The following is a 131,943-nucleotide window of genomic DNA, read 5'->3' as shown; positions in this document are numbered from 1 at the left end:
CACCTGGACTTTCAGAAAGCTTTTGATAAAATCCCACACAGGAGGTTAGTGAGCAAAATTAGGGCGCATGGTATTGGGGGCAAAGTACTAACTTGGATTGAAAGTTGGTTGGCTGATAGGAAACAAAGAGTAGTGATAAATGGCTCCATTTCGAAATGGCAGGCAGTGACCAGTGGGGTACCGCAGGGATCAGTACTGGGACCACAGCTTTTTACAATATGTGTTAATGATATAGACGATGGTATTAGCAATAACATTAGCAAATTTGCTGATGATACTAAGCTGGGTGGCAGGGTGAAATGTGAGGGGGATGTAAGGAGATTACAGGGTGACCTGGACAGGTTAGGTGCATGTCAGATGCATGGCAGATGCAGTTTAATGTGGATAACTGTATGGTTATCCACTTTGGTGGCAAGAACAGGATGGCAGATTACTACCTAAATGGAATCAATTTAGGTAAAGGAGCAGTACAGAGAGATCTGGGTGTTCTTGTACACCAGTCAATGAAGGTAAGCATGCAGGTACAGCAGGTGGTGAAGAAGGCTAATAGCATGCTGGCCTTCATAACAAGAGGGATTGAGTATAGAAGCAAAGAGGTTCTTCTGCAGCTGTACAGGGCCCTGGTGAGACCACACCTGAAGTATTGTGTGCAATTCTGGTCTCCAAATTTGAGGAAAGACATTCTGGCTATTGAGGGAGTGCAGCGTAGGTTCATGAGGTCAATTCCTGGAATGGTGGGATTACCTTACACTGAAAGACTGGAGCAACTGGGCTTGTATACCCTTGAGTTTAGAAGACTGAGAGGGGATCTGATTGAGACATATAAATTTATTAAAGCATTGGACACTCTGGAGGCAGGAAACATGTTTCTGCTGATGGGTGAGTGCCCTAACCAGAGGACACAGCTTAAAAATACGGGGTAGATCATTTAGGACAGAGATGAGGAGAAATTTCTTCACCCAGAGAGTGGTGGCTGTGTGGAATGCTCTGCCCCAGAGGCCCAGTCTCTGGATTCATTTAAGAAAGATTTGGATAGAGCTCTCAAGGATAGTGGAATCAAGGGTTATGGAGATAAGGCAGGAACAGGATACTGATTAATGATGATCAGCCATGATCATATTGAATGGTGGTGCAGGCTCGAAGCGCAGAATGGCGTACTCCTGCACCTATTGTCTATTGTCTAAAGCCAATTGGGGGCATAATTTCACAGGTAAAGGGACAGCTGGAAAACGGGAAGTTTTCAGAAATTAGATAACGAGAATCCAGCGAAAGTATATTCCTGTTAGGGTGAAAGGAAAGGCTGGTAGGTATGGGGAATGCTGGATGACTAAAGAAATTGAAGGTTTGGTTAAGAAAAAGAAAAAGACATATGTCAGGAATAAGCAAAATAGATTGAGTGAATACTTAGAAGAGTATAAAGGCAGTAGAAGTATACTTAAGAGGGAAATCAGGAGGGCAAAGAAGGAGGGCAATGAGATAACTTTGGCAAATAGAGTTAAGGAGAATCCAAAGGGTTTTTACAAATATATTAAGGATAAAAGGATAACTAGGGAGAGAATAGGGCCCCTCAGCAAGGCGGCCTTTGTGTGGAGCTGCAGGAGATGGGGGAGATATTAAATGAGTATTTTACATCGATGTTTACTGTAGAGAAGGACATGGAAGATATAGAATGTCGGGAAATAGATGGTGGCATCTTAAAAAATGCCATTTTACAGAGGAGGAAATGCTGGATGTCTTGAAATGCACAAATGTGGATAAATCCCCAGGACCTGATCAAATGTACCCTAGAACTTTGTGGGAAACTAGGGAAGTGATTGCTGGGCCTCTTGCTGAGATATTTGTATCATCGATAGTCACAGGTGAGGTGCTAGAAGACTGGAGGTTGGCAAACATGGTGCCACTGTTTAAGAAAGGTGGTAAGGACAAGCCAGGAAACCAAAGACCAGTGACCCTGATGTCGGTGATGGGCAAGTTGTTGGAGAGAATCCTGAGGGACAGTTTGTACATATATTTGAAAAGACCAGGACTGATTAGGGAATAGTCAACATGGCTTTGTGCATGGGAAATCATGTCTCACAAACTTGGTTGAGTCTTTTGAAGAAGTAACAAAGAGGATTGATGAGGGCAGAGCGGTAGATGTGATCTATATGGACTTCAGTAAGGCATTCGACAAGGTTCCCCATGGGACACTAGTTAGCAAGGTTAGATCTCATGCAATGCAGGGAGAACTAGCCATTTGGATACAGAACTAGCTCAAAGGTTGCAGATTGCACCAAAATTGGAGGTGTAATGGACAGTGAAGAAGGTTATCTCAGGTTACAACAGGATTTTGATCAGATGGGCCGATGGGAGTGGCAGATGGAATTTAATTTCAATAAATGCAAGGTGCTGCATTTTGGGAAAGCAAATCTTAGCAGGACTTATATACTTAATGGTCAGTTCCTAGGGAGTGTTGCTGAACAAAGAGACCTTGGAGTGCAGGTTCATAATTCATTGAATGTCGAGTCGCAAGTAGATAGGATAGAGAAGAAGGTATTTGGTATGCTTTCCTTTATTTGTCAGAGTATTGTGTACAGGAGTTGGAAGGCCATGTTGTGGCTGTACAGAACGTTGGTTAGGCCATTTTTGGAATATTGTGTGCAATTCTGATCTCCTTCATGTTGAAAGGATGTTGTGAAACTTGAAAGGTTTCAGAAAAGATTTACAAGGATGTTGCCAGGGTTAGAGGATTTGAGCTACAGGAAGAGGTTGAATAGGCTGGGGCTGTTTCCTCTGGAGCATCAAAGGCTGAGAGGTGACCTTATAGAGGTTTATAAAATCATGAGGCGCAAGGATAGGCTGAGTAGAAAAGGTCTTTTTCTGGGGTAGGGGAGTCCAGAACTAGAGGGCATAGGCTTAGGGTGGAAGGGGAAAGATATAAAAAAGACCTAAGGGGCAACCTTTTCATGCAAAGGCTGGTACGTGTATGGAATGAGCTGCCAGAGGATGTGGTGGAGGCTGGTACAATTACAACATTTAAAAGACATCTGGATGGGTATATGATTAGGAAGACATTGGAGGGATATGGACCAAGTGCTGGCAGGTGGGAACCAGATTGGGTTGGGATATCTGGTTGGCATAGATGGGTTGGACTGAAGGGTCTGTTTCCATGCTACACATCTCTATGACCCTCTGACTCTATCTCACTCCTTGTGACATGAGCGTGCAGTGTAGACGTCCTCATAGATGGATACTGGCAGTGCCTAAATTGAGCTTGTTATTTGGATAGCTCAAATAAATGTCTTGTGTGGATAAGATTAAACTGTTGTGGTTTGTGAGGTTGCTTCTCTGAGGTTAAGGCTGGGTCAGAGTGGCTGAAACATTGCTGTTTAACTGGATGCTATAGCAAAATTGGGAGTGGATGATTCAAAGTGGAAAAGTGTTCAATTTTCCCAGCAGTGACAGATAAGAGAACAGCAATGAAGAAGAGACTGCAAGAAGGTGTTGTAAATTGCAATAATGGGTTCCCATATGCAATTCTGAGAATATAATTTAGGGTTGAAATTGCTACCGGAAAGGCACAAGAATTCACACTGCTTTAAAGATCCTACATGTAGAGTGGCCTTTGGTATCTTCAGAATAAACATAAAACAGGCTTAACTGAATAAAATGATATTCATATATCCCAGAGGGAGATTACTTTTGATAATACCAAATATAATTTAGTGTATAATCATGTTGTAACTTTCTAAATACACTTTTCAATCTGCATGAAATGTATGTTAGTTCTGAAACATAATCGTGAGAAATAACATTAAAATATGATCAGAATTTCCATCAGAAAATGTTATGAGGTATTATATTGATGAATTATGTTGCATATCAAAATATTTTACTGCTACTAAATGGCACATACCCACTCGGGGATTTTGGGAAAAAAAGGGAAGACGTTTAAAATAGGCTGCTTTGTTATCACCCACTTGTTTTTTGGCTAATAGTTAAATTACCCTGAAGGTGTGAAATTTCTCTCCACTCTGTCTATCTCTTACATATTAAATGGTCAACACACTAAATATCACACCCTGGATGCTATAATCCAGACATACCACACAGTGAAATAAACATCAAGGATCATAATGTGGCACGTAGAATACTTACAATTTCTCAATTTACTTTCTCAGGAATAAAACCAAGCTTCTGATTCATAGCTGTAAATTCCTATAACTGGAATTGGGTAGGCATGCAACTTAAATATTTTAATTAAGATCCCTCAATCCCTGGCCCATTTTGGATTTGAACAGTGGCCAACCATTTCAAGGTGCTTCAGAAGCTGAGTCAGGTGCAACTTGAAGAGTAAGTGGGCACTGGGTTTTAAAAATTGTTTTGTCTACCTAATGCCCTCCATGATATAATGGTCAGGCAATTCTCACCTCCAGGAAATTGCCATTTAAAAGACAGACATGTCAGTGTGACAATAGAAGTAATATTTGCTTAGACAGGAAAGCAGAGTTGACAGGCACATTATTCAAAGGAATTTTTGTTAGTGTGAGGAATGTCACATGTAAGTTTGGCAAGTTACAGATGCAAGTTGGGACGTGGAGTTGTGATAGAATAGCTCATGAACAGATCAGGATTCAACACGGTAACTACACATTTTGGGCTACTATGTAGACTATAGAAGGGAAAAATACAGTGTTGGGGGAGTGGGTGATATGCAGAGTACAGTAGATTAGACTTACAGTGTGGAAACAGGCCCTTCGGCCCAACAAGTCCACACCGACCCGCCGAAGCGAAACCCACCCATACCCCTACATTTACCCCTTACCTAACACTACGGGCAATTTAGCATGGCCAATTCACCTGACCCGCACATCTTTGGACTGTGGGAGGAAACCGGAGCACCCGGAGGAAACCCACGCTGATAACGTGCAAACTCCACACAGTCAGTCGCCTGAGTCGGGAACTGAACCCGGGTCTCAGGCGCTGTGAGGCAGCAGTGCTAACCACTGTGCCACCATGCCGCCCACAAGTCGGGCATCAGTATTTACCAAGGATAATGTTACAGTTCTATAGAAAAACAACATATTAGAAGGTTCAAAGGTTGAATCTATTTGACTTGAATTAAAGAACAGCAAAAGAGCTATCAGTTCATACTTGCTAAGTGTTCACCATGGATTCCCAAGTATTGAGAGAGAGGGAGGGAGGAATAAATGTTCAGGCAAATTTTAGGGAAATATCAAAGTAATTGAGTGCCAGTGATGGACTTTACCCTAATGTAGAATGAGTATTTATCAGAGTAAAGAATTCCTAAGGTGTGAACTCTTTTGGTTTGCCTTTCCTGAGCTCCTTTTCAACTGTCACACAAATAACATCTCAGTTCATAGTTTATCATTTCTGGTAAAACACCCAACTCTTTAGCATTTCCAAGCTGTTTGCACAGCTTTCTATGTTTTGGATCTTTTCAGTTAACTTGCACATTGTCTTCCGAGAGCTCCTGTTTCCTTTCTGCTAAATATATATGAAAAAGAAATTCTACCTGAGGGAGATTTGTTTCTTCTCCAGTTCTGAAGGCATCAGAGAATTGGAAATGTTAATGGTGTTTCTGTCTCCGCAGATGCTGCCAGACCTGATGGGTTTCTCCAGCACTTTAGTTTTGTATTTCAGATCTCCAGCATCTACATCAATTTGCTTTTATTTCTTCCCTTTCCGCCACTTCCTTTTTTTTTGCATCAGTATATGGGTGCTGATGGCCTACTGCCTCCCATTCTCCCTTGTGTGGCTAATGGCTTCCATACTTACTTTCCTTTCTGTTGGTACTACTTGCCGGTAAAGATGGACAACATGGACCAGAGTTTTGCATTATCTGAGAAAAGAACAATTACTCACTTTACAACAGATGTCAGCTGTTAAAGTTGTTTTCAAAATTTGTTAGAACAATTGCAGATTCCAAAGTTTTTTTTAAAAGTACAGATTTTCCTTACTGTGTTGTTGATAGATCAAGGTTGCCACATTACATCATTAAGTTATAATGATAAGTCATTTGATTTTGAGCAAGAAAGAGTAATACTCACAACTATATAAAAGGTAATTAACAGAGAACAAACAGTTATCTTGTCTAGCTGACCTCTCTTAGGGATGTAACACGATAGCTGATCTTGTTCTTCTATAATGATTCTCACATCTTGCAAGCTATACACATTTTTCATCATTACATGATTCGGTGACAAATCAGTCCAATTGGCTTTTCTTATTTATTTTTCCATTTGGTACATTTGTTAATCTGAGCACAACCTGATGAAGCCTTGCATCACTCAATCTTTTGGTAACCTGTGTCAACATGCTCTTAGAAATAAATCTGAATTTCTGACTGTCAAATGTCTCTGTCAAATTACCCATTGCAGCATTCCTGCCAAGTTGTGATTTATCTTGACACATTTAGCCTGACTATTTGGCCTAGAATTTTTGATTTCTCAATTCATGTTTAATGCTGATGTGTTTAAAGTTGGTAAGTCACTGCATTGAAATTAGAAGTTGGGAGGCTATATTGCAGCTGTAGAGGACATTAGTTAGGCCACTTTTTGGAATACAGTGTTCAGTTCTGGTCTCCTTGCTATGGGAAAGATGTTGTGAAACTTGAAAGAGTTCAGAAAAGATTTACAGGATGTTGCCAGAGTTGGAGGGCTTGAGCTATATGGAGAGGCTGAATAGACTGGTGCTGTTTTTGTGGAGCTTTGGAGGATGAGAGTCGACCTTATAGAAGTTTATAAAATCATGAGGGGCATGGAGAGGGTCAATGGACAAGGTTTTTTCCCTGGGGTGGAAGACTCCAAAACTATAGGGCATAGGTTTAAGGTGAGAGGGGAAAGATATAAAAGAGACTTAAGGGGCAACTTTTTCATGCAGAGAGTGGTGCATGTATGAAATGAGCTGCCAGAAGAAGTAGTGGATGTTGGTACAATGACAACAATTAAAAGGCATCTGGATGGGTACATGAATAGGAAGGGTTTGGAAGGATTTGGGCCAGGTGCTGGTAAATGGGACTAGATTATTTTGGGATATCTGGTTGGCATGAACAAGTTGGATTGAAAGGTTTGATTCTGTGCTGTACAGCTCAATGACTATGACTCCAAGTTATTAGTCTAAAATCCTGTTGAGCATAACAAAATTCAGTTCAATGTTCCTGAAATAACTCCGGAAGTCCAAATGGTGGGATGCCTAGGCTAGCTCCTACCTGGGACAGACAGATCTGCAGAACTATCCCTGGCTCTGCTGCTTTTTTATATTCTTAATCAACTTGTCTAGAGATATTATTACACACTTCTGGAGCAGGTGGACTTGAACCCAAATCTCTTGGTTCAGGAGTAGGAACATTACCTCCGCACCACAAGAGGGGCCCTGGTTCTGCTTTGTAAAGGGCTCCGGTGATGAGTTCCAGCTGGGAAAGCTATTGTCTGTTACCAAAGGGAATTGATATTCGCTAGGCTCCATGAATGATTCCCCATGGGCCGTGTTGGGGTTATCACATCCATGCCCTCCAGTCCAAGGGTTCCCCCTCAATCCTGTGACATTGGGGGCCTCCTGTGCTGTTTTGCCCCTGATCCCATCTCTGTTGCTTTCCAGCTTTGGCGAAGGGTGTATAATATGAAGGCAAATGTGAAGACTGTCCAAGAGCCAATACAGGGGACACATCCTCAATGGCATGTCCATCGAAACAATTGCCTCTGCGGAGAGTTCCTGTCAGAGGTAGTCAGCGTGTTTTCTTTATTGTTGCGAGCCTCTCCCTGGCTTTGACAGTGTACAATGCTGGTCCTTTCCTTTTCCATGTAGCTTCCAGAATCCCTGAGGAACCTTCACCAAAGTACCTTCTATGGACCATACCTTGTCCCAGTAATTTTTGAGACTGACAAAAAGCAAGGACTCTGGTGGACCACCTTTTTATGTCTTTCATCTCCTCTTTGACAGGATATTATCAGACCTGTACCCGAGATACATTCCCACATTTACTAGGAACACACATTTTTCCCTTTATAGCCGGAGCCCAGCCAAACTCTCCATGTGTGCCTTTAAAATAGCCTGGAGAGTCATCCAGACAGATTGCCACTCTGGGCAGCCCTCGCAAGATGTTCTCCATTACCCTTTGAAGGTGGCACAAGCCAAAGATACCCCAGAGGGCAAGTGAGTGCACTCATACACTCTTTTGTGAATATTTATAATAACATGCTTCTTGGTTGGACCCCTCAAGCTCACGTGGAGGTAAGTCTGGCTTATATTCAGTTTAGAAAATATATGACCCCCAGCCAGCTTTTCATAGAAGCCTTCTATGGCATAGGGTATCTGGGAAAACTCTGTTGACTGTCAAATCACAATCCCCACGGAGATGGACGGAGTTGTCTGGCTTTACAAATGGGAGTAGTGGCACTGCCCATTCAGCCTGTTACCAAGGCAATGCATGCTCAAAAAACTCCACAAGGAGATGAATTAGGGGTTCACCCTGGGCCTTAAAGGTGTGTCACAATTGCATACTGTTGTATTTGACCTAGTTGCCACCACTTTGATTTGATCCATCCATCTCATAGACTTGAGGACCCCTTCTGTATCCTGCCTTCTGCTTCTGACCTCACCCTGTGCCACATTAAGGAATCCTGCAGCCCACCACCTTAATAACAATGGTACCCTCTGCCTGAGGCCAGACTAAAGCCAGCAGCTCCCCTGTGCTCTCCCACCATCCATACGTCTATGAGACACGTGTGTATGTGTGTGTGTATGTGTGTGGTGGGGGGAAGGGGAGTGGAAGGTGAGGGGTGGGGGGGTGGCAGGGTGGCTGGGTGGCGGCGGAGGGGAGCAGAAGAAGATTCACTAAGCCCCGCCACGACCGACACCCTGTCAGTCTGGAAGTATAGGGGAAGATCAATGACCCAGATTCTAGATTAGAGTGGTGCTGGAAAAGCACAGCAGTTCAGGCAGCATCCGAGGAGCAGGAAAATTGACGTTTTGGGCAAAAGCCCTTCATCAGGAATAGAGGCAGAGTGCCTGCAGGGTGGAGAGATAAATGAGAGAAGGGTGGGGGTGGGAAGAAATGACCCAAAGTCAGCACAGAAGAGCAGCCCCTCCAAACAATGACTTGAGTAGACCCTGGAGGTTGCAGCAACGTCTCAGCACCCCAGTGTCCTGACCAGGTGCCACTAAGAGGCAGGCAAGACATGACCTAACCCTATTGTAGTCTGGATCTTCGAGCAAAGGCCTCCCAGCATAGGCTCTGTGCCCAGGGCCCCCTCAGGCTCCACTCTCGGAGGGCACACTAGAGGAGATACTGTACATGGAGAATTATATTTTCTATTTTTAAATTTATTTCATTTAAACAGTTATTTTATTTACCAGACTAGGTAAATACAGGTCACACAGTGCATGTCTTATGTTTAATTTGTTTTCTGTTAAGGAAGGTCCTGTGGAATCTAACTCCCATTTTAACATTGCTCCTTCACCTAATACCAATGTACTTAACCTTGTGGTATATATCCATCAAAACAGATGAACAGACCATCATGCAAAACATTCTTGGTTTCAATGTCTCAAAAAAAATGAATTAAAGATGAATTTCTCTGTTTTTGAAACATTTCTCTTTTCACAAATCACTGAAGCTCCTCTGCCTGTAGTCCTTCCCGTCCTTGACAGCATAACCTATGACTTTTCTTTTCCAATCCAACAAGTTGCATATTAAGAAAAAATAGAGTTAAAAAATTGAGCCGAAGGCCTCAGTTTTAACAGGGGGGCATGTTTTGGGCAGGTTAGTTCTGAAGTCTGTTTGAAACACACTCGCATGGGATGGGAAGAAGCCTGAGGTATTTTGACTCCACGAGGACTCACCTGATTGTTGTTCATGGCACATAGTGCATAACCTGGAGGCCAGCTCCAATATGGTAACTCTGGGGGGTAGTGCTGTTGCATATTCAGTTACACAGGAGCATTCTCAAGTCAAGGTACTCTGGATCAGCTTATAAAGTAGGTCTCACTCCTTTGGATTGAAAGGAACTGCTCTAGGCTAGAGATGGCTTTGAACCATAACTGATCAACTAATCTAGGTAGAATCAAAGATCAAATCTCAGGTTCCTGCGGAACATACCAATGTGATGCATGTACACTCTAAACCATGGAAGAGCTTCTTTTCTGTATAACACAAAATATTGACACATCCTATCCTCCCTTGGGACCAATGGCCCGTGCTCAGAGTGATGTTGCTATGTAGCCCACAGGCTCTGTCATCTCCATTCCTGGTATGACGCACCAGCTGCAACTCATGCTGTACTCTGGAGGTCTAGACACAGCACATTCCTCCGACTACCTGCATAATTAACCCCAGTACCACAGTTGCTGTAGCAACATCCAACCAAAGACCCCCGTGATGAGTTTGATTTTCTGAAAAACACAGAAAGCTGACTGGGGAAGCTGGTGCACATAAATTACTTTGCAAGAATTGACTCGAATTTACTGATGATGGAAGGCTAAAGTTAACTTTCATCATACATCCATAATTATTATTTCCTGACATAGCGAGCTCATGTCAGCTGTTCATCGGTTTAGATCAGAAAGTTCTCACATTCACATTCGTTTTTCTACATCGTCCAGCAGCTCATGTTCAATATAACCAACTTCAACAGCACTTTCATGGAAGGTGACTCACATTGGCTATAAGTCTGGGCTCCAATGGTTTGCCATAAAAACTAAAGCAATCTGCCTCTCACCAAATTGTGATATGCAACGTTTGATTCGAGATACCACAAGCATTTCACTAAATGGCCCAGTTGGTGCAGAGACTTCTCTGTATGGGTGAAGCAATGAAGTCTCAATATTACCTCCCCATGCTGTGTTGAAATAATTCCGAGTGCAGGGAAAGAAAGGAGCTACAGTTGTTCTAGTGTGAATGCATGAATGAAAAAGTTTATCAGCCATGTGTCCCCCCTCCACTCTGTATGCTAAGTTTACTGAGTAGCTCGGTTATTGTGATGCAGGTTTGGCAATGCAGAGGTCATCAGGTCAAATTCCCAGTGCAGCAAGTTGCAATAATTCCTTCTGAGCAGCTATATTTCAGAAGTATTTTGTGGCTATAAAGTGCTTGCAGATAACCCGAGGTAGTGACAGGTACTAAAAAGTGTAAGCCTTTCTCTTAGTAATTTATGGTGCGAGGAAAGATTGGCCATAAAACCTGCCAGTTTGTTGGAGAAGCCCAAGTTAGTTCTGAAATGTCTATCAGGGAAGGGACTGTTAACCTCTGTTTGACCTGGCCTACAAGTGATTCCAGTATGCCAATAAGTGACTACTTGTTATTGCTTTTGGAACAACTGGGACAGGCAATAAATACTATTTTAGCAGTGTTACCCAGATCCCAACAGCAAATATATTTTCAGAATAAGCGGATGCCAAGTGAGGTGAGGAACGGGCATGACATGCAAAGGGTAATTTATCTCCACCCTGCCGTGTCTGAGGGCTGAACAAAGAGATTGTGCGTAACAAATATTGTTTCAAGGAAATTTTCCCTTCACAGCTACTCACATTCACCTGGAGTTTTGAGCAGGACTCAAATCGGAAAGCCAATACCTCTACTCTAAATAGACAGGAGAGGTATTGTAATATCCAAAATTGGATTCAGTGCTTGTATGCCAATTGTAGTTTCTTGCAATTGCCAGGTACCAATAGGGAGAGTGTTTGCTGCACAGGTCCTGACCATTGCTAGTGATGTTGACCAACCAATCTTTACAGGGACCTCTGGAGGCTGTTCCAAAAACAGCAGCGAGATATTTTCCTACTGTTTTTTTTATGGGAACAGAGCAAACATGAATTCTTCTCTTGGCTCCCTAAGACTCATCCATCTATTGCCGTGCCTGCTGCTGCCCACTCCCTCAGGCACATCTCCCCTCCCCATTTTCAAGCATTCCCTTTTTACTCAGCATCAGGGTGAGGCCAATGCATGTTTCACTCTCCTGACTGATGAGATGCATTGGATTCCACAATATTACATAGATAAGTGTCGAGAGTGTAGTGTTGAATTCCTGATGAAGGGCTTATGCCCAAAACATCGATTCTCTTGTTCCTTGATGCTGCCTGACCTGCTGTATTTTTCCAGCAGCACGCCCACGACCTGAGGAACAGGATGTACATGTATTTGGAAAGGCAAGGACTGATTTGGGATAGTCAACATGGCTTTGTGCGTGGGAAATCATGTCTCACAAATTTGATTGAGTTTTTGAAGAAGTAACAAACAAGATTGATGAGGGCAGAGCAGTAGATGTGATCTATATGGACTTCAGCAAGGTGTTCGACAAGGTTCCCCATGGAAGACTGACTAGCAAGGTTAGATCTAATGGAATGCAGGGAGAACTAGCCATTTGGATGGAAGGTAGAAGACAGAGTGTGGTGGTGGAGGGTTCTTTTTCAGACTGGAGGCCGGTGCCCAGTGGAGTGCCACAAGGATCGGTGCTGGGCCCTCTACTTTTTGTCATTTACATAAATGATTTGGATGTGAGCATAAAAGGTAGAGTTAGTAAGTTTGCAGATGACACCAAAATTGGAGGTGTAGTGGACAGCAAAGAGAGTTACCTCCGATTACAACAGGATCTGGACCAGATGGGCCAATGGGCTGAGAAGTGGCAGATGGAGTTTAATTCAGATAAATGTGAGGTGCTGCATTTTAGGAAAGCAAATCTTAGCAGGATTTATACACTTAATGTAAGGTCCTAGGGAGTGTTGCTGAACAAAGAGACCTTGGAGTGCAGGTTCATAGCTCCTTGAAAGTGGAGTCGCAGGTAGATAGGATAGTGAAGAAGGCATTTGGTATACTTTCCTTTATTGGTGAGAGTATTGAGTACAGGAGTTGGGAGGTCATGTTGCGGCTGTACAGGACATTGGTTAGGCCACTGTTGGAATATTGTGCACAATTCTGGTCTCCTTCTTATCAGAAAGATGTTGTGAAACTTGAAAGTGTTCAAAAAAGATTTACAATGATTGTCAGGATTGGAGAATTTGAGCTGTAGAGAGGCTGAACAGGCTGGGGCTGTTCTCCCTGGAGCGTCGGAGGCTGAGGGGTGACCTTATAGAGGTTTTCAAAATTATGAGGGTCATGGATAGGATAAATAGACAAAGTCTGTTCCCTGGGTTCAGGGAGTCCAGATCTAGAGGGCATAGGTTTAGGATGAATGGGGAAAGATATAAAAGAGACCTAAGGGGCAACTTTTTCACGCAGAAGGTGGTACGTGTATGGAATGAACTGCTAGAGGATGTGGTGGAGGCTGGTACAATTGCAACATTTAAGAGGCATTTGGATGGGTATATGAATAGGAAGGGTTTGGAGGGATATGGGCTGGGTGCTGGCAGGTGGGACAAGATTGGGTTGGGATATCTGGTCAGCATGAACAGGTTGGACCGAAGGGTCTGTTTCCCTGATGTACATCTCTATGACTCTATGACTCTGATCTCCAGCATCTGCAGTCCTCACTTTCTCCTTGCATAGATAAGATTTATTCAGAACCTATTGTGAGCTGAGGGTTATTTTTTGTTCATTTCCAGAATGGGCAAGGCTGGAATTTATTGTTCATCTCTAATTGCCCATGAGAAGGTAATGGTAAGCTGTTGGACCAGTAATGTGCGAGTGCTGAAGGTACTTTTGGTTTATCGCATGCATGTATTACCAGGTGAACATTTATATTTAAGAGAGTTGTGATTGCATCTGTGTGATATCATGTCACTTAATATTCCTTCAGACAGGTACTAGACCTCCCTTGACTCGCTGCTACTGTACCTTTGTAACCCAATAGCAAGTCATTAGTCAACTGGCCTGATAAATGGTAGAACATAGACAGTATCAAGGTCTGTGATAAAGTTCTAATTAGTTGCTTCATGAATAAATTCCTTTAAAATATGGTCTCAACAAGTTCCCTGTTTCAGTGTTCATGTTACCAGCGCTAACATAACAGTAAGAGAATGCATTTGCACTTACAATGAATATTAAGGACACAGTTCCAACATTTTGAGAGAGCAATGATGAAGGAATGGTGACTTATTTCTGTCTCAGGATGGTTTGTGCCTTAAAGCAGGACTTGGAGGTGAATTAGCTCTCATGTGTCTGCCATCTTTGTCCTTCTACTTGGTGGAAGTGCACCTTGTCAGTGTTAAACACCCAGCTATTGTGGACAAAGCAAATGTTTAAGGTGGAAGATGGGGGTGACTTAAATTAAACTTCTTTGTGTTGGATGGTACCAAGCCTCCTGCATGTTGTTAGAGATGCACACATCCAGACAAATGAAGACTATTCCATCATACTCCTGACTTCTGCCTTGTAGATGGTGGAAGTCTATAGTGAGTGGAGGAGGTAAGTCATACAATGCAGAATTCCCAGAGTCCAACTTGCATTTGTAGTCACAGTGTAGCTGACAGGAATTTTTTTTAACTAGCAGTACAAACTGAACAGTGACCTGATAGAACTCTTTAACATTGTGAAGATCTTGATTGGGTCGCCATTGAAAAGTCAAAAAGTGTGGTGCTGACAGCATCCGAGGAGCAGGAGAGTCGACATTTCGCACATAAGCTCTTCATTGGGAATGATGAGCCATTGAAAAGGTGTTTCGACTTGTGAAACTGAAAGAACGGCCATAAGTCGAAGATAGTCATTAATGAAGCCAAATGAGAATTCAGGAGAAGTGTCATTTGCCTAGAGAGTGTTTAGAATTTGCAAATTTTACTCTACCTTGTTACCAGATAGAGTAGTTGAGCTGAATACGTCAAGGAGGCATTAGTTAAGTGCATGTGGGAGAAAGGATAAAAGAATTTGGAGACAGTGTTTGACGAAGTAAGGTTGGAGGAGGCTTATGTAGAACATAAACACTGACACCAACCAGATGAGCTGAATGACCTGTATCTGAACTATCCATGGCCTTCCTTTTTATGTAGAAGACAAATCAGAAATTAAGTTTTGAGGTGCTTCTCCCCATTCATTCCCATTAATGAAAATCTCATTTAAGTTTGGGGGAAAATATGGGAAATTTCTCGGAAACACCTCAACAAAAAAAAAATTGAAAACAAACCCAAACCATCGATGATAATCATTAGCAAACAATAAACTGGAGCAAATGAGGAGCATACTAGAGCATTGCTCAGCAGTCAAGGTTAGAATAAATATTAACAGTAAAAGGGTAACATCGACATGGCACATCTTTGTAATCCTTGCTGTGGAATGCACACAATAAATAAGATCATTAGTTTCTATGTGTCAAGTCTCTATATATAACTTCTGATGTGGTCGCATTGAGCTAATTGCTAGAGAGTTCTGAACTGCCTGTGTCAAATCAGAGGCACATTTATTTGTGGTGAAGTTATGTACGGTGTGCAGGGTGATTGTATAAATACTGTCAGAAACAGGAACATCCTGGGACAGGCTGCTTGCTGCACCTTCAACTAACTCATTTTGAAGGACACGTTTTCTCCTTCCCCTGCCTTGGGAAATGGCATTCTCGCATCCCTATTTCCTGAGTCGTTGGGATGCCCTGCGGAGCTGCTATTTCCCCAGGCGGTTGTTTGATCAGGACTTTGGGCTCCCTCCTCTCTCCGAAGAGCCACTGAAGGACTGGATGCAGTGGGTAGAGAATCGGCTCAGTTTGAGCTCCTCTGACAGCACCACACCCAGCCCCTGCCCATCACCCTTGCAGAGGCCTCTGGCTGGGGGAATGTCTCTGATCCAGCAGACCTCGGGCAACTGGAAAATCAGCCTTGATGTGAAGCATTTCACCCCTGAGGAGCTCCAGGTGAAGATCCAGGAGGGTTACTTAGAGATTTCAGGTATGTCAACTTCTTTACTTGCAGAGTATCTTCACACTCACACCTTTGGGGAAATGGTAGAAGGATTTCTGTGTTTATTCTCAGGCTATTGAGTTACATCATTAATGCTCCTTCCATGGTCAACAGATTCTGGTGTGGAACTTGAACCTGGATCTTCTAACACATACATACAGTCAGTACCTCTGAGTCACCAGACCTCCATAGATATATCAATGATCAGTAATAACGACAACAACCACATTCACATCTCGCATCTTGCTGTTGATAGCCATGCTTTCAGTTCCATAAACCTTAAACATTGGAATTCTCTCCCTAATCCTCTAAATCTCTTCAGTGCTCTCTTCTACTTGAAAGCATCCTTAGACCTCTTGATGAAGCATTTAGTTACCTGTCATCATATGTCCTTCTGCAAATTTTGTTTGATGATACACCTATTCTAATTCTAATAACACTATATAAATGCAAGTAACAGCAACTGTTTGAGCATATTTCAAAAAGGTTTTACATACTTGCATTTGCTCCATTTTCCTTACATCTCAAAAGCATTGACCTGTGATGGTCTTCAGGTGCCTGCTTCAGGATCCAATTGACCATTTTACAAGGGTGGGCTGAATTAGGTTGACCCCAAATTCACATTAGGCATAAGTGGACACTGCAGAAGCTGGAGATTAGAATCAAGCTTAGAGCGGGGCTGGAAAAGCACAGCGGGTCAGGCAGCATCCGAGGAGCAGGAAAATTGACTTTTCAAGCAAAAGACTGATGAAGGGCTTTTGCCCAAAACGTTGATTTTCATGTTCCTTGGCTGCTGCCTGACCTGCTGTACTCTAATCTTGCCCCAAATTCACATTGTACCAGTCAATGGTATGGCACATTTGAACTCACTGCAGAACCAAATTACTCTTGCTCCTTCTGTATAAAACCATTCATATAGCAGCTCACCCTCACATTATTTTGTGTCCATAAACTGCAGTATGTTTAAGTCTTAAATACATCTGACCCAATATTGGAGAATATCACTGTTATGCTATTTCGAAAACATTACCAAAATAGTAAGACTTATTTGTTTTAAAAAAGTTGACACAGCATAATTGCTCCAAATTATGAAACTGTAGAAATGTTGAAAGTTCCTGTCCTTCACTGTTTCAAAACTAAGAATCCTTTTAAGTTGCATTTCTATCTTTATAATTGTCTCAGATATCTGTCCAACCAGACATTCACTTACAGATGAAGCTTTATATTGTTAGCTGTCCCTTTGCTTGAGTAATTAACTGAAACAGTCAGATTGCACTACTCATAGGATCCCTACAGTATGGAAACAGACCATTTAGCCCAACATGTCCACACTGAACCTCTGAAGAGTAACCCACCCAAATCCATTCCCCTACCCTATTACTCGATATTTCCCAGGACTAATGCACCTAACCTATACATCCCTGAACACTATGAGCAATTTATCGTGGCCACTTCACCTAACCTGCACATCTTTGGATTGTTGAGGGAAACCAGACAGCTGGAGAAAACCCATGCAGACAGAGGGAGAATGTGCAAACTCCATACAGATAGTCACCCGAAGCTGGAATTGAACCCGGGTCCCTGGCACTGTAAGGGACTCAGTGCTAATCACTGAGCTACTGTACTGTGTTTGAGTTCTCATTACTAAGACACTGGGGAGACAGTGAACCCTTGGCACAGTGCAGGACTTTGCCACATAGTTGATCCATAGATGGGGATTTCTGTTTGGTGAAGTTATGATCACAATACCTCCTTTCACTAGCTCAATGATTGGCTAGATCATTGGTTTACAAAACAGTGTGAATTCAATTCCCATCACTGGTTTGAGGTTACAATGAAGGACTCTCCTTCTCAACCTCTTCCCTCACCTGAGGTCTGGTGGCCTTCAGGTTAAACCACCACCAGTTGCTTCTCTCTAACGAAAGTGTAGCCCCTATGGTCAAGAGTAGAGGGGTGCTGGAAAAACACAGCAGGTCAGGCAGCATCCAAGGAGCAGGAAAATCAATGTTTCGGGCAAAAGCCCTTCATCAGGCCTTTTGCCCGAAACGTTGATTTTCCTGCTCCTTGGATGCTGCCTGACCTGCTCTGTTTTTCCAGCACCATTCTAATCTTGACTCTAATCTCCAGCATCTGCAGTACACACTTCTGTCTGGTCAGACTACAGTTGTTATGTTACTTTCATTAGTTTCTTCTGTGCACCATTTTCACAGAAATGCTATGCTTCCTTCACACCAGCACAAAAACAGAGTACCCAGATGTATGTGAGATGGCAGAAATGTTTGACTGTGAACTTCACTGCTTAGAATCTCTATTCTCTGGTGTAAGAGGGCTGGATTCAGAGGGAAAACTTTTGGCTATTCAATCTTGAGACACAGCAACTAAAGGGCAGAGGTCAAATCACAGAGGCACACATAACAGTCACTTCAAAAGTATGTAATGTGCTTTGAGGCACACAGCTTTTGCAAAAGCATGGTATAAATACAAGTCTCTCTTTTTTCTTTTATCAGAAATTAAATGTTACAGAGGAGGTAATTGTAGAACATTATTAAAAGGTCCATATCAAATTGTAAAAAGCATCACTGTTCTTAGATATGAGTTGAGAGTTCAGTTTTCATATGAATGAAGAACTAAATAAATATTGAGAAATCAAACTGTGCAGGTGGGTTGCCATTGACCTTTAAGGCTAAGTTTATTAGATTTTTAAACATTTTGAGGCAAGCAAGGGACCTGGAGATCTGATGAGAGTGGAGTTGGGTCAAGGATGATTCATGATTGAAAGGCAGACCGGTTTGTGGGATTGTATGGACTACATCTGTCTTTATTTCTTATGTGCTTCAGTTTTGTTTATGTTAGTTCATGGGATGTGGGCATTGTTGGCTAAGCCAACAGTTATTGGCCACATTTCATTGCCCAAGCGGCAGTTTCCTTTCCTAAAAAGGAATAGTGAGCCTGACTGAGGGGGTGTGGGGGGTAGGTGGTGGGGGTCTTTCTAACAAGTGACAATGGTCATCATTTAACTATTAATTCCAGACTTTTTAAAAATTCAATTCAAATTCCACCATCTGCCTTGAAGGGATTTGAACCCAGGTCCCGAGAACATTATCCAGTTTAAATGGCCACCAGCTCCCCTGCTGGAATTAAATCTGTGACAATAACACTTGGAATCACATTCAAACCGGCAAAAGAGATAGATTTATTAGTACTGTGGTCTTCACAGCCACAGATTTTTACAGAGCATTTTAGAATCGATGAATTACTTCTGAAGACAATGAAGGTAAAAATCAAAGTATTATTAAGAATGAATTTGAATGATAATTTGGAGAGATTCTAGATAGATGAACCAGGGTGGCTTTCCTCATCATTGTGTTTTTTGTAATCCCATTGAATCTTTGCTGATCTACAAATGCTGCTCGTGCGCATTGAAATGATTCAGCTGCAAATTGGAATTGACACATACAATAAAGAGTCAAATAAATGGATAAGGACATTTAACTGCCTTCAGATTGGGTTCACAGTAGGATTTGCTCACATAATATTCAGAATAATTCTTCCCTGCAATTCAAAAGACTTTTACAAGTTCCTATCAAAAAAGGTGCACGCTCAATCCAATTTTATTCCTGAAAATTGCGGTCCAAGTCCCACAACAGAGTAGGGGCCCAATTTGCATGTTTAAGTAATCCCCATCTGCTTTTAGATAGATCTGTAAATGGATGTGTAACCATCCTGCTGTGTTCATAAAGGGGGCTGAGGTACCCATCCTGATTTTTAGTTTGAAAACAGGCACCTCAAGGTTAAATATCACTCGTTTCCCCTTACTGTCTCAATTCCTGAAGTGTGTCCACTTGGGTTGTAATGTTATTGCTTGCCTTTCGAAACATATGTGCCAAACCCACATAGAGACAAGCAGCAAATAAAATTATGCATGTTCCAAAAGATGTATCCTTTGAAATTATCTTTTGTTCACCTATTGCAAGAGTTACAAGGTTATTGCCAGGGTTGGAGGGTTTGAGATGTAGAGAGAGACTGAATAGGCTGGGTCTATTTTCCTTGGAATGTCAGAGGTTGAGAGGTGACTTTACAGACATTTATAACATCTTGAGGATAGGGTGAATAGTTAAGGTCTTTTCCTCAGGATAAGGGAGTACAAAACTAGAGGGCATAGGTTTAAGTTGACAGGGGAAAGATTTAAAAGGGGCCTACGTGCAACTTTTTCACAGAGGGTGGTACATGTATTGAATGAGCTGCCAGAGGAAGTGGTGGAGACTGGTACAATTACAATATTTAAAGGCACCTGGATAGGTAAATGAATAGGAAGGCTTCTGAGGGATATAGGCCAACTGCTGACTAATGGGACGAGATTATTTTAGGATTTCTGTTTGGCATGGACATGTTGGACTGTTTCCATTGCTATACATCTCCATGACTCTATGGCATCTCGATAACTTACATGATCATAGTTACAAGCTATTATAAGTCAAGAACTAATTTTTTGCAAATGTTTTAAACAAGGGCAAAATGGTTACAATCTTACAACCCTCCAGCACTGCATCCAAATTTCCACTCTCACCTAATTCAATGCTTTTGGAGGCATCTCATCTGGTCCTGATATCTGATCAATTTGAATTACAGATAGATTATTCAATTCTTCCTAGTGAAGGGCTTATGCCTGAAGTGTTGACTCTCCTGTCCCTCGGATGCTGCCTGACCGGCTGTGCTTTTCCAGCAGCACATTCTTCGACTTTGATCTCCAGCATCTGCAGTCCTCACTTTCTCTCAGTATATTATTCAATACTTCCTCCTTATCAATTTTCAATCCTCCGCCACCAACTTTCTTCCAAGTAAAAACAGATGAAAAGTATTAATTTCATACCTCAGTCACATCTTTTGCCTCTAAGTTTAGGTCCCCTTTTTGATCTGTAATGGAATCTACTCCTTTTACCATTTTTTTGCTAATGATGGAGACAGATGATGGATAGGTAGCTTATAGAAATCCCAGGGATTTCCTTCTTTGTTAGATTAGATTCCCTACAGTGTGGAAACAGGCCCTTTGGCCCAACAAGTCCACCGACCCTCCGAAGCGCAACTTACCCAGACCCATTCCCCTACATTTACCCCTGATAAATGCACCTAACACTATGGGTAATGTAGCATGGCCAATTCACCTAACCTCACATCTTTGAACTGTGGGAGGAAACCAGAGCACCCAGAGGAAACACACGCTGACATGAGGAGGATGTGCAAGTTGCCCAAGGCAGGAATTGAACTCCGGTCCCTGGTGTTGTGAGGCAGCAGTGCTAACTACTGAGCTACCGTGCCACCCATTATTAGGTTATATTCCCTACAGTGTGGAAACAAGCCATTTGGCCCAACAAGTCCACACTGACCTTTGGAGAGTAACCCACCCTGACCCATTTCCCTTTGACTAGTGCACCTAACACCATGGGCAATTTAACATGGCCAATTTACCTGGCCTGTACATTTTTGGACTGTGGGAGGAAACCATACAGACATGGGGAAAGTATGCAAACTCCTTACCGACAGTTACCCAAGGCCAGAATTGAACCCAAGTCCCCAGCACTGTGAGGTAGCAGTGCTAACCACTCAGCCAATACATTGCCCCGTTAGCACCCAGTTGTCTTTCATCAGCCGTTTCCTTCTTGTTTCTGCTTTCCCACCTCATTTCTGAACCTTTTGTATCCAGCTCGGATCTCAGTTGTATTTGCTACCTGATATGTGTACTGGGCACATTTTTTCTTCATTAAATTAATTTCAATTCCCTTTCCATTCTGGGAGACTACATTTGGTTGTCCTACCTTCCTTCTTTGAAGCAATAATAACATTCACATGCTAGCATAGAGCAGCAAATATACTACTGCAACCAGTTGTATATGTGACTGAACTTTTATCATAGTATCATAGAATGTTGTCATTATAAAATATTATACCAAAGTAAAAGCAAGGTTTGCTGGGCAGAACACTGTAGGTGTACCGGCATTAGAAGTATGTGTTTAATTTTTAAAATGCCATTTAAGAGTTGTTCAGTGACAGCACTCAAAATAAAGACATGTTACCTCATAATTGATAAGATTGACTGCTGTTGTGAATGTATAAAACACAACAGGGCTTAAACCAGACAATCTTCGAATAATAAGAATGGCCATGTTCACACTTCATGGGCTTCAGGTGAACAAGTTGCAAGGTTCTGTGCTAGAAGTCACCCCCTTCACCTTCCTCAGATATTTTTATAGCTGGAACTGATATTACATGTATGATATGATCCAAATGAACAGGTTGATAAATTGGAACAATGTATTTTATTTCAATATCTGTAGCAAGTTCTCAGCATGTCATTGAAAGACAAAATCATGAACGCTGTATCCTCTTAAAGGCAAATCTCCCAGAGTCAGAGTTGATTTAGCTATCTGGACCATGTTTGCAGGATGGAACTCAAACATCTTTCCAAGGATGTTCAGTCTGAGGAGGGATGGCTGAATCTCCTCTTTAAGGATACTTGACAGTACAATATAAAGGCCCTAAATATTGATCTTCACAGGCAATCAGTGGAGGAAGGAAGAAACATTACTGTTTTGGGTCAGTGTGCTTAACACAGATGCCAATATTTAAAACAGCATGTCGCACCCATTACCTAATAAACTCCTGACACATTGCACTTGTGGAAGAACTTGTATTTCATGGACTGGTCTCTTCAATCAACAGCAACAATGTACCATATGAAACTAGTTCATCGCCAATGGATTTACAGCATGTCCATCACCTTAAATAGATGGAAAGATGCTGATTATGACAATGGGTTTTACGTGATTCGCAGCTTAACAAATCTCTGTGTACCTGGTATCTAATTTAGCTGTAGGTGATGCTGTAAAACATGAAGGGCTGCAATTGCAAGGTAATTAAATACAAAGACCATGAGATTTAAAGTAAAAACATTTAAAAATGAGTTGTTCTTCGGTCAGTGCAAAGGCACTGGTCTTTCTGCGCCGGAACCAGCTTCCTGAGTCTGTTGCATCCAGTCTGAGCTTCCCCCTTCCAGATGGATTGTCTGGTCAGTGTAAAAGTACATATCTGTCTGAGCCTGTACTAGGGTTGTTTAAAAGTGCAAAATTATGACCAACTTATAATCAGAGCAGAAAGTGCTAGAAAAACTCAGCAAGTTGTAGTACCTGATGACATCTTGCATTTGTAGACCACTAGATGGTGCTATTATCAGACTAATTGAAAATTTTGTGTGTATTAGTTAATCAAATAAAAGCGAGTTGCCGATAACAGTGCATGAACATCAATGTCAATATAACATTCTGCTAATTGCTATTATAGCAGAAAAACAATTACCAAGTTAATATTTCCTTATGTGTCTCAGTGTGCAGGTTCATTTGCTTATTGCTCTCGTGAAACGGCTTGGGATGCTTTACCACATTAAAGACACCACATAAATGCAGGTATTAGCAATTAATTTAATGGACAGAGAAACATCACACCAATAATACCATCAGTTATTACAACTCTACAAATATTCTGTCTTACTTAGCATTCTATGCTGGAACTTCCACGACCATTGCATCCAAATGCACATGTAACCTGATTCCAAGCCAACTACATGGTATAAAAATGCAGAATTCTGAGCCTCAATACGTTGTTTGCATAATCATAATCCGTCCAAATCTCCTGTCTGCCTATCAAATCATCCATCTGCTTGAATTTCTGCCTATAAAACTGACCTCATCCCTGATCTCAAACGTGAGTGTCCTCCAATTGCATTCTATCAGGGGGCGTTAGGTATCTTTCAACATTGTGAGCAGATTCTCAGGAGCCATATTCTGTTCATCAGTTTGCATATTTTCTGAATGTTTTAAAAAAGTTTCCTCTTTGAGACCTGCTCTGTTCACCCCCCCCATCCATCTTTTTTAACTGTGCAATCTAAAATCATTCTGAAAAGCTTCTCTGTTTTACAGATTCTTAAGCAATGCTAGACCAGATGGAGAAATGAGTTGAAATTAAACATTCCGCTCTACGTGTTTAATTGCTTATTGTGTTCTAACTGATCTGATTTGATTGGATTTATTATTGTCACATGTACCTAGGCACAGTGAAAAATTCTGTTTTGCGTGCAGTACAGGCAGATCATAATATACAGAGTGCATTAGGGTACTAGAGCAGAGAGAAGAATAGAATGTTATGGTTGCAAAAAAAATGCACAAAGAGCGAGATCAACATTAAATCTAAAATTTGACAGGTCCATTCAAAAGTCTAATAATGGTGGGGAGGAGGCTGGTCTTGAACCTGTTGGTCTGTGTGTTTAAGCTTTGGTATCTTCTGCCCAGCAGAAGAGGTTGAAAGAGACTAGAGGTGGGAGGGGTTTAAGACTAAAAGGTTTTAAGGCCTTGCAATTTCTGCTATTGATACGTTAAAGTGTCCGGAAGACTGAACCTTTTATTGGTTACTCTGTTATTTAAAGGAGCATTTTTAAAAATAAAGTGGGGAATAATGAATTAATGACTGTTCATCGATGTTCTTTCTACAATCCAATTGTGACTACAGGATTCAATGCTTTTATACAGTTAGAGTAGGTGAAAAGGAACGAAAATGCCTCAGTTTGGCATATAAGGAACAATGTGGATGAAGGCACAGCCTAGCATAGGCAGCACGAAAGACAAAGGGGCAGATGGTATGAGGGAACAGGGATGAGATATGGGAAATGTGCCCTGCGAGAACTGGGCTAGTTGACTGAAGAATTTTGCTGATTCCCATTACCTACCTTCAGAATGAAACTCTGGACCAAGATTCTGACAGGTTTGTGAAAGAATTCAGCATGTCAATATAGAGGATCAAGCAGTACACAAGTCCCATATCACTATCTCCCAACCTTAGTCTTGTTAGAGGAAGGGAGGGGTGGGCTTGAAGATAAATGTTGAAACTAAGAATTTGTACAGCAGGAGGCAAGCATTTTGAGTGAATTGTTGGGTCAATCCTTATCCTCCTAGTAAAAACGTTACAAGCCTATAGTGTTGGCAGCCTGAGATTCTTTCTCATTTTGCATGCTGTATTCTGCTGTAGTATAGGGAGATGGAAGGAGTGAGAGAAAATATAAGTATCTGAAAATGATGGAAACCAATTTTTGCCATTCAATGTTTCTCTTGCTTGATGGAATGTAATATATTAAAGTCAAGAGATATCATACTCTCTCCTCCTTTAACTCTTTCATTTCCAGGACTTCAAGTCTATATAGATCAATGACTTGGTCTTCCCACCTTCATAGAACATGCAGGCCTTTTAAATTCACGATGGATGTCACTATTTCCTGCCCCCATTCTCTCTGTAGGACTTGGCCATTCATCTAAAGGTTTCAATTAAAAAGGATCTCAGGATTTGATTATTTCTTAATTCATAGAATGTCTAAAGAAAAATATGAAGACCATAAAAACGATAAAGAAAGTCACAAGTTTTACTTTCATTTCATTGCTTCCCCATTAACAGGCCTTGATAGAATTGGAATACTGGAAGATTCACCTGAAATCATGGTGTTTTGGGTTTTTTTTGTGTGAAAATGTTGCTCAATTCTGCCATCAACTCTGAAAATTCAGGATGGGAAGTGACAAGGACTGACAGATAAGTTCTAAAAAGCTAAATTAAACATTGCCCCATTAAAATCATAACATGGACATGTATGTGCACCTTCCAATATTTTGAAGTTACTGAGTCTCAATTCTGTTTTGTGTTCAATTTTCTTCCCTGATATTTTGAAAGAGTTTCCTCATGTTGAAGTATTACGCCATGATACTGGCTGCCTTCTAGCACCACACCCAAACAGCTAAGCTGTGGGCAGTGGCCCAGACACTGAGTGCAGCCAAGTCATTTTACATTGGGTGACAAAACAGTTGGGTTTTTTCCCATGTTTATCCCATGTACATTTTCCACCAAGAAGCATATTTTTATAAACTGTCTTTGCATATAAATGGATATTGTGAAGTAGCATCTTAAGCAGGATATTTCTGAGCTGATTTAGCTAAATTGCTAATCAATAAGTATTATTCCATTGAACTGACAAAGAAAGATAAGAAAGTGCAAAAGTAGAAAAGGCCATTGTGATGATACACATAAGTGATTATGGTATATAATTATTTTGGACATCATGACTTCATAATATGGCAGTAACTATAACAAATTTATTGATGAAAATAGTGTTGTTTTCAGGAAACCACAAGGAGAAACAAGATCAACATGGGTTTATTTCAAGAAGTTTTACCAGAAAGTACATGTGAGTATGTTCTCCTCATTAATCAAACCACTGTCTTGGTACTTAACTTGAATGTAGTGTTTAATAAGATGATTACTGTGATATAGTAGAAACAGATAGGAAAAGAGAAAGAAATAAGTATGATTGCCAAGAGAGAAATTAGCCAGTCTTTTGGTAAAGTCGCAATTTGTATTTAACACAAACTGGCAACAAAACGAAAATTATATAGGTATATGTGAGAATGGGGGCCAGATAATTCAGTTGGTTAAATGACAGAATAGCAGTAATAGTACGTGGTAATATAAATCTTCATTATGTGAGAGAACATCAACAGGCTTTATTTAATGTAATTCTACACCAGGGATGATAAGACAACGTCTCTGGAACCTGCAAACCCAGTTCCATGTGATCTGATCTGCCAATCTGTCAGAGCTCCTTATGCGCAAGTCTAGTAGGTATTATTACAGTAATTGTAAAGTCAAACTTTTACTTCCTGGGGTACAGTTTTGTTCCCATTCTAGCTGAGGCAGACTTGGGACCAACCTCCCCACCCTGCCCCTGAGAGTGGAAGATAACCATCACTGACATAAACAAAGCTGTCCAGAAAACAAAATGAAGTATCAGCAGGTAATAACTGTTGTATGTACTGTGATGCCAACCATTAACAGCATGTGGTCAGGGGAGTTTGCTGCCATCAAGAACTTGCCTTGACTTCGTCTAAGGCTGCTTGGTTTGCAGTGTCAGGGGCAAACCACGACAGAGTCTTAAGGGAAACTGGCTCTTGCTTTTAACAAGATGTAGAGTATTGCACGGTAGTAATATGGTACAAGTTACATTAGTATGCCAAATATTCTTATAAAGGTGATGAGGAAACCTAAAGGCTAAGTAGGTCTTCCTCTTTGAGATCCAAAAGCTATTCTGCCTTTCCCCACCCAAGTCTTTATGACATCATCAGATTGTGTAGAGCTTAATGTAGTCTCTGTTAATGTATTACCCATTTCCAAACCATTTCCTGAAACAACACTCTTGCTATACAATACATGGGAGAGAAACAGAAAGGAGGTGTGAGTGTGTAATTATATGCGTACAATTATTTCAAGATTATTTGAAAAAAAAGAACTGGATATTCTTTCATGGTGGAGTGCAGAGGACCAAGGGCACTTTTCAATTCAAGCAGCTGAAGAGAATTGCAACATAGTCACAAAATAAACATGAGGAAAGTTAGATAGGCAGAAGAGGCCTTAAAAGTAAGGATCGAGGTAAAGGAAGGAGGAACAATTGGAAGGCAATGGAGAGAGAAAGGGATTTAGGGTGTAGGTTTGTTCGCTGAGCTGTAGGTTTGATATCCAGACGTTTCATTACCTGGCTAGGTAACATAATCAGTGGCGACCTCCAAGTGAAGCGAAGCTGTTGTCTCCTGCTTTCTATTTATATCTTTCTCCTGGATGGGGTTCCTGGGGTTTGTGGTGATGTCATTTCCTGTTCACTTTCTGAGGGGTTGATAGATGGCATCGAGATGTATGCATTTGTTTATGGCGTTATGGTTGGAGTGCCAGGTCTCTAGGAATTCTCTGGCATGTCTTTGCTTAGCCTGTCCCTGTGTTGTCCCAGTCGAAACGGTAGTGTTTTTCATCCATTTTTAGGGCTATGAGGGAGAGAGGGTCGTATTTTTTGTGGCTAGCTGGTGTTCGTGTATTCTGATGGCTAACTTTCTTCCTGTTTGTCCTACGTAGTGTTTGTGGCAGTCCTTGCATAGAATTTTGTAGATGACATTGGTTTTATCCATGGGTTGTGTTGGGTCTTTTAAGTTTGTTAGTTTTTGTTTGAGAGCGTTGGTGGGTTTGTGTACTACTAGGATTCTGAGGGGTCTTAGTAGTCTGGCTGTCATTTCTGAAACTTCTTTGATGTATGGTAAGGTGGTTAGGGTTTCTGGCTGTGTTTGGTCTGCTTGTCATGGTTTGTTCTTGAGGAATCTGTGCACTGTATTATTTGAGTATCTGTTCTTCTTGAAGTTCATCTGTGCTGCAGTGTGTGGTGGCTCGTTGGAATAGTGTTCTGATACAGCTTCATTTGTGTGTGTAATTACTGGGATACATGCACAATGTTGATTTTTAAAATAATATGTTCCATCTTTTCTTTCAAACAATAGAAATGCTGTTACTGAGAAAATAAAAGCAGAAAAAAAAAGGAATCATTATGAACATCCTGTTTAAATCCAGTCTCTAGGTTAATTGCACATTTACCGGTTAATAAACTCTCACTATATTCATGGATGGTGTTAGAGTTAGTCCATCACATTGAAAATACTTATAAAGTACCATCAATGGAAGTAATGCCAGTGGACTGAGTACCTCACTTACCAGTTGTAGATATCTTAGATACCAATTGTAGTCATTGTAGATATCATAGATAGGGTGGCACGGTGGCACAGTGGTTAGCACTGCTGCCTCACAGCGCCAGGGACCTGGGTTCAATTCCCGCCTCAGGCGACTGACTGTGTGGAGTTTGCACGTTCTCCCCGTGTCTGTGTGGGTTTCCTCCGGGTGCTCCGGTTTCCTCCCACAGTCCAAAGATGTGTGGGTCCGGTGAATTGGCCATGCTAAGTTGCCCGTAGTGTTAGGTAAGGGGTATAGGTAGGGGAATGGGTGGGTTGCGCATCGGTGGGTCGGTGTGGACTTGTTGGGCCGAAGGGCCTGTTTCCACACTGTAAGTAATCTAAACATAAAGAAACAGAGTTCTGCAATATACATGAATATGTTGTGGTTAGAGTAAACACCAATCTTGAGGAAGCATCATGTTACAGAATTCATGCAGTGTTTTCAGCTTACACAGCACATTTATTACATTTTCCATTAAATTAAATTCATCCTGATTTTTCTCCTATTTTAAATTGTGATGCAGGCTTCCTTCTGAAGTGGACACCCTGTCTGTGACCTCATCTTTGACTTCGGATGGGATCCTAATTGTGGAAGCTCCACTGCCCAATCCTGCCGTCCAGGTTCCTGTGGAAGTAACAGCTCCTGTTAAAACAGAGGACAAGTCTGCAGCTGAGGGGGAAGTGGAGACGGAGAAGGTGATAGAGGAGGAGGCAGACCAAGGGAAGGAGCTGGAGGAAGGCACCGAGGAACAGGGCAAGGATACAGCGCAAGAGGTGGAGCCAGATAAAGAGGAGGCAGAGCAAGAGAAAGTGGTACTGCAAGAATAAGACCAGGAAGTGACTCAAATGAAATCAGAAATTGTGGAGAAAAGACAGCAGGCAAACTTGTTAAGGAATGTTATAATTAAAAGGCTGCTAATTAGCTTAAGGCAAGAAATCATTTTAATAACGTTAGTGAAAAAGAATCGGCACTAATGTAGACAATTGAACAAGAATGTTTTGACAAAATCAGGAAGCATTTGCATTTTTATATAAGTAAAGCAATGAAAGTATTTGAGAAATCCCAAGAGATATTTGCACTAACTGATCATATTATTTAAAAGTGTCTTAAACATTTGATTTACATAATAAACAGCCAACTTTTGGAACAATTTGTACTGAAACTATAATAAATATATTTACTTTCAGTATGTTGTAGAAAATAATAGATGTCTGAATGTGGTTACAAGGCAACAATGTATTCAAGAAATTCGGACACCCCTGAAAGTGTAAAGCTTTTTATGATTTATATTTGTAGTTTAAAGCCTAACGTTAGATCACCTGTAATTTAGTTATGTAATTATATGCTGTTCATTTTATGGATGACTGGATTCCATTTTGTTGGTTCTTTATTTAGAGATTGCAGAGGCAAATGTGTGGGCATTGATTGTCCACAATACACAATGATCTTTGTGCTGAAAGACTTACCTGAGTTTTGTGATAAATCATTTACACTTAACCGCAACAAGCTCTGTCATTGAATCATAATATGAAAATTTGTAAAAGTGAAAGGAAAAACAAAATTACTGCCATTTTTTCTAGTCTGTATAATGGTTGAGGGGAAAATATGATCCATGCCTACCTTAAGGTTTCAAATCATGCCCCTTCCAATTGCCATGAATACCATAGCAGGATATTATGCTATATAAATGTAGGAACTCAATTGCTCACTGTCACGATTTACTTGAACAGAATACAATCTGCTGACCAAAACGGCAAAGTAACCAAACAGAGAAACCTGGCAGCATCTGTAAAGAGAGAAAGAGAGTTAATGTTTCAAGTCCAATATGACTCTTCTTTTGGACTTGAACAAGAACCCACTTTCTCTGCTGCCAAACATCCTGAGTTTCTCTGACGGCCTCTGTATTGGTTTCAGAGTTCCAGTATTTGTAATATTTTGCTTTAAAACAAAGAAACCATCTTTCTTGTGCGCAATTCATTAGTTTCCCCTTGGAAAGGTAATATTGTGCATGTTGTTGCACAGCAATATATATATACATTGCTTTGACATTGCAAAATTGCATGGTACACTGACATAAAGGACACAAGACGTACGAAGCCAGTTGTGACCTGCAAGATGGTGAACTGATACAGTAGGTTGTGAAAACAGTGCATGGTGATGTGGATATCTGAATTATCCATTGTCTTGGGCCCAGTTTTGTGCTGTGAATATTTGTCACATAATAACTCAGTGAGAATAAGACATCTTTGACTGAACTTCAATCAGAGGGAGAGGCTGAATAGACTTGGGCTATTTTCCAAACAGCATTGGAGGCTGAGGGGTGACCTTATAGAGGTTTATAAAATCATGAAGGGCATGGCTAGGATAAATAGCCAAGGTCATTTTTCCCAGGATAGCGAATTGAATTAGCTTTATTGACGCGTGCACTCAAATGAATATAGTGAAGGGTTTGCAATATTACCAATTATGGCACCATCTTAGGGATAAGGTACCTTGGTACAGATACTTAAGTATTTGGTACAGATTTGAAAGAATAATAAGTAAACCTCTACCATAAGAATGAAAAGTTTTTAGAAAGTACTCAAATTACAGTCCTTTACACCAAGTCCATGCCACTACCTACCCTCCAGACACCGGGCCAAGGGTCTCCAGACCATGCCGGGCTTCAACACTCAATGCCTCAACTCCAGGCTGGGTCTCACCTCTGGGACTTGCCTCCCTGTGTTAGCCTCTTGATGAGTTTAAAAAATAAAAAGTTTTTTAAAATCTGCATTTTAAGAAAGGTTGTAAGGACAAGCCAGGGAACTACAGACCAGTGAGCCTGACATTGGTGGTGGGCAAGTTGTTGGAGGGATTCCTGACAGACAGGACGTACATGTAGTTGGAAAGGCAAGGACTGATTTGGGATAGTCATAGATGCTGCTTGGCCTGCTGTGCTTTGACCTGCAACACATTTGCAGTTTGTGTGTGGGAAATCAACTCTCACAAACTTGATTGAGTTTTTCGAAGAAGGAACAAAGAGGATTGATGAGGGCAGAGCAGTGGATATGATCTATATGGACTTCAGTAAGACGTTTGACAAGGTTCCCCATGGGAGACAGGTTAGCAAGGTTATATCTCATGGAATAAAAGGGAGAACTAGCCATTTGGATACAGAACTGGCTCAAAGGTAGAAGAAAGAAGGTGGTGGTGGAGGGATGTTTTTCAGACTGGAGGCCTGTGACCAGTGGAGTGCCACAAGGATCGGTGCTGGTCCACTACTTTTCGTCATTTACATAAATGATTTGGATGTGAGCATAAGAGGTATAGTTAGTAAGTTTGCAGATAACACCAAAATTGGAGGTGTAGTGAACAGCGAAGAAGGTTACCTTAGGTTACGACGGAACCTTGATCAGATGGGCCAATGGGCTGAGGAGTGGCAGATAGCGTTTGATTTAGATAAGTGCAAGGTGCTGCATTTTGGGAAAACAAATCTTAGCAGGGCATATGCTACTTTATCATTTAATGATAAAGTCCTAGGGAGTGTTGCTGAATAAAGAGACCTTGGAGTGGAGATTCGTTGCTCCTTGAAAGTAGACTTGAAGGTAGATAGGATAGAGAAGAATGTTTTGGATGCTTTCCTTTATTGGTCAGAGTATTGAGTTCAGGAGTTGGGAGGTCATGTTGTGGCTCTACAGGACATTGGTTAGGCCACTGTTGGAATATTGTGTGCAATTCTGGTCTCCTTCCTCGGAAAGAAGTTGTGAAACTTGAAAGGGTTCAGAAAAGATTTACAAGGATTTTGCCAGGGTTGGAGGATTTGAGCTATAGGGAGAGTTTGAATAGGCTGGGGCTGTTTTCCCTGGAGTGTTGGAGGCTGAGGGGCGACCTTATAAAGGTTTATAAAATCATGAGGGGCACAAAAAGGATAAATAAACAAAGTCTTTTCCCTGGGGTGGGGGAGTCCAGAACTAGAGGGCATAGGTTTAGGATGAGAGGGGAAAGATATAAAAGAGACCTAAGGGGCAACTTTTTCATGCAGAGGGTGGTACGTGTATGGAATGAGCTGCCAGAGGAAGTGGTGGAGGCTGATACAATTGCAACATTTAAAAGACATCTGGATGGGTATATGAATAGGAAGGGTTTCGACGGATATGGGCCAGGTGCTGGCAGGTGGGACTAGATTGGGTTGGGATATCTGGTCAGCATGGACGGGTTGGACCGAAGGGTCTGTTTCCATGTTGTACATCTCTGTGACTTTAAAAGAGAAAACGGGTGAAGCAGAGGAGCTCCAGTGGGACTAGAGGGCATAGGTTTAAGGTGAGAAGGGAAATTTTTAAACGGGGCCTAAGGGGAAATTTTTTCACACAGAGGGTGCTGTGTGTATGGAATGAGCTGTCACAGGAAGTGGTGGAGGCTGGTGCACATGTAACATTTAAAAGGCAAGTGGATGGGTACAAGAAAAGGACAGGTTTAGAGGGATACGGGCCAAGTCCTGGCAAATACAATGAGATTTGGTTAGGATATCTGGATGAGTTGGACCGAAGGGTCTGTTTCCATGCTTATGACTCTATGACTCTATGAGATCTGGATTAAATTATGAAAATTCGGGACAAGGTAACCTTCCTGTCTTCCCAACCTAAATGAGGAGAAAATAAATAATAAAACTGAATTAATATTCACAATCTGTTGACGTATGAGTAGCCTTAGTCTAGTTCCTGGTGGATATGGGCCAGAATAAAAACCCATTACTAATTTGTCAATATTGGCATCCATTGTTGAATTCACAGAATTACTTCAATGAAAATGGAAAAATGCCATGTATGATAAGGGTACTCTTCTGTGATTGGACAAAGGTATTTTATTTGGCTGAATAGAGGGAATCTCTTTCTTTGCCTAGCTTTGTCCGCCCTAGTCCAACACAGGCATCTCCACATCATATCTATCTAACAATGTCGTTGTTGGTCCATAAATACCTCATGTTGCAATTAGACATAACTTTGGGAGTCCTCGATATTGACTTCAGACTTCGGGAGGTCTCATGTTTTAAAACCAAGCAAGGAGGACCTCTTTGCCTCATATTCCTCTTTGGACTTTAGTTGCCAGTGACTTACTTATATTGATGACAATAATTTAACTTTTGATAACAAAGGCATAATATTTTATGGTTTCAGAGTAGTTGTTTATGTATGGAGTGAGATTTATATTTCTCAAGTCTTCTGCCCTGGTCCAAAGTTGTAACTGTATGGTTTGTACACCTAGTCCCTTGCTTCTGGTACATTTCCAAGGTGACCTCTCCATTCTTCCTAAAGATTTCTGAGCATCCCTCATCTCAGGTTTCTGATCATTCTTAGGTGTCTCTTGAGATCTTCTCCCAGTCTTCACCAATGAGAATGATCCAAACTCATGAGGATATATCCCTTAAACCCGACTCACAGAAATAGTCATACATTAAGTAACTACCATACCCGATATTCTATATAATCACAAGCCTAGTTAGTTCCACCTCCAGATCTTGGGATTCCTTTATCTATTTGAGCACAAATGTTTTATGCCCTTTGTTTATGATTTCATGGTGACGATAATGCAGAAGCTATTTTGATAATAATGAGCATTCCTTACAATAATGAGTGTTCTAACCATCTCAAAGTTTTAGTGCAAGAAAATCAGTGAAAGGCATTTATTATTGATGACATTTCAACAGTTATGTAAGTTGTGTGTACCAATATGCAAAAAAGATTGAACCAAGGCAACTGAGTTCCCTTGTTTCATCCTCGTGATAGTAATTGTGTTTTTGCAACACCATTGCCACTATAGGTGCACCCAGATTCTTGGGGCAGCAGAAAACATAATTTTATTTGTGCTCAAAGGAAGGTTTTAAAGAAATACATAGCATCATTTAAATCTTGCAATGTCTAATCCCTCAAAAAAACCTTCAAAAGTCCATATTCCTCCAACACCTTAAGTGTAAAGTCTAGGTTCCTTCACTTTGAACAACTCTTGGAGTAAACACTTCGGGAAGAAGTTTTCAAGTCTTCAAAGTCTATCTCAGTGTATCTTAATGGTAGTACATTGGTCAAATTGGCCAAATCCTGAAGGTAGATAACACTTGTAGCATGTAAGTGTGACGTAATGATCATCTGAAGCAAGATAAAGCCCAGACAGCTTCCCAATCATGAGCAATGTTGTATAGGTCATTCTGCTGTAACACACATTTCATTAACATGAATTTGCTTTAACACAATTGACAAATCGGGAACACTGTTTCTATAACACAAAGTTTTAAAGTGTGAATTGATTATAATGCAATTCCAGCCCCATTAGTTTAAATGGTGCTGCTATTATGTGATTTTCTTATAACATGGTATTGCACAAAAATAGAACTATCGCATTATAGCAGAACTGACTGTATGTGTGTACTTTGCCTTTAAGGATGTTTACCTTTAAGGATGCCATGTATTATGCATATACGACATGTGACTGTCTCTCAATGAATCTGCTGTAGGTGAGCAAGTTGCACACACAGTAATCAGTTGCACACACAGTCATCAATGCCTGCTTAATGATTTGAAATGTGTTCCACTATTTCAGATAAACTTACACATAGAGTTAGTCAATCCTTGATGAGCGATTTACTACTTGACCACTACTATCACTGAATCTCCCAGTGTTACGACACAAAAGTGAACCGTTCTGTTAATTAAATTAAACGCCCAGAAAAGCTCAACTCACCTCATAATCTGTTAAAGTATGAGTGACAGAGAACTCTCAAATTCTACTACTTAAAGAAAATAATATCAATTTATTATTTAACTCTAAAAGTGAACATAAGACAACAATTATTCACAACTTGAAGCCCCCCTTTCTCTTAACTGCTTATTACCTGCCTCCAACTTTATAACAATATACTGTTCCACAAAACACTTACTAAAATTACATCACCTTAATTTCAAAACCATACAGTGGATGCCGTCTTTGGTGTCTTCCTTCTTCCAGCTGAAGATCTCCCTGGGTTGTCTTTTTTCTTTTACTGCAAGATGTTTCATATGAAAAGGTCCCTTTGATAGAGAGTGTTTCAATGTCTTGGGCCTCTCTCTTGATGGCAAAATGCCAGCCTTTTTTATATCTCCATCATTGGATTGTCTCATTGACTCAATGTTGGCAAAACAATAAATTCAAAATTGATTGGGTTTTAGTATCCTGGGGCATAATTTAAACTGATTGGTTAAATTCGAATTGTTGTCAAAACAGCAACCAACTCAAGTAACTATTTCACAGCCAAATATTACATAGTTTCAATATTCCAGTACACTCTAAGGGTCTGTTTCCATGTTGTACATCTCTATGACTCTATGACTCTCAGTGGAGAGCAGCATTCACTCTCTCTTAAAGGTACAGGACATGCCTTCAACTTCATAACACCAGCATTAACTTCTTTGGAGTGGGCATGAGAGGATTTCATCACTAGACAAGGGGTACCATAGAGATGATTCTACTAGGCTAATAAACCTGGACATATGGTGGAGAGCTTTAACTTTTTGCCCTACTTGCAGTGAGCTGGCCAGTAATTTGTTGGTAACCTGAAAGAAAAATATTAGCTCGGAATGAGTCACAGATCCTTGGGCCAACAGCATAGATTGAAGTTCCGCATCAAGATCCCATTTAAGTCCTGACACATAAACATGTTCAGAAGATCATTCATGACTTTTGAATTTCTGATAATTAGATTAGATTATTTACAGTGTGGAAACAATCCCTTCAACCCAACAAGTCCACACCGACCCTCCGAAGTGCAACCCACCCAGACCCATTCCCCTACATTTACCCCTTCAGCTAACACTACGGGCAATTTAACATGGCCAATTCACCTAACCTGCATATTTTTGGACTGTGGGAGGAAACCAGAGCACCTGGAGGAAACCCACACAGACACAGGGAGAATGTGCAAACTCCACACAGACAGTCGCCTGAGATGGAAATTGAACCCGGGTTTCTGGCGCTGTGAGGCAACAGTGCTAACCACTGTGCCACCGTGCTACCCAAATGCTTCTTTAAGTGCCTGAATGTGTACAATTTTTATAACAGCACCAATTTATCAGAATATAACAGCAAAGACTTCAGTTACATGCTATGAGGAAAATGACAGTTTCTTAGACATTTTCTTACACCAGCAAGGCGAGGCAGATGCTACCTCAAAGAATGTGTGAAGGTGGGTGGTTTTGTTTTGAAGCCTAACTATTGTTCCAATGATCCATAACTCTGCTGAATATTTAATGATGAAGGAATTGCTTTTTTCAACATTTCCATGCAAGTTAAAATGCCTCGTGTAGTTTGGTATATTTAAGTTTTAAAAGTCTCTTTAAGATAATATTTATCTTTAGAGGTTTTTGCAAAAGTTATATATGTGACAAGTGAGTCTGCAACATTTTATAATTCACTGTTATAAGTCTGTTTATGTAAATGGATTTTAGCATGCTTTGTAAAAGTGCAATATGTTAAAAATAGCATATGCAAGCCATTTGTAAACCAATGTGAGTTAACATAGTGTCATAGAGAAAACTTGAACAGGTATTCCAGAATCTATTGTGAAATCTTCGACAAATCTTAAGTGGGGTGGCAAGGTAGCACAGTAGTTAGCACTGCTGCCTCACAGCACCAGAGACCCACGTTCAATACCCGCCTCGGGCAACTGTCTGTGTGGAGTTTGCACATTCTCCCCATTTCTGCGTGGGTTTCATCTGGTTTCTTCCCACAGTTCAAAGATGTGCAGGTTAGGTGAATTAGCCATGCTAAATTGCCCATAGTGCTAGGTGGATTAGTCAGGGGTAAATATAGGGGGTTGGTGTATCTTCAGAGGATCGGTGTGGACTTGTTGGGCTGAAGGGCCTGTTTTCACACTGTAGGTAATCTAATATAAGTTCATCCATGGCACCTTTGTGTACTGTAACAGTACTCCTTATATTATAATTGAATAACACAATGCAAAGGAGAGTCTGGCATGATTTGCACTTGCAGAGGATGATCACCACCACCCCAGAAGGTGTACAGGCAAGTGATGGTCTATGAAATTATGTGAAAGGGAATGTGTGTCACTTGACTGTGCTGCAATGAGGATTGGAAGGGAGTTCAAGAATGTGGTTCATCAACAACTTCCCAAAAGCAAATTGGGAGGAACAATAGCTGCTAACTTTGCAGTGATGCCAGCATCCTGTCAAAAAAAAAGTGAGAAAGATCTGTAACTGGACCAGCTACATCAATGCTTTTGCAACAAGGGCACGTTAATTATCAAGTACTCAGTGCTGGATAGCTCACGTACTGACCCCCTAAATCATTCCCAAAATCTGCAGGCTACATTTCAAGAGAGGGACGGATTCCCTTCACTTGCCCAGATGAGTGGAGCTGCAACAATACTCAAGAAATTCAAACTGATGCAGGACGGAACATTGTACGTAATGAGTGCCATTGTGAACAGATCCGATGGACACTAGCTACAACACTGAATGACACTGACCCCCAACATGTCACACACCATCTTATTTTGGCTGATCCTTCATTGCCTCTGCACTGTCTTAGAATTCACTGACAATACTCCCATCGCAAGGACTTGCAATAACTTTTAGACATCACATTGCAGAAGAGCTGTGATCACGCTGTAGGCAGCGCTGAACAAATTAATGGGTATTTTGCCAGCGATGGAGAATATTTATTCTGAGAGAAAGACTAGATAAGCTGGATGTGCTTTCCTTGGAATAGAAGGGGCTGTGGTGAGATTTAACAAAGATATATTAAATTATGAGGTAGAGTGGATAGAAAGGATGAAAGAGGCCAAAAGTCAGGAGGCACAGATTTGAAGTAATTGTTCGAAGGAATAGGTGGAAATATGAGGAGTAATGGTTTCATCTGGAGGGTCATAGTTGGTTCAAACTTACACCCTGAATGGTAGTTAAGGCAGAAAACCTGAGTGTATTTTGAAAATGCTTACATTTGAGGTGTCTAGAGGGCTCCAGACCAAGGGCTGGATTCTGAAAAGGGACCAGAAGTCATTTAAGGTTAACACAATGGATGGATCAATTTCCTCCTGAGCTGTTCACATTTCTGTTAGAAGATGCACCATCTTCTATTGTATAATATATTCTTAACTGCTTCATCCAGACTTCCTCCTAAAAATTCCCTCTCCTTGAACAGAACCTAATTAACTATGCTCAATTGTTTACCTTGATATTTCTAAACATCTGAAGCCATTAGGATAGTCATTAGCAAATTTATGAAATATTTATGACTCAGTTTTATAACTGATTTGCTTTTTCCTGTATTTATGGTAGCTTTCTAGAAGAAACAAAAAACTGATTTGATGGAGTTACCTTGAATGATATTTAATAACACTGTTATTTTGTAACTTTCACCTTTGGCTGCTTTATAAACATTGCAACCAGTGTTCAATGAGCCTCATAAAAGCTTATAGTGAATGCAAATTGAGACTTACTCCTTTTATCTCTTGGATGCTGTCTGTTGCATTGTCTAGCCTCTTGCTTTGGAAAAGAAAAGTACCGGATGAGGAGAGAGTGCAGTATTTTCCATCTGAAAGAATGTCTTAAAATGTCAATCTAAAGAACTGAATACTATCATTATGCTGTCCCTCTAAGATATAAAAGTGGCTCAAAGGCTTTTTTACATGTAAATTGCATTCATTTTGATGCGGAATGTGATCTTTCACTGCCTAAAATCAACAGCTCAATTTATTTTCCTCAGAGCCAGGCAAAACAAATCTTGTGATACCATCCTGGAAGAAAGCATGCTGTCCTTATTCGGTCCAGCCTACAGGTCTGTCCAGTCCCAAATCAGGTGGTTGGCTATTGTGCGTTTCCTGAAATGACCCAGAAAATCTTAGTGATAAGGAGGGACTGAATATGCTGGAACTTCTAACCCTGGAGCATGGGACACTGAGGGGTGACCTTATAGAGGTTTATAAAATCATTCAGGGCATAGGTTAGGTGAATGGCCAAGGCCTTTTTCCCAGAGTTGGAGAGTCCAAAACCATAGGGCATTGATTTAAGATGAGAGGGGAAAGATTTAAAAGGGACCTGAGGGGAAACATTTTCATAAAGTGGGTGGTGTGTAAGGAGTAGGCTGCCAGAAGACGTGGTACAGGCAGATGCACCCACAATATTTAAAAGGCATTTGTATAGACATCCGGCAAGATGGCAGCACAGTAGGACACTCTGCCCGGAGCTCCACTTGTCCTTTTCCTTTCTTTCCTTTATTTTTATTACTAGCAGTCCCTGAGCAGCACAAGGGGAAGCAAGTCCTGGAACAACGCGAGAGGAAGTGAGTCCCAAAGCAGCATGAGGGGAAGTGAGTCCTGGAACAGCATGAGGGGAAGTGAGTCCCGGTGTAGCGTGAGGGGAAGTGAGTCCCGGAGCAATGTGAGGGGAAGTGAGTCCCGGAGCAGTGTGAGGGGAAGTGAGTCCTGGAGCAGTGGAATTTCCCTTGGTGCAGCTGGGTGCCAGTGCAGAGCAGACTAGAGTCTGGAGTGGAGCTGGACAATTGTTGGACTGGGGTCTGGCACAGGTAGTCAGACCATGTGCTAAGCTGCTGCTATTTGGAATTCTTTACTGCACTGTTATGTCAATCCTTTAACTATATTCTAATTATCTTACTTCTAATTCATTTTTTAGACACTGTAAGTAATGTTCCCACTTTTCCTTTCATTCCTCATTTGTATCCAAGATTTGTACCTAGGTACTTGTTCCTAAGATGGTGCCATTAGAAGGCAGCCATTGTAAAAACTTTTCACTATACTTCTGTACTGGAGTACACGTGACACTGAAGGATATTCTTTTACAGGTACATGAACAGGAAAAGTTTAGAGGGATATGGACTGGTTAAGTTTGGGATACCTGGTCAGCATGAACGAGTTGGGCCGAACTATCTGTTTCTATGCTGTACAATTCTCTGAGCCACTACAGATATCCACTAAAATGATGCCGGAACACCATTGCCTTTTCAATGGAATTTGGATAATTACTGTTCATTTTGCAGGAGGCACTCAATATGATAAAAATGAATAGAAATTGGTGAACGGGGTCATGTGACACACTGATAGTGCCCCTACCTCTGGGTCAGAATGCCGAGGTTCAAGATCCACCTACTCCAGAGATAGGCCACAACATGTCAAGAGGTTGTTTAAACCAATTCAAGGAAAAACTGAATGGTGTTGAAGGATTTTATGTTATGTTGTTATCAACTGATATTTGAGCTCTACATGCTTAAGGGTGAAAGGAAGTGGGTTTATAAATATGATTTTTTAGCCACCAAAGAATTCAGTTATGCTGTTAGGGTGATCTCAACTTCTATAAATGACAAAATGCAAGCATCCAAGTTCAGCAGGTAATAGGGAAGGCAAAAGGAAAGTTGCTCTCTATTCCAAAGGGCATAGACTATAAATTAGGAAGATCTTGCTCAACGCTACATGGTACACATAAGGTCTTAACTGGAAACTGTGAGCAGCTTTCGTCTCCTTATATAAGGAAAGATATACTGGCATTTGAGGCAGTCCAGGGAAGGTTCACTCGGCTGATATTAGGTATTGGGGGTGGGGTTGGGGGGAGGGCGCTGGCGTATGAGGGGTTGAGTAGATTGGGTCTGTATTCCATTGAATGTAAAGGAATGATGGGTGACCTTGTTGATAGATAGAAGATTCATAGAAGATTTCACAACTAAGCTTGGAGGAACTGTTGGATGACGTTCACAGCACAGAATCAGATAAGTTAATTGTTGTTTTAAGTCTGTCCAAGAGAAAGGCTGCAGTAGTGGGTACAGTGGATTCTTTCTTAATTATGTTTTTGGAGATAAATCTCTTGATTAAACTTAAAATATAAGCCATAGCTATTAATTTAACCTGGGCCAGTGTTTGTAGAGGAATAAGACGGTGTTATTTTCTGGGTCTGTAGATTGTGAAGGAGCAAAAATGGCCTTTGCAGTGAGATGTACTTCTTGTCAGATGTGGGAGTTTAAAGAGAGTTTAAGGGTTACTGCGGATTATATCTGCCATAAATGCTGTTGGATGCGAATCTTATCAGATTGAGTGGATCGGTTGGAGAGACAGATAGAAGCAATGAGGAATTTGCTACAGCAACAGTATGTGATGGATGGCAGTTATAGCAAGTCTCAGATACAGTCACATAGATGGGTTAACTCCAGGAAGGGTAAGAGAGGTAGGCAGCTAGTGCAGGAGTCTTTTGGATATACCCATTTCAAACAGGTATGCTGTTTTGGAAATGTGGGGGTGATGGATTCTCAGGGGAACGTAGCACAAACAGCCAAGTTTCTGGTATTGAGACTGGCTTCTAAGAGATCAATTGTGTTAGAGGATTCTGTAGTCAGAGGTACAGACAGACGTTTCTGTGGCCAGCAGAGAAAAAGCAGAATGGTGTGTTGTTTCCCTGGTGCCAGGATCAAGGATCTCTCAGAGAGGGTGCAGAATGTACTCATGGGGGAGAGGGGCCTGCAGGAAGTCATTGTCCACATTGGAACCAATGACATTGGAAGGGAAAAGGTTGAAAATCTGAAGGGAGATTACAGAGAGTTAGGTAGAAACTTAAAAAGGAGGTCCTCAAGGGTAGTAATATCTGGATTACTCCCAGTGCTACGAGCTAGTGAAGGCAAGGATAGGAGGACAGAGCAGATGAATACATGGCTGAGGAGCTGGTGTATGGGAGAAGGATTCACATTTTTGGATCATTGGAATCTCTTTTGGGGTAGAAGTGACCTGTACAGGAAGGACGGATTGCACCTAAATTGGAAGGGGACTAATATATTGGCAGGGAAATTTGCTAGAACTGCTTGGGAGGATTTAAACTAGTAAGGTGGGGTGGTGGCACTCAGGGAGATAGTGAGGAAAGAGATCAATCTGAGACGGGTACAGCTGAGAACAGAAGTGAGTCAAACAGTCAGGGCAGGCAGGGACAAGGTAGGACTAATAAATGAAACTGCATTTATTTCAATGCAAGGGGCCTAACGGGGAAGGCAGATGAACTCAGGGCATCGTTAGGAACATGGGACTGGGATATCATAGCAATTACAGAAACATGGCTCAGGGATGGGCAGGACTGGCAGCTTAATGTTCCAGGATACAAATGCTACAGGAAGGATAGAAAGGGAGGCAAAAGAGGAGGGGGAGTGGCATTTTTGATAAGGGATAGTATTACAGCTGTGCTAAGGGAGGATATTCCCGGAAATACATCCAGGGAAGTTATTTGGGTGGAACTGAGAAATAAGAAAGGGATGATCACCTTGTTGGGATTGTATTATAGACCCCCGACTAGTCAGAGGGAAATTGAGAAACAAACTTGTAAGGAGATCTCAGCTATCTGTAAGAATAATAGGGAAGTTATGGTAGGGGATTTTAACTTTCCAAACATAGACTGGGACTGCCATAGTGTTAAAGGTTTAGATGGAGAGGAATTTCTTAAGTGTGTACAAGACAATTTTCTGATCCAGTATGTGGATGTACCTACTAGAGAAGGTGCAAAACTTGACCTACTCTTGGGAAATAAGATGGAGCAGGTGACTGAGGTGTCAGTGAGGGAGCACTTTGGGGCCAGCGACCATAATTCTATTTGTTTGAAAATAGTGATGGAAAAGGATAGACCAGATCTAAAAGTTGAAGTTCTAAATTGGAGAAAGGCCAATTTTGATGGTATTAGGCAAGAACTTTCAAAAGCTGATTGGAGGCAGATGTTCGCAGGTAAAGGGAAGGCTAGAAAATGGGAAGCCTTCAGAAATGAGATAACAAGAATCCAGAGAAAGTACGTTCCTGTCAGGGTGAAAGGGAAGGCTGGTAGGTATAGGGAATGCTGGATGATGAAAGAAATTGAGGGTTTGGTTAAGAAAAAGAAGGAAGCATGTGTTGGGTATAGACAGGACAGATCGAGTGAATCCTTAGAAGAGTATAAAGAAAGTAGGAGTATACTTAAGAGGGAAATCAGGAGGGCAAAAAGGGGACATGAGATAACTTTGGGAAATAGAATTAAGGAGAATCCAAAGGGATTTTACAAATATATTAAGGACATAAGGGTAACTAGGGAGAGAATAGGGCCCCTCAAAGATCAGCAAGGTGGCCTTTGTGTGGAGCTACAGAAAATGGGTGAGATACTAATTGAGTATTTTGTATCAGTATTTACTGTGGAAAAGGATATGGAAGATATAGACTGTAGGGAAATAGATGGTGACATCTTGCAAAATGTCCAGATTACAGGGGAGGAAGTGCTGGATGTCTTGAAACGGTTAAAGGTGAATAAATCCCTAGGACCTGATCAGGTGTACCCAAGAACTCTGTAGGAAGCTAGAGAAGTGATTGCTGGGCCTGTTGCTGAGACATTTGTATCATCGATAGTCACAGGTGAGGGGCCAGAAGACTGGAGGTTGGCAAACGTGGTGCCACTGTTTACGAAGGGCGGTAAAGTCAAGCCAGGATGGTGGGCAAGTTGTTGGAGGAAATCCTGAGAGACAGGATGTACATGTATTTGGAAAGGCAAGGACTGATTCGGGATAGTCAACATGGCTTTGTGCGTGGGAAATCATGTCTCACAAACTTGATTGAGTTTTTTGAAGAAGTAACAAAGATGATTGATGAGGGCAGAGCAGTAGATGTGATCTATATGGACCTCAGTAAGGTGTTCGACAAGGTTCCCCATGGGAGACTGATTAGCAAGGTGAGATCTCATGGAATAAAGGGCGAACTAGCCATTTGGATACAGAACTGGTTCAAAGGTAGAAGACAAAGGGTGGTGGTGGAGGGTTGTTTTTCAGACTGGAGGCCTGTGACCAGTGGAGTGCCACAAGGATCAGTGCTGGGTCGTCTACTTTTTGTCATTTACATAAATGATTTGGATGTGAGCATAAGAGGTACAATTAGTAAGTTTGCAGATGACACCAAAATTGGAGGTGTAATGGACAGCTAACAGGGTTACCTCAGATTACAACAGGATCTGGACCAGATGGGCCAATGGGCTGAGAAGTGGCAGATGGAGTTTAATTCAGATAAATGTGAGGTGCTGCATTTTGGGAAAGCAAATCTTAGCAGGACTTATACACTTAATGGTAAGGCCCTAGGGAGTGTTGCTGAACAAAGAGACCTTGGTGTGCAGGTTCATAGCTCCTTGAAAGTGGAGTCGCAGGTAGATAGGATAGTGAAGAAGGCGTTTGGTATGCTTTCCTTTATTGGTGAGAGTATTGAGTACAGGAGTTGGGAGGTCGTGTTGCGGCTGTACAGGACATTGGTTAGGCCACTGTTGGAATACTGCGTGCAATTCTGGTCTCCTTCCTATTGGAAAGATGTTGTGAAACTTGAAAGGGTTCAGAAAAGATTTGCAAGGATGTTGCCAGGATTGGAGGATCTGAGCTACAGGGAGAGGCTGAACAAGCTGGGGCTGTTTTCCCTGGGGCATCGGAGGCTGAGGGGTGACCTTATAGAGGTTTACAAAATTATGAGGTACATGGAATGGGTAAGTAGACAAAGTCTTTTCCCTGGGGTCGGGGAGTCCAGAGCTAGAGGACATAGGCTTAGGGTGAGAGGGGAAAGATATAAAAGAGACCTAAGGGGCAACGTTTTCACACAGAAGGTGGTACGTGTATGGAATGAGCTGCCAGAGGATGTGGTGGAGGCTGGTACAATTGCAACATTTAAGAGGCATTTGGATGGGTATATGAATAGGAAGGGTTTCGAGGGATATGAGCCAGGCGCTGGCAGGTGTGACTAGATTGGATTGGGATATCTGGTCGGCGTGGACAGGTTGGACCGAAGGGTCTGTTTCCGTGCTGTACATCTCTATGACTCTATGACTCTAAGACTTGACAGGGTGGATGTGGAAAGGTTGTGGGAGAGTCAAAGGCCAGAAGGCACAATCTCAGAAGAAGGGGTCACACAATTAACACAGAGATGAAGACGAATTTATTTTCTCAGAAGGTAGTGAATCTATGGAATTCTTTGCCACAGATGGCCTTTGAGGCTGGGTCATTAAATGTATTCAAGGCGAAGACAGACAGACTTTTCACCAGTAGTTGACAATTGTCAGATCAGCTTTGATCTCATTGAATGGTGGAGCAGACTCGATGGGCTGACTGGCCTCCTTCTGCTCCTACAATTTATGGTCTAATGGTCTCCTGATCAAGGAGCACATGGCCAGATTTGCAAAATGGGTGAAAATCCATTGCAGGCGAATTTTGTCCTGTTTCTTATCTCCATTTGTTCTGGAGGTTTGGAGGTGGGCTGAGATTGCTGAGCCAATCTCCAGCCCCTATCCCTAACAGAAAAGTGGTGTCAGAGAGTTTCAGACCTAGTGAATGAATTCCAACACACATCATGACTCTCTGTGGCCTGTTGTGGGCTGTTTTCCTCTTGGAATGAGAGAGAGAGAGAGGTATTATGGGAGATGGAAGTGGGTAGCACAGCTATGACTGTCAGTGCAGGTGGGGAGTTGACCAGAGAAAATGAGCATTGGGCATGCTGGGTTAATGATGTTGAGGTGGGTGAGGGTGAGTGGTGAAGCTGTTGGAGGCAATAGTATGAATGGTAGAGCCTTAGTAGGATTTGCGTAGAGTAGCAGTGATACAGTATGAGCTATCAGAGAGAAGATGGTGGCACTTAGGCTAGCAGACTGGAGAAGATCATTAACCTTTTGTTTTTTTTCATTCACTAACTGCCTTGCTAGCAACGTCAGCATTAATTATACATCTCTAATTTCCCAGAGGGCAGTTAAGCATCAGCCACATTGCTAAGTGTCTGGAGTCACATGTAGGCCAGACCAGGTGAGATTGGCAGATTCCATTAAAGAAACAGATGGGTATTTCCTACAATGGAATCATTAGAGTCTTAATTCCAGATCCTTTCATAGAGTTCAAATTCTACTATCTGTCCTAGCAGGATTTGAACCTGGGCCCTGGAACATTACTTGGGTCTCTGCATTAACAGACCAGTGATAGCACCACGAGGACATCGCCTCCGCATGTGCTGAGCTCTAGTGCGAGTCAAACTTCCAGTGAGCTGAGACTGCTTTAACCTGGGTGGTAACCTTGGCCCAGTCTGGCGTGGTCCAATCTCATGGCCTGCTATGCTGGACCTGGAGGAAGAGGAATTCCCACTTGTCTGCCAGCCCATCCAGCAGGACCTGCTAAACACGGTGCCAAATACCCCTGGACTGCCCCATGTCCTGGGCAAATATCCTCAACTGAGCAGGGCAACTCCGCACTGACAGTATTTGTCTGTGCGCATAATGGGCTTTTAAAAACGGCATGTGGTACGATGGCGTACAGACATGAGAGGTTATTAATGAGGTGAGCTTGGTGAGATGCAGCAAGAGATCTCACTGGGCCTCAAGGTGGGAAACCCTCTGACAAACCCAACGCAAAGAAACATTTGCCAAAGAATAATAAGATTGGGCCCATTCCAATCCTGAAGAAGGTTCACTGCACTCGAAAAGTTAGCTCTGCTTTCTCTCCACACATGCTGCCTGACCTGCTGAGTTGCTTCATCAACTTCTGTTTTCGTTTCAGATCTTCAGAGTCCACAGTCCTTTGCTTTTATATTTTGATTGGGCCAAATGTTTCTCTTTACGTAGTTTGAAACTCCAGCTTGTCTTTGTTGCTCGGTGTGCCCAGAGATTCAGTGTCGGGCACAGAGATCAAATTGCTTAGTCACGGTTAACATGCTAAATTTACATGCGTTGCCATTAAACACTGAAGTTATTTTTAGCAGATGTTTCAGTCCTGGATACTTTACGTGGTTAAAAAAAAGCCTGTACGTCATGGATGATGTGGGATTAGAGTTAGTTATAGCAACATCATATTGCCAGTTTTCTAAATTCCAGTTACTCCACAATTCCATGGAGGGAATTAATTTTGACTTTACGTGACACCATAAAATGGGTGATAGTAATCAATGGAATTGATCTGTATTTGATTGTACTGATCTTTGTAATGGTACTTGTTTACTTAGGCCTGTGGGGTAGAGCTTTAGAGTCCAGACTCTGGATCCACAGACATACAGAAGATTCTAGAATGCCCCAGAGATTCCCACAGAGACTACGTGCAGACTTCAAGTTCTAAGATATGTAAAAGTCTGTAAATAAACTGCTTGAAATTAGAACTAGAGTAATCTCTCCATTGCTCTGAAATAGATCACAATGTAGAGCAACTCAGTACAAAAGCTCTGCTGACTTTTATTTCTCTTGACTTCACAGAATCACAGAATTGTTAAAGCACAGAGAGGGAACATTTGGCCTTCTGTATCTTCACTGATTCTTCAGAGGAACGATTCATTGAGTGCCACCCTCTCACCTCCTCCCTGTAGTCCTGCATTCTTCCTTTTAAGATAATCAACCGATTCCCTCTTGAAGCTGCCTTGATCCCACTCTCAGGCGGTGCATTCCAGATCCCAACCCTCACTAGGTTTGAAATAAGTGAGAATGAAAATCCAGGGAGTTGTTAAATGTGCTGCGACAACTATTATCCGTTTTACACAGAGTTCCTCGTCCATCGAAATTTAGAACAAACATGCAAGGCATTGAATCACAATGAACAAAATCATGATGGCAGCATGGTGGCTCAGCAGTTAGCACTGCTGCCTCACAGCACCAGGGATGCTGGGTCAATTCCACTCTCAGGTGACTGTCTGTATGCAGTTTGCACATTCTCCCTATGTCCGAGTTAGTTTGCTCTTGTTTCCTCCCACAGTCCAAAGATGTGCAGGTTAGCTGGATTGACCATGATAAATTGCCCATAATGTCCAGGGATGTGCAGGCTAAGTGGAATGGCTAAGGGAAATACAGGGGGTGAGTCTGGATGGGATGTCCATTGGAGGGTCAGTGTGGACTCAGTGGGCCGAATGGCCTACTTCCATGCTGGGGGGGTTCTACGATAAGAATTTCTACAAGCTTTCATTTTCCAATGATAATTTCTCTGTCTCTTCCTTACCAATAGTTATCAATAGTCTCGAGTTCAGATATATTTCTCTGCAATGCAAACCCCGCATTCGCTTCAACTAAAGTCCGAAATGCTGTAAGGTATTATCACTTGAATCCTTAAAGTGTGCTCCTAATAAATGTTTTTCCATTCAAATTTAGCAGAGGCGTTGTTTGGATGTTCTTCATCAAAAAGGTTAAATCACTGAGGGAAAACCATTAAGCTCTGGAACACCCATACACATCAGTATAATTATTGTTGTATTTATATTGTATATAAATACAGTTAAAGTATTGTGATATGTGCAATAGTGGATAGACCCAGGGATCAAAAATACTATTTTGTATCTAACTCAAAGACCACAAATGATCAGAGTTGCCTTAACCTGGAGTGCTTGTATGTCATCAATATTTTAAGTTTCCTTATTAATTGGTGCTGTACTTTTATTTTACTTAACCTATTTTTCAAATCAACCTGTTCAGAGATGTTATTACACACCTCTGGAGCAGGTGGGACTTGAAATTGGGCCTTTCAGACTGGAGGTAGTGACAGTACCACTGCACCACAAGAAGGCCTGAGGTATGCTGTATTAGCAGGAGAGGAAAACAGTGAAAGGGAAGGGTGGTTATTAGCTATGGGTAATTGACTGAATGGACACCAAGAGAGCTGTAGCCAAGTCTGACTCCATTGACCCCAACAGGACAGCCTGTTAACTCAGAGCCACCACAGTACTCAGCAACCTGCCTGGTCTGCAGGTTGGAAAACAGTCGATCTATGGGAAAACTGGTGGGATTCCAATGTGGGGGATGGGAATACCAGAAAAGACAGTTTCTCAAGTCAACATGGAATCTAATCAGAAATAGAAGCAAGAGCTAGTCACTCAGGAGTCCATCAAGTCTACTTCACCACATACAGTGATCACAGACAAACATTGGTAGCCACTTTTCTAACACATCCCCACATCCATTGCTTCCCTTAAATCTATTGATCTCAGTTCTGCACATACTTAATGACTGAGTATTCATCATCCTCTTAGAGCAAACATTCTAAAGATTCACAACCATCTCAGTGAAAACATTTCTCCTCACCTCAGTTCTAAATGGTTGACTTTTTAACCTAATCCCTAGTTTTACACTCACTAGCCAATAGAAAACAACCTCTCAATGTCTATCCTGTTGAGGTATTTTATTAATTTCAACAATATTACATTCCATACTTGTAAATTTCAGAAAATATAATTCAATTCTACTCAATTTTTTTCTAGGTCAACCGTTTTGTATCAACCAATCGAGTGAACTTTTGTTGCACACCTTTGAGGGCAGGTATGCTTTTCCTTCAGAAAAGATCAAGACTGCACAAACATATGGTATAATTTGCTTGTGGACCCTTTGACTGCCTTGTTGGATGGCACTGAATTGAGAAGGAGGTGCAAAAGGTTCAATCCAATGGTCTGTTGTCCTCCTTCTAACTACAGTTCCAGCGCCCAACCAGAGAATGGTATCCATGCCAACTTCGCAGGATTCAGTAAGACAGCCTTTTTTGATTGGAGTAACAGAGCTAAATCAATAAATGGGCCACTAATCATTAAAAAAAACACAGATTTTTAGTGCAAAACGTGTTGCTGTCTTTTGAGTTATGTCATTGAGTGTTGATAAATATTATGTACATTCATTTCAACTTTTTATATCAATGTTTGATTCAGATTAGATTCCCTACAGTATGGAAACAGGCCCTTCAGCCCAACAAGTCCACACCAACCCTCCAAAGAGCAACTCACCCCATCCAAACTATATTTACCCCTGACTAATGCACCTAATACTATGAGCAATTTAGCATGGCCAATTCACCTGACCTGTACATCTTTAGATTGTGGGAGGAAACTGGAGCACCCGGAAGAAATCTACGCAGACATGGGGAGAATGTGCAAACTCACACAGACAGTTACCCAAGGCTGGAATTGAAGCCAGGTCCCTGGCACTGTGAGGCAGCAGTGTTAACCACTGAGCCACCATGCCACCCTACATGGGAAATTTAAACCACAGAGTTTAAAACCCTTTGGTTCTGTCACTACTTTATATTCCTGTCAGAAATCCATTCCTCCTTCACTGTTCTTGATTTTGTGAAGGATGCAACAATATGTAGATGTACTTTCACACTGACTGTCACTCATCTCTGTTTACTCTCAGTGCAAAGGCCCCAGCTGTCAGTTTGACCTTTTATACTGCACATTTAAAAACAAGTCTTTCACGGTTGTTTTCACTGAAGAGAAAACCTGTGACCAGATCCAAGCTATTTTGTACGTCCAAACCTTGAAACCAGCACTTAGGTTTTGAGTCATCATCTCGTGTGTTTTCAAGGACACCCATAGACGTCCACCATGCCAAAGTTGTCTCTTTCTTTTCCTAAGGTTAATAGTGAGTGTTGACAGACTTTACAACCAGAGGCTGAATAGCCAAAGGCAATCCAGTCCTCGCTCAGCGTCAGTAAACCTGTGGTTTCTCCAGAACCTCACTGGATCATAAATGCGTGGAATTCTGTGGCTAATTATTTTTGCCCAGTTTAGTGATATTCTTGCTTCTAATACAGGGTTTTACAAAGTTACAAAACAGTCAATCACAGCATAGAAACGGACCCAAAAGGACGACAGGTCAGTAGCAGGGGAATCAACATTTCAGGCATGAGCCCTTCATCAGAACCTGCTATGCTTTTCCAGCGTCACACTTTTGACTCTGATCTCTAGCATCTGTAGTCCTTACATCTCCAAAAGGACCAGTGCCAATATTTCAAATTTTGCGTGAATGTTTTCTCACCTTTCTTCATCTAACCTTAAATGTTCCTTTCCCTCTCATGTGCTTATCTGGTTTCCCCTTGAAGATGTCTCTGCTACTGTCCTCAGCTATGATACAGAGTTCCATATCCTGAGGTGAACTTCACTTCAAGTCGAGTCCAACTCGTCAATGCCAACCAGGTATCCTAAACTGAACTAGGCCCATTTGCCTTGCATTGGCCCATCACCTTCTAAACTTTTCCTATTCATATACCTGTCCAAATGTCTTTTAAATGTTGTAATTGTACCCACCTCTGTCAGCTCATTCCATACACGCACCACCCTCTGTGTGAAAAGAATTGCCCCATGCATCCCTTTAAATCTCTCCTCTCTCACCTTAAGTCTATGTCCTTTAGTTTTGGACTCGCCTACCCTTGGAAAAAGACCTTCACTATTCACCTTATCTATGTCCCTCATGATTTTATGAATTTCTATAAGCTCACCGCTCCGCCTCCAGAGAAAACAGCCCCAGCGTATCCTCCCTGACCTATCACCTTCATCCCCTTCCCCACTCACCCATTGTACTCTATGCTACTTTCTCCCCATTCCCACCCTCCTCCAGCTTATCTCTCCACCGTTCAGGCTGTCTGCCTTTATTCCTGATGAAGGGCTTTTGCCCGAAACGTCGATTTTACTGCTCCTTGGCTGCTGCCTGAACTGCTGTGCTCTTCTAGCACCACTAACCCAGTGTGTCCAGCCTCTCCTTATAATTTAGTGGGCGGCACGGTGGCACAGTGGTTAGCACTGCTGCCTCACAGCGCCTGAGACCCGGGTTCAATTCCCGACTCAGGCGACTAACTGTGTGGAGTTTGCACGTTCTCCCCCTGTCTGCGTGGGTTTCCTCCGGGTGCTCCGGTTTCCTCCCACAGTCCAAAAATGTGCGGGTCAGGTGAATTGGCCATGCTAAATTGCCCGTAGTGTTAGGTAAGGGGTAAATGTAGGGGTAGGGGAATTGGTGGGTTGCGCTTCGGCGGGTCGGTGTGGACTTGTTGGGCCGAAGGGCCTGTTTCCACACTGTAAGTAATCTAATCTAATCTAAACTCAAACCTCCCACTTCCGGGAACATTCTTGTAGATGTTTTTCGTGACCTTTCTAGATAACTACATCCTTCTTATAACAGGGCGACCAGAATTCTGCACAGTATTCTAAAACATTTTTAAAATGTGGATCAGAATACTGCTGACAGACGTTAGAAATGAAAGTGTTTATACATTTGCTGTTAATACTTCTGTCGACTTTATGGCAGATTTGAACCAAAACGGGTTCATTAGTGATCCATCAACCTGTTTTAGGTGCTATTACACATTATTAATATAGCACAACATAGTTTAAAGGATAGAGTTGTTTCATATTTATGAAATTTGATTAACTACCCAGAGAATGGAGTACATTTACTGCCACAGTAAATTTTTAACCAGATTTGATAAAATATGTCACTTGTGGATTAGTACCAGAAAATGACCATAAGTGTTTCTGATTTGTCATTAAAATCCCAATGACTCACGAGTGAAGAGGTTGACCTACCATCCTGTGTCAAAACACCATTGTTGATTCTTAATTTCTGTGTGGCAGCTGACAATAGCAATGAATGTTACTTCTCCTGTACTGTCCACAGCTCAAGGACAAATAAATCCAAAAGCAAATTAATCTATGACACAAGATTATGCAGGAACAGAATGGATCATTGGGCCAAAGAAATAAACTCTTACCAGAGCTGACTACCTTCTCACCATCTCCTTCAAATCTAATATTAATTATCTGGTTGCCCAATAAGAGAATCTCAAAGAATGTTGTCCTTGGAATATTCCACCTCATAAGCAATGAGCAGATTTTCTATCTCTGTCACAATCTGCCACTTGCTCCTTTTTATATATGTAGCATCAGGAAGACCTTTGCATTACAGAGTACTGATGCAGAGTTTGCACATTCTCCCCGTGTCTGCATGGGTTTGCTCCCATAGTCCAAAGATGTGCAGTATGGGTGGAATGGCCGTGCTGAATTGCCCATAACGTCCAGGGATGTGCAGGTTAGATGGATTGACCAGGGGAAACAAGGATAGAGTAGGGAGGGTGGGCATGGGTCAGTGTGGACTTGATGTCTGAATGGCCTGTTTCTACACTGTAGGGATTCTATAAATCTATACTCAGCCTTGAAAAAATCTTCACTTGTGTTGCGGGTGGAGGTAGTGTGAAGAGACATCACTGTTCTGAACACAAAATCACGTGTGGTAATATTTTAAATTGAAAGTGCTTAGATTGAGTCTTCAGACAGTGAGGCTGCATACTCTGGGGTTCTCCCTTGAACCTTTCTACTTCCCGCTTCTACTTAAAATCCACCTTTTGGAGTAAAGCTTTAGGCATTTCACTATGATCTTTTTATGCAAGGTCCATCTGTGTACGGTTATGCCTTTGTGAAGACAGTCACCTTGGAACCATTGTCTATGTTAATGGATCTTTTTAGATGTCCCCCCCAGTCCGAGGACAACCCCTTTTGCACCAGCTGAGGAATCTCAGGAGTCCATTCTTAATCAAATTAGGATCAGTTATTGCTGTCTTTAAAGATGGTTCTGATCTCTGGATCCATGCTCACTAGTGCCTTTATTCAAGCAATCCAAACGCAGCTCATGTTAAATATTTACAAGCACAGGAAATGGAGGCTTTCATTCTATCTGTTTGGAATTAGAACCCCAAAATCTAGTGGAAATCTATAATCTGACCCAGACCGCTTGCTTTGTGTCAATAAATTCAGAAGAATCACAGAATATTAACAGAGGAAAATACTTTCCAACCTAACTTTTATTCTAAAATCAACAATTAAATGAATTTTTCAGGAGAATCAATATTGAACCACTCTACTATATCTAGCATATAAAATATATGCTATTGTGCAAAACAAATCCAACAATCAATGTACAGTTTTCTTCTCATATACAAAATAGACCAAAACAGATCAATATCTTCTGTAAGACTATCTAGAAGTATCAAAGTAAACAAACAATGATGTATATACAGTTCTTGCTGACTCTTCTGAAGGTAATAGCCTTTTCTTGGCAAATTCTGACAGGAGATTTTCTAGTCGGTTAGGATTAAGAAACAGTCTGTTCTTGGCCTCTCAATCCATTTTCTTCTGCATCAATGCTCATGCTGTCATCACCGTAGAAATAGCAAGGTGGTCTCACAGGGGGAGCTTCAATAATTAAGACTCCTTCAGGAGACAAGGACGCAAAAACTGTCACAGGGTCAACTTCAATGGGCAACCTGGAGAGGCAGAGAGTGGCACAATATTGAGGAAAGCTTTCACACCAAAGTCTGCAACCCTGACTTAGTTCTGCACTTCAGTTTTATGTCTAACACATAATGAATATAAAAGTTAAGTTGTCTTAATCCATGAGAGAGTGAGGGGTGACTGCTGGTGGTTTAACCTGAGGGTCACCACACCCTCAGGTGAGGGGAGAGGTTGTGAAGAAGATTCCATCATGGTCAACTCAACTGGTGCAGGATTCGAGATGGCGTTATTGTGCATTGCCAACCAGTCAACTGAGCTAACTAACCGCCAGACTTGATACAATTTTGTTGTCTTTCATCTGTGTTTTACACAATGCCATTTATAATAGCTGAGGCATGTTAGAAATGTAGCAGGTTCAACTTCAAAATATATGTTTCTCGTGCAAAAATATCTTCAGCAAAGTTAAAATGTGAGATAGAAAGACGAGTCTGTGTTCGGTCTTGCAATGGCACCCAGCAGTTATTGGAACTGCAATAAGAAATGAGCAGCAAAATAGTATGGATGCTGAAAATCTAGATGAAAAACAAGAAGATACTGGAAACACTTATCAAACCAGACAGCAGCTGTTGAAATAGAAACAGAGAACATTTTCGTAAGAATCAGAATTTATTTTGCACTCAATTTTTTTTAATATAAATTCATGGGCTAAGGGTGTCACCAAACTGTAAAAGAATTAACCACATTGCTGTGGGTCTGGAGTCATATGTAGACCAGATGGCAATTTCTTTTCCTAAAGGGCATTGGTGAACTAAATAGGTTTTTACAACAATCAACAATGGATTCATGGTCATCATGAGACTCCTAATTCCAGGCTATTTTTTTAATTGAATTTAAATTCCACCATCTGCCATGATGAGATTTGAACCCAGGTACCAGGACATTCTGGATCTCTCGATTAACAGTCTAATGGTAATACCACCAGACCATCATCTCCCCTATGAATTTGAATTAAAAGTCATTGACATGAAATACAGAAACAATGATATGGCAATGGTCATACTATCAGATGGTGCCAGTAAATCAGCATGGCAGTTATCCCATTGCGGCTTGTAGTGATGGGCAAAATGAAATTAAAAAACATGCTTTGGCATATGCTACAAACCATAGAGTCTCTCCACCTTTAATTCTTTACTCTTAGCATTAAGAGAGAAATGTTTTAACCTTCAGTCACTTCCTTTACCATGGCTTCAAGCAGACAATAGTGATATTTTACAGAGTAACAGTGATGTCTAGCAGGGTATTAAGAAATTTCAGTTATAGAGTCATAGAGATGTACAGCACGGAAAGAAACTCTTTGGTCCAACTCTTAAATTAATCTAGTCCCATTTGCCAGCATTTGGCCTATTTTCTTCATATTCATATACCCATCCAAATGCCTTTTCCAAATCAATACAATAGAACAGCTTATAAAACAGTAATTACTGAGGAATTGAGGAAATCAGCTCCAACACTGAAAAAAACCACAAAAAAGGTACAGCTCTTATATTCTCCCATCCTCCATCTTGGATTACCCAGAATCCTATGTGGGAGAATATTCTGGTTGGTGGGATACTAAATAACATAAATTTTATTGTGTAATACTTGATTTTAATGTAATAAACTCACCACAGTGATAAACGTAATAAGACTTCATGGTTTCACTCCAAGCTAAAAGTAAGCTGATATTTTTGCTGCTGAAAAAATGACAAGTACATTGGATTTGAAGTACTGTGGTTCTTTTGTTTTCTGCCAGGGGAAGGGACAGATAACCTCACCAAAGACTTTCTGTGGAATACAGGAAGAATCCTATGGAATTTCCAGGCTATTCTTTGCAAGCAATTGCTGTGCATGTAATTGAGAAATGTCAATGAATCAGTGATTTGAAGCAAGTAGGAAACACAGGCAAGTTTTTGTCATCCATGGCAACCCAAAGAGAACCTACCAACGTGTTAACCTTCTGATTACTGGCAGCTCCAGAAAAAAAAACAAATTCACATTCCTGTTTTAAAAGTTTATTTTTAAATTCGGAAGTCGAGTATCCATAGCACTTGAGAATGAAGATAGTCACATATTCAGTAACAAAGATACTCATTGCAGACAGAGCTGAGAATTATCTTGTGAACCAATCAGAATGGCTTATTGGGGGAATTTGCTGCCCAGATTGAAAAAGATGGTGCTAAAAGTGTCACCAGTGGCTCAGATGGCAGTAAACTCACCTCCGAATGAGAAATCCGGGCTGACAATCCAGTACAGTACTGTGGGAATGCTGCACTGTCAGGAGGTACTGTCTTTTAGATGAGATGCTAAAGCCAGGCTCTGACTGCTTTCTCAGACAGACGTAAAAGATTTAATGAAACAATTTCAAATAAAAGAGCAGGGATGCTCTCAGTGGTGCCCTTGCCAGTATTTATCACAACAATGTCACAAATAAAGCTTGTTGTCTGGTCATTATAGCACTGCTGTTTGTGAACTTCTTAATGAAGCATTTCTGACAACAGTGACTATACTTTGAAACTACTGCATTTGCTGTAGAGCACTTTGGTACATGTTGTGTTCTTTAAAGGGTCTCTACAAGTTAATCCTTGGCCTCCTCCATCACCACTCCCTCTCCACCCAGTGCCTGGAGGAAGAATGCTTTATCTTCCACCTTGGGACCCCTCAACCCCAGGGCATCAATGTGGACTTCACCAGTTTCCTCATTTCCCCTCCCCCCACCTTACCCATATTCCAACCTGCCAGCCCAGCACCGCCCTCATGATCTGTTCTACCTGTCAATCTTCCTTCCCATCTATCCGCTCCACCCTCTCTCTGACCTTTACCCCCACCTCCATCCACCTACTACACTCTCAGCTACCTTCTCCCCAGCCCCACCCCACTCCCATTTATCTCTCCACCCCCTCATCTCCCTGCCTCATTCTTGATGAAGGGCTCCAGCCCAAAACGTCGATTTTCCTGCTCCTCCGATGCTGCCTGACCTGCTGTGCTTTTCCAGCAACACACTCTCAACTCTGATCTCCAGCACTTGCAGACCTCACTGTCTCCTCCACAAGTTAATGACTGTCCTTTAAATGTGACCAAGAAAATAATTACCACTTATATTGTGCAGGTTCACATTTATTGGATTAATGTAATTTCCAAATGCATTCAACTTTTGCCAGAACAAACCTTCTCACATTGCACACTTCAAAACAACTTAAACACGTAGCTACATTAACATTCGTCGCCCTTCCTTAGACAATGCAATTGATTGATCCAAATCCCTTTGTGAGCCATTAATCTACATTATACCCGTCAACTAGGTATAAGATTAAATTTTATAACACTGGGTGAGAACAGGGTGAGACAAATGACCAAGAATAAAATGCTGAGGAACTTTCCTCTTCCAGACGATGAGCCAGTTAAATTCCTATTTAGTTCACAACGTGAATCTGGTTCAATATCCTCACATCTACAACACAGTGAAAGTAATACACAGAGCAGAGTCTGCCATTGCTGATTCTACTCAAACCTGTATTACTGGCACTTGAACAAGCCTTCATGGGAGGTTTGCTTGCCTTTGATGTTCGTTGCTGACCAAGAAGGACGGTTTGTTTGAGTGACATGAACTATCGGCATAATGCCTTTGATTTGCTGTCATTTTAAAACCAGTCCCAGCACGTTCAATTAATTGGTTCATTTTGATTGGCTGCTAATTGTGCTTGGAAGTTAACATATCCAAATGGATATACCTTTTTTAGATTTAGATTGTATTGTCATGTGTCAAATACAGAAGTACAAGACTACTGTGAAAAGTATATGATGTTGACATGCATGGTGCCATCTTAGGTACCATGGCACCTAGTTGGAAAAAAAAACAAGGTAATGCTTAACTTTGTTTCTTTTACTACTTTGTACCAATGGTAAAAAGTTAAGGCAATGCTTAACTTTTTAACATAGGCACAAAATAGTCAAAGAAACAAAGTTAAACATTACCTTCACAGAATAAGTAGAAAAATAAGGAAATAAGATAATAATTAACTAAAGAATCCTTCTTAATATAAACTAGAAAAATAAAGTTATAAGTTCAACAGTCTTTGTTGAGTCATCCGTTTAGTTACTCCCTGGGGTACCTCAGCTACCTGTCCTTGACACCACCGCCACAGATATCATATACTCCAAATAGGTAATCCCGCATGGAGAATACCAGGGATGAAAAACTTTAGAGATAAGGAAAAAATTGCAAGACTGGGATAATTTACACTGTAGGAGACAGTGAGGACTGCAGATGCTGGAGAGTCAAAGTGAACAGTGTGGCGCTGGGAAAAGCACAGCTGGTCAGGCAACATCCGAGGAGCAGGAGAGTCAATGTTTCAGGCATAAGCCCTTCCTCAGGAATTATACTGTAGCAGAGGTCACCAAGAGGGAACTTAACAGAGGCTTTCAAGATTATGCAGAGATGTAATAAGCTGAGTAGAAAAATACTAAGCAAAACCAAAGGAACTGCAGATGTTGTAAATCAGAAACAAAAACAGAAGTTGCTAGAAAAATTCAGCAAGTCTACCTCACTTCTCTTCTTCTGACTTCTCTTCACACATGTTGCCAGATCTGCTGAGCTTTTCCAGCAACTTCTCTTTTTGTTGCTGTTGTAGGGATTACTATTTTCTGTACTTGGAGGTAGAACTGAATGGTCATGTTTAAAATCGAGGAAGAGAAATTTAGGAGAAACATCTTTGAACAATTACAACATAAACATGGCTCCAAAGAATTGTATTATTTAGGGATTGATAAGTATCTGAAATAGATGGTGGTACAGGTGTACAGAGAGAAAGCAGGGAGCTTGATTCATTTTGAATGGCTGTAGTTGATATCTGACAGATAAATGAGGACTTTACTCTTGTTAGATTCTAGACAGGGACGAGTTAGCTCAGTGGATTAGATAGCTAATGGGTGGATTTTGTTAATTCCAGCAGGCTGTTCTGGCTGAGGTAAACTCAGAGAGGATTCCTCACCCCATCTGTAATAAAAATAAGCTATAGCACTTTGCTTTAGTGTGAGATATGATTGCCAAGGACTTGGCCTCAGTCAGACAACTGAAGAAGGAACCAAATGGAATTAGAGATATCTGGAAAGTGAAATAGAGGAGGAGACCTAGAAGAGCAGAACACAAATGGCAGAGTGGTACCAGGTAAACAGAGGACAAAGAAAGAGGCAAAACATAGAAAGGAGACAAAACAAGACAACTGTGTAGGGTTAAGTAAATTATCATCCCTGAATGTTAACAGTTATGGTCATAATTCCTGTGTATATTTCAGGTTGTGATGGATAGATTCTTGGTGAATTCTGCTGTCCGTTATAGGAAGGATATAATTAACATGGAAAGGGTTCAGATTTACCAAGATGTTACCAGGAATGGAGAGTATGAGTTATAAAAAAAGGCTGAAAATGCTGAGACTCTTTCATTGGAATGTAGGAGGTTAAAAGGTGACCTTGAGGGAGATCCAAGATGGCGGCGACTCAGCAAGTCTGAGTTTACAGTGCTCTTCCCAAAACCTGGGTAAAGTGAGTTACTCACCCCCACCACACTTACCAAACCACCCAAAAATATTTTCTAACCTTAATTAGCTGCTTACTATTATATTTAAGCAGTTTAATATTAAGTGGATAATGAGTAAACCAAAGGGACCCCGCAGCTCTCAGAAAACAAAGACCCCTCCCCCACCCTCCTCTCCTCCTCCGGCTGCAGCTGATGTAAAAACAGGCCTTGAAGAGATGATTGCCAGGCTGGAAACGACACTCGTCAATTTCATCGCAGAATCCAGACAGAGATGGAATGCATTCGAAGAAAAGTTACAAAAGCACAGCCAGGCTATTGAGGAATTACAGGGCCGAGTGGAGGGGGCGGAGCTAAAGGCCACGACCTCTGAGGCTGCAGCACAAACAGCTGCAGAACAGGTGCGAGCTCTGGAGCAGAGAGTCCGGGCCTTTGAAATCTACATGGATGACCTGGATAATAGAAATCGGAGAAAGAATATCCGTCTTCTGGGCCTCCCTGAACAAGAAGAGAAGGGACAGTTAGCAGTATTTCTGGAGCGATGGCTGCCCCAGCTTTTAAACCTGGGGGCTGAAACTGACCGGGTAAGGGTGGAGTGGGCCTACCGGGTCGCAGTACGCGGATCTGGCCCAAACCAGCGCCCACGCCCGGTCCTGTTCCGGCTGCAGAGTTATAGGGAGAGGCAGATACTCCTGGACGCCTCCAGAAAGCTTGGAAAGGATCCTAAAGCTATGATTCATGAAGGATCCAAGATTATGTTATTTCAGGACTTCTCCCCGGCTTTGGCACGAAGGAGGAAGGCGTTTGATGAGGTGAAGAAATGTCTAAGGAACTTAAATATTCAATACACCTTACGCTACCCAGCGACGTTATGCTTTAACCACGAAGGATCCGAGTATAATTTTAGATCACCAGAAGAGGCTAAGGAACTTTTAGACTCGTTTAAATAAATCGTAAGAGACAATTTATGTTGGCTTGCCTCTTCCACACTCCGTGGGGAGAAATGGATACTTTACTCTACTTTACTTTTGCTTCTGGGAGCAGGGTTGTCTTCCCTTGCTATTTTATGTTATTATACTTAACTGTAATTTGTTGGAGTTGTAATTTTATAGTTATGTGTGTTTGTACATGGCATTGATGCTATCAGATATACTCAGGTATGGGTGGGGAGGGGTGGGGGTGGGGCGCTCACTGTTAACTCTAGCTCGGTATTATATCTAAATCCTATTAAGGAGCGCCCGGGTCAAGGGTGGGACACTGTTTGGGAGAGGATATGGTGGACCTTTAGAAAGGAAGTAAGGCCCCCTGAGAATAAGGGGGAGGATCTCCATTCAAACATGTTTTTTTTTGTTCTTATTGTTTGGAAATAGTTTCCTTTTTATTATACTGTTATGAGTGTATTAGAGAACATTTTCTCTTGTTTGAAGGATGTAAGTGACTCAACTATACACTCTGGATAATTGTGGATTAGATTAGTAGTTAACTGAGTTTCATTGTTTTTCTTTCTTCTTTAGTATCATTCCTTTGAATTTTGATGATTATATATTTAAGATCTATTTTTATATTAATGTTTGTGCTTGAAAGTTCTGTTTATTTTTGTAAATCTGTCAAAATATTAAATTTCTAATAAAAATATCTTTTAAAAAAAATAAAAAAAAAGTGACCTTGATGGGCCAAATGGCCTTACTTCCACTCCTTTGTCTTACGGTCTTATTGGGGTTTATAAAATAATGAGGGATATAGATAAGGTGAAGAGCAGGAATCTTTTCCCTCGGGTGGGGCATTTCAAGACTAGAGAGTATATATTTAAGGTGAGAGAAGATTTATAAAAAAGGCAATGATGGGCAATTTTGTTTTTTAACACAGTTCGTGTGTGGAATGAATTACCAGAGGAAGTGTTGGACATGGGTACAGTTACAATGTTTAAAAGACATTTAGTTAAGTAGATAAATAAGAAATGTTTGAAGGGATATGGGTCACTCACAGGCAGGTGGGACGAGTTGAGTTTGTGATTACGGTCGGAATGGACTAGTTGGACTGAAGGGTCTGTTTCCATGCTATGAATAAGGGGAATCAAAGATTATAGGAAAAATGCAGGAAAATGGACTTGAGGAATGTTCAATCACCCATGACCCTATTGAATGGCAAAGCAGGTCTGAGGGGCCGAAGGCCTACTTCTGTTCCTATTTCTTCTGCTCTTTATCGTCTTATGGTCTCATAGCATGATGTGTGGAAGGAATGCACTTTTGTGGACTGAATGGCTCTTTCCAATTCCATGTTTTCCAACATTAACTATATGGCACAGCAGTTTTAACTCTAAAAGTTCCACAAAAAAAACTGTTAATCCCATGTTATTGTTTGTGAATTATAACCAACTGACACTAAACACAGTAAAAACATGAAACCTTCTATTAGCAACCAGATCATCCATTCAGTCAGTGGAATGAGCAACTGTTCCACTATTGACTTTATCTCAAGCAGTAGGTCAAGGACATCAAGAATCAAGTCAACAAACCTCACTAAAGAAGCACTGCCACTGAGTTAAAAATAGGTTGCATTTTTCTTTGTTTGGAGATATTTACAAATATGGCCTAAATATTGTTCATCATCATCTTCACATCAATTTATCTATAGTCCATTTTATAAAATTGGTACACAGGCCCCTTAATTACTTTTCTTGAACAAAAGATGTTTGTGAAACACTTCTTATTTTTAAGGCTTGCATGGTGTGCAATTTCCCTGTCGCCAAGGTAAATGACATTAGAGAGAGGGTGTAGAGCATTTCTCAGGGGGAAGGCAGTGAGCTAGAAATTGCAAGAACACATTAGTATCAGTAAATGCAGACAGGGCAGGCACTGAAGTTCTATTGACAGACTTTCAGGAGCTAGGAGGGAAGTTAAGAAGTAGGACCTCAAAGATAGTAATCTCTGGATGTCTCTCAGTGCTACATGTCAATTGTAGATTTCTTTTTTAGTTCACTCATGTCATGTGGGCCTTATTACATTTATTGTCTATCCTTAGTTGCCCTTGAGGTGATAGTGAGCTGCATTCTTGAACCGTTGCAATCCATTTAGCGTAGGTAGGCTCACAATGCCATTAGTGAGCTAGTTCTAGGACTGTGACTCTGACACTGAAGAAAGGGCGATATACTTCCAATCAAGATGGTGAGTGGCTTTGACAGGAACTTTCAAGCGGTTGTTGTAGATTTGTAAGCTGCTGTCATGTTGAATTAGGAAGATGGACAGATTCTGGTGCTGCTTGAAGCATGATGCAGGAGGAAAAATTTCAAATTCTTAGGACATTAGGATCAGTTCTGAGGCAGAAGATAAAGAATGGGTTGGGTCTCAACAGGACTGGAAACAATGTTCTTTCATTGAGGTCCATTAGTAGGTTGGAGGGGGTTTTAACCAACTTGGCAGAGGATGGGCACCTTGATTTAGATATAGAAAAAAAGGAATAAGTAGCATAAAGGATTGAGAGTATTTCATAATAATAAAGAATGAAGTAGTAACCATATTAGATAGGTGCAGATTAAGAAAGGCTACAAGAATTACAGAGGCAACCTTTTGACTATACATGCATAAACACACAAAGTGCAGTGAATAAAGTTGGTGAGCTACAAGGAAAAGTAGGTTTATAGGAATATAATGTGGTGGCGTCAATGGAAACGAGGCTTAAAAATTGCGAGGACTGTGCCCTTAATATTCATAGGTACAAAGTGTTCTGAAAAAGACAGGCAAGGAAAAGGGATAGTGGGGATGCAATACAGGTTAGGGAAGACATTGTTGAAAAGACAGAAGAGTTCTTGATGAAACAAGGATAAAATTCATTTGGTTAGAGCTAAACGGAAAAAAAGGTAGGATCACATTATTGGGGAAATCCTTAAAGACCTTTGGACAATGAGCAAGAATCAAGTCTGCAGTGAAATCACAGAGATGAACAAGAACCATTGAGTGGTGATATTAATTTGGAGTAAAGGAATAAAAAGGAGAGTTGCTGGACTTTCTTTTTTAGGAAGATCTGACTTTGGGGAATAAGACAGACTAAGTGGCTGTGGGGAGAGTAAGAGTGATTATTGCATCATAAAGTTAGATTAGCAACAGAGGCGACCAAGGAACAACATAAAGCAGAATTTCTAAATTAGAGGGCTAAATTCAACAAGATGAGAATGGATCGAGCCAGGATGAAATGAAAGTTTAACAGTAAAAACTATGAAAAAACAATAAGTGATCTCTAAAAAAGGGCTGTTAAATGTACAATCTAGGGTTATTCTAACAAGGGTGGAAGATGGGAGATCCAAAGTCAAGAGTCCTTAAATGACAAGGGAGACAGATCATCTGATGAAATACAAAAAGAAGACAGAGGAAATGCATGTCAGGTGAATTCTTCAATTAGAAGCAAGCAAAATATAATAATTTGAGAGCAAAGGTGAAGAGGAAAGCAAGACTGGCAAAGACAGAATGTGAGAAAAGATGAGTCATCAACATGAAAAGCAGCCCAAACTTTTTCCACTGATAAGAAGTAGGTAGTAAAAGGTGAATTGAGGCATATTAGGGACAAATAGGGTGCTATGTTTAGTGATGTGTTCTTAGAGACACAGAGAAAATATAGAATACTTAGTGAATGCTACCTATAGGTGTTTACTAGTGAAAAGAATGCTGACAAAATATCAGTAGAAGTGTACAGTATATGGTAAACATAAAGATTGTTTAGGCAGGATGTACCAGAAAGGCTGATTATACTTCGAGTGGATAATTCACTGAGTACAGATGTCTGATATCCCAAGTTGCTGAAGGAAAATGGGAGGAAGAGATAGTAGGGTACTTGTAATATTATTTTAATCATCCATAGATATGGGAAAGTGACACATGTAATAAAAGAAAAAAGTATAAGGACATTCCTTGTAACTACAGGCAATCCATTTTAACATCAGTGGTGGGCAAGGTTTTAGAAATAGGGGAAAATTTAACAAGGGTTTGTGAGTTTTAAATTCATTACAGCGAGCCAACGGGTTGTTCAGTCACATTTGACTAACTGAATATGTTGAAGTAACAGACGATTGATGAAAGAAATACAATGGAGATTATCTATGTTGCATTTTTAGAAAGCACTTGTTGAAGTCCTACATTAGGTACTGGTCTACAACTTTGAGGCTAATGGAACTGGCGGCTTGGTGTCAATTTGGGTAAAAAGATTTGCTTAAGGATGAAAAATAGTGAGTTGTATTGAATGGCTATTTTTCATCCTTGAGTGTATGATCAACATTCATGACTTGGACATTGGAATACAAAGGAAATGTTGAAAATTTGCTGATAATACCAAAATTGCCAAATGACAAACAGAGAGAATGATATGAATTGACTGTAACAAGGCATAGATAGGCTGACACAATGGGCCAACAAATGGTAAATGGAATTTAATGTGAAGAAGTGTGAGGTAATGCATTTTGACAGAAGGGATAGGAAGAAGCAATGGCATGCTCTAAACAGGTTTACACATGCAGAAATATCTGCTGTTCATATGCATAGATCTTTAAGGTTCAAGGATGTATTGAATCCTTAACAAAGCATATGGGATTTGAGCTTCATTAATATGGACATTGAGGCAAAAGTAGAGGTTTTGCTGAATTCTCTGTAAAACTTTTGGCTAGGTCACAACTGGAGTATTCTATTAAGTTCTAGTCACCAGAGTTTAAGATGTTAAGACCTTTGAGACAATGTATTGAATATTACCAGATGGTTGTAAGAGTACAGAAGTTTAGTTAGAAAGTTCCACTGGAGAGGCTGGGATTATTTTTATTTGGGTAAAGAAGGCTGAGGGGAGATTTGATAGAGGTGTACATAATTAAGAAAGGTTAAGATAAGGTCAACAAGGAAAAGCTGTTCCCATGAATTAGTGGACATAGACATAAGGACAAGACAGATACAAGGATTCTGAAAAATAATGCCTTTGCACAGCAAAGAGAAATGTTCTGGAACTTACAAGCAATGAAGGTAGTGAAAGTGGAAAGGATGAATGGTTTTTGAAAGGAATTTGGATAGGTATGTGAGGGAAACAAACATGCTGAGCTATGGGTATATAATAGTGAAGTGGGACTGAGTGCTTTATGGAGAGCCGGCATTGACCTGATTGGTTGAATGACTTCATTCCGTAACGTACTGACTCTATAACTCATTCACAGCCAATTTCCCTTTAATAAACGTTATTAATTAAGAAACAAACCTTTAAGTAAAAGCATTTGTTCTCAAGATTCTTGATGGTACCCAATTAGCTGTACAAAGTCTGCCTAATGCTTTAGAAATTGAATCTGTTCTCATAAAATGTAGTAGTAGTAGTTCATTATTTATCCATGAAAACTGTGAAGAATAATATATTTTATCAAAGGAACATTGTGTCTGTGAGAAAACTTTTGACAACTCTGTGATTTGGAAAAATTAAGAAGATGTAAATTGCAATTAAAAGCAAAACTACACTTCACGTGCATGACATCATTCTGGATAGATATATTAACCTACTGCTTAAAGTTAAAACTAATTGTTTTTAACTTCTCTCACAAGTCTCAGACTGTACAGTCATAATCATTTATTTTGACTGTTTAAACATGAAATTATCTGACTGAATATTTGCTTTGTTCATCATTTGTAGTGAAGTCATAAATGTAAGTGTATTGAATATAAATTAGGGAGGAAAATTCCCGATGGATTTGTAATTGTTTGCTATTTTTGTTTCTAATCATAAAGAGTTCAATTCAGTTGATGTATCTCTTATGTCTGAAAGTTTCAATTGTAACAAGTAGTATCTGTTCCAAGGAAATATATAATATTCATTATGTCTATTTATCAGTTACAATTACAATTAAAAAAATGAATTAAACATGGATCATTCTCCAAATAGAAAAACATATCCTGCAGATGCTGGAAGTGTGAAATAAAAATAATAACAGACCATGTTGGAATTATTTTGCAGGATTTGCAGTATTTGAGAGAGAAAAACAAGGGTTAGTATGTAATGTTTTAACTCAATGAAAACCCATCCACTGGTACAACCTTAAAATTGTGCCCAACATTTTAGCTGTCTCCAGCATTTCCTGTTTTTACTTCATTACCTCATTACTTGAGGAATTGGTCAGCTCAGTTGTCTGGCCAGCTGGTTGGCAATGAAGAGTGATGGAAGCAGCATAAATTTCTGCAGCAGCTGATGTTACCACAAAGATTCTTCTTCTCAATTTGTCCCCTCACTTAAGGCATGGTGACCCTCTGATAAAACAACCACCACTTGTCTTTCTTTCTGTCAAATGATTGATCTGCACTACGATCTGGCAGGACTATGGCCACTGTACGTTCATGACTCCAAAGCTTTACCATGCATTTGTAAGTGCATTTTTTTCTTCACATGATCTTCCTCTATTGCCATGTTACCAAAGGCATCAGTACCTTTAACATAAACTGGACAACAGTTTCATTTGGATTTGTGGATAGTTGAATTATGTACCATAAAGTCATCTGTGCCAGGTGAGATATGGCAATCAATAGTAATGGTCAACGAGAAGAGGAATTGGGGACCGGACAGAGATCTTCAAGCACTCTGGATACTGATGCCTTGAGCACCCTGAGTCTACTAGTCATAGAGTCATAGAGATGTACAGCATGGAAACAGGCCATTTAGTCCAACTTGTCCATACTGACCAGATATCCCAACCCAATCTATCCCACTTGCTAGCACCCAGCCAATATCCCTCCAAACCATTCCTATTCATATACCCATCCAGATGCCTTTTAAATGCTGCAATTGTACAGCCTCCACCACTTCCTCTGGCAGCTCATTCCATACACGTACCACCCTCTGTGTGAAAAAGTTGCCCCTTAGATATCTTTTGTATCTTTCCCCTCTCACACTAAACCTATGCCCTCTAGTTCTGGACTTCCCCATCCCAGGGAAAAGACCTTGTCTATTTATCCTATCCATGCCCCTCATGATTTTATAAATGTCTCTTAGGTCACCCCTCAGCCTGCGACACCCCAGGGTAAAAAAACCCTAGCCAATTCAACTTTTCCCTATAGCTCAAATCCTCCAACCGTGGCAACATCCTTGTAATTCTTTTCTGAACCCTTTCACGTTTCACAACATCCTTCCAATAGGAAGGAAACCAGAATTGCATGCGATATCCCAAAACTGGCCTAACTAATGTCCTGTACAGCTGCAACATGACCTCCCAACTCCTGTAGGAGAAAGTGAGGACTGCAGATGCTGGAGATCAGAGCTGAAAATGTGTTGCTGGAAAAGCGCAGCAGGTCAGGCAGCATCCAAGGAGCAGGAGAATCAACGTTTCGGGCATGAGCCCTTCTTCAGGAAGAAGAAGGGCTCAAGAAGGGCTCATGCCTGAAACGTCGATTCTCCTGCTCCTTGGATGCTGCCTGACCTGCTGTGCTTTTCCAGCAACACATTTTCAGCTCCCAACTCCTGTATTCAATACTCTGATCAATAAATGATAGCATATCAAACACCTTCTTCACTATCTTACCTATCTGAGACTCCAGTTTCAAAGAGCTATGAACCGGCACTCCAAGATCTCTTTGTTCAGCAACACTCCCTAGGACCTTACCATTACGTGTATAAGTCCTGCCCTGATTTGCCTTTCTGAAAATGCAGCACCTCGCATTTATCTGAATTAAACTCCATATGCCACTCCTCAGCCCATTGGCCCATCTGATCAAGATTCTATTGTAGTCTGAGGTAACCATCTTCACTGTCCACTACACTTCTAATTTTGGTGTCATCTGAAAACTTATGAACTATACCTCATATGCTCATATCCAGATCATTTATATAAATGATGAAAAGTAGTGGACCAGCACGGATCCTTATGGCACTCCTGTGGCCACAGGCCTCCAGTCTGAAAATCAACCCTCCACCATCACCCTCTGTCTTCTACCTTTGAGCCAGTTCTGTATCCAAATGGCTAGTTCTCCCTATATTTCATGAGATCTAATCTTGCTAACTAGTCTCCCAAGGGGAACCTTGTCAAATGCCTTACTGAGGTCCATATAGATCATGTCCACCACTCTGTCCTCATCAATCCTCTTTGTTACTTCAAAAAACTCAATCAAGTTTGTGGGACATGGTTTCTAACACACAAAGTCATGTTGACTATCCCTAATCAGTCCTTGCCTTTCCAGATACATTTATGCCCTGTCCCTCGAGATTCCCTCTAACAACTTGCCGGTCACCTGGTCTATAGTTCCCTAGCTTGTTCTTACCATCTTTCTTACATAATGGCATCACGTTAGCCAACCTCCAGCCTTCAGGCACCTTTACTATTGATGACACAAATATCTCAGCAAGAGGCCCAGCAGTCACTTCCCTAACTTCCCACAGAGTTCTCAGCTACACCTGATCAGGTCTTGGGGATTTATCCACTTTTAGGTGTTTCAAGACAGTCCGTCACCCAGCGGCATTTTGAAATGACAGTCAAACATGGGGAAGGGGGCGAGTGCAATAGAATGCATGGTCGTTCCATGAGCGTCTGGTTTCTGTTGGCTGTGGGGCACTGTGAAAACCTGTTGTTAAAAGTCAGCGCGATTCCATCACCAAATAAGGCGTTCGCCTTCCCTCCAGCAAGCAAGGAATCTCCCACAAGTTTATGAACTCCATTTCTTGGCATCGCCTATTCAGTTTAATATCGTAAGACCCACAATTGAACATTAAAGTTGCGCACGTTAAAAAAAAAGCCGTGGACACTTCGCCGAGCTGATTATACGCCTCCTTTTAAAATTCACACTGATTCCCCCTTCTGGCCAGTGCATCCTTTCTGCTACTTACTGGATTTTTTTGGTGAAGTTTTTCGAAACTATTCCTCCCTCTTCCTGTTTTTCTTCGTGTTTTCCTAGAACGATGCAAAGGGGAAAAAAAGGTCAGGAAAGGAAATAAAACTGTGCGACATCTTACGTTTGATTTGCCTGGAAGAGGAATCTGTTCAAGATCGAGAGTTTCAAGAATTGCTCACCCGCGGTGGGTTTTACTTTCAATTAGCTAACTGTCTGCTTCACGGTCTCTGTAGCGTCCCTTGGGATCTAAGACTGTTGTTTATCTGTAATCCCTGAATCCTGGAAAAGGATCCATACCTCAATGCAAGTATTTCAACTTCGAAAATATCAGCCATTCTTTTAAGTATTGGTGTCTCTTAACAGCAGTTACACTAGTTATAACATCCATTCTATGTCCCCTTGTGTTTTCTGCAAAACGACTGTTGGACAGTCCACAGAAGCATCAAAAGTTTTTATTTTAACATTCTGTCTAATCTCCTGTCTTACATTTACTCAAAACCTGGTGAGAGAAAAAATAATGTGCAACTTTTACTTTTACTTTTGAGACCATGTCATTAACTTAAGGAAAGAAAGTTGTCCTTGTTATATAAAACATTACCGTGGGACAGACTCACACACACCAAATGCTGGATAAAGTCATAGAATCGATGTTTCGAATGGAATCTATGACTTTGTTCGGCATCTCCCTCCCCGTGTTTTATCTAACAGGTCTCAGCAAGTGTTGGTAGAGATGAGGAATTAAATAATTTGAACTGATTTATTTCGGTCTGTCTCCCCATCCCAACCCACTTGACAAACTCGTAGAATCCATTATTCGAAATAGAATCTACAAATCTGAGTTTGTCCAGCATTTCGTTCACCGCCCCCATGTTTTTTATACACCAGGAGTCAGCAAGTCTTGGTAGAAAAGTGAGGAATGAAGTAATTTGATTTATTTTGGTCTATTCTCTCCTCACTCGGATGCACCCTCACCTCCTTGAGTGGACTGGTTTGAGGGGTGAGGATAGAAGACAGAACTCTCTCACTCTGACCTTCACTCAGCCTCTGTGTGACCTCTCCTTTGGAACCACAACCACCATCCCTCCCCCCAAACCTAGCCTTCCTTCCCGGCCTACCCGATATCTCCACGAAGCCATCCTTGGTTTTGATGGTGAGCTCTTCGGGGGCGAAGCTCTTGACGTTAACGCACACCTTCCAGGGTTCGCCGGGGTTGATGCTGGGTGGGCTCTTAGCCTCGGGGTAGCCGGTGTAACGGGCCGTGTAGTGAGGAGGCGCCGGGCCGTAGGAGTCCCGAGGCGCCCCGTTGAAGGAAGATCTCAGCGGCCCCGGCCAGGTCGAGGTCAGCCGGGGTCTCGCCCAGTCCGGCCAGTCGGCCGTGAAGTGCTCGGAAAATGTTGGCATGCCGAACTCATCGTCCAGGAAGCGGGAAGACAGGGCGGGCTCTCGGAAAGGGTCTCTGCTGCTTCTGTGCCTGCCGGGCACCTGGCAGGAAAATGGGACCTGACTCTCAGCCATCACTGCCTCTGTCTTTCTCTAAAACCTCCAGAAAGTCTTCCTCTGACCCTTTTCCCGGTCGTGTGGCCCCGGGCTTTATACTTCTTTTTTTTTGCAGGAGCTGAGGCAATCGCCAGTTGTCATCTGTTTAATCTGATCTATGAGCAATTGAAAGGAATCTGACGTTCCCCTGGGGAGAATCAGGCCCCTCTTACGTGAACTGACCAAGTTTAGCCATAGCCTGAGTTAGCAGAGGAGCTCAGCACTGCCTCCTCCTCATAGCCTATTTAAAGCAACTCCGAGTCATCTTTGTTTACTTGGCGGAGTGCTGGCCGGGGTATGTATTTGATTCAAAAGCATTACACCCCTCTGCCTTCCCGCATCCCTCAACATTTCTCGAAGTGCCTGGAAAGTTTAAGGAATGACTTCATTTAAAGTTGTGCAACGTGATATCCCCCCAGCCCCAGCAGTTAGGGAGCTGCGCCCTTTCTGTTCAAACTCCAGAAAAGTACAAGGGCGACAGTGGCGCTTGAGATGACAGCGAACATTCCCAAACTCATTCAATGCTCACAGGTCGATGAGGCGATCACAAGGAAAGCCCCTCTCCAAAGGTCATCAATTTGCTCAATCCAGAACTGGGCCTGTTTTCCTGTGGAAAGCAAATAGCCGGCAAAGGCCAGAGGCACGCATTACGCTCATGTTGGATCAGTTGCTCGGAAGTGTCTCGCAGCACTTCACATACAGGGGATTATTTTCAAATCATCATTCTGTGGCTCCACAGATTTTCTTTGTCTATAGGAAGGAACAATTCCATGTGTTCTGGATGATGGTCTATGGAGGAGTGTTAATAAAGGAAACTGTCACAAGTTATTCAGCTCAAACGGCCCAGATAGATGTTGACCACCCAAATGAGTTAACTCATTAATGAGCATTATACTTATTTATCTCTTTTTCATCCCCTTTGACTCGCCTACTTAACCATTCTTAAATGTTTATGTTGGCTTAGGTTCCATTATTAACGCTGATCGTGAATCTCACAACCTTACAACATGAAAACAACATCGCATCCATCTAGCTGTCTTCAAAATTGTCACAGGACTGCACCTGTGGAGTTGTAGCAATATAACAACAGGAGTGAAAGTAGACTATTTGGCCACTCAAGTCTGCACCATCACAGCTGATCTACCTCACCACTACTTTCCTGCATTTCCCCCATATTCTTGATATTTTTAATATCTGGAAATCTATTGATCCCTATTTTGAATGCACTCAACAGTGAGCCTCCACATCCCTCTGGGATCAATCATTCCAAAGGTTCATCATCTTCTGAGTTAAGAAATTCCATCTAATTACAGTACAGGCACTAAATGACTTGCCTCTTATTCTGGTTCTGTTAACCAAGTCACCCACCCTGCAGTTACCTTGTTACACTGCCCCCCCCCCCCGCCCCACCCCTGAGTATTTTGTATGCCATAATGAGATCAACTCTCATTCTTCCAAACTACAGAAACATTGGCCCAAATTCCTCAATCTCTCCTAATAAGTCAGTTGTGTCATTTAGGGATCAGTCTCATGAGCATTACACTTACTCTATGAGAAGTAAGGTTTCTAAGGTAGGGAGACCAAAACTGTGCACAATCTTCCAGGCACGTTCTCACCAAGGTTCTATATGGTTGCAACAAACCATCCCTCCTCCTGTAGTCAAATCCTTTTGCCATAAAATGCATCATGGCATTTGTTTTCCTAACTGCTCACTGTACCTGAATGTTAGCTTTTGGTGACTTCTGTTATGACCCCTGTTGATGGTTACACTGCCAAGCCCAGGAATCAGGATGAACCATGACTTGATAGATCACGTGTCTGATTTTTGCACTTGCTTACCATGGTAGTTAGTTTTGAAAGTATATTCACATACGACTGCAGATGTTCTCTAACAACAGAACCTAACTTCTCAGAACCTTTTCTTTGGACTGCTGAAACTAGTTATGCAATTCTTTTCTGTGTATGATGGCATGAACCTTTGACAATTCAGATGGCCTGAATTTTTCAGATCTAACAACATGAAGACCTCTAAACAAGCTCTCCCAGCTTGGAAGTTTCACAAAACAAAATCCATTTCTATCAGGTTGAGTGGAAGCCCTGAACTAAATTGAAAAACTTGATTCTCCTGCAACAAGAACATTGCTCCCCTTTCTGAATAGAACTCCTGATTCTTTTGAACTGAACTGAAATCAAAAGTGAAATGAATGGCCTCTGGTCTATTTATAAACATTCCATCCAGTAACATCCCAAGTGTTCTGCCAGGCGCTTGACTGAAGTCACATACCTACTTGGAAATGATCCATTTGGTTCATGTTCCAAATGATTTCTGACCTTTCTAACAAAGATATCTTTACAGAACTGATCAAATTGCTTCTATTTAAAAATGAAAATCCCTAATATGTATCATGCACCTTTTATCACAATTATGAATGAGGACATTAACAATTCCTAATTTCTCGCAAGTTAAGAATATTTCTTTATTTCTGTTTTTCTTATCAAAGTGCATAATTTCAGGTTTTTCCCCGTTATACTCTTGTCTCACCAAGGTTCTATACGGTTGCAACAAGACATCTTTCCTCCTGTAGTCAAAACCTTCTGCCATAAAATGCATCATGGCATTTGTTTTCCTAACTGCTCACTGTACCTGAATGTTAGCTTTTGGTGACTTCTGTTATGACCCCAGTTGATGGTTACACTGCCAAGCCCAGGAATCAGGATGAACCATGACTTGATAGATCATGTGTTTGATTTTTACACTTGCTTACCATGGTAGTTGGTTTTGAAAGTATATTCACATATGACTGCAGATGTTCTCTAACAACAGAACCTAACTTCTCAGATCCTTTTCTTTGGATTGCTGAAACTAGTTATGCAATTCTTTTCTGTGTATGATGGCATGAACCTTTGACAATTCAGATGGCCTGAATTTTTCAGATCTAACAACATGAAGACCTCTAAACAAGCTCTCCCAGCTTGGAAGTTTCACAAAACAAAATCCATTTCTATCAGGTTGAGTGGAAGCCCTGAACTAAATTGAAAAACTTGATTCTCCTGCAACAAGAACATTGCTCCCCTTTCTGAATAGAACTCCTGATTCTTCTGAACTGAACTGAAATCAAAAGTGAAATGAATGGCCTCTGGTCTATTTATAAACATTCCATCCAGTAACATCCCAAGTGTTCTGCCAGGCACTTGACTGAAGTCACATACCTACTTGGAAATGATGCATTTGGTTCATCTTCCAAATGATTTCTGACCTTTCTAACAAACTGGATGGAATGTTTATAAATAGACCAGAGGCCATTCATTTCACTTTTGATTTCAGTTCAGTTCAGAAGAATCAGGAGTTCTATTCAGAAGGGAGAGCAATGTTCTTGTTGCAGGAGAATCAAGTTTTTCAATTTAGTTCAGGGCATCCAGTCAACCTGATGAACTCTTGTCCACTTATTTAACCTGTCTAAATTCCCCTTAGCTTCTTTGCATTCTCCTCACAGCCCTCCTTTCTACCAGGTTCTGCATCATCAACACACATGAAAATATCGCATGACAAATCTAACGTGTTTGATATGAATTGTTTTCAACTGAAGCTGAGCACTGGTCTCAGTCACAGCTTACCAATCGGAAAATATCTGCTTTTTCCTACTGTTTGTTTTCTCTCCATAGGAGAAAGTGAGGACTGCAGATGCAGGAGATCAGAGTCGAGAATGTGGTGCTGTAAAAGAACAGCAAGTCAGGCAGCGTCCGAGGAGCAGGAGAATCGACATTTTGGGCATAAGCCCTTCATCAGGAATCCTCCATAACCATGGACAGAATCTGTGCCTATACATGGTCCCTCAAACTCTTGTGCTCTAATTTTGCTTATTAAATTATATGTGGGACCTTATCAAAAGCATTCTGAAGCTTCTTTTAATGTCAGTGTTGAAAAGGAGTCTATATTAATAATTAAGAAAAGGGTAAACAGGATAAAGGAATTTGGCATGAGCTAAATAAAACTGCAGGGAAAGAATGTATCATCTTTGTCACCAGATCATATTGTCACCACCTCTATAAAAAGGATGGGCTACACCTGAACCTGAGGGGCACCAGTATCCTTGGGGGGAGGTTTGCTAGTGCTCTTTGGGAGGGTTTAAACTAACTCCGTGGGGGTATGGGAACCAGGACTGTAGCTTTAGGGTACAGGACCTTGAGTGTAGGGAGGTTAGGAATAATGCAGTGATCTCTAAGGAGGGTGCCTGTAACCAGAAGGGTGGATTGAAGTGTGTATACTTCAATGCCAGAAGTATAAGGAATAAGGTAGGTGAACTTGCAGCGTGGGTTGGTACCTGGGACTTCGATGTTGTGGCCATTACAGAGACGTGGGTAGAACAGGGACAAAAATGGCTGTTGCACGTTCCAGGGTTCAAATGTTTTAGTAGGATCAGACATGGGGGTAAAAAAGGGGGAGGCGTGGCATTACTTGTCAAAGATAGTATCACAGCAGTGGAATGGACAATGGAAGAGGACTTGCCATCTGAGGTAGTTTGGGCTGAGGTTAGAAATAGGAAAGGTGAGGTCACCCTGTTAGGTGTTTTCTACAGGCCTCCTAATAGTCCTAGAGAAGTAGAGGATAATATTGCGAGAGTGATTCAGGAAAAGAGTGAAGGTAGCAGGGTGGTTGTTATGGGGGACTTTAACTTCCCAGATATTGACTGGGAGAGCTATAGCTCGAGTTCATTAGATGGGTCGGTGTTTGTACAATGTGTGCAGGAGGGTTTCCTGACACAATATGTCGACAGGCCAACAAGAGGGGAGGCTATATTGGATTTGGTTCTAGGTAATGAACCAGGCCAGGTGTTAGACTTGGAGGTAGGTGAGCACTTCGGGGACAGTGACCACAACTCGGTGACTTTTACTTTAGTGATGGAGAGGGATAATCGTGCACGGCAGGGCAAGAGTTATAGCTGGGGGCAGGGAAATTATGATGCAGTGAGGCATGACTTAGGATGTGTGGATTGGAAAAACAGGCTTCAAGAGAAGAACACTAATGAGATGTGGGGATTGTTCAAGGAGCAGCTACTGCGTGTCCTCGATAGGTATGTACCAGTCAGGCATGGTGTAAAGGGCCTTGTGAGGCAGCCGTGGTTTAGTAAGGAATTGGAGTCCCTTGTGAAAGGGAAGAAGGCGGCATATGTAAAGATGAGGCGTGAAGGTTCAGTAGGGGCGATTGAGAGTTATAAGGTAGCCAGGAAGGAGCTAAAGAGGGAGCTAAGAGAAGCGAGAAGGGGACATGAAAAGTCTTTAGCTGGTAGGATTAGGGAAAACCCAAAGGCTTTCTATAGGTATGTCAAGAATAAAAGGATGACTAGGGTAGGTATCGGTCCAGTCAAGGATAGTAGTGGGAAGTTGTGTGTGGAGGCGGAGGAGATTGGAGAGACATTAAATCAGTACTTTTCATCAGTATTCACTCAGGAACAGGACACTGTTGCTGATGTGAATATGGAATCACAAATAATTAGAATGGATGCCCTGGAAATATGCAGGGAAGAGGTTTTGGGAATATTGGAAAGGATGAATATAGATAAGTCTCCTGGGCCTGATGGCATTTACCCCAGGATCCTATGGGAAGCTAGGGAGGAGATAGCAGAGCCATTGGCCTGGATTTTTATGTCGTCATTGTCAACGGGAATAGTACCAGAGGACTGGAGGATAGCGAATGTGGTCCCATTGTTCAAGAAAGGGAGTAGGGATAGCCCTAGTAACTATAGGCCAGTGAGTCTGACTTCAGTGGTGGGCAAAGTCTTAGAGAGAATGGTAAGGGATAAGATTTATGAACATCTGGGTAGGAATAACGTGATCAGGGATAGCCAGCATGGTTTTGTGAAGGGCAGGTCGTGCCTCACAAACCTTATTGAGTTCTTTGAGAAGGTGACTAAGGAAGTGGACGAGGGTAAAGCAGTAGATGTTGTGTATATGGATTTTAGTAAGGCGTTCAATAAGGTTCCCCATGGTAGGCTAATGCTAAAACTACGGAGGTATGGCATTGAGGATACATTAGAGGTTTGGATTAGATTAGATTAGACTTACAGTGTGGAAACAGGCCCTTCGGCCCAACAAGTCCACACCGACCCGCCGAAGCGCAACCCACCCATACCCCTACATTTACCCCTTACCTAACACTACGGGCAATTTAGCATGGCCAATTCACCTGACCCGCACATCTTTGGACTGTGGGAGGAAACCGGAGCACCCGGAGGAAACCCACGCAGACACGGGGAGAACGTGCAAACTCCACACAGTCAGTCGCCTGAGTCGGGAATTGAACCCGGGTCTACAGGCGCTGTGAGGCAGCAGTGCTAACCACTGTGCCACCGTGCCGCCCCATTAGGAATTGGCTGGCTGGAAGGAGACAGAGGGTAGTAGTTGATGGATTATGTTCATCTTGGAGCGCAGTTACTAGCGGTGTACCACAAGGATCTGTTTTGGGACCATTGCTTTTTGTTATCTTTATAAATGATCTAGAGGAAGGACTTGAAAGCTGGGTAAGCAAGTTTGCGGATGACACAAAAGTCGGTGGAGTTGTGGATAGTGAGGAAGGAAGTGGTAGGTTACAGCGGGATATAGATAAGTTGCAGAGCTGGGCGGAAATGTGGCAAATGGAATTCAATGTAGCTAAGTGCGAAGTCGTTCACTTTGGTAGGAATAACAAGATGATGGATTACTGGGCTAATGGTAGGCTACTTGGTAGTGTGGATGAGCAGAGGGATCTTGGTGTCCATGTACACAGATCTCTGAAAGTTGCCACCCAGGTAAATAGTGCTGTGAGGAAGGCATATGGTGTACTGGGCTTTATTGGCAGAGGAATTGAGTTCCGGAGTCCTGAGGTCATGTTGCAGTTGTATAAGACTCTGGTGAGGCCTCATCTGGAGTATTGTGTGCAGTTTTGGTCGCCATACTATAGGAAGGATGTGGAAGCTTTAGAACGAGTGCAGAGGAGGTTTACCAGGATGTTGCCTGGAATGGTAGGAAAATCTTATGAGGAAAGGCTGAGGCACTTGGGGCTGTTCTCATTGGAGAAGAGAAGGTTTAGGGGAGATCTGATAGAAGTGTATAAGATGATTAGGGGTTTAGATAGGGTAGATACTAAGAACCTTTTACCGCTAATGGAGTCAGGTGTTACTAGGGGACATAGCTTTAAATTAAGGGGTGGTAGGTATAGGACAGATGTTAGGGGTAGATTCTTCACACAGCGGGTTGTGAGTTCATGGAATGCCCTGCCCGTATCAGTGGTGAACTCTCCTTCTTTATGGTCATTTAAGCGGGCATTGGATAGGCATTTGGAAGTTATTGGGCTAGTATAGGTTAGGTAGGATTCGGTCGGTGCAACATCGAGGGCCGAAGGGCCTGTACTGCGCTGTATCCTTCTATGTTCTATGTTCTATCATGTCTCACAAATTTTTTTGAGGAGGTAACCGATAAGATTGATAAGGGCAGGACAGAAGAATTTGTTTACTTGAACTTTAGTAAAACCTTTGGCAAGGTTTGGCAAGATAGACTCAGTAAAGTTAGATAGTTTGGGACTCAGGGTGAGCTTGCCAATTGGATATAAAAATGTTTTATTAGCAAGTGACAGAGATATGGTGGAGGGTTCTTTTTCAGAATGAAGGTCTGTGACCAACAGTGTTCCACAGGGATCGGTGTTTGTCATTTATATGAATAATTTAAATGAGAATATAGAAAGCATAGTTAGTAAGTTTGCAGATGACACTTAAATTAATGATATAGTGGCCAGTAAAGAAGGTTATCTAAGATTACAAAGGGATCTTGGTCAGTTGGGCCAATGGGGTGAAGAGCGATAAATGGAGTTTAATTTGGGTGAATGTGAGGTTTTGCACTTTGGTAAAACAAATAAAGGCAAGCATTATGCAATTAAAAGTAGTGCCTTAAGTAATGTTGTAGAAGAGAGAGATCCAGAGATTTAGGCGCATAATTCTTTGAAGTATGCATGAGATGCAGATAGGATGGTTAAGAAAGGGTTTGGTATGCTTGCCTTTGGTATAGGAGTTGGGCTGTTATATTGAGGCTGTACAGAGGAAATTTACCAGAACGTTGGCTGGATGTTGGAGAGTTGAGTTATAAGGAGACGCTGTATAGGCTGGGACATTTTTCATTGGAGCATAGGAGATAGAGGGGTGACTTTATAAAGGTTTATAAAATCATGAGGGATATAAATAAGATGTCTTTCCCAAGGGTGGGGGATTTCAAAATTAGGGTGAATATTTTTAAGGTGAGAGGAGAAAATTTTAAAAAAGACATGGGGGCAATTTATTTTACATAGAGTAGAGTTTGTGTGTGGAATGAACTTCCATAGGAAGTGGTGGAAGCAGCTACAGTTACAATGTTTAAAAGATATTTAGATAATTACATGATTAACAAATGTTTGGAGGGGTATGGGCCATGGGCAGGCAGGTGGGACTAATTTAGTTTGGAATTATGGTCGGCATGGACTGGTTGGACCAGCGAGTTTGTTTCCATGCTCTATGATGATGACTCTATGCCAAGAACATGCTGAACACTGCATTTAAACCAGATTACAATTAGGATGAAGAATATCAAAACATAGTTCTGTTAACTGATAGACTTACAATAGGTAATAATATGTAGGGAAAATTGTGACCAGACAACTACTTCAGTTGTAACTTTTATATAAACGTAAAACTTGTTTTGAAAAATTAAAGACTGAAATTTTGAATTCTGTTTAGCATTCTGAAGGTTGCATTTCAATTTTATCAAAATGACGAAATTTTTAACTTAAGTATTGCAAGCACATTGTGAATCCAACAGAGAACCTGCATTTGGTGTCAGTATTACACAGTGTAGCTCACCTGTGTGTTCAGGAACTGCCTATGTTAATGCACAGGGTTTATGTCGTTTGCAGACATAAAGCACTCATTGCATCTTATCCAATTCAACAAAATAGTCGATAACAATTCACCGGTTCATTTTTCAGGCTAATGCTTTGACAAATCAAGAGTCATACCATCTGGTTTAAGATTTAAACAAAGACTGGCTTAACTGTCAAACATTACTATGTTTCCATGGGCAATTTTTCTACTAGTCAGAACCCACTTGCCAATATCCCAATGTTGGCTTTCCTATTGAATTGATATTCTTGAGAAATGTCCTGATGATTGCAAAGTGCAAAGCATTTACAAAACGTATCTTTTTCCAGGAAAACTCAAGTTCTATACTGACAATGAAATGTCTTCTCTACGCACTGGCATCTTTCTCTTTGCTCAAATTAAAGGCATCTTTGGTTATTTTGATACCACGAACCCCTGGCCCACTTGGCTACATTACTATGTATTTCAGAAGCATTCTTCACAGTTTCCATAGCCCTCTCTCCCAATACCACAGCAGCTTAATTCAGTTTGCCATCTTATTTCCCTATATCTACATTTATGTAATTCTATTTAACAATATCGCTACAGCAACACAATCAAGTAGAAATTATTTTACGAAAACCATTTACGGCCACTTCATTTCACTCTTGGGAGCCCTGGTGTCTAACAACACCAGAGAAAGAAAACAGCAGGGAAGCCTTTTACATTTTCAAATTCAAATCATTTGGTTGACTGAGAATCAAGCTTGGCTTTTCATTGCTGATGCTTCAATTCTGCAGCTGATTTCTAAGGGACAATTGACCTTGGAAACAGTAAATGCCTCACAGTAGTAAATACAAATTGTAAATTGCATTTGGTTGGAAGGCACAAGGACACCGTGAATTTGAATGTCAAATGAAACCTTGGGGAGAAACATAGCCACGGGCTGTGGTCTATGATTTGACTCAGATTCACTCAAGAGGAAAAGCCATTTAACATCCTCAAGAGCTCTTATGCTAAAATGCAGTATTCAATTTGCAAATTGCTCTTCATATTCTGTGTTATTAAGTTGCAGAATTGGTAGGACCACACCACATCATGTCATAGCCATTGAAAGTTGTTAATCGATTTACCAATCTCAGTCATTGCATGGAATGTGGAGCAGAGCTGAGGAATCTTTGACAGAGAAGAAAGAATATACACTGAGCTGCACTTCAGGTTGGCATGACTAACTTGTGTTTGCAAGTACCCACTCACCTTTTCAAGGCCGAAAAGTGTGCCGTACAGGAAAGTCCAAGAATAGGGAATGTTAAAATTTTGAGAAATCACTTTATTGAGTTTTCTTGCTGATTTAAAAAAAACAACTTACAGACTACGATTCACTGCACATTAATTTCTTTATTGCACCGAATCTTATCTTGAGCTATTTTCTTCTTGTTTGTGATGTCCACTGGGTTAAAAGAAGTTGAGAGGTAGCTTGCTGGATGTTCACGGACCAAGTCATTAAGAAGGCAATCTGTAGAAAACATCCAGTAGATTGAATAATTAGCCTGCCAGGAGAAAGTGAGGACTGCAAATGCTGGAGCTCAGTGCTGGAAAAGCACAGCAGGTCAGGCAGCATCCAAGGAACAGGAGAATCAACGTTTCGGGCATTTAGCCTACCGGCTGAGAACAGAAAAGAAACACTTCAACAGAATTCCAGCCAGCTAGATAGAAGGCAGGAAAAACAATGATAGTTTGGATCCTAGACAAGTCAACTTAGCATTGAAACATTTGCAAGCTGCTAAGCGTATGAGCCTGGGAGAACCAAGATGTAGAACGTTTGCCCTAGCTTAGGCAAGCAAAGATGATTCAAATCCATCTTTTGTAATTGAATAATTAAAAGAGATTGAGGTATTGATTGGACTAATTCTGTCTCCATTGGTTTTGATATGTAAATAAAGTCTAAAAGGAGATTCCATGAACACAGAAAGTAGAAGTTTTATATGTGGCATTGACTGGTAAAATAGTACCTGGTACACAACCAGGAAGACCATATTTCCATCCAGATGCTGTCACAATTTGAGACTTCTGTTTGAACATTAGCATGTGTCAAGGTTTGCTTGTACAGGCTAAATATAACCATTATCACTTCTAAAGACTATCATTTTGGAATATTTTGGAATTTAAGAATAAACAGTTAAAGGGTTGATTGACTGTTGATACCTGAATACCAACAGGGTAAGAAAAAATAATTTAGGCACTCATTTGGCTGTGACATGCAAAATATTAATTCATATTTCCTCTGTTCAATCATGCAATTGAATAATTTCTTCCATGTCATGTCTTAACAAATGTCTACCTAGACTGTACACAGTCACCTATCTCAGAGACAGGGCAGGCAATAGCTGAAAGGGAAGTAAAAGCAACATTAGGGTGGCATGGTGGCTCAATGGTTAGCACTGCTGCCTCACAGCTCCAGAAACCAAGGTTCAATTCTAGTCTCGGGTCACTGTCTGTGTGGAGTTTGCACATTCTCCCCATGTCTGCATGGATATACTTGGTTTTCCCCCACATTCCAAAGATGTGCAGATTAGATCGATTGGCAGTGTTGAATTGGCCTTAGTGTGCAGGCTGGGTGGGGTTAGCCATTGGGAATACAGGGGTGGATCTGGGTGGGATACTGTTCGGAGCGTCAATGTGGACTTGATGGATGGAATGGCCACACTAGGGATTCTATGGAAAAAAAAAACTCAGTTGTGACAATTTATACTATTGTCTAATTAGAATGTCACACAGTCAGAGTTAACCTGTTATACTGCAGCAGCAACCCTGCGGCACCTTACCCAAGTAGCCACTGCTGTGCCTCAGCAGCAGTATTCTCAATGTGTTCGAATAATATGAAGGAAGAGAAGGCTAATTGTATCCGTGGATATATGAACCAAATGAAGCACTCTCTCACACTTGTTACTTTAGCTTGCATTTCCTGGGACAGGTTGCTAGCCTGAAGCCAGAGGCCTATACACCTTGAGCCTCACCATTCTGCATCAAGCAGTATTGCCCAGGGAGCTCTCCTCATGTTCCCACCTGCTTTAGGCAGATTGCAAGAATTTTTAAGTGGATGCGTAACCCTATAGGCCACAGTGTGAACACACTTCCATGGCCATCAAGTGAGTTTTGGCTCAAGCCTAGGGCTTCTGGCTCTGAGATAGTGGTTGCACCAAAAAACCTTTTCTATATAGAGGAAGCATCAATGAGCCAAGCCCAGACTACTTACTCAATTTCTATAAATATGAACTCTCGAATGGTAGGAGTGGTCATTGACTGGACATCAGGAGCGAAAATATTAATTGTTTTTCTTTTCCTGGTGCAAAGCTATGAGGATAAACTGTCACTCCCTACTTTCAAACTCCTCAGGTCTACTCTTATGGCAAAGGCTGGAAATTGGAAATGCCTCACGACAAACAGAGAATTTAGTTCTGGTCAAACCTTTGGAGTACAGAGATTAGAGATGGAGTTCAAGTCAGATGGAAGCACTTATCCATCCTAAGATTGAATTCAACATAACACTCCTTCTCCAACCTCCCAATCCTCAGGCTCAAGTAAGTGCAGTGTAAAACAAACTGACACAAGTGGATCCACATAAACAATGCTGCCACTTGTCAGCATAAATATTTCCTCATCTTCCTATTGGATTCTTACTGGGTAAAGCAGGAAATTCTCAGAAGGCCAGTATCTGCTGCAATTTATTGGTGGATGTGCCAGGCATGTAACTTAATCATGTCTGAAAATGAGAGAGCCAAGGTAAGTCCCTTATTGTACCTTGTGGAGAATTCATTGTGACTGGATATTGAAATAGCATTATAGTGACATCAATGACAGGAAACTGCATGAGAAGAAGTGTAAGTGCTTGAATGTTTCTGCTTTGAGTCCAGTGAAAGTTCTAACAGCTACAATCCATGCAGTACCTCAGAGTCGGAAGGTTCAATTTTCACCCCTGTTCTGCTGTGAGTGGAACATGGGATGAGGGCAGGACTTTTTCATAGATTCATAAAATCCCAACAGTGTGGAAAGAGACCATGCGGCCCATCATATCTGCACTCACCTTCTGAAGAACATCTTACCCAGACCCAAATCCCCCTTCACGTCTTTGGACTGAGATATGAAAATTAAGCTGAGTCCACTCAGTAAACCTGAGGTGCAGTTTCCATCCAGTGATAACTTTGCAAATTGGCTAAGATTCCCATTGTGGGTGAGTGAGGATTTAATTTAAACGCATAAAGTCAAAGCGCAACAACGTTTTTGGTTTTGTGATGTTGTTCACTGTGAGTGAGATCGGAAGTGCGCTTGGTGTCAAACTAAATTGCTGAACCAGAGCAGGTGCACCGACCAGTCAGAAGAATGAAGGGAAATTTAAAAGAATTATTTCTGTACAGTAGTGTTCCCATCCACGTCCCACAGTGAGCTGCTGACCTTGAGGAATCTATCACTGGTTGGCATTGGTGCCAATGGCATTGGCCAGTTATACCTTTAAACCAAGGAACCATGTAAAACTTGCCCACTGATTCTGACGACCACCCTACAGCTTTCGAGGAATATTGTTCTTTAATATCTCAATAAGGCTCATGTGTATGAGTTGTCAGTCATGGAGTTCCTTCTGACCCTTCTTTCCTAATTATCCTCTTTGAAAATCAACACCTTATAGTTTCTCATGATCCAAAAATCAAAGTGTAAGAGCTTTTGCTGAGGATCTTCGAAATCTCAAGGGACGTGAGTACCAGAAATTACAGTCAACTATCTTTACGGCTTGTCTGAACGATATTATTCATTGATTTATGAGTGGGGACTTATGACTGCCCAAAGACAATCCATCAATAATCCCTTCAGTCAGCAGAGGAGATTTCCATTCTATTGGCGTGAATGAATTGAAACACAGGCCCCAGATGTGAAAGTACTTCAGCAGTGCCTCACCACGTAGAGTTCATTTTATGGGGAGCTGTATTCCCAGAATTCCTTTCTCCATCATGGCTGAAAAGTCAGTCATTATCTGCCCTTCTGAGATCAGGCTGCTGCACAGCAATTAGCATTAATTGATTCAGAATTAATTGATTGCCGACTCATCTGGGAGAAAGTTCTTTCCCAGAGAGCTGCTGGCTGATCCAACTGGTAACACCGAGGGCATATATGACCGCTGCTGGGACTACAGGCAGTAACTGAGGAAGAAGACTGCCAGTCACTGGACTTGAATATCGAGTTTGGATGAGCCGAGAACATAGAATATCACAGCATAGCATAGGCCCTTCGGTCCTCGATGTTGTGACGACCTGTGAAACCAATCTGAAGCCCATCTAACCTACACTATTCCATTGTCATCCACATATCTATCCAATGAACATATAAAGGCCCCTAACATTGGCAAATCCACTAATGTTGCAGATAGGGCAGTCCATGTCCTTACTACTCTCTGAGCCTGGTTGTATGCTAGTGAGGGTTGGAGTGCAGAGGCCATGATGGTATGGGGTCTGGGCTTGAGAAGCCAGCTGGGAGAATTATAGGCTGGGTACAAACTTGAGATCTGCCTCTGATGGGCACAGGGATCCCCCAAAGGAGATACCACATTTCCTGTCAATCTGCAGATTGCGTTGTGAAAGCTACCAAACATCCCCCCAGCACAGCCTCCAACTGTCACATGTAAAACAGTGGTTCATGTAGAATGAGGCCCTTAAGGCTGTGGCTGTTTATCTAAGGCCCTCAGTTCGGGTGCAGAGAGGGTTACCTGACACTTCTCTACCCATTATCATCTGAGAAACAGGTCAGGGGTTAGTGGGAAGCTTCTGTGATATATTTTATCAAAAGCTGGTAAATGACAAATGCTTCTTGCTTAATTGTCACAGATTCCAGCTGTTGTCTGTTTCAGATCTCCAGCATCCTCAGTTTTTTGTTTTATTTTAATTTTGTAGTAACATTATTTTCACATTATTTTCAATAGTGTGTATTGGCAGGTCAGGTACAGCTCTGACTAAAGTGGGGAGGAATGGAAAGGTCACGTGCAATATCATACAGACCTCCCCAACCTTCAAATATGCCAGTGGTGAGAGGCTACAGAATCCAACCCTTCACCTGGAACTTTAATCAGAGCTGTACCTTGACCTGCCGAAACACACTATTGAAATGTGAAAATAATGTTACTACCACATTAAAATAAAACAAAAAAACTGATGATGCTGGAGATCTGGAACAGACAACTACTGGAATCTGTGACAATTAAGTGAGACGCATTTGTCATTTACCAACTTTTGATAAAATATAATATCACAGAAGCTTATGTTGGCTACAATTAAAAGTGAACCCATGTCATACTTGGGTTCATGAAGTGAAATGGTTTGAAATGAAAGTTTCTTAAAGATGGACTGATTTTTCTTTTTACAAAGCAGCATCATAAGTAAAATGTTTAAACCTTATTTAATGATTAAATTATGAATGTTAGTAATAGTATTTTTGAAATGAGGTAGAAGCAGATATGATAGCATCATTTCTGAGGCATATAGACAGACACGTGAACAAGCAAGGAAAAAAGGTTTAGGGACCATGTGCAGGCAATTGGGATTCGTTTAGAGTGGCATAATGATTGGCGCAGGCATGATGGGCAGAAGGGCCTGTTCATTTGCTGTCCGGTTAGATATTCCATACTTTGCCTTCCACTGATCAAGCACTCATTGGAAAGCTGAATGTTCTCTCCTTTATAAGTACAGATTTCTTTCAGATATTGGCATTCCTTGACGTCTCATCCACGTGGTCACAGAGCACTGCTTTTGTTGCTCTTAATAGTCTCATGCTTTGTATTTTCAACAGTGCTTTATGCTACTCAGTTCATCATCTGTAATGTTTAGCTTGCACAGGATTCAGTTGTTGGAAAGTGCTGAAGATAAACATTTGAGGCACTATTTTTGTTGGGTTTTCTAATGGCTTATCTTTAGTTTGTAGCCTCATGAAAAGCATAATACTTGATACAGAGATCATTACGGTTTTGAGAAATGATTTTTCAGTGAGAAGTCTGAGAGTTACAACTGAAATAAGTCTGTGCCTTTGCAAGAGAAACATCAGCAGTGGGAAAACTGTAGTAGCTTATTACATGCTCGCTTCACAGTATGGAGAAAACGTTGAAGCAGAGCAGAACTTTGATTGAATGCTTGGATTTGATTTGGTGCTCAATTAGAATTTAATCTGTAAGCACTGTCAGATTTTTTTTGACATCAGTCCAGATATCTTGAGGCTTTAGTAACTCGCAAGTGTAGCATTCATATGATTTTGCAGAACCTGTATTGTTGTTTTCAGTTCCACTGTACCAGTGACAACAGAGAATAGGTAGAAATGGCTGTGAAAGCTTGGAAGAAACTGGCAGCAGAGCTGTTTGTGGGCAACATCTTTTTCAGATGTCGTTTTTCATTTTTCCAGAATCTTTATGCCTTTTAAAAAATTAACAGATGGGATGTGGGCATCGATGGCTAAGCCAGCATTTATTGCCCAGCCCTAGTTGCCCTTTAGAACAAAGAACAAAGAAAATTTACAGTCCAAATGTACTGTCTAAACCTGTCGGTCAATTCCTAAGCATCTGTATCCCTTTGCTCTCCACCTACTCATGCATCTGTCCAGACGTATCTTAAATGAATCTACCATGCCTGCCTCTACCACATTTGCTGGCAACGTGTTCCAAACACCCACCACCCCTTTGTGTGAAGTACTTGCTGCGCGTATACCCCTTAAACTTTCCAACTCCCACTTTGAAAGCGTGACCTCTCATTATTGAATCCTTCACTCTGGGAAGGTGTTGGTGAGCTGTCTCCTTGAACCGTGGCTGTCCATGCACTGTAGGTTGACCCACAGTGTCCTAAGGGAGGAGATTCCAGTATTGCTACCTTTTAACGTGGAGCCTGACCTCAGGAGACTAACCGCAGCACAGCACACGTGAGCCCTTGCCCACCTCCAACACCGCCTACCACCCACCCCCAAACCCCGTGCAACACTGACCCCCAACACCGCCCTCTGCCTATCCCCCGTCCGCTCCTCTGTCCGCTCCCAACACCGACCCCACCTGCCCCACCCCCACGCTGCACGCAACCCCTGTCTGCCCCACACCCACCCCCAACCCCCTCTGCCCCTGTCCCCTCTCCAGGGCAGCCAGGCTGGACACCAACAACAAGACTGCTGCTGCTGCCTTTTTGGTGGCAGGGGGAGTCAGCTCTCCAAATAGCGTGCGCGTGCACACACACATACACACACACACACACAACTTTTTCCTGCAACTTTTTGACAGGTTCCCCCCATTGCCTTGTACAGGATAATGTTGGAGAAATTATCTGGGGATGGGGGGGGCGCAGTTTAAGGTAAACACCTGTGTAGAACTCCAGGGAAAATGTGGGGGGAGAGAGAGAGGGGGTGGGAGGTCAGTCACGTACCCCCATCAGTTCAGGACTGTTCTCAGTACCACTTTTAATCACAGTAAACAAAAAGTGCAATCAGTGTTGGACACGTGTCAATGTTTCTGCCAAGACCTTGAGATCTCCTGCGGATAATCCTATTTTCGGATCATTGGTATTTGGATAATCGAGGTTCCTGTGTAGACGGTTTGATAGCAATTGGTACGTTTTGAGATTGAAAATTAATATTCTTTTTTTGTGAGTGTGTCTTTCTTTTTTAAAAAAAGGTAAAATTAATGCACTTGAAAGAAGCATTCTTCCTGACACACCACATGTGTAAGAACAGTAAAGCTCTTGTTTAAACAGATTGAAGGTTATTTTGTTACCAGTTACTTACTGAAGGTTCCTTAATGTTGAAGAGTGAAAGCTGTTAACAAGGAATTACGGATACCAAGAGTATTATACTATCTTAAAGATAAGATAACAAGAAGAAAGTCCCAATAAATCAGTATGGAATATCATTGTCATATGTATGATTATCATCAATACTATCATCATTGTTTGAGTTTGTGTGATCAACATGAAGAGATTAACACTTAACATTAAAAGCGACAGCTATGATGATTTCAGTCATTTAACAGGTGGTATTTTCTTGTACAGTAGGTCCTTCAGAATAGAAGATGTTTGCGAGAGAGAGAAGTCCCTGATCTTCAGTTAGTTCTGTAATTTCAGCACTTTCACATTATTTTCAACAGAACAGAATTTGATTTATGAATACCCATTTTTCTAAGTCCTCCCGTGAACTACATGAGAGTGGTTCTCAAAGACATTTTCTTGGCATTCTGCACATCAAGGTGGCTTAACAGTAAGTTGTATACAGTTTCAACTTGTAAAAGTGACTGTTCCAGACTGAGTTATCGTTATCACAGTGGGAGTTGATAAATCCAGGGTGTGAAAGTAGACACATCTATCATCTTTTATCTGATGCAATCTTTAATGCTGTTGACTTCTTTAGGAAGGACGTTGATAAACTCGAGAGGATGCAGCAAAGATTTACAAGGATGTTGAACAGACTGGAGGGTTTGAGCTATGCAGAGAAGCTGAATAGGCTGGAACCTATTTCCCTGGAGCATTTGGAGGCTGAGGGGTGACCTTATAGAGGTCTATAAAACCATGAAGGGCACAGATAGGGTGGATAGCCAAGGTCTTGGGGAAGTCCAAAACTGGTGGGCATAGGTTTAAGCTGAGAGGGGAAAGATTTAAAAGGGACCCGAGGGGTAATTTTTTCATGCAGAGGGTGGTGCATGTATGGAACAAGCTGCCAGAGGAAGTGGTAGAAACTAGTACAATTGCAACATTTAAAAGGCATCCGGATGGGTATATGAATAACTAAAATTTAGAAGGATATGGGCCAAGTGCTGGTAAATGGGACTAGGTCAGATTGGGAAGTCTGGTTGCTGTGGATGAGTTGGTTCAAAGGGTCTGTTTCTATAACAGGAAGTGTTGGGGAAAATGAGCAGGTCTGGCAGCATCTGTGGACAGCAAACAATGTTAACCTTGAGTTTAGTGAGACTTCTTCAGAACATCCCACAGATACTGCCAGATCTGCTGGGTTTCTCCAGCAACTTCTGTCTTCATGTGTTGCCAGCACATTTTCTGTGAAGTTACAGCAGAAATGCGAGGGCATTCCCAAGGCATTTTTCACCAAATTTGTCCTTGTATGATGCTTCCAACAAGAGTCCCATTTATGGCCATCAAAGCTGACATAACTCAGCAATATTTGAAAGTGCATGCAGCATTTGCTGGCTGGCACTTTTCTCAATTTTGTGAGTGTGTCAGATCAGAAGAGCTGTTTTGGTAGACACATTTTAAATTACAACACAGTGGACTGTCATTCCCTGCAATTTGAATGAGATGCAAGTTAATCGCAATAGGGGCTTACGAATTTAAAGTTTATGGAGGGCCACTTGAATCTATTCTGTGCAAAAAGGAAAAGAAGACTTATAAAGCATCTTTCAAATTCCAGTACCCTTTATAGGCACTTAAAGTGTCGTGAGTATTTTAATTTGGAAAATGTGGCAGCCAACCTGTACTCAGCAAGTTTCTAGAAGCAACTATGATATTGTCCGTAGAATGTAATTGGTGGTATCCATTTGAGGGGTAATTATTGACTAAGACAACAGGGAAAAATCCCTTACTTCTCTCTGAAGCAGTGCTGTGGGATCTTTTTAGTACACTTAAGATGGGAGGGACCTTGTTTTAATATTTCAATTGAAAGCTGGTACCTCTGACAATGCAGCACCTCCTTGGTTATGAACTGAAGCATCATCCTGTCGTCCTGTGCTCAAGTTTGTAGAGCAGGATTTAAACCCGAAACATTCTGACTCAAAAGGTCAGAGTGCTGTTATAGACAAATGCAGCACTCCTTATCCAGCCTAGTTGAAATTCGCAGTTACATTGTAAACTGCTTCCAGACAGTGGATGTAAGATTTGTATGTGTGCCAGGATACCAACAACACAAACCAAGCATCAAATTCAAGTCAGGATATTTATTTCTCTTTTAACAGGTTTGCTTTACAAGCTCACAAATTAAATGCATCAGGAAGACTAATGTCATGAAGAATATATCTTATTTTCACAGGAAGATTAAGAGAGCTGGTACATAATATTAACTGAAACCTCCGACTCCTGTGCAGAAGTAGACAGAAGAATTAGTTACCAACTGGCATTATCGAACAAGTGTGCAGTCTGTTCAACCTTGTCCTTCCTATTTTGTTTGTTCTAAGACATTCAAAAACTATTTGGGTTGAAAGCGTTCTGACAAATACAAACACACCTATTGAGTTGTTATACGTGACTGATAATTCTAGCTACATTTGATAATACTGAACATTAACCAATGCATTTTTGGCAGCTATAATTTATCATTGGGCGGTTTCATATAATTCAGATTTTCATTTGAAGCATTATGATTACAGGCCCTTAATCACAAACACAGTTTCACAAAGTTTTGTATGGAATGGTTTACAAAATAAAAAGTAAAACAATGAGATTGTTCACACTACGCACGGCAGTTCCATAAGTAGAGGCTCTGCTACCTACTCTATATAAATAAGTTAAATAAATAGGGCAAATAAATATTAAATAAATGGGTACAGTATTGACCTTTATTAATATATTTACAGTGCATAGTGAAAATACAATTGATCGAGAATTAGCAGAAAAGATTTTGGTATATTTGCTAATTAGACATGACAACTTGAAATAAATATCATCAGAGTGCAAAAAAATGGAACAATATTAAATGTCTATCAATAACTTACTAAAGATATTCGAGGGTGTATTAACCCACAGGATACGGTTGTTTTCACTCATGGGCAGATTGCCACTGTTGCTTTTTTTTCATGGATTTGGTGCCAGTCAGGGTGAAGGATGTTCACTCTGGTTAGCAAAACACTTTACCATTGCAGGCACTCTGAGTCATCACAAAGACTTCCAGGTCAGGTACAGGATGGCTAGAGCACAAACCCTTGCACTCCGCCAAATGAATGTGTGAGAGATTGAACCATTGAAAAACACCTATGTCTACATTTGGGATGCCGGTGTTGGACTGGTGCGTACAAAGTTAAAAGATCACACAACACCAGGTTATAGTCCAACAGGTTTAATTGGAAGCACACTAGCTTTCGGAGCGCCTCTCCTTCATCAGGTGGTTGTGCTGATGAACCACAACCATCTGATGAAGGAGCAGCACTCCAAAAGCTAGTGTGCTTCCAATTAAACCTGTTGGACTATAATCTAGTGTTGTGTGATCTTTAACTTATGGCTACATCAGTGAGATCTGCTCTTACCTTGTCCAGCAGCCAGCTGTACCTCTCTGAGGAAAGTCGCCAGCTGAAGGCCAATTAGAATCTTATATGGAGCACATTTATTTGACCAGGGGATCTTGTTTGAGACTGTCCTGATGTTTTATATTCTTTGTGCTTTGAGTGACTCTTGTACAAAGCCCAGTCTGCATTAGAGTGCAGTTTATGTTACCTTCCTTTTAAAATACATATGTACATGTTAAAGATGAAATTAAAATACTTTCAATAGAGTCTGAATCCAAACATATTAACTAGTTGTGGCTATCTCATCCCAGTCACATGTCTTTCTCCTTTTAACTTGGGTGAAGTAAAGGTCCATCTCCGACTCCAGCTCAATCTTTCTCAGATCCTCAACATTGAAGAACTCTTTAACTAAATCAGAATTCTTTTTCACCTGTAGACAACCAGCCAGTAAAAGACAGCTTGGCATCACCTGCTCATTGTTTACTGCTTTACCCCTCTCTCATCCAATTCATTTAAATCTTGGCAGCTTGCTGCACTATGGGCCATTGTCTTGGTCTAATGAGATCACTTCCCCAATAATAAAGAGAAAAGGCTGAAAGATTCAAGGTTTACAGAAGAAACATGTTCTGGTGAGGACTTTTAAGAATGTATGGAACAAAAACCCTAGCCTTCCTTCATCCGTTGCATTATTTAATTATTCAGCACATGGACTCTATGTCCAGATTTGTTACAATTGATTTTTTAAAAAAAAAACCACCTTGCTGGCTAACCAGAATCAATTCGCAGACAGTAAACGTTCATTTTTAAACAGGAGAAGCAGATCAGACTGATTATCTGCAGAACTGCGGTCTGTTGGAATCTTGCCACATTCTGTGAGTGGACTTGAAATTATAGCTGTTAATTAACGACTAGTGCTGTTTTCTGCTGGGGGTGGAATGGTAACAGCATCCTGCTGCCAAATGCAGCCAGCAAGGTGGCAGAGTGTGCAATGTTTCAGTGCACTGTAGTAGATCTACAATGGTGAGTTTGCAATCAACAGACACTGAATTCAAGAGAAATGGGTGTACTTGGTATATCTAAGGGTGAGGGGGATTGGGGAGAAGCTGGTGGGAATGATGGTGGGAGGGAACCAGTGTCAGCTGTTCTCACATATAACCTTACTCATCATCGCTGTGTGCCAGGGCCTAAGCTTCCTCTGGAAATAGCTCCAGTGCACCTGCTGAGACGTTACAATGTTCATGTCGAACTGCTACAATTGGCACTATGAACTGACTCTGTGTTGGGACCTACACAACCCTTTGTAACAATCAGACCAAAACATGATGGAGAAATTACTTCAAGTTATTTGATCAAACTTGGCATAAGTTATTGTTTTTCACAAAAAGTAAGGGATGGACAAGGAGAAATGTGAATTGGTCTGGCTGTTTCACATGTGCTGCTGTGACACATTCACACGCACCAGATTCCACACGTCACTTAAAACAGTGGGAAACCAAAATAACAAAGAGGTCAATCTGCAAGAAGGCAGCAGGGAGGAATGGCGGTGCTAGGGGAATGTGGGAGGGAACAGGGAAATGTGATGCCGGGGAGAATGTTCAGCGTCGCAGGCTCTCGTAGCTACCTGCGGAATCATAGCTCTTGCTCCTACTGCGGCTGCTGCTCCGTCCGGCTGAACTCCGGCTCCGGCTCCGACTCCGACTCCGGCTCCGACTCCGGCTGGGACTGCGACTCCGGCTCCTACTGGAATAGCTCTGGCTGCGGCTCCAGCTCCTGCTCCAGCTCCTGCTCCGACTCCTGCTCCGGCTCCTGCTGCTGTACCAGGAGGAATAGCTGCTGACGCTGCTGGAAGATGAGGGGCTAGGCCTGTAGTACGGGATAGGCCGTTTGCGAGCACTGATAAACAAACAAGACAAAATTGCTTTTTATTTTAAAACGCTTACTGACAATTAACATGGTGGTGACTCTCAAAGGTGGGAGTCCGTTTCTTAACGTATACCGATGAGGAATTAAACATGGGGTGGGGAAACAATTCAAACAATCTTGATCCCCTGATATTGAGTTCCATTAACTTCAACAAAATTGTATATCAGACACGTCTTGTAACCAGGCAGCTAATGGGATGCCACGATCCCACTGGGAAAGCCCCACCCATGTTCAATTTCACACTCAGTATCTGGGAACTGTCCAAGCTGTCCATGTTTACAACAGCTGCATAATAATGACCTGAGTTCATACAGAACTGGAGCCTGAGTCTGTAGGTTTCCACAGTTTGTTCTCTTTTACTGTCCCATCTATGTATTTATGCTTGATGAAGCTTGTTCATCTTCACTGACTTGAGTGGGGACCTGATCTTACGACATTCCTGGCCTGGCATATGCCCCACTCTATCATTGCTATCAGGTTGGACCTTCAGCTCTGGTTCACTGGAGATTGCAGGAGGGCATGCTAGGAGTAGCGCTGTTTAAAAACGAGGCGTCAACTTCGAGAAGTGGCAGCACAGGACAAAGTAGATGCCAAACAGCAGAAAACAGCATGAGATAGATTGAGCTAAGTGATTACACAGCGAAAGCCGTGAAAACATACAGTAGAGACGAGGCTCTGCATTCCGTCAAGTGTCCACCAAAAAAAGCTACTGTCAATCTACACTCATCCTATTTTCCAGCACTTGGCCTATAACTTTCAATGTTATGAAACTTCAAGTACTCGTCCAAATACTTTTTAAAGGTTGCCTCACAGGCAGTGTATTCCAGATGTCCACCACCCTCTGGCTGAAAAAAATATTCACCAAATTCCCTCCAGACATTCTGCTTTTCACCTTCAAAGTACACCCCCCCCGTTTGTGATATTTCAATTAGGGGGTTCAGCTGCTTTCTATAAAATCTGACTAGATCTATGCTCCGTAATCCTGACACATCCAGTCATGAATGGTGACGGACAAGTAAACAACCAACAGAGGGGAAGACTTCACCAAAGCACCATTCTCAATAATGGGGGAGCCTACCACATCAGTGTAAAAGGTAAGGATAAAGCATTTGCAATCTTCAGCTAATTTGATCCACTCCATGTGGTACCAACAAACAGCAGACAACACTGAATACTGCAAAAACTAATGGGTCCTGAGAAGATTCTAGCAATGGTGACATTAGCTTTGAAGAATTTGCGACACGCTAGTCGGACTGTTGCAGTACAGCTGAGGAGGTGCTGGTGTTGGACTGGAGTGCACAAAGTCAAAAATCACATGACGCCAGGTTATAGTCCAACGGGTTTATTTGAAACCACAAGATTTCAGAGCCCTTTCTCCTTCCTCAGGCAGCTAGCCATTTCAGATAATGCGGTGTCAGGTGATTTTTCACTCAGTACAGCTAAAACCCTGTCATCTACCTGGTAATGCGAACAATTACTCAGTTATATCCAGACGAGAAAAATCCAACCTGATCAATTGACATTCTGCCACTCTATTCTTGATCATCAACAAAGGGAGGGATCTCAACACTGCTAAGAGACAGAGCTTGCTCAGCAATAAATGCTCAGTGGCTCTTCTGTTTTGCACTATTACCAAAATGACTTTAATGTGGGCAAAAGCTGCAGCTTAATTGGGGGTATACTTAAGCCTCATTATGACAGCACCATACTATTCTCTAGGCAACACATTTAAATCCATTCAGCCAGAGAGTGGTGGGCCTGTGGAATTCATTGCCGCAGAGTGCAGTGGAGGCCGGGACGCTAAATGTCTTCAAGGCAGAGATTGATAGATTCTTGATGTCTCGAGGAATTAAGGGCAACGGGGAGAATGCGGGTAAGTGGAGTTGAAATGCCCATCAGCCATGATTGAATGGGTGGAGTGGACTCGATGGGCCGAATGGCCTTACTTCCACTCCTATGTCTTATGGTCTTATGGTCATACATCTGGTGGCGGAATAAATGGGTCCAGATGCCGTGTGCAAGGTTAGAATTGATGTAGTGCTGGGAAGTATTGCTAAAGACAGAGAGTGATCAATGGGCAGAGCGAGAAGGGTAAAGTAAGACCAGGACACAAGTAGCAGCAGAGCTCTGTGGTGGAGAATTGGTAAAGTGGCACTTTAAAAGCGGCGAGATCGAATGGTTAAAAGAAGCTTCTTTGGACCAATCTGTGTGGTTGATGGCCAGCGAAGTACATTCTGAAGATCCCAGGTGTGAATACTGAATAAATACAGAGAGGGAAGGGGAAAGGATCTTTAGTTCCAGAGCAGTACTCTACTGACCTGGTGATCCGTCGAGGTTCCAGATGACTCGGTGAATCCCGTCTCCGTTTCCTCATTGGGGAGTAAGAACGAGAACGACGCCGCCTGGACTCCCTGTCTCGAGAACTGTAGTTCTTGCGATCCCGGTCTCGCTCATGGTCCCTATCCAATTACAATTTAAAGCAACAATTGTAAAAATAACAGAAGCACAAGAGTGGTGAAAACATTTCTTTCAAATTAATGCAGTGGAACCTTCGTTATTTACATTTACGTTACTTATCAGAATTTTCAGAAGACAAAGCCTTGCCTCATAGTTCTTTTAAAAGAACGTTTATTTTTTATTTCCTTTCCATGTTGAATAAAGCAAGATTATGTTTCTTTTGTTACTTTAACTGTGCATGACTTCATTCCAATGTGTGGACTGTGGCTGGACCAGACAAAAAAAAAGTCAAAATTTGAGACTCTAGATTAGCTGTCAGTTTCCATTTTTCAGTGGTGGAGGGGTGATGCCTGTCCCTGGAACTAAGATGGATGACAGAAGGTCCATTTTAGACATGTTTCAGAATTGAAAATACTGGAGGTACCGCACAGTTTGATCAATGACTGGAACAGAAAAATAGGTTATCTCCCAAGGTCAGACCTTTCACCGGTATTGATGGCCTTCAGAAGTAAATGTGAATGGCAACACCGGCAACGCAGTAAGAATGGAAGACTGAGAGAGAAAGTCACTTAAAGAAATCTTAAAATGTTAAATAAGATCAAAGGAGATTAGAAAAGGCAGAACTAAATCAGGAAGAAAATAAAAATAAAACTTAAAAAGAGCTGGAGATAAGAATGTTGAAAGATGGGAGAGTCTGAGAGTCAAATCTCTATGGTGACATTTAGTGGGGAGAAATTCATTTGCATGGCACCAGTGTCATGGAAAGCTATATTGATTTTCAGGAGACAATTACCTGCACAGTATTCTTCATTGATAATGACTGAAGACCACAATTCAGGCTACATAGCACCACTTTCTCAGACAAATCGATGTTAGTCTGCACAGCTCCTTTAGCTACACCAACCAACCTCCTATCATAGAATCCCTTCAGTGTGGAAGCAGGCCATTTGGCCCGTCGATTCATCACTGATCCTCTGAACAGCGTCCCACACAGACCCACCCCCATATCCTACCCCTATAACCCTGCATTTCTTGTGGCCAATCCACCCAACCTGCACATCTTTGGATTGTGGGAGGAAACCAGAGCACCTGGAGGAAACTCACACAGACACAGGGAGGATGTGCAAACTAATAACAGGCAGTCAGCCGAGGGTGGAAACAAAGCACTGAGCTAACCACTGAACCATCATGCCCGCCCGATACCATTTATAATTGAATTCTTATAGAATCATACAGTTTTACAGCACAGAAGGAGAGTCTTCATCATGTTGTATCTATGCCAAGTCTCTGGAGCTGCAGTGCAACTCGTCTCGCTCCCTAAGTTAGGTGAATTGGCCATGCTGAATTGCCCATAGTGTTAGGCGCATTAGTCAGAGAGAAATGGGTCTGGATGGGTTACTCTTCAGAGGATCGTATGGACTTGTTGGGCCAGAGGGCTTGTTTCCACACTGTAGCAAATCTAGTCAAACCTAATTCCTTACCTCCTCCCTATAGCCAACCAAACTTTCTCACTTTAAGTCTTTATTAAATTCTCTTTTGAAGGGCTTGAATCATCACACACTCAGTTACAGCATTCCAAAACCCACCCATATACTACACAAGGAAGATTTTCCTCCCACCACCCCTGCTTCTTTTGCCAATCACCTTAAATCCCTTTTATCCTGGATCCTTCTGCCAATGGGAACAGTTTGCCTATTTACTCTGTCCAAACCCCATTATGATTTTGAACAGCTCTGACAAATCTTCCCAATTTTCTATTCTCTGCAAAGAATAATTCCAGGGTCTCCACCTATATATGTAACTGAAATGTCTCAGAGTCATGCAGCATGGAAACAGACCCTTCATTCCAACTCGTCCATCTTATTCCTGGAACCATTCATGTGAAACTTTTCTGCACCCTCTGCGATGCCTTTACATATTTATATCCACACTGAATTACAAGAGGTAACCCAACTTGGTTCTTTGGTTCAGATAACTTAAACTTGATCAATTTCATTTGATTCATATTTTGAGATCCACATGTCATGCCTCAAGTACTGTAAGTTAGAATATATGGGAAGAACAAATGAATTTGCATTTTAGACTTCCAAAGCTCTTCAGCACAGATGTTTACCTCATGTCCAACAATTCAAATGTTGTTGAACCATTTGACTTCCAACGTAGTTAAAAAATAACTAGATGGGCATCTTTTCCCCTACCAATTTTAATTTGAATAACTAAGAGATGGGTACATGATTCTATAGGGTGATAAGCACACAGGAAAAATCCATTGCATTAAAGACCCATGATCTTTCCTATATGTTTCTAATGTTGTAATGGTTTACAACAAAGCACTAAACGAGAAAATGTGCTCCATGCACTCAGAGTGAAAATGGTTGCACAGGAAAATACATGTTTAACTAGCACTTGTTATATTTATTATTCATGAATGTGCTGTAGTGTAAAGGTTCAATGTCAAATCTGTCAATACCATAGTCTATATTATCGGTCATGTAACATTGCCTGACAACCAGAATTGCAGGGAAATGGTTCTATGTAAAAGCTGTATGTAAAGCTAGAAGATAATGTTCAGTAAAGTTAATCATTACCTACAGCCTACTTTGATGCAGTCTCTCACAACTTCAATCCCGAACATAATTAGACAACAATCAGAGACAGTGATATCAGATAGCGACAGCAAGTGGAAGGACAGCAGGAGAAATGGCAACAAAATAGAAGAAACAACAAATGATCATAAAGCATGGCTAAAGTAAAGAGAAACAACTGAAAGAGCCTTGTCCTTCCAGTGCTGTCCTATTCTTTGATCTCACCGGAGAGCTTTGAAAACATTTTCAGGCATGAATCAGGCTGAGACACCATGGCTGAGCAGGCATTGTAGCTTTATGAGATTAGCTTTAGGATTAGCGAAAAAAAAAGCCACATAAGAAATAGGTCAGTACCCTCCTCTGCACCAGAGGCTGTAGTGAAGAAGACATCTTGGTCATTTCGGGATTTGATGAACAAATGGTTGTATGCTAAAAAAGTTATAAAAATACTTGGTACATCCAACATCCGACTGAGGAATATTTTCATAAAGAGAGCAAACTTTAACAGAAGTATTCAGAGACAGGGAGAAAATGCAGGTTTCCTTATTCATGATTTATACTGGCAAGCTGGGAACTGCGAATATAGCGCCTTTAAACACAATATAATTCAACACTGGATTGTTGTAGGATTCCTCGAGGAGACATTCTTCAACTTTCTGCAATCAAGGATAAAACATGGGGGGATCCAAGATGGCGGCGACTCAGCAAGTCTGAGTCTATAGTGCTCCTCCCAAGACTAGGCAAAGTGGGCCACCCTCCTCCACCACACTTACCAAATCAATCAGTTTTTATTTAATGTAATTAGTGGTTTAGTACAAAATTTATACAGTTCAGTCTCCTGTAAAAATGACAAGGGGGAAAGGAGCCCACAGTTCTCAGCAGGCAGGAACCCCTCCCCCACCCTCCCCAGCTGCAGCAGAGGCGTCCGCAGCTGCCCCGGGGGACTTACCTACGGTGGTGAGCCTTGTGGTAATCATCTCCAAACTCGATGCGAAGATCGATACTTTCATAGAAGAGTCCCGAAGTTGATGGAATTCATTCTCGGCCGCGCTACAAAAGCACGGCCGAGGCATTGAAGAAATTGAATGCCGAGTCAGGGGGGGCAGTGCTAAAAACCGCGACCTCCGAGGCCATTGCAGAATCAAAGTAGTCAAAAAAATATTCATTTGCTGGGCCTTCCGGAACGGGAAGAAGAAGGCCAGCTTATAAGGTTCCTTGAACAGTGGCTTCCGCAGTTATTGAATCCGGAGGCTGGATCAGGCCAGGTAAGGGTGGAATGGGCCTACCGGGTTGCAATACGGGGGTCTGGCTCGAACCAGCGCCCCCGCCCCGTCCTGTTCTGGCTGCAGAGCTACAAGGAGAGGCAGATGCTCTTGGAAGCCTCCAGAAATCTTGGGAAAGATCCACAAGCCATGACTCATAAAGGATCCAAGATTATGTTATTTCAGGACTTTTCCCCAGCTTTGGTCCGGAAGAGGAAGGCATTTGATGAAGCAAAGAAGTGTTTAAGGGATTTAAACATTCAATACTCCTTGCACTACCCAGCTATACTACACTTTAGCCATGAAGGGTCCGTGTTTAACTTTGGATCACCGAAGAAGGTCAAGGATCTTTTGGACTCTCTCAGACAAATTATAAGTGTTAATTGATGTTGTTTTGCCCTACCCCCACCCTGGTTTACCCCCATTTTTCCTTTCATTACCTAATTGTTTAATGTTATCTCCGGGGAGTGGGAAAAAGGGTTTATTTTTTCATCCTTTACTTAGCAATTTCCTTTCCCCCCTTAGGCCAGGGGGTCTAGGTTAATGTAGATGGGGGGAAGGTGTCTACCTTGTCTTATTTATCTTTGTCCTTGGAAGCAAGGTTGTTTTCCCCTGTTATTTTGTATTAATATATTTAATTATTATTTGCTGAGACTGTAATTTTATAGTCATATATGTTCATATAAGGTATTAACATTACCAAATATATCCAGGTGTTGGTGTGGGTAGGGGATAGGATACTCACTGTTAGTTCTAGTTCAGTAGTATACTTGAATTTTCTTTATCCTATTGTGGGGTGCCTGGGTCAAGGGTGGGGCACTGGTTGGGAGAGGTTATGATGGTTTTTTTGGAAAGGAAGTGATGCCCTCTGGGAATAAGGGGGAAGATCTCCATTTAAATATGTTTATACTTTTTTTAACTACTCAGAAATAGTTTTTGTTATTATATTGATCTGAGTGTACTAATGAGCTTTTATTTTTGTGAATTTTATATGCTCTATGCTCGGGATGTTTTGAATAAATACGAGTTTTGTTGTGATCTGATGTTAACACATTCCGAGCATGTATATCACTGCTCAATTTATGTGTTTTCCTTTGGATTTTTTTTTCTTTTGAATAACATAAGAATTTTAATAATACACTCTGGTTAGTTGTAAGCTAGATGAGTAGGTAGTTGAGTTTTGTCTTTTTTTTCTCTTGGTATCTCTGTTTTCTTGTTTGATAGATTTTGGTTATTATTTATTTACGATTTAACTGTATATCAATGTTTATACTTAGGTTTTTGTTAGTTTTCTTTTGCAAACTTGTTAAAACATGTTAAAATTTTCAATAAAAAAAGGATAAAACATTATCACAGACTGTGCAGATAACCAGTCGAGACTTTTGCTGGAAAAGCACAGCAGGACAGGCAGCATCCAAGGAGTAGGAGAATCAACGTTTTTGGGCATAAGCCCTTCATCAGGAATCAGTGCTTATGCCCAAAATGGTGATTCTTCTGCTCCTCGGATGCTGCCTGACCTGCAGTGTTTCTCAGCAACACACTCGCAACTCTGATCTCCAGCATCTGCGGTCCTCACTTTCTCCCTGTACGGATAACCAGGCAGCACAACTTAGAAATCAAAAGCGAGCATTTATCTGAGGAAACAGGGAGACTTTCTGGAAGAAAATGACTTGACAGTACATTTAGGAGAAAGTGAGGACTACAGATGCTAGAGATCAGAGTCAAAAAGTGTGGTGTTGGAAAAGCACAGCCGGTCAGGCAGCATCCGAGGTGCAGGGGAGTCGACGTTTCAAGAAACATCCACTCCTCTTCCTCGGACGCTGCCTGACCGGCTGTGCTTTTCCAGCACCACACTTTTTGACTGTACATTTGTAGGGTACCAGAGTAGTACCTACATAGGAGCAGGTCAAATATGGAAGAAGGTGTAGGAACTTCCAATATTCTGGTGTTCTCACTGTGATGGGATAAAGCTGCACTGGTGCAGAGATTGTCCTGCCAAACATGCAGAATGCCAAAAATGTAAAGGGAGTTGTCATTTTAAAGTTGTATTTTGCAGCAAATAGTTCACAGCTCAGAAGCTAAAATCCAAACCCTTGCAAGCTGACAGAATTCAAGAACCTAAGACATCAAACATATTTAAGATCTACCCCTCCAAGAAATTATAGGATCTGATAGAAACTGTTGGAGTGTGTAAATCTGAGTCAACAGGTGTAAAATAAACTACAAACTGGACACTAGGGCAGGAGTTTAATTTCTTTCTGATACAGAACCATGATTAAAGCAAGACTTCCTCTGGTCATTCACTATACAAATTATTAGTCCACGAGGCATACAATTTAAAGTTAAGGTACAAATTACAGTTCTACTTCAGTACAAAGAAGATTAGAAATCTTGTATATAATCCAGAACCGGTAGTATTCATTGTTAAACAGAAGGCTTGCACAGATCTGTAACATAAAGCAATCGAGAATGCAAAACAGCCACAATAATATAGAACAGAATTTTCACAACTAACTCGAGATCTTAGGTAGTTGAAAGCAATTTTATACATGATGGTCAGATGCAAAACCAGCACAACTATTCATGCTGAGGCAAGTTCCTCACAGAAGGTAAAGGAAAAATAAAATTGATAAAAAAAGAATCAAAACTGTAATAACGAGCTATTGAATCTGTTAAAAAAAACAAGTTGGGGTTCAGCTATTGTTCCAATACTGAAACCAAAGGCTCATTTTGAATCTTACTCTCAATAACAAATGTTATTGCAACAAATGTTAAATTTCAATGGCATGTTGTGCATTCATCAGGAATCACAGCAAATCTCTCAGAAGACCAAGGAAATTGAACATTTTCACCTCCTCTCAATGCTCTGGAGCTTCAGAAATGTGCAGGGATGGTGAATCAAACAGGAAAGTTAAAATTGAAAAAAAAACACACAACACCAGGTTATACTCCAACTGACACCCTCCTTTGACTGACTGAACTGGTCCTCACTCTGAACAACTTCTCTTTCCAATCCTCCCACTTCCTCCAAACCAAAGGAGTAGCCATGGGCACCCGCATGGGCCCCAGCTATGCCTGCCTCTTCGTCGGATATGTGGAACAGTCCATCTTCCGCAGCTACACTGGCAACAGCCCCACCTTTTCCTCCGCTACATCGATGACTGTATCGGCGCTACCTCGTGCTCCCACGAGGAGGTTGAACAGTTCATCCACTTTACCAACACCTTCCACCCCGACCTCAAATTTACCTGGACCGTGTCAGACTCCTCCCTCCCTTTCCTAGACCTCTCCATTTCTATCTCGGGCGACCGACCCAACACGGACATTCACTATAAACTGACTGATTCCCACAGCTACCTAGATTACACCTCCTCCCACCCTGCCCTCTGTAAAAACGCAATCCCATATTCCCAATTCCTTCGCCTCCGCCGCATCTGCTCCCAGGAGGACCAATTCCAATACCGAACAACCCAGATGGCCTTCTTCTTCAAAGACTGCAAATTCCCCTCAGACGTGGTTGACGATGCTCTCCACCGCATCTCCTCCACTTCCCGCTCCTCCGTCCTTGAACCCCGCCCCTCCAATTGCCACCAGGACAGAACCCCACCAGTCCTCACCTACTACCCCACCAACCTCCAGATACATCGTATCACTTTTCGTCATTTCCACCACCTCCAAACAGACCCCACCACCAAGGATTTCCCTCCCCTCCCCTATCAGTGTTCCGGAAAGACCACTCCCTCCGTGACTCCTTCGTCAGGTCCATACCCCCACCAACCCAACCCCCACTCCCGGCACCTTCCCCTGCAACCGCAAGAAATGCAAAACTTGCGCCCACACTTCCTTCCTCACTTAGGCAGATGATGCCCAGATAATGCATTGAAGGTGTGAGCTGCCCTGTGTGAGGCTGTCTGTGCCCCAATGTTCAGACTGATTCTAATCTAAAAAACAAATTGACAGAATCTTACATGGATTCATGAAGATTTTGAGCAAAATAAAATGTTCGTAAACAGGTTGGTACACTTCAGTGAACTAATTCCAATAGCTAAGACAAGACCAAGCCTGTTATTGGGAAGAGAACCAAAAAATAATCTCATTCAAATGAATAAAAAGAGTTGCTCATTTCACCAGACATATTGGCTAATTCTGATCCAGAACTGCTTGCAATTGTTCAATTTTTCTTTTTTTTTCTCCATGGGATGGGCGTATCATTGGCAATGTCAGCATTTGTTGCCCATCCAAATTGTCCTTGAATTGGGTGGTTTGCTAAACCATTTCTGAAGGTAGTTCAAACTCAATAGCATTTCTTGGATCTGGAGAATTCCACATAAAAAGACCAGATTTCACCCCCTAAAAGATGTTAATAAGCCACATAGGTCTTCACAGTGATCAATGCTAGCTTTACAATCAACAGTATTAAGACTAGTTGACATTTGAATTTAATTTCCAACAGCTACTGCCACAGATGCATAATTGGAGACGTAAAAAAATTGCAGATGCTGAAATCCAAGGTAGGCTGGATGAACACAGCAAGCCAGGCAGCAACAGGAGGTGGAGAAGTCAATGTTTCATGTGAAGCACTTCTTTAATCTTCAGTTCTTCACCCAAAACCTTGACTTCTCCACTTCCTGATGCTGCACTGATGCATGATTGGGCAGTATGTTTCCAGATTCAGAGAGGTGGGAAATGAATATTGGTGGAAAATGCATCTAACCACCTAAGACATGCTGTAATTGAATAGGAGGCATTGGGTGCTTCTTTGGCTTGAGAGCAATTTGCAGACTATGAGTTGGGTCTTCAGTTCACTATTCAGACAGACCACAAACCTTTGTTTATTTTATTAAACAATAAAGAGTTAGCAAAGAGGCCATGACATGTGCAGACACTGAGCTTAAGATTGAGAAGGTTTGATGCAATAGACTGAGTAAGTATTGTGAGAGAAACAAAAAAGATTACAGCAGAAGCATTGTCAAGCATTCCTGTAGCGAAAGCCTCAACAAGTGAACATAGCTTTTGTCAAAGATGTGGAGACCTATAATTCAATAATAACTACATATCTACCAGCGATCATAAAGATCAAGTGCAATTTAAAGGAACAAACATCATTCATAGAATGTGCTGAAGTCTGTAAGCATTGTCTCAAAGGATGGCCAGAATATGTTCCGCATAATCCTATTCTAAAACAATACTTTGAACAATGAAAGCAATCAATGTTGTGGATGAATTGTTGATTTATGATGAGGGATTTGTCATCCCTTGTGTCCTGGATTTGATATACTTCAAAGGTTACACTAAGGTCAATTGAGTATTATGAAGAGCTGCGGCAGAGTGCAAAATTTACTGTGGTGGCCAAGAATCTCAACATCATCAGAAGAAATTATTAAGCTGCTTTATAGAAGAACAAAGAACAAAGAAAATTTACTGCCCAGGAACAGGCCCTTCAACTCTCCAGGCCTGAGCTGATCCAAATCCACTGTCTAAACCTATTTATGTTTGCCATTGATAGGCAGAAGCAAAGTGAACTACTGATGTTGACTTCACATCCTTGCAGATTGTGAGAAGATCTTGGAAAGGACCTCACCAAGCTCAGAGGAAACACATTTCTGATTGTGGTTGACTACTGTTGCAGACTGATCAGATGAAACATGGTCCAACCTCTGAAGTTGTCATTAGATTTCTGATGAAAAGGTTTGCCACTTGTGGAATTCCAGACCTAGCAATTTCAGCAAATGGCCCACAATTTACAAATGAATACTTCAGGTTACTCAGAGTCCTGAGGATTTGCCCATACATCTTGCTCACCCAAGTTGGTGTGGTGGCTCAACGGCTAGCACTGCTGCCTCACAGTGCCTGGGATCACCCGAGGGCAACTGTCTGTGTGGAGTTTGCACATTCTTCCCGTGTCTACGAAGGTTTGCTCCGAGTGCTCCAGTTTCTTCCCACAGCCCAAAGTTGTGGATTGGCCGTGCTAAATTGCCCTCAGTTTCTGGAGACGTGCTGGTTAGGTGGATTAGCCATGGGAAATGCAGGGTTACAGGGATATGGTAGAGGGGTGGGTCTGGATAAGATGCTCTTTGGAGGTTTGGTATGAGCTCGATGGGACAAATGACCTGCTTCCATACTGTAGGATTCTATAAGTTCTTGCAAGCTAATGCTGATGTTGAAACAGGAGTAGGGATAGTAAAGGCCTATTGAAGGTGAATGATGACATTAACTTAGCACTGCTAATATTCTATCCCATGCCAGAATGGTCAGGCTCCAAGTACATTTTGAAAGGAAGGCAACAATGGACTCAACATGTTGCTCCAGGGCACACAAATACAACAAATCTCACAGCAGCCAATTTAGAAAGAGTAAGAGGAAATGAGGAAGAGTATGGTGTTAATCAATCAGGAAATTATAATCAATGCCATGGAATACACAATCCAGCAGAATGCCAGGAAGAGGAGTCAGTGTGGATGCATGATCAGAATCAACATCTTCATGATCTTACCTCCTGGAGACTGAAACTGGAATACTGAGAAAAACACAGTTGAATGTCATCTTCAACAGGATGCACCAGTCATTCAGGAAACCTGGAAGATGGCCTGATTAGCAAATTATTCGGTGATTCATATTCTACACTGCAGAGGTAGACATAAAACCTGGAGGCTTTGGGTGGTTCTCAACTCACTTGTCGGAGGAAGAGAAGATCAGGTAGACTAGGGAAACCACCACAATGGCCGCCTCAGTGACCAAGAGATAAAGGCAGAGACTTGGGGGAGATGTAAGACAATGCATTGGGTAGATTCAGAGCATAGAGGTGTGATTATTATGTAAAGGGGAATTTTAAATATATCAATAATTGACAGCAGAATTGCTGAAAGATAGCTTTATGCGAAAGTCTCATGCAATGTCTTGCTTGTCATTAAAATATAATGTTTAATAAAAGATAATGTTTCGTACAGCCTAGCCTCAGTCAATTGCTATTAACTTCAATGCCGAATATAAATAACGACAATCATGGACAGAGATAGCAGAGACACAATAACCAATGTACATATCCCATCGTGTGAATATGATTTTACAGTCTCAAATCAAACAGTAGTCAAGACATGGAACATAATTATCCACAAGGAGATTAAATGATATCCAACAAAGATGATAGCTGTTAATCAATTTTTGTGGCTGCCTAAGAACCCTTGAAAGTTTGAAAATATTGCAGCTGACACAGAAGCAAGAATGTTCAAGAGAGCACAGGAACCTACTGCGGAGTAAGATTTACTCAACAATGCTGGATAGAGATGACCTATTGTCTTCCAAATGAGCTACGGAGAGTAGAGTTTTTATTTGGAATTTGATTAATTACTTAATTTGAATGGAAATTGTTTATAAACTAATGAAAAATTTGGCAATACTAATCTGCCATGTCCTTTCATAAACAAATGAGTAATTTACCAGCACTGATATTATAATGGCTTGCATTTACCTTGTGCTAGGTGAACTTCTGGTACACCCCCAGTAGCACCACTGCTTAACCTGTGAAATCATAAAGATCCTCAGTTTCTTCACTCCTATTGGCCGAAAGTGGGATTACGGAAGGCAGACACCTAAAAGAATTGTTCAACTCAATATCAGGATTGTGGAGAAATGATCAGTGTTCACAATGTGTGGATGGATCAATTTTCCACTCATTGGATACATCAAGTCTATAACCCCGGTGAAATGTCCCCTAACCTGGATTCCTGCTGTATTCGCAATGTACTGGAAACTTAGAGCTGTAAAACAGTTCCTTCAAGTCATTACCTCTGTGGGCTGTATCTTGAATAACTGGGACTGCGTCGTGATCGGGAACTCCTGCTTCCTGGGCTTCTCCTCCTGGACTTTGGCGAGTAACTCAGAGAGCGTGAAGAAGACCTGGTCAATCACAAACAATGACTTTTGATTCTTCGTACATTTGCCTTTATATCTCACTGTAACATTGTCAGTCTTGGAGTAGGAAAAGTATTGCAACAACCCAGCTTGAAAATTTAATTGGTCAAATGAATTTGTTTTGCAGTATTCAAGTACTAGAGGGCGTTTTTAATTGCAATATTGTTTGTTAAATTTGTTAAAGTTTGTTAAACTATATAAATCTTGCTACTGAAATTGTTGACACTCTTTCTTTTATGTTATGGATTTGTTCCAGACTTCCAGAATAAAAGATGAATAGAGTGTCGGGGCTGTTCACATTTCTAATATTGAAGGTGGTTTTATATTGATGGGATTAATATCAATGATTTAATATCAATGATTTAACTCAAGGGTGGCATGCAGTTGGATTCTCAGTTAAATCTAAATGCCAGAAGCCAAATTCTATTGCTTTAAGCATTGTAAATTATATCTGCACAGCATTGATTCAATGTGAAACAGCAACTGGTAGAAACTAATAGCAGAGAGCATGAGTCTGAAGTCACACCTTTCAGGCCACTGTCCTCCAGGAGTAAAATGGTTGCATTAAAAATGTAGATTAGCAGTGAGCTATTACTCACTTTTAGCAACCAAAGCTAAAGGCAACCCAATTAAGATTAGATTACTTACAGTGTGGAAACAGGCCCTTCGGCCCAACAAGTCCACACCAACCCGCCAAAGCGCAACCCACCCATTCCCCTAACTTAACACTACGGGCAATTTAGCATGGCCAATTCACCTGACCCGCACATCTTTGGGACGAAACCGGAGCACCCGGAGGAAACCCACGCAGACACGGGGAGAACGTGCAAACTCCACACAGTCAGTCGCCTGAGTCAGGAATTGAACCTGGGTCTCAGGCACTGTGAGGCAGCAGTGCTAACCACTGTGCCACCGTGCCGCCCACTAAGCTAACATGTTAAGCACTTAGCTAACATGCGGTTCAGAATTACACCAACAGTGCAGAGCTTAATCCCTAAACAGACTGAGATACACTTGGGGGCTAACCCCTCACCCTGCTCCACCGTAGAAACTTCAACATAAGGCATGGTTTGTCAACCCTCAAATAATTACAGCCTGCTGCCTGAGAAGAAAGAAAATCCCTGGAATTGCAAACTACTTGCTATAATGGTTTTATACAGTTCAGAGGCTTAACTATTAAACCACGTTCTCTTGAAGTGTTCACATTAACCATGTTTCAAATGGGTTCATGGTATACAAACTGCTTTTGTGGTGTTCTGTGGAATTGATTGGGTACTCTGTGACTAAAGGTCTTCTGTCCTTATCACTTCATCATCAATCAATCCCCAGCAGCAAGACAAAGATTGATAATTGGAGTATCCTCTGACTTTTACGGAAAACCATCTTATCTGTAAGAGGTCTTTCAAGATTTTATGTCTTCTTTCCCATTCAACTTATAGACCAGAATCTGATAATGCTAAGATTTTGTTTCAAAGGCAATTTTGACTGGGATGTTGCACAATAACAGATTTTCTTTACGGTGCACTAATTGGGAAATTAAATTAAGATTTATTTGGAGGTTGACAGACAAATGGAAGACAGGACACTGGGACCTCACCTGTTCATCTAATAGTATGGTGAAAATATTTATGTTCAGGTGGGTTTGTAATTTAACATTAACTTCTGCTGCATCTCTGACAGGGAAGCACATCCTGTTACTAGTTACCTGTCTGGAGAGGTCATCATTCACACATCTTGTTGATATTTAATTGATTGCAACAATGTGCACCATAACTGGAATCCTCTGCTCAGCACTGACTCCCCGGCTTTGTGCCCATGCAAATATCATTCCGCCAACTGATGGAAACCCATAAGATAGTTGAATTAATTCCTGCAGCACATCACGTGCCATTTCACGATGACCCACTGAATTCTTTCTCTTGTCTTGGTGCCCTGTGATGAGTAATTTCCCTGACTATGATCTACAAGCAATCATTCTTTGGATCATAGAATGGGAAACACAGGAAGTCACTAACAAGCTTCCTGTGCTAAATCTCATCGACTGAATGGCAGTTTTTGCACTACCACAGTGCAACTGTTCTTTGCTAAATTGGGTCAAACAGTGTAGTGCTGGAAAAGCACAGCCGGTCAGGCAGCATCCAAGGAGCAGGAGAGTCGACATTTCAAGCATAAGTTCTCATCAGAAATGTGACGTTCCTAACAAGAGCTAATGTTTGAAACATCACGTTCTGGATGAAGAGTTTATGCTTGAAACATTGACTCTCCTGCCTGATCGGCTGTGCTTTTCCAGCACTACACTTTGTGACACTGATCTCCAGCATCTGAGAACTCACTTTTTCCTAGTTTGCTAAGCAGGTTCAGGACAACGATGGTCTCTGCACAGCTAGCTTCCACCTTCGGGCAAACTCCTTATCCCTTGTGGAGAGACAGAAACAGTGTTGCGTTTACTGAGGATTGTCCCCTCTGTAGACTAAGTGGGGGACAAATCACATTAATCTCAGCAAATGAAGAAGCTATTATTTGGTTTCAGGGATCTGTATTTGCTAAATAATGACTGAGAGTGTCAACCTTGATAATATGTCCAAGAGTGGGAAGTCCAACTTGTCCCTCTGATTCAGAGGCAAGAGTGCTCCAAACTATATTAAAGCTTTCTTCTTACCATAGACTGGGATTGAATTTTGGACTTTGTCGCTCTTTAAGGCTCAGTTCCACACCTTTCCCAATTTAAGCCATTAGGGAGTTCTCATCATTTCATTTCTCTCACCAGATACTTGGACAAACCTTTTCGCTGAAGAATGTGATCTGCTTCTTGAGTATTTTGTGGTTGACTTGTACTCAAGGGAGTGGGAACGGGAAGAACGGCTGGAACTGGCGGAGCTCCTGCCTCGCCCTCTGGTGCTGCGGGAGTCACTTCTAGACCGATGTCCTTCAGGTGAAAGGGAAGGGCTTCTCTTGCTCTCAGTGGCTACTGGCCACACTTGTGGCGAAGGTAATTCTCTGTAATGAAGGGGAAAGAAGCCAGTATAAACTTAATTGGCAACATGTTTGATCACGGTGTCATTTATTGTCCCCCCCAACAACTGATAGCAAAATCATGTGACATTAAAACAGGAGAAAGGATGGAGAGGGGAAAAGGTAATTTATGCCAACATGTTCACTTCTTTTACAGACCAGTTTAATGCCATTGTACAATCTGACTCATTGCTTGGTTTCACTAAGAAATCCTCTCAAAAAAAACACTCAATTCCTTAATCAAATCTGTTAAAGGAAAATGAATTACATTAGTTTGAGGCATCAAAGATAAATTCACCACTTTAAGCACCATTGGAAAAGTAACATCCCAACAGTGATGATTCTCATTTTGTAAACAATTAAAGGGTTCAGAAAAGATTTGCAAGGATGTTGCCAGGTTGAAGGGCTGGAGCTGTCGGGAGAGGCTGAATAGACTGGGGCTGTTTTCTCTGGAGTGTCAGATGCTGAGGAATGACCTTATAGGAGTTTATAAAACCATGAGGGGCATGGATAAAGTGAATAGCCAAGGTGTTTTCCCCAGGGTAGAAGAGTCCAAAATTAGAGGGCAAAGGTTTAAGGTGAAAGGGGAAAGATTTAAAAGACACCTAAGGGGCAACTTTTTCACGCAGAGGGTGTTGTGTGTAGGGAATGAGCTACCAGTGGAAGTGGTAGAGACTGGTACAATTATAATATTTAAAAGGCATCTGGATGGGTATATGAATAGGAAGGGTTTAGAGGCCATGGGCCAAATTCTTACAAAGGGACTAGATTAATTTAGGATATCTGGTCGGCATGGAAGAGTTGGGCTGAAGGGTCTGTTTCCATGCTATGACACATTAAGCCATTACAGATAGTCACTTAAGAACTCATGAAACATCAACCATCTATTTTAAGACTATGGTCAGAGGAGAGATGACATTCTGGTTTTGTCATTAATTGCCCTTTCTCTTACATGAACAGCTGCGTTTTCTTTCATGGTGTTGGGCTAACAGCTCTCTAACATGACAAGGAGTCAGTATGCCTTCAGATTCCAGCCATTGGCAACGCTGTCTGGTGACTGATGAAGGCCTCATTTTTGCAGAACATTTTCACGTGGGAGAAGATTTACCTCCTGTCCTGCTTGGGCAACTGACAACCTGGTGATGCACTTGGGGACGTGGGCACAGCGTTGCACGGAGATGAGCAGCTTGCCACTGAATTGCCAGAATCTGAACTAGGCTCCACGTCGCTAAACTTCAGCTTGCCCGGGGAAATTGTCTGGCGCTCTAACTCTGCACTGCGGTCAAGAGGCTGCCCTTTCTCCTCCTCCATTTGTGATCCTGAAGAGGCGGCTTTAGTCGAGGGGGGTGAAGCTGTGTCATTGCCCGAGTCATAATCTTGGGAGTCGCCGTTCTGGCTCGGGGCACTGTCAAGCTTGTTGCATTCTTCCTTCTCAAGAGCATGCCCAGAAGACCCTGACTTGCATATCTGCAAACAGAAACATTGCCGCTGTTACATTGCATATCCACACTGGGACAGCTTTTAAACCTGAATGATGCACTGTCTACTGTTAAAAGGCACCTAACCCCCAAACACAGAAAAAAATCTTTCCAACATGAAAACTCGTAGATTTAGACATCATGCATTTTTTTCTCAATTTGTTTTTTAAAAAAAGCATGCGAATGATGTAATAACAAAAGAAGAACTGTAGAAGAGAAGAAAAGAAAGAAGCATCATTTTAAATAAAAAGAAAAATAAATAAATAAGGAAAAAGAAGTATTATGTGAAAGAAGGAAAATAGGATGTGCGTACAGGACGACATACTGCATTAAAAAGAGGAAATCAATAGGCCCCAGTAAGCGTGGCATTAGAAAGGACAATGAACAAACATCACAAAATGAGAATTATGTACAAAATAAAGTCGCAAAACAAATAGTCCATCACTTTAACTAAAAAGCCCCTCTGAAAGGTACAGATTTGTTGTGTTTCCTGCAGAAGAAATCTATTCTCTCCAGCGACCTATATTAAATCCCTAGTCTGCGGGTAGCATCGACTTACCAATCAAGAATTCCTCCTTAAGTAGGTAAGGTGTAAGAAAAAGGGAAGAGCGGGCAACATAAGTGCATCATTAGAGTCTCAAATGACAAGAAAAAAAGACACAAAACCCTATCCAAATCCCTCCAATTTTTTTTCTCATTATTGATTGTTCTCGTTGCTCTATATCTATTTCAATTGTGGGAATATTAACTTAAAAAAATCTAAATTAGGTTTGTCAGCCATATTTCACAATTTCCAATTGACTTGTTGTTAAAATGTTAGCAATGAATAGTGGAGTTTTCAAGCAACAGATTTCAAAGGAACATATTTGCTCTTGCAGCTGTTCACAGGCTCCTGTGATCCCCCAGCGAGGTTTGAGAACTAGATTAACAACGTCATTTGTCAAGTACATTTCCATAAGCTTAAGTAGAAACAGTTAACAGGTTGATTTTGGTGACTGAGCAACCCAGTTAATTTTTGTGTGGAATTTCTGCAGCCTTGTTATTAAAAAAAAAGCAGATTTTAACAATTCATTCACTGTTGTTGTCAGAACTCAGGAGGGACTTAATATGTTGCCAGTTTCATTTCTACTGCTATAAATTTAGCCTTCTTATGAACTCAAATTACTTTTATCAAGAATGTTTCTTTTCCAACTCAGAGATTAATTGATGTACATCTTATGCAGAATATATGTGAGTCACACACCATTTTAGGAGCTGTAGTTATGGAACTCTCTCTGTCCTGTGCTAATGACACGATTTTATAGATGTTGTCAATACTTCCTTCTTCTCATAACATGGGCTGAAGGGAATGGAAGCAAGCTTGATTTAGTTTTTGATATCAACCAAAATGATTCATAATCTGGAGGTGTGTAAACGTTATCCATTTTACAGTTCAATTTGATCATGTAATGAAGGCTAAGATCACACGCAACAATATTGCTTCAAAAGACGTTCGGGGATATTCTCTCTTTCTGTAGCCCATTCATGAAAAAGTTCACACAAAAAAGTGTTTTAATGTGATATTTAAAGAATCATTAATCCCTTTGTAACCCACATAATTTTCACGTGTCAGCCAGTATGCTACTGATGGCAATTAAATCTCTGAAAGTGTAAATTTTGTATTTTTGAGCAGATCTTTTCTGCTCAAAACAAATTTCCAAACAGGAAATAATTTAGTAAATAAATGCTATTCAGCTTAAACTGAAGCTTTCAGAACTAGGGGAAGATTCAGGTTTAGACTATTTTAATGATAAAGGAAATAAAAGAATCAATGAACAGCAATGAGATAAAGTAAGATGGACTCATGTTCTAAGAGTTTGGAAGAATGACTAACAGTTTACTTGAAATATATAAAATTCTTAGTAGACTTGATAGGGTAGATATTGAGAGGCTGTTCCCCATGGAAGGAAAGTCCAGATCTAAAGGTCACAATCTCAAGATAAGAAGTTGGCTCTTTAAAGATAAGTTGAATGTTTTATTCTAGGTGTTTGTGAATCTTTGCCATTTTCAACCTGAGGGATGTGGGGAAGCTCATTATCAGAGTAAAGCTGAAGACAGATACTGATAGATATGTTTTTGCACCCTAAAAGGAATCAAGGACCATGACATAGGATGGGCAGGTGGAATTGACGTAAAAGTTGAGCCATGACCATAATGAATGGTGGGGTGATCTGGAGGTCTGATTGGCTAACTCCCTTGCTCTGTTGCTAAACTATGTTCCTGTTAGCTAAACATGTATTTAACCTTGTTTTTTTTTCTCTGGCAGGAGGAACAGTATCCAGAGCATTGCAGGTCTGGGTAACAGAAAATGCTGCTTGAATATTAAAAAAGGAGCCGGGAACAGGAATTATAGATTCCGGAGAAAATGATTAAGAGATGCTGTCAAAGTTCATCCAGAGAGCACAGGGTTCATAAACAGGAGTCAACATTGATTTTAGACCATTATCTAATGTCTCTGAAATCTATTTGCTGAGATAACTCAATTAGTTGATGATCTGAGTTCTATAATTTATCTAGGTTTTCAGAAGGCATATGACAAAGATCTACGTTATAAAGCAATGGTAGTGAAGTGATTGCTTTACCGGATTTGTAATCCAAATGCAGAAGTTCAAATCCCGCTATGGAAGTTTGAGAATTTTAAATTCAGGTTTTTAAAAATCTGGAAATGAAAACATGATGACAGTAAAAAAGTGACCAGGCCATTAAAAACCAGGCTGGTTTTCAGTAATGCCTTTTGGAAAGGAAATTTACTGTCCTGTCCAGTCTGATGCATATCCTTCAGGAACATTATTAAACACTGCCTAAAAAAAACTCAAAATCCATCAATTATTGCATTTTTAGGATCACATTCCTTGAGTGTAGTGTCTATGACTGTTCTGAAAAATCAGGCACAATACTGAAGTAAGGGTGAAAACAAGTAAAAAGTTTTTTTATTGTGCTTTTTCATTGACGCATCACTGACATTGTTATCTTTCAGGCTAGGCACTGGGTCGCTTTGAGGTTAATTGATTGCAACTCTTTAAAAACCCCAGAAATTGCTATAAATACTCAGTATTATAACTTTGATTAAATTGCCAATGTGAGTAAACCTGAAATATGCACATTTTGTTCTTCAAAGTGTGACTGAAGCATTGAACAAAGTTTAGAAAAAATCAAAAGGTTGGTTCTATGACATAAGCTATGAAGACAGACTTGTAGATCTGGATTTATTTTAATTTAGAGGAAAGAAAATTGGGTAGGTATCTTTGATGAGTCTTCCAAACACTGAAAAGCCTGGAGAGGGGAGTTGCCACAGGAACTTTGCTTTGAGGAGAGGTAGGGTAAAGTTGAGTGGGTTATGTTTCCTGAAAATGTGTAGGCAAAGTTACTTTCACTCATATATTTAAAATAATGTGGGACAAGGTTCTGTGCCAGCGTTAGAGTCCAGAGAAACTGAACATGGTCCTAGAAACAATGAAATCAAACACATTTAGGCCAAATTCAGGGAATATTTGCTCAAACAGTGACGATGCGGAAAGTCATATACCCAGAGTCAATTGAGATGTTGCAAAACAAGAAAGGTTTAAAGAGTTGGTTCTGTTTCTTCATAATGATAATACAGATATGATGAAAATTAACTCAAAGTCTGAAAAAAGAGCTTAGATTGAATTTAACTGTTTTAACAATTTAGGATTAGAGGCCATTGGCACAAAATGAAATATAAAAGATTTAGAATAGAGAATGGGTGAAATTCTTTTACACAGAAAGTTGTAAGTAACAGGAATTTATTTTCTTGATTAATTCTTGAGGCAGAAGCAATGCCAATGACAACTGGTAAACCTGATTAAGATTATTTCTTTTAATGATCAATTAATGTTGGCACAGGCTCTTTGGGCTGTTGTAACCAGTTTTTACATGCATTTACTTTGGAAGTTAAAATATTAAGAGATGTGATAAGAAAGAGGGAAATTGAAAACTTGCCTTGTTTAATGTGAATGATTCCCCACTCATATCAAATTACCAGTTCAGTTCCCTGATTCCTATTCTTGTTAAAACTGTTATTATCTGAGCAGGAGCCCAGAAGAAACAAAGTTAGTGGTGAAGAATTAGAAATTCTAACTTGTGAACCAATCAACTCTTTAATGTCTAACTTGCATTGTGTATGTGCACTAAGTACACAGGATGACACATCGCTGGCAATGGGTGATGTATAATCTATTTCAAATAAACCTGCAGTTTTTGTTAAATGTATAAATTGAATTAAATATTAGGCCCTAATTGAACAAAAATACTGCTTTTTTTCTTCTTCTATAATGTGCCGAATGGTACAAATGAAACATATAAATGAACTACAACTCCTAAGGTGTTTGCTTACTGATAGTTAACAAAGTATAGAAACTTGGCTGGTACAGAATATGATATGGTGTCATTTTTGTCAACTTGTCTGGGATCCACATCATAATTTATATCAGCCAATCTCTCACACATATTCATACTGCAATGTACTTTCAACTTGCTTTTAAACAACATCTTTAAAATTACATTGTCTATTCCTGTATGCCTTTATGGTAAATTTAGTGATAATACCCACCTTTCCCTTATTCATTTCGAGTGCAGTATTAGAAAGAAAATGTAAACAAAATTTCTAGATTGGCGTGCAACATGAGGAAAGCACAATGATTGTTTAAGTACTGTTCACCACATCTTATATGGAATGCTCTTTAAGCACAATTACTTTTACTTTACAGGTAGCTACATTTTCTTAACACCAATACCGAACTCAACAGGCTGATTGACAGTGACAAACACTCATTGTCTGAAAACTAAATCAAGATTGGAACCAAATTAGGGTAGAATGAGGAGCAAAGCAAAGCTGGTTTTAACATAGAGGAGTGAGTGAATGGCAGCCTAATTCATGAACTATCCCTGTTTTCTTATAGCATAAAATGGCCATTAACACTTTTAACCAGTATTGTTTGTGGAAATACGATCTGGTAAACACTTAACCTGCAAAGGAGAATATGCTTTCTGTTGTGATATTGATCTGCAGCCACTTTCAGCCCCCTACATGGGTGGAAGTTCTTGGTTTATGAGTATATACTGAGTGGCAACAAGTCTCTTTCCCATAGTTGTATCAGAGTCAGGCTCAAGATTATTCTGATCTGAGGGTCATCTTGCTCACACCTCTACCTCAGCTCTACCTTAAGCTACCGGAGAGTGACCAAGGACAGACATATTGGCTGAAACTCTTGCTTCCTGTCCTGGGTAGCACATCGTCTAATTGGAATATCCATTGTTACACATCACACACTAATGAGAACCTAGAATCTTACAGGTCCACATGATTTAATGTCATATTGGACTATATAATTGAGGCAAACAGTCTCCCTCATTCTGTTCAGGTCCATTGCACTGATAATTCATTGTGTTGACCAGAGTACTAAGCACTTTCTGTCTGGAATAGTGAGTGAACACGGAGACCTAAATGATCACCCTCCCTCTGCTCTAATCTATATTAACATGGGAAAATTTTTCTTCTGTCACCTACTCTCTTGGTTATGTGGGCAATGGGCCAGCATTTGGGAATGTGACAAAGGCATCATATCCTATCCATTCAATATGATATGGTATTGTTTGTCAATGTACAGAAATAACAGAGAATTTGTTAAATGGAGTTGAAATAGTGCTTTCTGTCCATTACTGTAAAAATGGAGTATTGGACCTATGTTTTATATGATTGTTTCTATATTTCTACAAAAATGTTGATAACAACCAAGTCTTTGGTGGGTATTTATGTTATTGGACTTGGTGACCAGCACCATTTACTGTTCAACCGTTTATATACAAGTTGTGACATGGCACAGCAAAAATGTTATTAAAAATATTAAATCTTGATGGTGTTATTCATGCCATATTAAATATAATCAAAAGACGCAGTTTGGGACCTGCAATTGCACTGGAAAATGTTGCTGTTCTATACTGTTGGTGTAAGATTTCACAATACAACTAATAACTAACCTAAGCAAAATGAAAATCTCTTGAAGCAAAAATTCCTCCAATCACATGTGTTAATAACTTTGCTGCAGATGATGTAAATGTATATTAACATGCTCCTTGCCTGAGTTGATTCCTGCCCAAGTGAAGTACTCCATCTAACATCTGACTTAGAACTGACTTTTCTCCTGTTGTATCTAGTACCATTCCTTGATTGCTGTTATGTGAGCTCAAGTCACAGATAGTCCTGGAACCTTAGACCATGTTGCTGAGCATAATAGCAAGATTTCACTGCTTGTGGTTTGAATGGAGGGTCTAATTTTCAGACAGTGGGAAGAAAGGCATTCAGAAGTGACTGCTCCATGAAGACTTCAAACCCTAAGTTCGAGGGGTCACATCACTTTGCAAAACTTGAGCTACCTAGGGTGACAAAAACGAACTGGGGATTCCATTTTGAAGGTTGATTATTTGAATGCGAGTGCACACCATCTGCCTAAATCTCAGTTAATGTAAAATATTCCGGATGTATCCAGTGTTATTTAAGGTTCATGCAAATGAATGCTTCCCTGCTTTTGTTTTACACTCCTAGAAATTGCCAAGATTTCCAGATGTTATTTATTTCCTCATTACACAGCCTGTCAATCAAGGCCATCATTGTTATAATCTCTGCATTGAAGCATGTTTCACTTCTGACACATAGGTCATTTGGAATCATTAGTGTCGGTTAATTACTGCAATGATCGGGTTTGCATGTCGGGGCCACTTCACATCAAATGCTGTCATGAAATATATATGAAAGGGCTGCAGATGTCCAGACCTTGGGGTTTGACATGAAGTATAAGAGGATACTGACTGCATTTGATTTCTAATCCTGTCCAGCCCTATGCAACATGATCGCTGCCTTTTGCTGGGGAAGCAACAACTGCAATAAATAATGTCCCTCTTCTCAGCTGTTCTGCTGGGAACTAATGTGGACAATCTTGGAATTCTTAAGCACATCGCTCACTGTTGGCTTTATATGAAAAAAACAATGTGGATCCCTTTGAGGAGCCTGAGCTGGTATCAGAGCACTGGGCTGGTACTTGGGCACTAATAATCAATGATACTATCAAGAAAATTGACTGGAGCTTCTGGTCCACAATGCATTAAGTAGGGAATGTTGAGAGTAGAATGGCAACCTTGATTTAGGTGGATGTTTGCAAAGTTTTACTGAATGTTAAGACCTAAGTAGGTGACTGGATTTTCAATAACACTGACAATAGTGAAGTCACCATGGTCCCACCAGACCAAAGGACTGCTCTCTCATTAGAGAGAGAGATGACTCATGGTGGTTACCCTGAGGTCACCATACCTCAGGCAAGGAGAGTCCTTCATGGGAACCACAACTAGTATGGGAATTGAACCCACACTGTTGGTACACCTCCATATCAAACACTAGCTGTCCAGGCAACTGAGCTAACTGCAATACCCAACTCAGGTATGTGGCTACATGAAGATAAATTGGTTATATCCATTCTTAATAAAAATTTTAAAATAGATAGATCTCCCACATTTATTACCTTGAAGGGAAATACTGCAATGGAGGTTTGAATAGTTATGTTATAAACAATTATAACAACTTCCAATAATTCTTTAGATTTTAATATTTGCTACAAGGAGAAATAATAAATCTTTCATTTTCAGTTCTTTGCCCAAATTCAGGTCTGACCCACGGCTAGGCCAGGGAGGCAGGTTACAGATCCATCCTAGCCAGGAGTGGAATCGATCCTTGTACCATTAGCACTAACTTGATTCAGACTGCTCAATCAACCTAACAAGCTAGAATGACTCCAGCAGAACTGGAGTAGGTTCATGGAGTCATACAGCACTGAATCAGACCCTTCGGTCCAACCAGCCCATGCCAAACATAATCCCAAACTAAGCTAGTCTCACCTGCCTGTTCCTGGCTATATCTTCCAAACCTTTCCTATTCTTGTACTTAACTAAGTGTTGTTTAAAAGGTGTATCTGTGCCTGCATCCACCACTTCCTCAGGACGTTCATGTCACACATAAACACCCCCAGTGCAAAACATTTACCCTTCATGTCTTTTTTAAATTCTCTCTCCTTTCACCTTAAAAATTAACCCTCTAATCTTGAATTCCTGTAACCTGGGGAGAAAAACACCTACCATTAACTTTGTCTATACCCATTATGATTTTATAAACCTGTATAAGGTCATCTCTGAACCTCCTCTGCTCCAGTGAAAAATGTCACAGCCTTCCTTTATAACTCAAACCTTTCATACCCAGCAACACCCTGGTAAATTTCTTCTGAACCCTCTTCAGCTTAATAACGTCCTCCCTATAACAGGGAGACCAGAACTGGACACAATTTTCCAGAAGAGGCCGCACCAATGTTCTGTGCACCCTCAAGATGACTTCCCAATTCCTATACTCAAAGGACTGAGCAATGGACTTGAAACATTAACTATGTTTTTCTCACTACAGATATTGCCAGAGCAGTTAAGTTTCTCCCGAATCCTCCATATCTGTTACACCTTTACGTGCATGTTGCAGCTTACGATTTTGGATAATCATGTTAGAGGTTTCAATTTCATTCCACAGATGGCTGGCCAATGGTTGGCACAGTGGCTCAGTGGTTAGCACTGCTACCTCATAGCGCCAGGGACCTGAGTTTGATTCCAGCCTTGGAGTTTGCACATTCTCCCCATATCTGCATGGGTTTTCTCTGGGTGCTCCAGTTTTCTCCCAGAGTCACAAAGATGTGCAGGTGAGGTGGATTGACCAGCGTTGTGTAGCTTAGCTGTGCACAATGCAGTCATAAGGTAGGGGGATGAGTCTGGGTGGGATGCTCTTTTGAGAGTTGGTGTGGATTTGTTGGGCCCAATGGCCTGTTTCCACAATGTAAGGATTCTAACTTCACTAATTCTGATCATCTTCCATTAGTGCATGTTAGAAATATTTACAGGTTGATACGCAACCAGTTCAGCTGCTTTCCTTGGTCATTAAATCTTGGGGAAGAACTTAAACCCAGAGCTTCTGACTCAGAAACAGGATTATTATCCACTGTGCCGGAAGACCACCCAGAAATAATTAAGGGGAGAGAAACATTTAGAATATAAACATATTTAAGCATACTCATCATTATTTACTGTAAGTTAATTAAAATATTTTTCATAAACTTCCTCATAAACTAAGAATCACCTTGGCTAATCTTATTGTTCATCGGGAGGCCAAACGTAAACTAAGGGAATGGTTTACCAAGCAACTCAGCCAGGCCTGCAGGCGCCGACCAGACCCTCCCAGTCACCGCCTGTTTCAATTCTCCTTCTCACTCCCTTTCCAACATGACCATCCTTGGCCTCCTCCATTGCCTCAATGAATCAAACCTCAAATTGGAGGAACACCTCATCTTCCACCTGGGCAGCCTACAGCCCAGAGCACTCAACATTGAGTTCTCCAAATTCAAGTAACCTCCCTTCCCACCCCCGACTCCCTTCCCAGCCCCTCCCTCTTCCTTTCATTCCTCTCAGCCACCGACTGGATTCATCCCTCCTATCGACCTAACAGGGTGTACCCTCTACTTGTCTCCACCTATCCCCATTTCATCACCCTGCTCCCCGCTATCCCCTTTATCTGCAGCTCCCCTTACACCCACCTCCAGTCCAGAAGAAGGGTTACACTGGAAATGTTGACTTCTCCACCTCCTGATGCTGCCTGACTTGCTGCGTTCTTCCAGCCTCCTGCTTGACTCCCTTGGATTCCAGTATCTGCAGTTTTTTTTGGTTTCTAATCTTATTGTTAGCTCTACCTGTGGTTCTGGTACATGACAATCCCTTTCAGGACAAAAGGTAGCTTATTGCAAAACATTAGGGCTCAAGGGGATAGTATATTGAGATAGAAAGAGGACTAGTAAGGGGACAGGAAACAGTGAGTAGCAATAAATAGGATATATTTGGTTCGCTAGACTGTAACAAATAGGATGCCACTTGGAATTCTACTTTTGCCCGAGCTATTTATCATTGAACAGAATGTAGCATATCCACGTTTGCCGATGACACAAAGTGAGGTGAGAAAGTAAGCAGTTGGCTGGTTACAGAGATGCTTTCAAGCGGTGGACAGAGACTGTATGAGTAAACATAAACATTGCAGCAACGATACGATATGGCAGATTATGAAGTCATCTGTTTTGGTAAAAAAAATACACAAAAACAAAGAAATAAATTTTGAATAGTGAGAGACTGGCAAGTTCTATACTTTGAGGGACAAGGATATTTTCAGACAAGAGTTAGAAAATTAAAATGTATGTACAGCAAGCAACTAAGTAACACAATAGAATGTTCATTTTTGGTACAAAGGGATTGAAGTACAAAATAATAGGCTTACTACAATTATACAGGGCATTGGCATGCCCATAATCTGCATTTTTGGCTTCCTTCCATTATGAAGGCTATGCTAAAGGGCATCTAATGAAAAGGTTTTATTTTAAGCTTAGATGACTTACAGTGTGGAAACAGGCCCTTCGGCCCCACAAGTCCACACTGACCCTTTGAAGAGCAACCCGCCCAGACTCATTCCCCTACACCTAACACTACGGGCAATTTAGCATGGCCAATTCACCTAACATGCACATTTTTGGACTGTGGGAGGAAACCCACACAGACACAGGGAGAATGTGCAAACCCCACACAGACAGTTGCCTGAGACAGGAATTGAACCCAGGTCTCTGGCGCTGTGAGGCAGCAGTGCTAACCACTGAGCCACCACGCCACCCTGGATTGATTTTTGGGATCAGTGGATTGGCAGAACTGAAAAGATTGATAGATGGGATCTATATTCCCTCAGGTTTATAAAAAAATGAGACTATGTCACAGTCAAATGGGATGTTAGATGTGATTTTATAAGAGCAGCTTTAACAATGTGGCAAGAGCAGAGTAAAACAAAATTGTGGAAAATGGTGGCTCAGTGGTTAGAACTGCTGCCTTACAGCACCAGGGGCCAGGGTTCAATTCCCACCCCGGGCGACTGTGTGTGTGGAGTTTTCACATTCTCCCCGTGTCTGCGTGAGTGTCCTCTAGGTTCTCTGGTTTCCTCCCAAAGTCCAAAGATGTGCAGGTCAGGTGAATTGGCCATGCTAAACTGCCTGTAGTGCTAGGTGCAATAGTCGGGGGGATGGGTCTGGGTGGGTTACTCTTCGGAGGGTCGGTGTGAACTGGTTGGGCCAAAGGGCCTGTTACCATACTGTAAGTAATCTAATCTAATTAAAACGATTCTGCGACCATGGTGCGATCGCACTGTATATTTTTAGTTGCTCAGGGAGTTAAGGGACAAGAGAATTATGAAGTTGAGCTGGAAAATCAGCAGAAGTAGACTTGATAGACCTACAATTGCTCTTTTTTCTGAGATTCTTATGTTCTTGTGAGCAGTGCTGGTGAGCTTATTTTGATTGAGGTGAAAGATGTAGGTATTAGAGAACTGAACCTGGCAAGCATAAGCACAAAACTGTTCAAACATTAACAATCACAAACATCATAACATCCTGCTTTCATTTGTTTAAACTCCTTGTCTCTAGTTCAGAACCCTCCTCTGTAACCTCCTCTAATTCACAACCCTCTGAGATTTCTGTCTCCTTTAATTCTGAACTCCTACACTTTCCCACATTTAATTGTTCCAGCTTTGGTGGCATTTAGTTGCCCAGGCCAAAGTTTAGGAATACTCTCCTTACATCTTTACAGTCTCTACCTTGTAATGTTCCTTTAACACAATCCTTTACACCAAGTTTTTGCCTACGCTTTTGGTAATTTGACATAATCTCTTTACGTAGTGTCATATTTTGTTTTATAATGATCCTTCAAAAGATCTTGGATGCTTTAAGGTGCTAAATATGCTATTTTAAAAAATGGCTTGTTGCTGTTATTTATTACAGATTAAAGATCTTTCTACACTGGCAGTAGGTTGCTTCACCCCCCACTTCTGAGCAGCCTGCTGATCACATCTGCGTGACATTTCCATTTTCCACAGTAAACACTCAGTGCCCTTTCCAATTGATATTATCATCAGTGGGTCTGTGCATGTAAATGCACTGAGACCATTTAAACAGAGCACTTACAGCCATTATTGGTCTGAGTCGGATTTACAGATACAACAGAGATGAAAATCCAGTATCTTCCATCATACATTGCCAATGATGCCACATCAGGAAAGGGGTAATGCCCTTTTCATGATCACACAGAAGCCATGTTTAAAATCCAAAGGCTGTAAGCATGCTTTAATAGAGTCATAGAGATGTACAGCACGGAAACAGACCCTTCGGTTCAACCCGTCCATGCCGACCAGATATCCCAACCCAATCTAGTCCCACCTGCCAGCACCCGGCCCATATCCCTCCAAACTCCCCCTATTCATATACCCATCCAAACGCCTCTTAAATGTTGCAATTGTACCAGCCTCCACCACATCCTCTGGCAGTCATTCCAAACACGTACCACCCTCTACGTGAAAAAGTTGCTCCGCAGGTCTTTTTTATATCTGTCCCCTTTCACCCTAAACCTATGCCCTCTAGTTCTGCACTCCCCGACCCCAGGGAAAAGACTTTGCCTTTTTATCCTATCCATGCCCCTTATAATTTTGTAAATCTCTATAAGGTCACCTCTCAGCCTCTGATGCTCCAGGGAAAACAGCCCCAGCCTGTTCAGCCTCTCCCTGTAGCTCAGATCCTCCAATCCTGGCAACATCCTTGTAAATCTTTTCTGAACCCTTTCAAGTTTCACAACATCTTTCCGATAGGAAGGAGACCAGAATTGCATGCAATATTCCAACAGTGGCCTAACCAATGTCCTGTATAGCCTCAACATGACCTCCCAACTCCTGTACTCAATACTCTGACCAATAAAGGAAAGCCTACCAAACGCCTTCTTCACTATCCTATCTACTTGCGACTCCACTTTCAAGGAGCTATGAACCTGCTCTTTGTTCAGCAACACTCCCTAGGACCTTACCATTGAGTGTATAAATCCTGCTAAGATTTGCTTTCCAAAACTGCAGCACCTCGCATTTATCTGAATTAAATTCCATCAACCACTTCTCAGCCCATTGGCCCATCTGGTCCAGATCCTGTTGTAATCTGAGATAACCCTCTTCGCTGTCCACTACACCTCCAATTTTGGTGTCATCTGCAAACTTACTAACTGTACCTCTTATGCTCGCATCCAAATCATTTATGTAAATGACAAAAAAGTAGAGGGCCCAGCACCGATCCTTGTGGCACTCCACTGGTCACAGGCCTCCAGTCTGAAAAACAACCTTCACCACCACCCTCTGTCTACTACCTTTGAGCCAGTTCTGTATCCAAATGGCTAGTTCTCCCTTTATTCCATGAGATCTAATCAATTCCTTGCTAATCAGTCTCCCATGGGGAATCTTGTCGAATGCTTTATTGAAGTCCATATAGATCACATCTACCACTCTGCCCTCATCAATCTTCTTCGTTACTTCTTCAAAAAACTCAATCAAGTTTGTGAGACATGATTTCCCACGCAAAATGCTATGTTGACTATCCCGAATCAGTCCTTGCCCTTCAAAATACATGTACATCCTGTCCCTCAGGATTCCCTCCAACAACTTGCCCATCACTGAGGTCAGACTCACCAGTCTATAGTTCCCTGGCTTGTATTTACCACGCTTCTTAAACAGTGGCACCACATTTGCCAACCTCCAGTCTTCCGGCATCTCACCTGTGACTATCGATGATACAAGTATCTCAACAAGAGGCCCAGCAATCACTTCTCTAGCTTCCCATAGAGTTTTCAGGTACACCTGATCAGGTCCAGGGGATTTATCCACTTTTAACTATTTCAAAGACATGCAGCACTTCCTCCTCTGTAATCTGGACATTTTGCAAAATGTCACCATCTATTTCCCTACAATCTATATCTTCCATATCCTTTTCCACAATAAATACTGATGCAAAATATTCATTTAGTATCTCCCCCATTTTTTGTTGCTCCACACAAAGGCTACCTTGCAGATCTTTGAGGGGCCCGATTCTCTCCCTAGTTACCCTTTTGTCCTTAATATATTTGTAAAAACCCTTTAGATTCTCCTTAACTCTATTTGCCAAAGCTATCTCATATCCCCGTTTTGCCCTCCTGATTTCCCTCTTAAGTATACTCCTACTTCCTTTATACTCTTAAGGGTTCATTCGATCTATCCTGTCTATACCTGACATATGGTTCCTTCCTTTTCTTAACCAAACCCTCAATTTCTTTCGTCATCCAGCACTTCCTATACCTACCAGCCTTCCCTTTCACTCTGACAGGAATATACTTTCTCTGGATTCTTGTTATCTCATTTCTGAAGGCATCCCATTTTCCAGCCATCCCTTTACCTGCGAACATCTGCCTCCAACCAGCTTTTGAAAGTTCTTGCCTAATACCGTCAAAATTGGCCTTTCTCCAATTTAGAACTTCAACTTTTAGATCTGATCTATTCTTTTCCATCACTACTTTAAAACAAATAGAATTATGGTCGCTGGCCCCAAAGTACCCTGCCTTATTTCCCAAGAGTAGGTCAAGTTTTGCACCTTCTCTATTAGGTACATACACATACTGAATCAGAAAATTGTCTTGTACGCACTTAAGAAATTCCTCTCCATCTAAACCTTTAACACTATGGCAGTCCCAGTCTATGTTTGGAAAGTTAAAATCCCCTACCATAACCACCATATTATTCTTACAGATAGCTGAGATCTCCTTACAAGTTTGTTTCTCAATTTCCCTCTGACTATTTGGGGGTCTATAATATAATCCCAATAAGGTGATCATCCCTTTCTTATTTCTCAGTTCCACCCAAATAACTTCCCTGGTAATGTCTGTCTTCACCTTGTTAAAAGTGCTGGGAACTTTATGCAAGTAATGCATAATAAATAGTATTTTGATAAAGATTTTCTTATTGTGGTATGGTTTTACACTTGGTTATAGAAAGCAGAAAAAGACCAAAAGAATTATAGGAGTGAAGGTCTGCATGTTAATTATTTAATGAAATAAGAATATAAATACCAAGAGGATTTTCTTCTTTTGCACTCTTTTTTTAAAGTTAAATTATCAAAAAGATCATTTCAATCTGATCGGTGGAGTAGTCAGAGAAAAGTCTTGGATATCGTTGGTTAGATTTTATTTGACTGAAATAACTCCTGCAACTCAAGTGTGTGACACAATGTTTAGTCAGTTCTTTGTAAATTCAAATGATTATTACCATTCTGTAACACAAAGTTAAAAAGCTGACAACACATCGAGCGACAAGCTGGCTATTGGTATTCCAATTGGACACAGAACCTGAAATCCTAAGAGCCTCTGAGGCAACGTAATGGGAATGATGAAGTTTTCTACTCCATTCACTTTTACAACCAGCTGCGCTTCGACACCATATTTCAAAAGCTACAGCAACACATGCAATTCACTTAAATTAAACTTCCATTACACTCTGAAATGAGCGAATAGAAAGAAATAAAAAAAAACACTGCTGGCCTCAGTCAGACGCAATCATCATACACAGTCATAAGCAGTTAAACATTGGTTGTACATGTTAATGTTAGGTTAACCTCCTGAATAGTGATGAATATTTAATGAGCTATGTGAAGTGATTAATGAATGGCTTATTTCACAAAAGCACCACTGTTGATCACACTCTGAAGCCTGGGTATAAAGAATTGTCAAACAGAATGGTGACCTTTTATTTCCATTCTGTCTGTACTGATGCCAGCTCTGCATCAGATATTGACACAAATTCTAACTTGCTCCTCTCACCCTAAAAGTTCTTTTTTCCCCCCTCAGCTCAGGTCAATTCACCCAGTAAGGCTGGCATTCGAATATTATTTGGGCTGTTGCTGAATTCGCCAACTGAAACTAGTTGGAAGGAGGTAGCAATTCTAATCTGCTATTGGAGAGCCTGCATATCTGTGTGTCCCTGAAACGCTTTCACAAGGATGGGTGAAACTTCACAGAGCTGTGTGTAGATTTTTGAGCCACATTAGTGTCACACACAAATGACTGGGTGCTAAATTTCAACACAATTTGCATAACTGCACAAAGAGATAAATTTGCCAAACATTTTTTTCATAATAAAAGGCTGTTCCAATTTTCAAACAATTTCAAAATTACTGTCACTACAGCTGCAATGGCCTTTTGAATTGACTGTGTCAGTACACCGTCAGTATTACCATTGTTCTACAAAGGTTCACAGTCTCCTGTCATAACAAATCATCAATCTATTTTCATCACATATTTCTGACATGTTTAAGCCATATAGAATGTCTTTTAGTGATTCAATCTAATGTTTTAAATTGCATCATTTACAAAGCCCTAGGGCTTAGTGTAAGAGATCAGCAACCTGAAACTCCAGAACTCATCTTAGTGCCCACCTTGGTCAATCAAACCCATCTTGTTGCTAATTAAATGGCTTGTTTCATTTTGAACAATGTTTTATTAATACTGCAGTTGCAAGAGGTATTTTTAAATTAACAATTTATTTACAAAAAGATCCTTCAGAATTTTGTTGAAGTGTACCTGTCTTGTTCTTCATAGTATTGACATTTGAATAATAGCATTGTTATTCTCAATCAAACATATTGTTGACACAGTTTTAAAAAAAGCTTGTTTTGCTATTCAGGATGCTGATTCCTAGCCTAGATACATTGATGGGGGTAAATAGACCATTTCAGCAAACAATTATCATGGTTCATCTGCTGCAGTAAAGTACTACACTGAACTTCCAATATGGATAGTATTAAAACTTTACAAAGTTCGAAATAAATTTGAAGCCAAATTAAGTCCATCTTCAATATCTGATTAGCGTCTGAAAATCAGCCATGTGCTTCTGATTTTCTAGGCCTGTTATATTGGGATAGGGCTTGAGATAAAGGTATTCTATCACAAAGGACACGGTTCAAATGAATCATTTGACTCTTCCTCTGCTGAATAAACACTTCAATTCTAATTTAGTTGCACTCCAGATCCATTCAGTTTTTCATGCTTTGACTGGCTTTCTGCATTATGAAACTTATTCACTGCGTAACACAATTACCCATTACCCTGAATTCCTAAGCCCATATGACTCTATGTTGATGAAATCGATGGAAAACCCTTCTAGAATGGAATTGAACCTTTCTTATTTGCTCTTCATTCATATACTTATGGTATTTGCATTATAGTATCATGTCAATGAATAGACCAACCTACTATCTACAATAGGCTCCATTGTGCTGTTGTTCTTTACATTTTCAAAGGCTGGTATATTGTAATGGAAAGGCATACATAGGTAGAATAGACCATTATTTGCTTGGCAAGGGGCCAAGACTGTCAAAGTACTTCTTAACTTCAATGCCTACCAATGATAGATCACATCATTCAACTCTGTCTCTGGGAAGATTTCCAACTGAGATTCATAGAACTTCAGCAGTTGATTTGGATGAATAGAAAGTTGAAGGTTAGATATGAACTTGAACTGATCATCCAGGGTACGTTTCTGAATTGAAATTGGCAATGATTGATTATCCCCTGTCTACCTTTAGTCAAGTCTTTCTCATTAAATCAGTTCCTCCATTCCAGAAGTATTTGCCTTATATAAATTGCCACTGTGCCTAGCCTGCCAAATTCTTTCTGATCTCTTCTAAATATTAAGGGCATTCAAAGATTGTTCAGCAAACTTTCTTTTTGCAAACGGATTAAATAATTAAGTAAACTGTCTTAAAAGTATCATTATGTCATTTGCAGGCCACATTATCATGATGAAAATCATTTGTTTCTCTTTTCGCTTTCCAGAAAATAAGAAGTGGGTAAGCCCCTATTTTTTGAAAGCTCAATCCTCTTATTTACCCTGCTTTAGTGCATTGCTTAACAGTCCTTATCAAGTCAAAGGGTTGACTGGTTACAGTTAATGACTTGATCAAATGTTGACAGAATTTGGGGTGAATGTATTAAGCAGTGCACTAAAAATAGCAGGTGAACTTCAATTTAGATTACTAAAATAGCAGTATAGACCAAATTATGCAAGAACATGCCAACATGGAGTTTGGGATATGGGATTAAAGACTCTGCTTAGAGGATTTCACAAAGCCAAAAGCTGACAAAGGACAAAAATCAGTCAGTCTTGAAATTGGTGCAATTCTTTACTGAAGTGTTGAACTGTGAGAGCTGACCATATGGCATCAGAGTGCAATTTCAAATAAGTTCTGATGGAAAGAATTTGAATAACTTGTGAATGCGACGATTATTCCACATCAGTGAAGGCTTAAAACAAGGGTTAACGGATATTGACTACTCATTATATACTCAGCCCCAGTCTGGCTTTATTTTGACCATATGGTTGTCAAGTGTGGTGTATAATTAGTGGTTATTTGTTGCTTTGACAATTCCATGGCAATGTTTGAGCAGCACTGCCAAGGAGACTTCTTCAGGGTTTCAAAATGCCTAGTGTTGGCATTGTACCTATCCCTTTGAATAATGTGTAGTTCATAGCTATAAGGTTGGGATCAGCAAACCCAGCTTTGCTCTCAGCTTCATTGTAGATAATGCATGAGGTCAATGTGAATTCATCACCAATTATCAAACACTGAGCTTGACCTGAGCCAAGGCATTTCAGACATGATACATTGATGATATACTATGATACATTGGGATCTTTGGCTCAGTGATGAAATATTTGGATCCAAGTCAAAAGAGAAAGACAAACTGTCACTGACAAAATTAATAACATTTTAAAAAGTACAGAATCTGGCCAAATGATGTTAATTACAGCAGGGTTGGTGGGGTGGAGATAAGGATAAGGATTGGTGGCCAAATACATTGAGCTTGCTGTACTT

The 131,943-nt window shown here is 41.2% G+C and overlaps 2 protein-coding genes and 1 long non-coding RNA gene across 3 annotated transcripts; 2 read left to right on the top strand and 1 right to left on the bottom strand.

Moving 5' to 3' along the window:
• The first annotated feature begins 15,467 nt into the window (after positions 1–15,467).
• si:dkey-1k23.3 (heat shock protein beta-1) lies at positions 15,468–29,331 on the top strand. The gene is made up of 3 exons (XM_060844156.1): positions 15,468–15,801; positions 26,023–26,086; positions 28,967–29,331. The coding sequence occupies exons 1-3, from the start codon at positions 15,468–15,470 to the stop codon at positions 29,268–29,270; spliced, it is 702 nt and encodes a 233-aa protein (XP_060700139.1). The 3' UTR covers positions 29,271–29,331.
• A 24,640-nt stretch (positions 29,332–53,971) lies between these two features.
• On the bottom strand, positions 53,972–71,594 carry hspb8 (heat shock protein b8). Its single transcript, XM_060844035.1, has 3 exons — positions 70,942–71,594; positions 69,822–69,885; positions 53,972–54,465 (listed from the first exon to the last, which is right to left on the bottom strand). Exons 1-3 carry the CDS (start codon positions 71,339–71,341, stop codon positions 54,294–54,296), a joined length of 636 nt encoding a protein of 211 aa, XP_060700018.1. The 5' UTR covers positions 71,342–71,594; the 3' UTR covers positions 53,972–54,293.
• Positions 69,721–75,251, top strand: LOC132827375 (uncharacterized). The gene is made up of 2 exons (XR_009645992.1): positions 69,721–70,010; positions 75,026–75,251. It is a non-coding gene; the product is annotated as an uncharacterized LOC132827375 (long non-coding RNA).
• Positions 75,252–131,943: the final 56,692 nt, after the last annotated feature.

Source organism: Hemiscyllium ocellatum, chromosome 24 (genome assembly GCF_020745735.1).
Source record: "Hemiscyllium ocellatum isolate sHemOce1 chromosome 24, sHemOce1.pat.X.cur, whole genome shotgun sequence".
Lineage (NCBI taxonomy): Eukaryota > Metazoa > Chordata > Chondrichthyes > Orectolobiformes > Hemiscylliidae > Hemiscyllium > Hemiscyllium ocellatum.
The sequence above is the reverse complement of the archived record's forward strand: the minus strand, read 5'-3'. Positions and strand labels throughout refer to the sequence as shown.

Coding starts and splice junctions, on each gene's coding strand:
- hspb8 (XM_060844035.1), bottom strand. CDS start 71,341: ATGGCTGAGAGTCAGGTCCCATTTTCCTGCCAGGTGCCCGGCAGGCAC. Junction 69,886..70,941: donor TGGCTTCGTGGAGATATCGG/GTAGGCCGGGAA, acceptor GCATCGTTCTAG/GAAAACACGAAGAAAAACAG. Junction 54,466..69,821: donor AACTTCACCAAAAAAATCCA/GTAAGTAGCAGA, acceptor CTGCCTCTCCAG/GTTGCCCATTGAAGTTGACC.
- si:dkey-1k23.3 (XM_060844156.1), top strand. CDS start 15,468: ATGGCATTCTCGCATCCCTATTTCCTGAGTCGTTGGGATGCCCTGCGG. Junction 15,802..26,022: donor GGGTTACTTAGAGATTTCAG/GTATGTCAACTT, acceptor TGTTGTTTTCAG/GAAACCACAAGGAGAAACAA. Junction 26,087..28,966: donor AGTTTTACCAGAAAGTACAT/GTGAGTATGTTC, acceptor ATTGTGATGCAG/GCTTCCTTCTGAAGTGGACA.